The sequence below is a fragment of the Lolium perenne genome, chromosome 7, assembly GCF_019359855.2.
Source record: "Lolium perenne isolate Kyuss_39 chromosome 7, Kyuss_2.0, whole genome shotgun sequence".
NCBI lineage: Eukaryota > Viridiplantae > Streptophyta > Magnoliopsida > Poales > Poaceae > Lolium > Lolium perenne.
Genome location: NC_067250.2, coordinates 200,547,776 through 200,689,523, shown reverse-complemented (window position 1 = coordinate 200,689,523; position 141,748 = coordinate 200,547,776). Strand labels below are relative to the sequence as shown.

The window sequence follows — 141,748 nt, the reverse complement described above, 5'->3', positions numbered from 1 at the left end:
TATCAACAAGGACTTGACTTACCGCGAAGTGCCGATTCGCATCCTGGAGGAAGCTTACCGAACCACCCGCACCCGAAGCATCAAGTTTCTGAAGATACAGTGGAGCAATCATACCGAGGATGAAGCCACATGGGAACGCGAAAACTTCATGAAGAAGGAGTACCCAGATCTCTTTAGTACCTAACTTTCTTTTCGATCTCGGGACGAGATCTTTTGTAAGGGGGAAGGGTTTGTAACATCCCAAATTTCAATAAAATAAAGTTAGAAGAATTCCAGATAGCAAAATTTCAAACCAACAAAAACTTTTTAAATTGCATATAGTGCCATGCATAGGACTTGTGCATTTGATTGATATGCCATGATGATTGTTATTATGTGTATATGATAAACCCTAAAACCCTAATGTGATCATGAGAAGATCACAAACCAAATAAATCCAAAAGAGGGAGAAAATCAAATAAGTGCAAAACCCTAAAAACCCTCACATATGCCCTATGGCATTTTTATAAATTTTGACCCTAGACCAATTTGGTCTTCACCATTAGTTGAATAATGTTTCTAAACACTTATTACAACTTTTGGAATCAAAGAATCACAAATCAAATGGATTTCAAATACAAAACTTGCTCACATATGATAATGGTCAAAACTGCCAATTATAGTCTGATCACTACTTTGAGCCATTGCAATTCAATTTTCTCAAACCAAACCTTGCTAACTCTTTGCACCACATCCAAGTCAACATCAAGGTGAACACTTTTTGTAAAGATCACCATGCCAAATTCTTTCTTGATCCTTAGCTATGCTCAACCAAAGTTGCAACATTTTAACATATGCAACAATCTCACACTTAGCCATTTTTGCAAAACTTTGAATTCAACAATGCCACCACCACACCTCACCACCTCTGATCATTTCTAACTCAATGAGACACTAACAATTCAAAACTTGCAACTATTTGAATTAAATCAAATTTGGACAAATTTGGCAAATTACAAAAATGGAACTATTACACACTATTCCAAATAGTGTTCTATTCCACCCTAATCTACCCCAAACTACCCTATCTGGTCCCCTTGCCCCCTCTCACACTAAATGCAACATAGTAACCCTAAGAGGGAGGGCACACATGGCATAGCCATGGCCATGCCGGCCATGGGCACGTGCATGCCCCTCCCCTCTCTTCCTTCGTCGCCAGACCTGGCCACCATGCACCATCGCGCCACCTCGCACCCCTGCCCCTGCCTATGCACGCCATTGTCGAGGAGGACGTCGACAGCCGCCGGACGACGCGCGCCCAGAACGGCCAGCCATGCCGACGACGTCGCGCATGCACGCGCGTGGACACGCCCTGGCCACCTCTCGCCTGGCCACCTCACGCACGCCCTGGACCACCTAGCTGCAGGTTGAGCATCGCCGCGTCGCCACGACGCTTGCAGACACGCGCGCGACCACGACCCGTGGCCACCGCCGCCGGAGACGGAGAAGAAAAGCCGCCGTAGACGCACCAGAACCCGCGACGCCCCAACCGCGTTAGGCACCGCCTACCCTACTTGTCGCCACCCAGAGGACCACCGTGACGCCAGGAACACCACCGCGCCCTCGCCTAGCTCGCTAGACCGCCGGAGACGCCGCGCCCTTGTCGAGTCGCCGCAGCACCTCGGGCACTCGCTCGCCTATAAAAGGAGGCATCGCCTCGACGATTCCTTCACACCACCACTCCTCCCTCTCCTTCCTTGATCTCCCAGCCACCTCGCCGCTCCACATTGACCACCAGAGCCGCCCAATTTCTACCTCACTGCCGCACGCCGCCGCGGAAGCTCGCCGACGATTGGAGCCACCCCAGGACGAGCCGCCGGTACCTGGAGCTTCGCCGTCGTCCACCACTTCGTCGAGCATACTGCCCACCGTCGCTGGAGCCACGGTGAGCTCTCCGACCCCCTAGGCTCGCCGCCAGACCCTCGGTCTCTCGCCGGCGACGACGATGAACGAGCGCAGTTGGATTAGATTCTAATCCAACGCCTCTGTTTAAAGCGTACCGCTTCGGTGACGCTGAGTCACTGACGCGCGGACCCCACCCTGTCAGCGCGCCGCGCGTCTCTGGACCATGGTGGGCTGGACTGGGCCGTTTTAATTCGAATCTGGCCCAGTTTAGTTTCCCGCTGGCCCTTTTAATTCAAACTTCATTTAAACAATTCCAAATAATTTCAATACTGCCCAAACTTTGAAAATCCATAGATTCAAATTGGCTTAACCAAATTCAATGAATTTTATATGGTTGGAAAGCTATGGAAAATATCTACAGAATGCCACTGGTCCCATGACCAAACTTGCTGTAGAATTAATCTTATAAAAAGAAGAAGACAAGGACTTTGCTCTATTTAAATAATTATTAAAAATCAACCAAAATAGATATTAAGTTAATTCCAACTCTAATAGCTCACATTTGACTTACACTAATTGTTTATGCAATAAAATGGTATGGTCACTTTGCATGATCATGCCCTAGTTTAATTAATGGACAATATGGCTAGTTTATGTAGTTGATATTGTCCAAAACTATTAAGTAAATTATATGAAGTCTTATACTTCATTTAAACCTTGTCTCAAATGAATTCATGTGATGTTTGGACCCCTGGCCAAACTCACTTATATGAATTACTTGGAGATTTAAATCATATGTAGCATTGTTAAATGGTATGAGGTGGTCTACCTCATTTAAATCATTTTCTCAAATGAGGATGATGAACCTTTGACTTAGGTCAATATAAGTTCATATATGATAGTTTGAGAAATTAAATCTTAAGAAGATTTCAATGAGAGGAAATTATTTCTCAAGAACCCTATGGAAACTATCATTTACATATTAAATAAAAGGAAGTAAATTCTCCTCAAGCAACACAACCCATGCACCCTAATTAGATTATTTGTGTGCATAGAATAGTTTGTGTGTTTCTATGTGATACATGGAATAGCCATTGAATTAGTGAGTAATTATACTCATATTCAAATTTAGACGCTAGCACCGGAGAGTACACGGAAGAAGAAGGTTGCTACCAAGAGGAGGAGGAGGAGAATTTTGAGAACTACCAAGGCAAGCTAATATTCTTGCAAAGTGCAAAGCCCCTTTGGGGCAAGGCACCATAAATCTTATCTTTTCTTACATAAGCCTATCCCAAGCTTATACTTTACAAGTTTTACTTGTTGTTTTCCAAGAGTTACTTTTATAGTTAACTTTGGTCAAAGTAAAGAATGGTTACTAGAGTAGTGAAGTAGTCGCAATCAAGCAAAGCAAGATAGCACCCCTCATGATTTAGAGCTAGTGCTAATGAATAAAACTTGACTACTCTAGATGGGAACAATGTGACTTGAAATGAATTTTGAAACCTTGGAATGATGATGCATTCCATTGAATGATTTTTGAAGGTGAATATGACAAAGAGAAATGATGTGAAATTGAGATGAATTGTACGGCCAAGCCCTGTGCAGTTCCCAGGTTGACAGTTGGTCTTCACTGGGAGGCCAAGCTCATGGGGAGAGGTGCTCATACTAGGATTTGTAAGTGAAAGGTTATGGTTGATGATCCGCGTACTGTGTTACGATGATTCGGGGTAATCCCGACGGATGAAATCAAATGTTGTGGCACAAGTGTGCAACCTCTGCAGAGTGTCAATCTATTCGAATAGCCGCATCCACGGTTACGGACGGTTGGAAAGGCCATACAGTTTCCGATGTCATATATTTGAAAATGATGTTGAAAGAAGATGGTGAAATGACTTGTGGTGAATTGAATTGAAATCACCACTTGAATGGTGGGAATGACACTAATGTTCCCACTTGAGTTAGTTAGCATGTGAATAAGCTTTTCTCAAATACTTGTGAACTAAAACTGGCTTTATGCAAATAAACTAGAGCTTAGCAAACCTTACTAGAATGTCTAGCACTTACATTAGTATTAGTTTGCGAGTACTTAAAGTACTCACGGCTTTGTCCCTGGCTATTCAAATGGCCAGAGTATGAAGATGAACAAGGAGATGACCAGCAGGACGCCTACGACAACTAGGAGTCTTCCGACGTCAAGCGTTGGCCTGTGGACTAGAGAGTCCTTGTATCTTACGCTTCCGCTATGAACTTGTGTTTGTTCGTTGATCAATAGATCAACTATCCGTGTAATATGGATGATGTGATTCCAAGTTGTAAGACATTATGGATTGTAATGAATGATGACTGTGATACTTAACTATTATGCCTCGCAACAACAATATTCCTGGGATTGCGATGTATGACATAATAGGCATTCGGACTTAAAAATCCGGGTGTTGACAGGACGCCATCTCTACGACATATATTTGCAAAAGTTTAGACTAAGTTTATGACAAATTGAGTTCAAATTTTAATTCAACATAATTAAAAATCTAGGTGAACTCCCACTTAAAACAATATCCCTCGCATTGTCTTAGTGATCACACGAACCAAATCCACCACACCTAAGTCCGATCATCACGAGACAAGGTGTAATTTCAATGGCGAACACTCAAATTGTTCATCATATCAACCATATGATTCATGCTCTACCTTTCGGTATCACGTGTTCCGAGACCATGTCTGTACATGCTAGGCTCGTCAAGGCCACCTTAGTATCCGCATGTGCAAAACTTTCTTGCACCCGTTGTATGCACTTGTTGATTCTATCACACCCGATCATCACGAGATGCTTCGAAACGACAAGTCTTGGCAACGGTGCTACTAAGGATGAACACTTTATTATCTTGAGATTTTAGTGAGGGATCATCTTATAATGCTACCGTCGCGATCTAAGCAAAATAAGATGCATAAAAGGATTAACATCACATGCAGTTCATATGTGATATGATATGGCCCTTTTGTCTTTGCGCCTTTGATCTTCATCTCCAAAGCACGGACATAATCTCCATCATCTTCGGGTATGATCTCCATCATCGTCGGCGTAGCGTCAAGGTCAATGGCGCCGTCTTCATGATTGTCCTCCATGTAGCAACTATTACAACTACTTTGAAATATTACTCAACATGAAATTTAAAGACAACCATAAGGCTCCTGCCGGTTGCCACAATACAATAATGATCATCTCATACATATTCATCATCACATTATGGCCATATCACATCACCAAACCCTGCAAAAACAAGTTAGACGTCTCTAATTTGGTTTGCATATTTTACGTGGTTTAGGGTTTTCGAGAGAGATCTAATCTACCTACGAACATGAACCACAACAGTGATACTAATGTTGTCAATAGAAGAGTAAATTGAATCTTCACTATAGTAGGAGAGACAGACACCCGCAAAGCCTCTTATGCAATACAAGTTGCATGTCGAACAAGGAACAAGTCTCATGAACGCGGTCATGTAAAGTTAGTCCGAGCCGCTTCATCCCACTATGCCACAAAGATGCAAAGTACTCAAACTAAAGACAACAAGAGCATCGACGCCCACAAAACCATTGTGTTCTACTCGTGCAACCATCTATGCATAGACACGGCTCTGATACCACTGTAGGGATTCGTTGCATAGAAAACAAAAAATTTCCTACCGCGAACACGCAATCCAAACCAAGATGCAATCTAGAAGACGGTAGCAACGAGGGGATGATCAAGACTCACCTTTGAAGAGTTCCAAAGCCTACAAGATGAGGCTTTTGTTGCTGCGGTAGACGTTCACTTGCCGCTTGCAAAAGCGCGTAGAAGATCTTGATCACGGCGCCACGAACGGGCAGCACCTCCGTACTCGGTCACACATTCGGTGTTGATGAAGTCGACGTCCACCTCCCCGTTCCAGCGGGCAGCGGAAGTAGTAGCTCCTCTTGAATCCGGCAGCATGACGGCGTGGTGGCGGTGGTGGTGGAGAAACCCGGCGGAGCTTCGCTAAGCGTGCGGGAGAGAAGGAGGAGTAGGGCGGCTAGGGTTTGGGGAGAAGGAGGCGCCGGCCACTTAAGGGGTGCGGCCACCTTGTGGTGTTAGGGTGGCCGGCCCCCTCCCCTTGGCCCTCATTATATAGGTGGAACACCCAAGAGTTGGTCTACAAGTCTTCGAATAAGACCCCAAACCAAAACCTTCCATTAGTTAACAGTAAAATGGAACTGCTTAGGCCTCACCACAGTGATTCTAGGTCGTCAGCCGTCCGATCTTGCTACCAGACGTCTCAGATCGTCGCTCGTCCCACTCCGCTTCGCTAAAACTTCTTACCCGTCCAATTATGCATTCCTCCTCTGGCTCCCCATTATCGGGCTTCTACTCCAGAGATGGATCTGGAGGTCTTCTCGTGAACTGGGCCGATTGATCCTGAATCTGCTAATTTGCTTCATGGGCCACTGCTCCAATAAGTGGGTTTTAGACCTCCCGTTCACCTTCTTTTCATGTTATTACGGCATCGTTGTCTCCTTCCCTGCATCTCTTCCTTCGTTTCAGAGCGACGAATGGTCTGACTGATAACGACGGAGTAATGACGAGGAAGGTCAGCGGTCTCCCTTCCGTTACTGTTTCTCGGAGTTGAGGTACGTTACTTCCCGCTCTCCTCCATATATGGTTCTGGCCGAAACCCGTCATCCCTTCAGCAGCCATGGCTCTTGCCTACGGTGAATTTTGTGGTTGACCCGCTCCATTGGTGTTTTCTAATCTTTGATGTCAAACTCAGGAACTCAGGAATTGTTGGGTTCACAAGTGCGAATTGCTCTACTGGGCTGGATTCTGTGGCAGGATGTAAGGTGATGTGTTCGCTTGATTCCTCTTATGCGGTTTCTGACATAGATTTGTCTCCAAAATCCAATTGATTTCGATCCGCTTTGCTCTCTTTTTTCTCTCTCAGTATGTAGGCCTCCTTGAGAAGTTGATGCAGGCGAAGCGTCAAATCCAGTCTGCCATGTCGCCACGATGAAGGTAAATCAACTACCACACCTCTAATATTGCTCGCAAATTGTGAGTTTTTGGGTTTACTCTTAACGATGGTGGATTGATTGACGTTGGGGTTCGCTAGGAGGCCGCTATGTAGACAAGCATCGGAGATGTTCGACCTCCGACGCAATGCCACGCAGAGGGCAATTGTACAACATGTGGAAATTCCTTTAGGTGATAAGATTATTCTTTAGACCATGTCAATGTTGCTGGAAAAGTAGTGTTGCTAATTTCTTTCAATCAGGTAGATAACTTATTATTAGTTAGATATTCAATCTACAACTCATGTTGCGTATAGAGTTCAACTGACAACTTTGCACAGATCCTCGGATGTATAAGCATTAGATGAGCCACTTATTCATTCAAGAAAGCCATAACTACGAGATCGAGTTTCTTTTGTCCTATATAGCAAACTCCCACCGATTTTAGTTTGGATCCTGCATAAGCATTTGGAGCATCATATAACTGCTAGCTTGAACATGACACTAAGGTAGTTTCATTCACGTTCAGATATACTCGATTTGGGATGGCGAAGTTTAAGTTATGTGATTAATAAGACTTTTAAATGCATAAGCATTTGTTATTATTCATAGTCACTCTGTGAAGATAGATGGATCGTGCCACTTGGTATAAGGCCATAAGTTGATTATTTGATGGAGATTTATTAACCTGATTCCTGCCAAATAGTTGACTATGTTACATGCATGTTACTTTGATCTAAGAACAAATCTCCTTTTGTCTTGATATCTTCTTGTTTTAAAACGGCAGAACGTTGGAAGAGATCGACTGTGGGTTAGGAGAGAATTTTCTGCAGTACAAAGTAATTAAGAAGGTTCATCACTTGCGAAACAGAGACATGTTGTCCCAGAAGATGACCAACTAATCCAATCAAAATGGTGTATAATATAAACCTCCTTTGAATAGGTTGTGTTTTTTCCTGTATTTGCTCTTGTTGTGTGAAAAGTTGGAAGAAACCTTGCTAATATTTAAGATTGTTTGCTTGGTTCACTGAATTATGTGCTACCCCTGTAGTGAAGTTAAGTATTATTTTACTAAAGTACTATGATTGATGGATAACAGTGATATGGTTATGGTGCCCATAGACTTCATGTACCCGTTTGCAGAAAGTGCATCCTGCACTGTACCGAAGATACTAAAGAGGAAACGGCCGGAGACAAGAACTGAGTGCATGAACATCAAAGACTAAAGAGGAAACGGTCGGAGAAAACAATTCAGATCATGTAGGTAGTAGGTCTCGAAGGCTGCTTTCTTGTTGCCTTGAGCAAAACTTGCATGGTCGGATGCATCACGAGAGTTGTCGAAGTGTGTTGGTTGATCGCAAAGTTGGCTTACTTCGTTGCCTATGTTTCTTATGTTTATCGCTGCTAGCTATTAGAGCTTCTGAAATGGTAAATTTGTTTCCTTGCTAAGTACCTCAAGAATAGAGCTGTAGTGATATTTACTCCTTTTAAAATGGCACAATGCATAAACCATAAGATGGAAGTTGAACAATCAAAATTGTACGTCAGAGCAAAATTTACATTTTCTATGTTATAATTTTTTTACTTGTTTCCTCCTGTTTTGGGCTACTCCCTTTGCAGATTTAAGAACTAACATAAGTAATGCTATTGGTGGTAATATTCCTAGATCTATGGTGGCTTCCCTAATTGATGTAGCCATTTTGCAGAGAGTGCATGGTGCGCTGTTCTAAAGATACTACACGGGGAAAAGTCAACATCCAGTACCAAACCAAATCTGGCCATGAAGAATTCAGTAGGAAGCAACCCTTTGGTAGATAACACAACCCTTTGGTGGATGTCACAGTCAGCAAATCAATCCTCTGTTCTTGTTAAGTCCCACACAATTTGGAGCAAGTGCCAATTGCAAAAGGGAACATACTGCAGTAGCAACAGTGCACTTCTTCGTTTTCCCTCCTCAAGTATAGTTTTGATTCATCAATATAGTTCCCTATTGGTTTGTGATGTGATTAGTAGCATGAATATTTAACTTGTTAATAAATTTGTCCAGTTTCTGATAAGCTTAATGTGCACATGCTGGTGTTCACTTAAATTAAGAGGACACTCGATTTGCTACGGCCACTAAATTCTAAGCAATACTCTAGGTGTGTTTCTTATCCTTCTGTTGTGTTGTGCATAAGGATAAATATCACGATGCAACCTTTCGGTCCCAAGAAAGACACACAACTCTACAATTTTAAAATTTTAGCATTAGAATGATTGTAGTGAAAATATTTCTGAATGAACTCAGGGAATCAATGGCTTGGAAAGATATTAAGAAGCCATCTTAGAGAAGACTAATTGACTACGAATACACAAATTTATTTATTTTCTATTCAGGGAAACTAATCCAGATGCCAAGACCGTATTTAGTATTTTGTGATTACCCGTTTTCTTCTGAACAATAGTTATATATTGTCTTGCATCGCAAGTCAGTGGTTACCTTTTTAGCCTTTTTAAAAGATTGTTTCCCTTTTAAGAACTGGTGAAATACTAAAATTAGTGCACTTCAGCGCATATATATTTAAGTACTATAATCTGTAATATTAACTACTTCAGCACGCCCCAGGTATACTACCCATGATTCTACATAGAGAAGTAGTCTAACCATTTTTGCAGCTGTCCAGGTGTGATCTAGGTTTCGCGGGCAACAATAGGCAGAGGCTTGGGCCGAACTGTTTTCATGTAGAGGCGAGATACAGTTTGTGTTGCTGATGAGTAGCTGTTTGCACCCTCATTGAGAATTTAAAGAATAGATTTGGGAAGCGGTTATGGAGCAATAGCTCTATTTCAGACCATTCATTGATTGTGTATGAGCATATTCAAAGTCAGCAAGAACAAGCTTCTTAGAGATATTTTATTCATTATTATGTAGTACTACCGTGTTTTCAGGATGAACTTTGAATAGACCATTGTCTTCTTGAATTGATAAACATATAGCTCTCCTCACTGTATGCATCATTGTCCATGTATGCCAGGTCCCATTAGAGGTAGGAAAAATATGCTTGTAAAGGAGTGCTTTGGTATTTTATTGAATGGGAGTACACTTGGGTAGTTTAGATCTGATTTATATGTTACAATGGGTTTCCCTAAATATTTTTTGCAACCGAGCCTCCTTTAAATTGTGAAGGCCGAGAACTATATTGCAAAGATATACAGTCAAACGCCCAATATAAGTCTGTGCTGTTGATTATTGGCTCATTTATTTGATCGTGTGATCTAATTTACATTGTTGTTTATTCTTCACCCTTAAAAAATATTTGTACCAAGGTTCGGTGAGTTTGCTTAGAATCACTGATTCATTCATACCATATGTTTAAAGTGACATAACTGTGAGAAGTGAGGTGTTTCCAAATCTAGCACTCTTCTGTATAATTAGTGATATTAGAGAATATTCAAAAGAAAAGTCTTTATATTAGTGGATCAATTATAACTTATAAAAAATATGCTCTTTCACCTCTATCATGGCGTTGTACCTAAGATATTCAATTTTAATCAAATATCTTACCCGTTCAACATCTTCCAGCCATTTCTCTTACGATGGACGGGCGCGGCAAAGCGCGCTTTTATGGTCTAGTATGACATGAAACCTACCCAAGCTAGGACTCCCACTAGAGGTGGGATTCCCACCTTCCCTTGGGAGGGGGTGGCCAGCCACCTTGGTGGAGCCCAAGGTGGACTCCTCCCTCCTAGGGTTGGCCGGCCATGGGAGGTGGAGTCTCTCCGGGACTCCGCCTTCCTTAGTGTTTTCTTTCGGACTTTTCTAGAACCTTCTAGAACCTTCCGTAGAACCTTCCGGATCATTTTAAATCTTATAAAGTGACTTCCTATATATGAATCTTATTCTCCGGACCATTCCAGGACTCCTCGTGATGTCCGGGATCTCATCCGGGACTTTGAACAAATCTTCGAACTCCATTCCATATTCAAGTTCTACCATTTAAACATCAAACCTTAAGTGTGTCACCCTACGGTTCGCGAACTATGCGGAAATGGTTGAGTACTCTCTCCGACCAATAACCAATAGCGGGATCTGGAGATCCATAATGGCTCCCACATATTCAACGATGACTTTAGTGATCGAATGAACCATTCACATACGATACCAATTCCCTTTGTCACGCGATATTTTACTTATCCGAGGTTTGATCATCGGTATCACTCTATACCTTGTTCAACCTCGTCTCCTGACAAGTAGTCTTTACTCGTACCGTGGTATGTGGTCTCTTATGAACTTATTCATACGCTTGCAAGACATTAGACGACATTCCACCGAGAGGGCCCAGAGTATATCTATCCGTCATCGGGATGGACAAATCCCACTGTTGATCCATATGCTTCAACTCATACTTTCCGGATACTTAATCCCACCTTTATAACCACCCATTTACGCAGTGGCGTTTGATGTAATCAAAGTACCTTTCCGGTATAAGTGATTTATATGATCTCATGGTCATAAGGACTAGGTAACTATATATCGAAAGCTTATAGCAAAAAACTTAATGACGTGATCTTATGCTACGCTTAATTGGGTGTGTCCATTACATCATTCATACAATGATATAACCTTGTTATTAATAACATCCAATGTTCATGATTATGAAACTAATCATCCATTAATCAACAAGCTAGTTAAGAGGCATACTAGGGACTCTTTGTTGTTTACATATCACACATGTATCAATGTTTCGGTTAATACAATTATAGCATGGTATATAAACATTTATCATAAACATAAAGATATATAATAACCACTTTTATTATTGCCTCTTGGGCATATCTCCAACAGTTGTATCTTGCGGAGCAATTGGAGGGTGGGGAGCCCCTTCTAATTCTCCACGGTATTGTTGTTGCTTACCGTAGCGGTTGCTTCTTGCGGAACAATTGGTGGGTGGGGATCCCCTTCTAATTCCCCACGGTAATGTGGTCTATGATGGGTTGCAGCTACCGGCGAATGAGTTTGGTTAACGAGTCCCAGACTGTCGTCGTGGTCGGGGTCCATCCTTAATTGGTGTAAGAGGACCGGCGAGGACCCAGGGTCGGGGTTTGCAACAAAGGGTGGGTGTGCGAGGTAGCGGAGGAATATGATTGGCTATGACCTTATACCGGGCCTCACACCGAAGGAAGTGTGGACGGGAAAGCTGCCCGGTTGGCACCAAGGTTAAGATCTCTTATGGGTAAATCAACACACCTCTGCACAGTGTAATGAATCGTGACCTGTCACTCCCTGTTCCGGGATTTGGAACTGTGAACGCTGCCGGAAAGGAGCTCCATGAAGTTCTAGTAAACCGGTGAAGGCTGACGGACATAGTTCTTTGAAATAAAAGCAACCTCTTGAAGAAATGTTTATCAAAACTTGCATTGGTATTAGACTTTCTGGTCTAATATCGTAGCTAGTGCATTAAACACCTCTTTTCTATAATGAACTTGTTGAGTACGCTCGTACTCATACCACTCTTAAATCCCCTGCTTAGATTGTCTGAACCATCTGGAGGAGGACAACGACAACCCTGAAGGAGCTGACATCATCGGCTATGAAGAACCAGACCTCTCTGGAGGTGTCGAAGGAGTAGACTACCTCATAGTCTACGGAACCGGGAAGGGTTCCGGAGGAGAGCACGTGTAGACCTACCTAGTAGTGCTAGTATCCGAGCAGTACGAACTCTTAGTACTTAAATGCTCGTGGGAATAAATGTATCACCTAGTAAGACTTCTATATTGTAAGCTAAGATGGGTTCGCCTCGAACCCAGGAGTATCCCTCTTAGGACCCAAGAGGAGCTCCGAGATGATATGTACATTATGCTTGTAATAATAAATGAATGAGTTATGGACCTGCTATGTTCTGTTGTACTACTCTGAGGGATGTAATATTTGCGGAATGGTACTTCGTGAATGTTATATCAACGACTGGCATACTACAATATGCAGTGGTATGCAGGGTCACCACACTTTCCCTCAAGGAAGTGAACATCAGGATACATCGTCTTCTCCACGTGTTTCGGTTACTTCTTTCCACTTATTTAATTTGTGATAACCATTGAGTTTGAATTTCTTTATATATGTATTTTGCCATATAGGGTGCTCCACTTAGTTTGCATTAGGCCACTTTATTTATCTGCATAGCCTAAAATTGCAATGAAGTCAAGAAAAAATGTGTAGAACCTATTCACCCACCTCTAGATTACCGACATTGAACTTTCACAATGATTAATTGCTTTCAAGACAAATGAAATTCACTAGCTCTACATTATCACATCTGTACAACACAATAGTCTTTTATTGCGAAGTGAGTCACAAACTATGGTTTCTTTTCTTGGTTCCAGACACGCACATATGCAACATATTTTTTTATTCAACAAAAGGTATGTTCGGGCACAAATAAAACTGTATTATATTTTACATATTTTAATTGCTACCAAAGTCTTAGATTTTTGTCCCCTTATGGAAGCCCTTTGTTGTGGATACTTAAACCTTGTTTATTTAGGATGGTTTAGATAGGAAAAGTCACTGCCTTTGGCGCTGTTTCGATGTGGCCATGGTCATGGCTAAAAGGAGATGAGGATTGTTTGGTAGTTGCCATATTTTTTGAAACATTGATCTTCGCTAAATATCAATCTTAGTCTTTGTTGGACTCCCTATATGTTACTTGTGTTTCAACAAGTTTCGAGATCTTTTCGCTATCGAAGTTACTCATATATGTGTGTTTCTATTGATTCACAACGTCTGCATGAATGCCACTGGCTTAGTTTTGTCTGTGACCTTGATACATATCCAACGTATCTATAATTTCGTATGTTCCATGCTTGTTTTATGATAATACTTACATGTTTTGTTCACACTTTATGATGATTTTATGTGTTTTCCGGAACTAACCTGTTGATAAGATGCCGAAGTGCCAGTTCCTGTTTTCTGCTGTTTTTGGTTTCAGAAATCCTAGTAAGGAAATATTCTCGGAATTGGACGAAATCAACGCCCAGCATCTTATAATTCCACGAAGCTTCCAGAACACCCGGGAGAGACCAGAGGAGGGCCACAGGGGGCCCACACATGGGGCTGGCGCGGCCCAAGGGGGGGTGCGCCCCCCTATTGTGTGGCGGCTCCGTCAGCCCTCCGACTCCACCTCTTCGCCTATAAGAAGCCCCCTGACCTAAAACATCGATACGAAAAAGCCACGGTACGAGAAACCTTCCAGAGCCGCCGCCATCGCGAAGCCAAGATCTGGGGGACAGGAGTCTCTGTTCCGGCACGCCGCCGGGACGGGGAAGTGCCCCCGGAAGGCATCTCCATCGACACCACCGCCATCTTCATCACCGCTGCTATCTCCCATGAGGAGGGAGTAGTTCTCCCTCGAGGCTAAGGGCTGTACCGGTAGCTATGTGGTTAATCTCTCTTCCATGTACTTCAATACAATTATCTCATGAGCTGCCTTACATGATTGAGATTCATATGAGTTTTGTATCACTATTCATCTATGTGCTACTCTAGTGATGTTATTAAAGTAGTCTATTCCTCCTCCATGATGTAATGTTGATAGTGTGTGCATCATGACGTACTTGGTATATGCTATGATTGTGATCTCTTGTAGATTATGAAGTTAACTATTACTATTATGGTATTGATGTGATCTATTCCTCCTTTCATAGTATGTCGGTGACGGTGTGCATGCTATGTTAGTACTTGGTATAGTTGTGTTGATCAATCATGCACTCTAAGGTTATTTAAATATGAATATCGAATGTTGTGGAGCTTGTTAACTCCGGCATTGAGGTGCTCTTGTAGCCTACACAATTAGTGGTGTTCATCATCCAACAAGAGAGTGTAGAGTATAGCATTTATCTATTCAGTTATGTGATCAATGTTGAGAGTGTCCACTAGTGAAAGTATGATCCCTAGGCCTTGTTTCCAAATATTGCAATCATCGCTTGTTTACTGTTCTACTGCATCTGTACTTCCTGCAATATTACCACCATCAACCACACGCCAGTTGTAGCAGCAAGCTATTTTCTGGTGCCGTTACTACTGCTCATATATATTCATACCACCTGTATTTCACTATCTCTTCGCCGAACTAGTGCACCTATACATCTGACAAGTGTATTAGGTGTGTTGGGGACACAAGAGACTTCTTATATTGTGGTTGCAGGGTTGCTTGAGAGGGATATCTTTGACCTCTTCCTCCCTGAGTTCGATAAACCTTGGGTGATCCACTTAAGGGAAAACTTGCTGCTGTTCTACAAACCTCTGCTCTTGGAGGCCCAACACTGTCTACAGGAAAAGAAGCGTGAGTAGACATCAAGCTATTTTCTGGCGCCGTTGCCGGGGAACGAATGAAAGCTACACCATTTCCTCCCTCGTCAACCACGCGCCAGTCCTGGACAGCATCAAGTATTTTATGGCGCCGTTGCCGGGGAGGAAAGGTAAAAGGTACTCACACTCCGGATCTCGGCTACTAAGCTATTTTCCGGCGCCGTTGTAAGTGCTCGAAGCTATTTCCTTTAGATCCTGCAATTGCATCTTTTTGTTTCTTGTTTATCACTAGTTTGGCATAATGGAAAGCAACATGGAGCTTTTTAATCTATTTCCTGAGTTAAGACATGGATGGTTTGATACGAAAATTAAAAAACCCATGGAACATATTAGTATGAACACTTTGAACACCATTGTTGCTAATGATATGGAAAATTCTAAGCTTGGGGAAGCTGGTTTTGATGAGCATGATATTTTTAGTCCCCCAAGCATTGAGGAGAAAATTTACTTTGATGATACTTTGCCTCCTATTTATGATGATTATAATGATAGTAGTCTTTTGGTGCCGCTTGTTATGGAGGATAAATTTGATTATGATTACAATATGCCTCCTATATTTGATGATGATAATAATAATGATAGCTACTTTGTTGAATTTGCTCCCACTACAATTAATAAGAGTGACTATGCTTATGTGGAGAGTAATAATTTTATGCATGAGACTCATGATAAGAATGCTTTATGTGATAGTTATATTGTTAAGTTTGCTCATGATGGTACTGGATATTATTACGAGAGAGGAAAATATGGTTGTAGAAATTTTCATGTTACTAAAACACCTCTCTTTTTGCTGAAAATCTTGAAGCTGCACTTGTTTTATCTTTCTATGCTTGTTGCATTATGCTTCATGAATTTGTTTATCTACAAGATTCCTATGCATAGGAAGTGGTTTAGACTTAAATGTGTTTTGAGTTTTCTTCTTGATGCTCTCTTTTGCTTCAACTTTTCATTCTTACGAGTGCATCATTAAAATTGCTGAGCCCATCTTAATGGCTATAAAGAAAGCATTTCTTGGGAGATAACCCATGTTTTTATTTTGCTACAGTACTTTTATTTTATATTTGAGTCTTGGAAGTTGTTACTTCTGTAGCAACCTCTCCTTATCTTTATTTTATTGCATTGTTGTGCCAAGTGAAGCCTTTGATAGAAAGGTTGATACTAGATTTGGATTACTGCGCAGAAACAGATTTCTGTCTGTCACGAATTTGGGCAGGGTTCTCTGTAGGTAACTCAGAAAAATCTGCCAATTTGCGTGCGTGATCCTCAGATGTACGCAACTTTCATTCAATTTGAGCATTTTCATCTGAGCAAGTCTGGTGCCTCTTAAAAATTCGTCTTTACGGACTGTTCTGTTTTGACAGATTCTGCCTTTTATTTCGCATTGCCTCTTTTGCTATGTTGAATGGATTTCTTTGTTCCATTAACTTTCAGAAGCTTTGGGCAATGTCCAGAAGTGTTAAGAATGATTGTGTCACCTCTGAACATGTGAATTTTTGATTATGCACTAACCCTCTAATGAGTTTGTTTTGAGTTTGGTGTGGAGGAAGTTTTCAAGGGTCAAGAGAGGAGGATGATATATGATTAAGAAGAGTGAAAAGTCTAAGCTTGGGGATGCCCCCGTGGTTCATCCCTGCATATTTCAAGAAGACTCAAGCATATAAGCTTGGGGATGCCCAAGGCATCCCCTTCTTCATCAACAATTTATCAGGTTTCTTCTCTTGAAACTATATTTTTATTCGGTCACATCTTATGTACTTTACTTGGAGCGTCTATTTGTTTTTATTTTTTGTTTTGTTTGAATAAATTCATGCTTGTGTGGGAGAGAGACACGCTCCGCTGGTTCATATGAACACATGTGTTCTTAGCTTTTAATGTTCATGGCGAAGGTTGAAATTGCTTCATTAATTGTTATATGGTTGGAAACAGAAAATGCTACATGTGGTAATTGGTATGATGTCTTGAATAACTTGATACTTGGCAATTGTTGTGCTCATATAGATCATGTTTAAGCTCTTGCATCATATGCTTTGCACCTATTAATGAAGAACTACATAGAGCTGGTTAAAATTTGGTTTGCATGATTGGTCCCTCTAAGGTCTAGATATTTTCTGGTAAAGGTGTTTGAACAACAAGGAAGACAGTGTAGAGTCTTATAATGCTTGCAATATGTTCTTATGTAAGTTTTGCTGTACCAGTTCATACTTGTGTTTGCTTCAAACAACCTTGCTAGCCTAAGCCTTGTATTGAGAGGGATTACTTCTCATGCATCCAAATCCTTGAGCCAAAAAACTATGCCATTTGTGTCCACCATACCTACCTACTACATGGTATTTCTCCGCCATTCCAAAGTAAATTGCTTGAGTGCTATCTTTAAACACTTCAAAAGTTATTACCTCTTATTTGTGTCAATGTTTTATAGCTCATGAGGAAGTATGTGGTGTTTATCTTTCAATCTTGTTGAGCAACTTTCACCAATGAACTAGTGGCTTCATCCGCTTATCCAATAATTTTGCAAAAAGAGCTGGCAATGGGGTTCCCAGCCCCAATTAATTAACCTTCATGATTTTACAAAAAAAATAGACACTCCTCCATGGTATGTGATTGTTGGACGGCACCCGAGGATTCGGTTAGCCATGGCTTGAGAAAGCAAAGGTGGGGAGGAGTGTCATCTAAATAAAACTAAAATAAAAAGGCACTCCTTCATGGTATAAGATTGTTGGCAGGCACCCGAGGATTCGGTTAGCCATGGTTTGTGAAAGTAAAGGTTGGAAGGAGTGCCACCCAAAAATAAAAATGTTTCATGGGAGCCGCTCTTTGAAGGTTTGTCTGGCAAGGGGGTTAGAGTGCCCACTACCATTCGTTGACAACAACAAACACCTTCCAGAACTTTACTTTTATGCTCTCTTTATGTTTTCAAAATAAAAGCTCTAGCACAAACATAGCAATCGATGCTTCCCTCTTCGAAGAGCCATTCTTTTAATTTTATGTTGAGTCAGTTTACCCTATCCTTCTGTCCTAGAAGCAAACACTTGTGTTAACTGTGCATTGATTCTTACGTACTTGCATATTGCACTTATTATATTACTTTGTATTGACAACTATCCATGAGATATACATGTTACAAGTTGAAAGCAACCGCTGAAACTTAATCTTCCTTTGTGTTGCTCCAATGCCTTTACTTTGAATCTATTGCTTTATGAGTTAACTCTTATGCAAGACTTATTGATGCTTGTCTTGAAAGTACTATTCATGAAAAGTCTTTGCTATATGATTCAGTTATTTAATCATTATCCTTATCATTGCTTTGAATCGCTGCATTCATCTCATATGCTTTACAATAGTATGATCAAGATTATGTTGGTAGCATGTCACTTCAGAAATTATTCTTTTATCGTTTACCTACTCGAGGACGAGTAGGAACTAAGCTTGGGGATGCTGATACGTCTCCAACGTATCTATAATTTCTTATGTTCCATGCCTGTTTTATGGCAATACTTACATGTTTTGTTCACACTTTATGATGAGTTTATGTGTTTTCCGGAACTAACCTGTTGACAAGATGCCGAAGTGCCAGTTCCTGTTTTCTGCTGTTTTTGGTTTCAGAAATCCTAGTAAGGAAATATTCTCGGAATTGGACGAAATCAACGCCCAGCATCTTATAATTCCACGAAGCTTCCAGAACACCCGGGAGAGACCAGAGGAGGGCCACAAGGGGCCCACACATGGGGCTGGCGCGGCCCAAGGGGGGTGATACGTCTCCAACGTATCGATAATTTCTTATGTTCCATGCTTGTTTTATGACAATACCTACATGTTTTGTTCACACTTTATGATGATTTTATGCATTTTCCGGAACTAACCTATTGACGAGATACCGAAGTGCCAGTTCCTGTTTTCTGCTGTTTTTGGTTTCAGAAATCCTAGTAAGGAAATATTCTCGGAATTGGATGAAATCAACGCCCAGCATCTTATAATTGCACGAAGCTTCCAGAACACCCGAGAGGGACCAGAGGAGGGCCACAGGGCCACCACAGAGGTGGCTGGCGCGGCCCAGGAGGGGGGCGCGCCGCCCTGTTGTGTGGCGCCTCCGTAACCCCTCCGACTCCGCCTCTTCGCCTATAAGAAGCCCCCTGACCTAAATCTTCGATACGGAAAAGCCACGGTACGAGAAACCTTCCAGAGCCGCCGCCATCGTGAAGCCAAGATCTGGGGGACAGAAGTCTCTGTTCCGGCACGCCGCCGGGACGGGGAATTGCCCCCGGAAGGCATCTCCATCGACACCACCGCCATCTTCATCAACGCTGCTGTCTCCCATGAGGAGGGAGTAGTTCTCCATCGAGGCTAAGGGCTGTACCGGTAGCTATGTGGTTAATCTCTCTCCTATGTACTTCAATACAATGATCTCATGAGCTGCCTTACATGATTGAGATTCATATGAGTTTTGTATCACTATTCATCTATGTGCTACTCTAGTGATGTTATTAAAGTAGTTTATTCCTCCTCCATGATGTAATGTTGACAGTGTGTGCATCATGAAGTACTTGGTATATGCTATGATTGTGATCTCTTGTAGATTATGAAGTTAACTATTACTACGATGGTATTGATGTGATCTATTCCTCCTTTCATAGTGTGATGGTAACAGTGTGCATGCTATGTTAGTACTTGGTATAGTTGCGTTGGTCTATCATGCACTCTAAGGTTATTTAAATATGAATATCGAATGTTGTGGAGCTTGTTAACTCTGGCATTGAGGTGCTCTTGTAGCCCTACACAATTAGTGGTGTTCATCATCCAACAAGAGAGTGTAGAGTATAGCATTTATCTATTCAGTTATGTGATTAATGTTGAGAGTGTCCACTAGTGAAAGTATGATCCCTAGGCCTTGTTTCCAAATACTGCAATCATCGCTTGTTTACTATTTTGCTGCATCTCTACTTCCTGCAATATTACTACTGCACGCCAGCAAGCTATTTTCTGTCGTCGTACACAGTCAAGTATTTTCTGGCGCCGTTACTACTGCTCATATACATTCATACTACTGGTATTTCACTATCTCTTCGCCGAACTAGTGCACCTATACATCTGACAAGTGTATTGGGTGTGTTGGGGACACAAGAGACTTCTTGCATTGTGATTGCAGGGTTGCTTGAGAGGGATATCTTTGACCTCTTCCTCCCTGAGTTCGATAAACCTTGGGTGATCCACTTAAGGGAAAACTTGCTGCTGTTCTACAAACCTCTGCTCTTGGAGGCCCAACACTGTCTACAGGAAAAGGAGTGTGCGTAGACATCAAGCTATTTTCTGGCGCCGTTGCCGGGGAACGAAGGAAAGCTACACCATTTCCTCCCTCGTCAACCACGCGCCAGTCCTGGACAGCATCAAGTATTTTCTGGCGCCGTTGCCGGGGAGGAAAGGTAAAAGGTACTCACACTCCAGATCTCGGCTACAAAGCCATTTTCCGGCACCGTTGTAAGTGCTCGAAGCTATTTCCTTTAGATCCTGCAATTGCATCTTTTTGTTTCTTGTTTATCACTAGTTTGGCATAATGGAAAGCAACATGGAGCTTTTTAATCTTTTTCCTGAGTTAAGACATGGATGGTTTGATGCGAAAATTAAAAAAACCCATGGAACATATTAGTATGAACACTTTGAATACCATTGTTGCTAATGATATAGAAAATTCTAAGCTTGGGGAAGCTGGTTTTGATGAGCATGATATTTTTAGTCCCTCAAGCATTGAGGAGAAAATTTTCTTTGATGATACTTTGCCTCCCATTTATAATGATTATAATGATAGTGGTCTTTTGGTGCCGCCTGTTATGGAGGATAAATTTGATTATGATTACAATATGCCTCCTATATTTGATGATGAGAATAATAATGATAGCTACTTTGTTGAATTTGCTCCCACTACAACTACTAAAATTGATTATGCTTATGTGGAGAGTAATAATTTTATGCATATAGCTCATGATAAGAATGTTTCATTTGATAGTTATATTGTTGAATTTGCTCATGATGCTACTGGATATTATTATGGGAGAGGAAAATATGGTTGTAGAAATTTCCATGTTACTAAAACATCTCTCTATGTGCTGAAATTTTTGAAGCTACACTTGTTCTATCTTCCTATGCTTGTTATTTTGCTCTTCATGAACTTGTTTATTTACAATATTCCTTTTCATAGGAAGCATGTTAGACTTAAATGTGTTTTGAATTTGCTTCTTGATGCTCTCTTTTGCTTCAACTACTATTTCTTGCGAGTGCATCATTAAAACTGCTGAGCCCATCTTAATGGCTATAAAGAAAGCACTTCTTGGGAGATAACCCATGTTTTTATTTTACTAATATACTTTTGTTTTATATTTGAGTCTTGGAAGTTGATACTACTGTAGAAACCTCTCCTTATCTTTATTTTATTGCATTGTTGTGCCAAGTGAAGTCTTTGATAGAAAGGTTGATACTAGATTTGGATTACTGCGCAGAAACAGATTTCTGTCTATCACGAATTTGGGAAGAGTTCTCTGTAGGTAACTCAGAAAAATCTGCCAATTTATGTGAGTGATCCTCAGATATGTACGCAACTTTCATTCAATTTGAGCATTTTCATCTGAGCTAGTCTGGTGCCTCTATAAAATTCGTCTTTACGGACTGTTCTGTTTTGATAGATTCTGCCTTTTATTTCGCATTGCCTCTTTTGCTATGTTGAATGGATTTCTTTGTTCCATTAAATTTCAGAAGCTTTGTGCAATGTCCAGAAGTGTTAAGAATGATTGTGTCACCTCTGAACATGTGAATTTTTATTATGCACTAACCCTCTAATGAGTTGTTTTGAGTTTGGTGTGGAGGAAGTTTTCAAGGGTCAATAGAGGAGGATGATACAATATGATCAAGAAGAGTGAAAGCTCTAAGCTTGGGGATGCCCCCGTGGTTCATCCCTGCATATTTCAAGAAGACTCAAGCATCTAAGCTTGGGGATGCCCAAGGCATCCCCTTCTTCATCAACAATTTATCAGGTTTCTTCTCTTGAAACTATATTTTTATTCGGTCACATCTTATGTACTTTACTTGGAGCGTCTGTTTGTTTTCATTTTTGTTTTGTTTGAATAAATTCATGCTTGTGTGGAAGAGAGACACGCTCCGCTGGTTCATATGAACACATGTGTTCTTAGCTTTTAACTTTCATGGCGAAGGTTGAAACTGCTTCATTAATTGTTATATGGTTGGAAACAGAAAATGCTACATGTGGTAATTGGTATAATGTCTTGAATAATGTGATACTTGGCAATTGTTGTGCTCATATAGATCATGTTTAAGCTCTTGCATCATATACTTTGCACCTATTAGTGAAGAAATACATAGAGCTTGCTAAAATTTGGTTTGCATGATTGGTCTCTCTAAGGCCTAGATATTTTCTGGTAAAGGTGTTTGAACAACAAGGAAGACAATGTAGAGTCTTATAATGCTTGCAATATGTTCTTATGTAAGTTTTGCTGTACTGGTTCATACTTGTGTTTGCTTCAAACAACCTTGCTAGCCTAAGCCTTGTATTGAGAGGGATTACTTCTCATGCATCCAAATCCTTGAGCCAAAAACCATGCCACTTGTGTCCACCATACCTACCTACTACATGGTATTTCTCTGCCATTCCAAAGTAAATTGCTTGAGTGCTAGTGCTACCTTTAAAATTCTATTCTTTGTCTTTGCAATATATAGCTCATGGGACAAATAGCCTAAAAACTATTGTGGTATTGAATATGTACTTATGTATTTTATCTCTTATAAGTTGCTTGTTGAGCGATAATCATGTTCCTGGGGACGCCATCAACTACCCTTTGTTGAATATCATGTGAGTTGCTATGCATGTTCGTCTTGTCTGAAGTAAGGGCGATTTACCATGAGTTGAATGGTTTGAGTATGCATATTGTTAGAGAAGAACATTGGGCCGCTAACTAAAGCCATGATCCATGGTGGAAGTTTCAGTTTTGGACAACTATCCTCAATCTCTTATGAGAATATTATTTGTTGCTAAATGCTTATGCATTAAAGAGGAGTCCATTATCTGTTGTCTATGTTGTCCCGGTATGGATGTCTAAGTTGAGAATAATCAAAAGCGAGAAATCCAATGCGAGCTTTCTCCTTAGACCTTTGTACAGGCGGCATAGAGGTACCCCTTTGTGATACTTGGTTAAAACATATGTATTGCAATGATAATCCAGGTAATCCGAGCTAATTAGGACGAGGTGCGGGCACTATTGGTAATCTATGCATGAGGCTTGCAACTTGTAAGATATAATTTATATAATGCATATGCTTTATTACTACCGTTGACAAAATTGTTTCTTGTTTTCAAAATAAAAGCTCTAGCACAAATATAGCAATCAATGCTTCCCTCTGCGACAAGCCTTTCTTCTACTTTCATGTTGAGTCAGTTTACCTATTTCCTTCTATCTCAGAAGCAAACACTTGTGTTAACTGTGCATTGATTCTTACATACTTGCATATTGCACTTATTATATTACTTTTCATTGACAACTATCCATGAGATATACATGTTACAAGTTGAAAGCAACCGCTGAAACTTAATCTTCCTTTGTGTTGCTCCAATGCCTTTACTATGAATCTATTGCTTCATGAGTTAACTCTTATGCAAGACTTATTGATGCTTGTCTTGAAAGTACTATTCATGAAAAGTTTTCGCTATATGGTTCATTTGTTTAACAATTGTCTTTATCATTGCTTTGAATCACTTCATTCATCTCATATGCTTTACAATAGTATGATCATGATTATGTTGGTAGCATGTCACTTCAGAAATTATCTTTGTTATCGTTTACCTACTCGAGGACGAGTAGGAACTAAGCTTAGGGATGCTGATACGTCTCCAACGTATCGATAATTTCTTATGTTCCATGCTTGTTTTATGACAATACCTACATGTTTTGTTCACACTTTATGATGATTTTATGCATTTTCCGGAACTAACCTGTTGACGAGATGCCGAAGTGCCAGTTCCTATTTTCTGCTGTTTTTGGTTTCAGAAATCCTAGTAAGGAAATATTCTCGGAATTGGATGAAATCAACGCCCAGCATCTTATAATTGCACGAAGCTTCCAGAACACCCGAGAGGGACCAGAGGAGGGCCACAGGGCCACCACACAGGTGGCTGGCGCGGCCCAGGAGGGGGGCGCGCCGCCCTGTTGTGTGGCGCCTCCGTAACCCCTCCGACTCCGCCTCTTCGCCTATAAGAAGCCCCCTGACCTAAATCTTCGATACGGAAAAGCCACGGTACGAGAAACCTTCCAGAGCCGCTGCCATCGCGAAGCCAAGATCTGGGGGACAGAAGTCTCTGTTCCGGCACGCCATCGGGACGGGGAATTGCCCCCGGAAGGCATCTCCATCGACACCACCGCCATCTTCATCAACGCTGTTGTCTCCCATGAGGAGGGAGTAGTTCTCCATCGAGGCTAAGGGTTGTACCGGTAGCTATGTGGTTAATATCTCTCCTATGTACTTCAATACAATGATCTCATGAGCTGCCTTACATGATTGAGATTCATATGAGTTTTGTATCACTATTCATCTATGTGCTACTCTAGTGATGTTATTAAAGTAGTCTATTCCTCCTCCATGATGTAATGTTGACAGTGTGTGCATCATGAAGTACTTGGTATATGCTATGATTGTGATCTCTTGTAGATTATGAAGTTAACTATTACTACGATGTTATTGATGTGATCTATTCCTCCTTTCATAGTGTGATGGTAACAGTGTGCATGCTATGTTAGTACTTGGTATAGTTGCGTTGGTCTATCATGCACTCTAAAGTTATTTAAATATGAATATCGAATGTTGTGGAGCTTGTTAACTCCGGCATTGAGGTGCTCTTGTAGCCCTATACAATTAGTGGTGTTCATCATCCAACAAGAGAATGTAGAGTATAGCATTTATCTATTCAGTTATGTGATCAATGTTGAGAGTGTCCACTAGTGAAAGTATGATCCCTAGGCCTTGTTTCCAAATACTGCAATCATCGCTTGTTTACTGTTTTGCTGCATCTCTACTTCCTGCAATATTACTACTACACGCCAGCAAGCCATTTTCAGTCGCCGTAGACAGTCAAGTATTTTCTGGCGCCGTTACTACTGCTCATATACATTCATACTACTGGTATTTCACTATCTCTTCGCCGAACTAGTGCACCTATACATCTGACAAGTGTATTGCTGGGTGTGTTGGGGACACAAGAGACTTCTTGCATTGTGATTGCAGGGTTGCTTGAGAGGGATATCTTTGACCTCTTCCTCCCTGAGTTCGATAAACCTTGCGTGATCCACTTAAGGGAAAACTTGCTGCTGTTCTACAAACCTCTGCTCTTGGAGGCCCAACACTGTCTACAGGAAAAGGAGTGTGCGTAGACATCAAGCTATTTTCTGGCGCCGTTGCCGGGGAACGAAGGAAAGCTACACCATTTCCTCCCTCGTCAACCACGCGCCAGTCCTGGACAGCATCAGGGGGCGCGCCCCCCTATTGTGTGGCGGCTCCGTCAGCCCTCCGACTCCGCCTCTATAAGAAGCCCCCTGACCTAAAACATCGATACGAAAAAGCCACGGTACGAGAAACCTTCCAGAGCCACCGCCATCGCGAAGCCAAGATCTGGGGGACATGAGTCTCTGTTCCGGCACGCCGCCGGGACGGGGAAGTGCCCCGGAAGGCATCTCCATCGACACCACCGCCATCTTCATCACCGCTGCTGTCTCCCATGAGGAGGGAGTAGTTCTCCCTCGAGGCTAAGGGCTGTACCGGTAGCTATGTGGTTAATCTCTCTTCCATGTACTTGAATACAATGATCTCATGAGCTGCCTTACATGATTGAGATTCATATGAGTTTTGTATCACTATTCATCTATGTGCTACTCTAGTGATGTTATTAAAGTAGTCTATTCCTCCTCCATGATGTAATGTTGACAGTGTGTGCATCATGAAGTACTTGGTATATGCTATGATTGTGATCTCTTGTAGATTATGAAGTTAACTGATGGTATTGATGTGATCTATTCCTCCTTTCATAGTCTGTCGGTGACGGTGTGCATGCTATGTTAGTACTTGGTATAGTTGTGTTGATCAATCATGCAATCTAAGGTTATTTAAATATGAATATCGAATGTTGTGGAGCTTGTTAACTCCGGCATTGAGGTGCTCTTGTAGCCCTACACAATTAGTGGTGTTCATCATCTAACAAGAGAGTGTAGAGTATAGCATTTATCTATTCAGTTATGTGATCAATGTTGAGAGTGTCCACTAGTGAAAGTATGATCCCTAGGCCTTGTTCCCAAATACTGCATCGCTTGTTTACTGTTCTACTGCATCTGTACTTCCTGCAATATTACCACCATCAACCACACGCCAGTTGTAGCAGCAAGCTATTTTCTGGTGCCGTTACTACTGCTTATATATATTCATACCACCTGTATTTCACTATCTCTTCGCCGAACTAGTGCACCTATACATCTGACAAGTGTATTAGGTGCGTTGGGGACACAAGAGACTTCTTGTATTGTGGTTGCAGGGTTGCTTGAGAGGGATATCTTTGACCTCTTCCTCCCTGAGTTCGATAAACCTTGGGTGATCCACTTAAGGAAAAACTTGCTGCTGTTCTACAAACCTCTGCTCTTGGAGGCCCAACACTGTCTACAGGAAAAGAAGCGTGAGTAGACATCAAGCTATTTTCTGGCGCCGTTGCCGGGGAACGAAGGAAAGCTACACCATTTCCTCCCTCGTCAACCACGCGCCAGTCCTGGACAGCATCAGACCTCTTTTGGTATCATGTAAAAAACCCTAGGTAGTATCCTCAATATTTGACTATGCCCATTGTGTACTTAGAGGTAGATGTGATTGGAGGTGATCTTCCTTGATTATATCCAATTAGGACATTTGGTACATGTATTACTATTCGTTGCCAAGGCAAGAGCTTGATGGTTAACCATGCTACTTTTGCTAGATGTCATATGACTATATGAGATATTGATATCCCCGATAATATTTCCTTTTGATAGTTGTAGTGTTTCATGAAGTATGGCATTAACTTTTTTGCTGAAACTATTTTCAATGAGATGATGTGCTATTTTGTTGGCCCTTCAGTATTTCTAATACTTTTTATTCATGTTTTCCCTTAAATATATTTTCATCCTCTTAACAATAATTCTAAAGTTCTCTCTTGCGTCAGATGTGCAATGTATTAAGATCAGGATGGCATTGTGATATTTTTGTTAATATTTGTTATTTTTGCTTGATGTCTTGTAGACTCATTTGTTTTCAGAGCATACATATGTTTATCTTGAATATCTTGCTTTGAGTTGAACCATGAAGCTGAGATGTGACATCCTGCTATTCTTTTTTCAAAGCTCATTCTACTTCATTGATGCTCTTGAGAGCATTTTTCTTATTTTACTTCCATCATTTCATTTTACTGCCCAAAAACATAGAAAAAGACTCCAAGAAAGAAAATAGTGTAACAAAGTGCATCAGATCCATCTAGTAGAACATAGCAGTACTATGACACGCTTGCCACATCATCTCGCATCTATGATCTTTTAGTTCAGTGCGAGTTCATGATTTCGTTGTGCCCTTGAGTGACACACCGACTATATTTTTTCCCGTTTATCCAATGAGATCTGATAGTATAGAATTATAAAAACAAATACGAATAATCAATACTCCCTCCGGTCCTAAATATAAGCCATATAGTGTTTTGAGAAAAATTCCATAATATAAGGTTTACGACGTTGCTCCACTTATATGGACAATATTTTTAGTGATTCGATTATGTTTTCTTAGCTTATGCAAAGTCTTCTAGTAGCTCACATTAATTGCCTATGGTTAATCACATCTAAATGGGGTGTAATTTTTTCTAAATGTGTGTTTCTTAATATTTCCGTGCCAAAAACTATATGGCTTATATTTAGGATCGGAGGGAGTATCATATACCTAGGTCTTAAATATGGTAAACTTGAATGCGATTTAGCTTCCATTTTGCCTAAATTCGCGTGGCTATTGGCTAAGCTTACGATAAGTATTGTGTAATGAACCAGAAATCTCATGCAAAAGCAGATAGACATCCCTGTTATACGAAGAGTCCATATTATATGATGATGATCTTCAGGTTGTGATTTGTGAATAATAACAACTATGGAAATACTGGAGAAAAAAAAATCAGATCGACCGAAATGAAATCCAATCCGTGTAATATCTCTTTGCCAGTTGGCCTGCCTTGACTGCCAAGGTAAAATCCAAATATAGTGGCCAGTACATAAAAGGCTGTTTTCTACAGATAAGGAAAATCCGGGCAACAAAATCCAGCTGATTTCTCGCCGTGTACTCCTACTCGTTTGTCCCCGCCAGAGAATAAATACACGACACCACCAGAGGAGGAATTTGTTTTTCGACGGATCAAAAATAATAACAGATTGAAAACAAAATCCACAACCCTAAGCCTGCCATGACGCGGGACGGCGTGCCACCGGCGGCGCCACCCGGCGGCGGCGGCTCGGGGGACGGGCCGAGGCGGTGCTCGCAGTGCGGGAACCACGGGCACAACACGCGCACGTGCACGGCGCGCCCACCCGTGAAGCTCTTCGGCGTGCGCATCGGCGACAAGCCACCGATCAGGAAGAGCGCCAGCATGGGTAACCTCGCGCAGCTCGCGGAGGGTAGCGGCGGCGCCAGGGCCGAGGGGTACGGCTCCGAGGGCGACGACGACAAACCCCACCACCGGAAGCGAGGTGAAATTTTGTTTTTTTTTTCTCTCTCTCTCGCTCTCCCCTGTGTTTAGCCTACGAGGCGATCAGATTTTGCTTGTGTACAGAGGTGTAGTCTCTGTCGTGTAAACATATTGTTTGTTCTTGGGATGTACTGTTTGGTGGTAAGCAGATGAGAAGTTGTTGTGTGCGAATATTTGGTTTGATGTAAAGGTGCAATCTTGCTGATGGCAAGTGGCAAAGATTTGATCTTGCTGTGCTGATTGAAGTTGTTGTCTGAAATTCCGTACAAAGTACTGCTTTTAATGTGTTAGGTTCGGTGGCAATTGGCTAATATGGAAGATTAGCAAATCTTGCTGTGCTGGTTGTGAATTCGGTATTAGGTTTGATCAGATTGCATGATTAGCTCAGGCTAATAACAGATTGTGGTACCACTTCTTTTTTGAGACGCAGATTGTATTACCACTTACAAATGGGGAATTTTCACCTTAGGCTCACAGCCTAAAGAAAGGCATGTGCTAACATTGATTAACCACAACCATAATTTTAGCTTATAATTTTGACAGGGCTCTTGTTTGAACTATTTGAATAAATATGGTTCCTGTGGTGACTTATAACTGTATTTTGGTAGATATAGATTTTGGAACAATTTTGAACTTGTATTTCTATTCTGATGTTGCAATTCAAGCTTGTGTACTTATCACTTAATTGAAAATGATTTGTTGCAACCCACAAATGAAACTCTGCAACATGGATTTATCATCTTTTCGTAATCTTTTGTTTGGTGACAGGCGAGTCATGGTCAGAAGAGGAGCACAAAAATTTTCTTCTTGGACTCAAGAATTTAGGGAAAGGTGATTGGCGTGGCATATCCCGTAATTACGTTGGTTCGAGGACACCTACTCAAGTTGCTAGCCATGCTCAGAAGTATTTCATTCGCCAAACAAACAATAATAGAAGAAAGAGAAGATCAAGCCTCTTCGATATGGTTATTGATGATGTGAGCATCTCTCCTTACCTCTTTATGTTCACTGCATCTAGCACGTGTTGCGATCAGGTCAAGCCGCTTGCACTGACCTAAACTTGTTAGGATATACATTAAAAAAATTATGCATGCTTACATTTTGACTATAAGAGGTGTTTGTCTTACTCTTTGTTCCTGTTGCCCCTCATCTATTCTATGTACCAATTTGCTTATTATTTTTTGTATTCTTTTAATCAGTCCGGCGATCTGCCACTCTCCCGTTCATCATCACAAGAGATACCACTCTCTCGGTCATCGTCACAAGACGTAGAAGAGTATGTAGATGATCTGCGGCCTGCTAATGCTCCTGTGATCCCGCCCGCTCCTGTTCCTGTGCTGACATCTGTTTCAGTTCCACCACCGGTGGCAGTAATGGCACCACCTGCTCCCGTGCCTGCGCTAACTTATACATCAGCTCCACCACCAGTTCCAGCAATGGCACATCATCCTGAGGGCAGTCAGTGGGTTGGTTCAAGTTCGAATGCTGGAGAAGCAGGCATGGTGATGCCACAAGTCATATCCCCCTATGGTTACCCAATGATGTTTCCTCCGCCTCATTATGCTCAAGCATTTTATCCAGTTCCATACTATGGTTATGCTCCTATGTTCTATGGGCCACCAGGTATAATGCAAGCATCGTCACCAGGTACAGTACAAGCATCTCATGAGCCTGTCAGGCCTGTGGCCGTCCACTCAAGACCTCCTGTAAACGTTGAAGACCTGTACAGCATGTCCGAACTCAACCTGAAAGGTGACTCAAGTACCAATGGTGTCAACCCAAAGTCACCGTTGCCACCAAAACCAAATGGGCGACCCGAAAGGCAATCTGCATTCCATGGAACAGGGCCTGGAAACGGCTCATCAAACGGACTAATCCCTGCAAAGTGATTCCGCAGCTAGACCTTCCTTTTGTATGTAACCCTTAGATATGATAGAAAAATCAAAATAGCTTATGCTGCTAAAGCGGTATTATGGTACATGGGAAATGTTTTTGACTGCTCATAGCTTTCTTCGAGCTTATTGGTCTGTTCTCTAAGTAATTTTACTGTAGTTTGTCTCTGTTCGTGTTTTTCTCCATTTATTTGCCTAAATTCATGTCAATTCTCATTCACGATAATGAATTGGATTATTCTGTATCGTTGCACTAGCATTTCTGCACAGATTTTTGCATTCTGAGTATAAATCTCAGTCTACCTCTATACCATCCTATCCAGGGCACTCTTTCTTTGTATAGGATTTCCTTCATGTTCTCCTTCATGCATTCAATACCAGCTACATGCATGTATCAGAGATTTCAAAACTAAAACACCTTTTTTCTTTCCTTCTGGAGTACTCACATGCAAACACTGTCTTTTAAAAATGCACCCAAAGTTTGCACATGGTAGGTGAATCATTCATGAGTGTTGACGTGTTGTCCTACAGCTTGTGTTTGCTTTCATAAGTATGAATCCATGCTTCCTTATTTTTGGAATACATAGTAGCAAGACTAGGAAGAACCTCTTCTAGGGTATGCAGAATGGACAAGCCATGAAATAAATCACAGCTAGGAACCGGAGGCATAGTGAATTCTAGATGGAGTTCACAAAGGATGGTCACTTGAGGCATTGAACATGCAGGTAGGCACAAGTGAATATGAAGAAATATCAGCATTGTATGTTGTCTCGAACTGTCTCGTTTCTTCCCGCATGAAAACAATATGTGGTGCTCAAGCATAGTTAAGATCAGCTAAGCTAAAATTCAAGGAGACTTGCCAAGATGAAGCACTTCAGTTGAATAACTCAGAGCAATAACTAGCAGGTGAGGCTCCATATAGTAGAAGGAAATAATTTAGGAGGAGCAACAATTATCCGTCGGCACTCGGCAGTATTACAATTAGACCCTTATGCATCTCTCTATTCGTAATAGAAGCATTGGCATTGAAGATGCATCAAAAGATTGTGTATGGCTGGTGGATTAGTTAAGAAGCGTATCAACTTCTATAATGCAAACAAATACAGTTGGAAACATATTTGATGACAGATCTACTAATGTTGAGTTGATAGTGTGGATGTAGAAACTTTTGTTTTCTATAAACACGGCTGAATTCACGAAACCATGACTTAGGACAGAAGGTATACATCTATTCTGGGAACTCTTGTGGATGCTTTAGAAACAAAAATACACATATTTCTTCTAAGTATGAAGCATCCCCATGCATGCTTTCTTTTTGACAAACTACATATACGTTTGGTAGGTGAATCATTTATGAGTGATGAGTATGTCCTACATCAACATATCTTCAGGAGTCCTCATGTATAAAGCAGCCTTATAAGTATATGAAGCATCCCGGTGCTTTTGTCTTCGAGATAAACATAGAGGTAAGACCGGGAAGATATCCTAATCGTGTACAAGTACTGTAGGAAACATGCACCGGTCATATGGTAAACAATGTGAGCCGGTAAAGGGAGCAAGTTAGGAATGGAAGGCATAAGGAAGTCTAGTGTGCAATCCGGTCTGCCTACTATGCACCGCTGAAAACAGCCATGTATTTGTTCACCACTTGTGTCTTGTCGATACAAGTTTGAGATCTGGTTCTTCATAAGATGGACATCAACCTCCGGCACCGCTTGATGTCCTGCTGATGCTACTGATCTACTCCAATGGTGGTCGGATGGAACGGCTGGCCTCCAAAAAGAGCCTACGAGATCTCAAGATCCGTCAGATGAAGTTACCAAACAGTGAAACTCGAAAAAGCAGCTTCTCCTGCATAATAGCTTAGCAGCTTTTCCTTCATAGCCAGCGAGCTAGCTACAACCCAAACAAACATGCCCTAAAGCTTTCACTGCTAGTTTCTTTAGGCCGCCTAAAATAGATGGCCTGCTGTTTGTAATCTGGGTTCTTCATATCCAATCTTCCTATCCAAGCTAAAGGTTGTAATATTTGTACTTGGTTCGTTTCCTCTTCTTCTATCTATATAAATGAATGGAGTGCTGACTGAAAAGAAAATTCTAGTGTGTAGTTCACAGAAGACGATAGGGTGTACCAACAAGATATGGAGATACAGAACTAGGCTGCCTAACTTGCTTTCTTCTTGCCTCTTCACCATGGTGTTTGGAAGCAAATGCTGACAGTGGGAAGCTTCCGACAGAGACGGCACTGACGGCCGCAGCTGCCTCTCTCTCCGACTGGTGCATCTCTAGCTTTAGCCATTTTCTGGCAAGCTTCAGAAGCACTAGAACACGCTTGTCCTCCTGATCTGGTGGTCGTTAATTATGAAAGGAACGGAACGCGTGATTTTCAACATTTTTGCCGTTCAATTGTTGGTGAGGCCACTCTCTGGAGTCTGGACTCGTGCAAGAGGGCTATCAGAAGCGCCGGAGATGATCATCGTCACAAGCACAAGAGTACCCAGATGATGTGCGGCCCTCTTGTGATCCCGCCCACTCCCGTTCCTGTGCTAACCTCTGTTTCAGTTCCACCTCCCATGCTAGTAAAGGCACCACCTACTTCGGTCCCTATGCATCAGCTACATCGCCAATTCGAGCAATGGCGCATCAACCTGAGGGCAATCAGTTGGTTGGTTCAAGTTTGTATACTAGAGAAAGCAGGGATCGTGATCACGCTATACTTTGCTTACCCAATGATGTTTCCTTCGCCTCATTATGCCACAACATTTTATCCAGTTTTGAACTATGGCTATGCTCCTATGTTCTATGGGCCACCAGGTATAGTGTGCAAGCATCATCACAAGGTATAGTACAAGCATCATATGAGTCTGTTACTCTGTTAGGCCTGTGGCCGTCCACTTAGGACCTCCGGTAAAATTAGAAGACTTGTACAACATGTCAGAATTCAACCTGAATGTTACTCAAGTACCAATGGTGTTGCGCCAAAGTCGCCGTTGCCTCCAAAACCAAATGGGGGCCAGAAAGGCGAATCTGCTTTCCATGTAACAGGGCTTGCAAACGGCTGATCAAACGGACTTATCCCGGCAAAGTGATTCCGCTGCTAGACCTTTGATGTGTATGTAACAAGTAGATATGATAGAAAATCCTAATAGTGTACTGCAGTACATGGGAAATGTTTTGACTGCTCATATCTTTCAAGCTTCTTGGTCATGTTCTCCGAGTAAATTTACCGTAGTTTGTAACAAATGTTGTGTTCGTATTTTTCTCCATCGATTCGCCCAAATTCATGTCAACCCTCATACATCGCAAGGAATTGTATTATTTAAAATCATCATGCTTTTTAGAACCCTTCAGAAGGGATAGAACAGCGGCACCAAAGTGGGCCTTTCTATTGTTGCAGTCACATTTCTGCACATAATTTTTGTGCCTTCTAATTAACCAGGCAACTTCTTAATCAATGAACAGGCAAAGCTTTTGCCTTGGATTTCAAAAAAAAAAGTGCCTTCTGAGTATAGATCTCAGATTTCACCTCTACAGGGGCACTCTTTCTTGTGAATTAGAAAAAGGCCTGGTCTCATAAAATTTCCATACTGCATTCATTAGAAGCTAGCTACCATCGGAAAGTGCTATTGGAGGCCCAACAACAAAGTTTCATCAGAATATTGTATCATCTGAAATCTACACAAAAAGATAAGTGTGGATCAAAATTGAGTTTTTCCCCCTCTTTTTAGATCAAAAAATTTATGATTTTTGTGTAACACAAAATACAATGTATTTTCTAGCGAAACTTTGCAGATATGTCCATCACATCAGTATGTATCCACATAAAGAATTCCAGAATTTTTGACACCTCTAAATATTTTTTTCGTTTTTCCGTATTCTGGAATACTCAGAATGCACCCAAAGTTTGCACATGGTAGGTAAATCAATTATCACTATTGTCCTAGACCACATGTCTGCTTTCCAAGACCTATGACCATAAGTATAGATCCATGTTTTCTTCTCTAGGATGCGTAGTATTAAGACCAGGAAGAATCTCTGCTAGGGTATATGCTAGAATGCATTAGTCTTGAGCTGGTAAAATAAATCAGCTATGAATGGGAGGTATCGTGAATTCTAGATGGAGTTCACAAAGAATGACCATGTGAGACAATGAACGTACATGGATAAGAACGGAAGGAGTATGAGGAAGTAGTAATATGTTTACTGCCTCCAACTGTTGCATTTCTTCTTGCATTCAGAGTAAATGTGGTGCTCAGGGGGAGATAGAAGCCAAATTAAGATTTGGTTTAGCGAAAATAGTATATCCTCTAGGATGAAATAATGGACGCATGGAGTTGAACTGCAGTTGAAGAACTTACGAGCAGCAACTAGCTGGTGAGCCTCGGTGGTAGAAGAAGGAACTAATTTAGTATGAGGAATTAGCATGCGAGGTTTGGCCTTAATACACTGGCTTACAATTTTATGCCCCTTCTACATCTCACTGCTCCTAAGTCGATGCCGATGCATCCAAAGTGAAATAGGACAGAACATGGTCTAATCCAAAGATTGTACAAGGTCGTTGGATTAACTAATAAGGGTATCAACATCGATCTTGTAGGCTTTGGGGGAAATTGTCTAGATGGGTTGGTCCTATGGACCTCCACATCCTCGTATATATAACTAAAGTTAGTCTTACATCTTGAAAAACTCAATTCGACTCCTGGGTGCATACGTTCCCTCTAATAATAAAAAAGTATTGTGAAGTGTCGAAATTTTTTTACAAAAAATTCTACATGTACATGCCCACAATATATGTAAGTTTGTCAAGTTTCGCGAAAAATCATTTTTTTGGTCTATATAAAAAAGAGGAGATTTATGTGTGAAAAGCCTTTTTTAAGCACCGGATTTTGTCATTTTTACACGCGCCACACGACAAGTAGATTTTTCATGAAACGACTTTGTGAGCATGTAGCACGTGAAGATATACATGCGAATTTCTTATTTTAAATTTTTTAACATTTGAAAATATGTCTAAGATGCATTTCAAAATAAAAGGAGCATATGCTTCCATGTTCCAAAACATCACTCCCAGTAAAATTAGGATGAGTTCTGTTCAAAATTTGGCCCACCTATCTATTCTATTTCATAATTTTTGAAATCCCAGAAACCCAATAACCTATTCATGCAAGGCAAGAGGTGGGATAAAAGTTTAGTTCAGATTGTTAGTTTAGAGAAAGTTAAACCTTCTTATAAAAGGGCTACTCCACTTGTTGTACAAGCATGAGAAGATGATTTATACACGTGCGCTCCTCCTCCTCCACCCGCCTCGCCGCGGTTTGTGGAATGCCTTGAGCCGACACATCTTCTTCCTTTTGTCGCGCATGAATGAAATTTGATCGGTTGCGCATAAACCTAAAACATCTTTTGCTTAGTGAACAACGAATACTGATGCCTCCTCCTCTTGTGTCTATAAAAGCGAGGCCACCCCTCTCCAAGAGATTACACAATACCACACATCCTATGCGCCTACCACTCGGTTCCAGAGCATTAGGCAACCGCTCAAGGCTTCTCCACCCAGTATGCCAACGTGTACACATGGGCGTGACAACCGGCCTCCAAACCCCGTCTCTTGTGATTATGTAAGAGAGAGGCGATGAGGTTTTTGGGGAGTGATGAGCGCAGATTACACACCGTTGGGGGAACCCCAAGTGGAAGGTATGATGAACACAACAGCAAGTTTTCCCTCAGTAAGAAACCAAGGTTTAATCGACCAGTAGGAGAAAGGCGTGACTTATGAATGTGTTGCTACCTGACTTGTGGCAGGACGCACTACCGGTGTCAGCAACAACGTGGAACCTGCACATAACGCAACCAAAATACTTTGCCCCAACTTATAGTGAGGTTGTCAATCTCACCGATTTTTCTGAACACAAAGGATTAAATGTTTAGTATGGAAAGAGATGTTTGCAGTGGAATTAAAGAGAACAGTGCTTGCAGTAAGTAAACAGAATAAGATGATTGTATCCGTGTAAAAGAAAGGACCGAGGTCCACGGTTCACTAGAGGTGTCTCTCCATAAAGATAAATAACATGCTGGGTGAACAAATTACACTTGGGCAATTGATAGAATAAAGACCATACATGACAAGATGATTACTATGAGATTCGTTTGGGCATTACAATATAATACATAGACCGTAATCCAACTGGGTCTATAACTAATAATCCACCATCCGGTTATCGTCCCAACCCCTTCCAGTATTAAGTTTCAAGCAACAGATTATCGCATTAAGCAATGTGTGTAAAGTAAACAATAGAATAATCTTGGATAAAACATTGTTGTTTTCTCCCTAGTAGCAACAACACATCTACAATCTTAGAAGTTACTATCACTCTTCCAAAAAACTAGAGGCATGAACCTACTATCGAGCATAAATACTCCCTCCTGGAGTCACAAGCATTTACTTGGCCAGAGCAACTACTAGCAATACAGAGCATGCAAGATCACAAATAACATATGCCAAGAATACATAAACGATATCAACATAGTATTCAATATTCATCGGATCCCAGCAAACACAAGATGTAGCATTACATAAGGATGATCTTGATCATGTAGGGCAGCTCACAAGATCTAAACATGAGGCACAAATTGGAGAAGATAACCATCTAGCTACTGCTATGGACCCATAGTCCAGGGATGAACTACTCATGCATCACTTCGGAGGCGGACATGGCGATGTAGATGCCTCCGGTGATGATCTCTCCCTGCGGCAGGATGCCGGGAAGAGCTTCAGAACCCTCCCGAGCTAGGGTCTGCGATGACGGTCGCGATAGAACTTTTCGTGGATGGAGGCTCGGGTGTTTAGGTTTTTCACGATAGCGTGAATACATAGGCGGAAGGGCGAGGTCGGTGGAGGCCACACCACCCCTTGGCGTGGGCCCAGGCTTGGCCGCGCCAAGGCATGGCGTGGCCGCCCTGTGCCTCTTCTTCGCCCCCCTCTGGACTCTATCTTCGTTACGGAAAAATATTGACTTCGGCTTTTGTTTCGTCCAATTTCGAGAATATTTCCTGTATAACTTTTCTGAAATACAAAACAGCAGAAAACAGGAAACTGGCACTATGGCATCTTGTTAATAGGTTAGTGCCGAAAAATGTATAAAAGCGCAACGAAGTGTGAGAAAAACATATATAAATTGGTGTAAAACAAGCATGGAGCATCAAAAATTATAGATACGTTTGCGACGTATCAGGGAGCTCTCTAGAGCGACTGTTGTTTTCTTCTCCAACACAGACGTCGACACGGAGGCTGACGACTACTTCCCCAACGACAACATGGCTCTCAAAAATATCAATGCGAACGCCAGTTCCTTTTTTGGACCGTATTTTTTTGTTACCTTCTGCTTATGAAAACATGGATTGAGGAGTTGCGGCAGCGGGTGGACAGCGGTGGGAGAACACGGAGGGCGACCAGCGGCGGGAGCGCGCGGTGCCATCTAGCGAGCGGGGGAGCGTGCGATGGCCAACATTTGGTTTTCGCATGGGGGAAAGAATACAAGGTTGGGGACGAGAGCGGTGGACAAACTGGGTGTAGCTACAATCAGCCGTCGATAAGACTTTTCATTAACTTGCAAGTTATAAACCATAAAGAAATATCATTAAATTGACAGATATAAACTACATTTCTCATTAGAAAGATTTAAAAGTTGAGTTTACCCAAAAAAAATTAGAGATTACAATGCAAACATCATTTTTCATGCCATGATACACTCATGTGCTAAATATGAGCTCATTTGAAGATTTCATGGACACCTAATTATCATGACCTAGCTCATTTGGGTTGAAATCCATATACCTTACGTGGTAGCTCATTTGTGAGAGGGGTTTCATAGAGAAGTTGGCATATTACAATATTTTTATTTTCCATGGCAACTAGGTCACATATAATTGAAACATGTGAAGGTTTTTATTTGTTTTCAATTTATTGAATTAGTTATGGTTTTACCAAGATGTGGTTAAAGTAGAGTTGACCAAAGAATGGGAAGAGGCCATGAAGTTTTGAGATGCGACCAATTGGTGATTTGTGGTTGCAATATGATGTAGTATCATAGCATCATGTGCTGGAAAAAGTGTTTTCGGTATATGCTTTAAAACACTATTTTCACTGGAAAGGTTAAAAAAGCATCCCCTCCCCTCCCCAAAAAAATTCTACAAATACCAATGCAAACATCATTTTCTATGCCATGATGCGCCCATGTTTCAAATATGGGCTCATTTAAACATAGTACGGCCACTTAGACTAGCCACAATGGGAGTATCATAAGTAGTATCATGCATGCCATGTTGGCAAAAATCTGATGTGGCACACCAATTAATAAGGTGAGAGATGAGAGTGGTATCATAATATGATACCGTATCATAGCACGTAAAACTAGAAAACTTAATGGCAAACACATCATGTACACACATTTGCATTGAGATTCTACAAAATATTAAATATGATGATAGTATGATACTATCTTATGATACTATGCATTGTGGGGTTGGTATCATAAACTAGTATCATGTGCATGATACTAGTGTATGATACTTCCTATTGTGACTAGTCTTAATGATCAAAATCTAGCTTATTTATGTTGAAAGGCATAAACCATATATATGTTAGCGCACTTGTGAGAGAGTCGTAGAGAAGTTGGCATATTACAAGATTGTTATTTTCCAATGCAACTAGGTCACATACAATGTGTGAAGGTTTTCAGTTTATTTATTTATTTTGAATTAGTGATGGTTTTACCAAGTTGTGGTCAAATTAGAGTTGACCAAAGGATGGGAAGAGGCCAAGAAGATGTAACCAATTGGTGATTTGTTCTTAAAATGTGATGTAGTATCTTAGCACCATGTGTTGGTCATTTTTTGAAATGGCTTTTTGGTACATGCTTCACACAAAAAAACCTATTTTTCAATCATTTTCCCCAACATTTCTAGAAGTCCCATTGCAAACATTATTTGCCCGACACGGTAGTCTAGCGTTGGAGTACGGACGATAAATACTTAGCCACATCACAGCATATGTGATGCAATATGAAGGCTCGATGAGGACCAACTTTAATGACACCATCTAGAGCAGCGAGGCACCTCTCAAATGCCGGTTATTCGCGTGGCTAGCTGTGCTAGGAAAATGCTACACGGCAGACTGCTTAGAGAAGAAAGGATGGTCTCATAACGCTGCTTGTATGCTACTCTCTCCGTCCACAAATAAGTATACATGTGGATTTTCCAAGATAAATTATGAAGTGGAGTAAAAAATGTATTGGAAAGATGCATCTTTCATCTTTAATTATTCCACTCCTAATGAGCTAAGTGCATATAGAAAACAAGGAGAACATATAGTCAATATTATTAGGTTTGATTTCCGTGTGATGAGAAAGAATCAATTAAAATGTATTAGGAAGATAGGAATTTTTTTTGTAGATAAAGTTTAGAGCTAGATGTCCACTTATTTAAGGACGAAGAGAGTATGCTTAAGCGAACCGGAGACTACACTACACCTACTTGCGACGTGCACGGTGACCGTCAGGCTTTAGGAAAGGGTGCCCAACCACTGGCCTGCTCACCCTGCACCCAACGCCAACACTGTACACCTTCAGGGCTGGATTTCTGGACAACTTTGGTTCAACTGACTTGGTGGCCAGTCTGAAAGAGTGTAAGGGCATCTCCAACTTGGTGACGTAGATCCAGTCGCGTCTGGACGTCGCCGGCGGGCCCATGGCGAACGCGACTTGCCGGCTGCTGCCGGCCTCGTGGTCGTTGGCGGACGGCTCGAACTCGCGCTTCGGGGCCATGGCGGCGCGGAAGCTTCGAGCTCGCGCGTGCGGCCGGAGTGGAGAGTGGGGACTAGATAGGGACAGTCCCCTTCCCCAGCCCATATTTAATAGGACTGGGGCACCGACAGGTGGGCCAGCCACGCGGACCAGGCCCAGATTTGGGCCGGGTTTGCGTCGTTCCGGACTCCGCGGCCGTCCGCTTTTGCGGTGCGTCCCCGCGTTGGGCCGGGATTTTGTCCGGCTCGACCCATCCGGACGCGCGGGCGCGGGATGGGTCGCCCCGTTGGAGATGCCCTAACGCTCGTATATTCCAAAACACGGCAGCTTCGCTGACCAGGATACACGAGTGCATAGTCCAGGAAGCAAAAGCATGGAGGGAAGCCAGGATATCTGCAGCCGATGATCTGTTGAGCAGACAAGAGAACCGGATTAGATCCTGCCTCCTTTTTCTCAGAACCGGATTAGATCCTGCCTCCTTTTTCTCTTTTCCTCGTTTCTGAGGTTTTTCTATTTCTTTTCAGTTAACCTTCGTACATATTGTACCATCTTCTAATTGCAATGAAAAGCTGCCATGCTATGATGCACCCATGTGTTAAATATAGGCTTATTTGCCATGCCATGATGCATCCATGTGCCAAAAATCATTTTAACTTGAGGGGTAAATTAGCAACCATCAAGATAATGTGCTCAAACCTGAGGGGTGTTTCTAAACACCAAGCCAAATGTATTAACTTGGAAGGTATACTAAAACCGTCAAGTTAATGTCATTTAACTTGAGGGGTAAATCAGATCCGTCAATTTAATGTGCTCAGACCAACGGGAGTTTCTAAACGGCCAAGCCAAATATATTAATTTGGGGGGTATATTGAGTCTGTCAAGTTAATACTCCCTCCTTGCCATAATGTAGTGCATATAAGATTTTTAAAAAGTCAAACAATGTTAACTTTGACCAAGTTTTTTGATGAAAATATCTACATCTATCATACTAAAAATATACATTATGAGGAATCTAATGATATTGATTCGATACTAAAGATGTTGATATTTTCTCCTACATACATGATCAAAGTTTACATCGTTTGATTTTTAAAATTTGTATACGCGCCCACAATTTATTCTGGCAAGGAGGGAGTACAATTTATTCTGAACGGCATAATTTTGCGATCGACTTGAGAGGTATATTAGAACCGTCAAGTTAATGTGATATATCTTGAGCGGCATAAGTTTACAGTCAATAAAATTCATTTTCTTGATGGACCGGTGCGGGCCTCTTGAGGAAATTCAATCCCAAGAATCAGAGATTTTCTAGTAGTGACGGGGACTTTTATCGCTTCCTCGCACGCTGCCTGCTGCCCGGATTTGGCGTGGTTGCAGAGCCGTGAACAGATCTTTTTTTTTCTTTCTAAGGACTAGTTCAGCTGTCTCTATGGCGAACGAATTTGGATCCTATTCGGGCTTCCAACCGGATTTTAGCGTGGAGCTGCTCAAACCCTTACTTCCACCAGACTTGGTATAGCTCTGTCTCTATATAACTTACGAACAGAAAATTGTGAAGTCCTTAAAAAGAAAGTGAAGGACGACATCCACATACGATCGACTGGAGGACACAAACTTTGCCTAGCAGAACATTTGTTACCGTTATTATGCGATGCACAGTCTGAATCCCTTTTGCACATCTTTCGTGCAAATACAAGCGACAAAATCTGGCATGAGTGCCAAAATTTGAAGGAAAAAATACCCTTAAAAACTAGAGTCCTAGGAGAATTACGCCCATGGGGAAACAATTAATAGTCTAATTTTGTGGCAGCAGAAAGTAATATCTCCCCTATTTCTGTACACAGTTAGTGCATAGGTCTGCTCCTCCAGCAGTAATGCAGTATACAAAAGAATTCTGGAACGTCCTATTCTTCCAATAGTGCATAAGCTTTAGAAAATCGTGTAGTTGGAGAATAAGTTCATGAGGTTGTTTAAGGCTTCAGGATAGAACTTCCTTGCGAATAAATAGCAAGGTCTCTTCAGTCCATTCCATAAGCAAGGCCTCTGCAAAAGCTCTCTCTGCATTCAATGACAATAAGAAAAGTGCACCATACTTAAGAAGGGATAATCTGATGTTTCTCCAAGAAGACATAGGTTGATGTTATTTAGAACTAAGAAGCCAAATTACACACAGAATTGTGTCAATACATTTGAAAACTGACTAGCCATGCAATATGGTAAAAACAATTTGTAGAATGTGCTCCTTAATATCATTTACAACTTAATGCAAAATCACATGTAAGTATTGCCCCGTGTAGTTGAAAACTAAAAACACGGAGAAGATTATGGTAACATTTTTGCTATCATGTGTCGTTGTATTTGATAATCACTAGAAGCTGTGCAAAATATGCAAGAGCCCATTAGGTCATATTCGTAAATCGAAATAATCATAATCAAATGGGATCCACTCTAATTAATTTCACGCGTCACTTATCAGCAACTGAGATGGCTTACGCAAACAGTCAGCAAGAAGACCCTCCCCTGATCTTTTTACACTGTATGTTGTGGTAACTTTTGGATTTCCCTTGGCGCCATGGTAACTTCATGGATTGTGGGCCCCAATTGCAGGATAGTTTACGATGTCAATCATGTAAGGCAGGTGGTCATTTTAACAAAAGACAATCTCGTGAATGGCATGGGAATAAGAAGTGGTGTATTTGCCATCATGATGAAACAATTAAGCATCGCTTTTTTGAATGCAAGTTGGCTCCCAAATAGATTATGTTTTAGATGTTGAAACCATCTCCAACATGTATTTGAATGTTACCTTTTGTGCGTATATGCTAGTAAAAGTACACGGTGAAAATAATTTCATGACAAATCTGGTGTTACCATATTTACATTATCATTCAGGGTATCTTTGTACTTTTTATTAACTGGGATATTTTTATTCTTAGTAGTCAAAGTAACAACACTATGACTGCATGTTGTTTCAAGAAGTCTTGTACTTTTGCACTGAGGTAGTACAATTAACATGCATCAGTAATCCATAGAACCTGGCGCTATGTTTGTTAATTGATACATTGGTGAGCATATTTGTATGTGTAATTTTGCATGATAATATGCTGAGAGCCCAAAGTCAAAATTTCAGGCTTTGGTAAATTAGTTAGACCATAGGTGCAAACTAATACAGAGAGAGGAAGGCACCTTTTCATCACTGGTGATATGGGAGCTCACATCTATGGACTGCAGAGACACAAAAGTTAGAATCATCCGCATAAAAACTAAATAGATGGTCATCTAAAGTGAGAAGATACCAAAAAAGGGTACACATACTGTCATATTCTTCAGGAGTTCATAAGTGACATCCTTAGCTCGAAAAGATCTGGGGTGCCACTTTCCTTCAGACCAATCAACATAAGTCACAGACCAGTTAGCAATCCCAGCAGGATCCATCATCTGGTTGATACAAATGTGAGCTCTCAATTTCAGAAGAAAGTAGCGACAATGATAAGTTCAGATAAAACAGGTCATTATGCGCAGAACTACTGACATGGAACAGTGTTGGCAAGTAATGCTCATCCGCATAGCAGTTGCGACCCTCTTCCATCCCCGGCTGCAAAGAGATTATAAAGCACGATTAGAGATTTTAGTACTATATACAACTAAAATTCACTAAGAAGAGATAATGCTTTGCAACAAACAGAACAGAATGAGACAAGTGATAATAAATAACAGTAGAGATTGTGCATTTTGCACTGATGATATAACCCGTACAGAATGTAGACGGACAACTTAGCCGACCTAAAAGTGATCTGGAAGCTAGAAGTGGGGCATTCTCCTTGCTCTCATTATGTGAGACCAGCTTTATAAAAAGAACTTGGTAAATTAACTCCAAAGGTACTATGATGTAAAGTCTACACAATGTGCAGGCCAGACTACCATAAGATGGATCTGATTACCTTGCAGAAACGCCTGAATTTAGAATAATAAAGGCTATCCGCGATCACAACCATTGCATGCTGCCTCTTGATTGAAAACCACTGAAATAGTTCATAAATATTGTTGATATCAGTTCAAGTAAGAAACATCGTTGTATATAAAAAACTAGGACACACCATAAGAAATACAAGCAAATATAAAACCGAAACTAAAGCTGGGAATTTATTTAAAACAGGAACTATGCTTGTCAATGATGACCTATGCTTCATATCCCATTATTTGATTCGTAACATCATTTTTCTTGGCGCCATCACAAACCAAAGTATGTGAACTTGCATGAGAAATGATAAACTTACCTGCGAGCCCTTACGAAATTCAGTCTCTCGAACCTCAGGTAACATATTCTTTGAGTATCTAAATACTCCATGTGGCCCAGGATCGTCAAAGCTGGGAAAATTGAGAGCCGTGAAATTTAAGTTAGTTGCACATCAGTTAAGAAAAAAAACAAATAGTTTCTGATGCAAGGAAGTGCTTTGCAATAACCTGGATAATGATGTAACTGATAAGAATGTAAAAAATCTTAGGAACAAAACAAGGACTCACCAGTCAAGAAAACTATGTTTCGATCCCATCAGAAAATCATAAACATAGTCAAAGTTGTGTAGAGGAACACAGCTGCCATCATTGTGCAAGAAATAGTTCAGAGCCGGGAGACCTTTTCACGCAAGAAAGTGGGATTGGACAAAATTTGCGTCGTGGGTCACCTGTCAGAAAGTAATACGAATTGTTGGTTGTCGATGTCTTCTAGGGCCTTTGCCAACAACCTCCTCTCTGCATCAACCATAGAAATCATACCCCACCCTACCTGAGAAAAATTGCCAATATCAGTGCGTTCAAAGCATAATAAATACATAAATAACATTTTCCTGTTTTCTAAGTTTTAAGACCAGACCAAACCTATATAATCGATTCCCCTGCAGCTATAAGAATTAATTTCAAAAACATTCATGCTGGCGTAAGAAATATTGAGTGGCTCGTCAAAATAAAATTGCTCTCTAATAACATTATTAGTTAATTTAAGTTACTTCTTCAGTAAAGTTATGGTACCAAAGAATACTACTATTGAGTTCAGGAAAACCATGGTTTCGCCAGGATAAATATTACGCGCTCTTAAAAGTTACCTCTCTGCTTTATACAGTGGGCCATTATCAGATGTCCAGTGCTATTAGTTCTTTCGGTTTTACAGGCAATGTTGTCGAGGACAAAACTTCACGACAAATACTAAAAGATATCCAAATAACATAGTATCATTATCTCCAAAATTATTTAATCACTGCTCTGTCCACCTCAGTATTATTCATGAATGAAAATGTATTAGGTGTTCACCAAGGCTTTCATTCTTGGAGAAGAATTACCTTATCACTGTGTATTTCTCGGTCAATAAATACAGGACTGACATGTTCAGGCTTCTCACGTGAAGCATGGACATATATTGTATATCTTCCCTCATGGCCCTGCAGAGATGAAGGGAAATGACATGGGAAGAAAATTTCAACACAAGTGTTCGGCATGGTCCTTGAACTAAAATGCTACCCACAGAAAAACGCAAGTAAAATGGAGAATACTCATTTGACTTTAGAAAAGATGGATCCAGTAACAAGGTATGCTTATGGTAAGATATTATCATACTCCATCCGGCCCAAATTAGTTGGCGCAGCCATGTACTATGTCTAGTACAAGTGTGCTCCGAAGCTGCGTCAATTAATTTTTGTTTATCTTGCAGGAAACAAGATTATACTAGCTAGTAGAGAGAATAGAGAACAAATAAAACGAAACACGTGCCTTAAATACCAAACTATGACACTTCTCTATCTTTTTTATGACTGGTGGTGACTGATGGTAATTAGTCCATTCTCTAATCCTTAGGTAGTAAACTGGAAATCACAAATACAGTATAAGAAAACTAATCATATAATGCATATATAGAGAAAAGAACATCACCAGGTACCTTAAAGAACAACTCCCATAATTTCTCAAATGGCAATTTGCCCGGAGTCAAGAACATGAAAGCAATTTTGGGATTCCTGGATGGAAAAGGTGGTGTCGACAGGATCTGCCTGAAGACAACACGCGCAGCAGTCTCTTCGTCAGTCAGTTCCCGGGCAGGTTCTGAAGGAAACCAGTCCCTGACGGGGTAAGTATAATCCTGGGGTGGGTAGAGATAAGCCCAGAGTACGGTGATCACAATGAAAGCCACAGCCACTGATATCCATAAGCGTCTTCGTGGAGCCGCCCTTGCGCGAGGCAATGGAACACCCTTCATATCGCCGCCGTCCGATGGCCACAGCTGCTGCCACTTCATACTTTTTTACCTCTAGCAGTAAAATGTCCCACCTTCATTGTTCTCAGAGTTTACCTGACCTAGAGACCATCTAGTAGGACAACTCCCACTGTAAAATATGAAACAAGCTGCCTGCTGCAAAATGGAAAGAGAAAATGATTTTTTTATTAAACTTGTTTGTCAGATGTGTAACAATGCAAATCAAAATGATACTGCGATTACAAGGCTACTCCAAACCCAACTGGTTTTGTCAGGTTACGATTTACTCGGAAGTAAAAGTCATGTTTGATTTTATTTGCACTTTCTCTCACTAAATAAATATATTATTACATACCAATAACCAAAAATAATCTCAAACACACATATAAGTGCGCTTTATTTGTATTAGAAGAGGCGCAAACAACCAAATGTTGGAAGGCCCAGAAATCACATATCCACTAGATCACACCCCCACATTTCGGTCATCAATGGCAAATTAAGATCACAATTACACAAATGCATTTTGTACTTCATGAGAATTATTTCTATTAATTTATATTATTCAGAGCCTATAATAGGAGGCCCAAAGAATTATGGAAGTGAGAATTGTAGAGTATCACATCACTCTTTCTGCCATGTTTGTCCTCGAAGGCTGTTCACAGAATACTCCACTGGATTTAGCCTTGATAATCTTGATCCATGAGTCATGACCAGCATGTGCTCATCAGCCGCCATTTCATATTTCGTTGGGACGGAAATTGTCACAGATAACATATTGGGTCATAAGTCATAACACTTCTCTTATGGAAACTATCAATGTGTTTGCCACTCAAATAAATGATGGAATTTGATCGTGCATCAAATGGTTCGATCTAACATGATTGTTGAGGATCAAAAGGGATAAGGAAAATCTTGATTACACTCGGAGGTCCAATATGTCGTTCTGGTGCGTCAGATAGGTGACCGTACGTTTGATTTTGCAGTTGAACGAGTTTGGAGGCCCACAGAATAATTTACTCGAACTATAAATTAGACGCATAAATACCATCAAAATTCGCCTCAACTTTATGGCCCCCGAAACACAAAATGTCATCAAAATTCTTCTCTAGGAACTGGAACTAGTGTAGCAACAACACGGGAAGGCATCATCAGGCGCGCTGTTCCTAGCTCCTGAATTCGTGATCCCAACGATTAATTCCCCAACCAGAAGCCATGATCCATGATCACAATGCGGAGGAATGAAATGTTTCCCAGGAGAGACTCGAGACGTCGGCGTACCTGGATGGATGGGTTCGCCGGCGAGGCCGATCGATCCGAGAAACCGCCGGGCAGAAACGCATGCAGGAGGTACGTGGGATTTTTTCGCGGAATGTGGAGCGAGCGTAGGGCGCTCGGTTGGAGAAGGACCAAGAAAATTGTTTTCATTCTCTCTTTTTTTTTCCGCGTGGCATTTATAGTTGGCGGAGAACGCGGACAGGAACAGAATCCGTCGAGTGCTCAGCTCGAGGGGACATATGCAGTTGGTACCGAGGTCCTGTTTGATGTTTGATTCCAAGGAATTTAAAAGCACACGAAGAGGAGAAACTTAAAATAGTATATGGAGTATATCAATGACATGTGAAATCCTAGAAATCAAACACGCATGAATTAGTTGCAGAAACCTTTTGGTGGCACCGCAGAAAAATTGCAGGGAATTTCCATAGAGATTGAGGAAATACCATATTTATCATAGATACATAGGAAATTTTTCAACAGATTTAACCTTGTTCTGGAAATCTTATAGAATCTATAATAACTAAATTGGAGCAACCCACTAAGTGATTTCTCTTAACATGCAAGCTGTCCACATCACCAGCCTGCCACCTCACAAAAACTACTCATGCAAGCATGCCACGTCATGAAATAAATTATCAGTTTTTATTGCTTTGTATCATCCGAACGATTTAATAGCAGACTGTATACCCTGCACATTCCTCTTCCGCTTCCCAGCTCCAATTAATGTATATATGACTATATATATACCTGCCCATTCCTCTTCGGTTTCCCAGCTCCAATTAATCCGCTCCAATAAACATACCTCCCGTACTTCCTTTTATTACTCCTCCCAACCCTCGTGCGATTACAATTCCCATTTCCACCAACCAGAGCAAGGTGTCCGAAGGCCGTCTCTGGCTGCTGTGTCAATCTCGGCTGCAGTATTGGTGATTCCGTCTAATTTTTGCTGTTGATTTCAAAACCTCAAGGTGCGCCATCCACTCAGCGCATCATTTTTCTCCTTCGTAGTTGCTTTTCATGTTCAAGCTTTCCCCAAGAACCAGCACATTCTTTGCTTTTTTCCGTCCCTTTTATGTTTGGTTTTGGATGATCTGCCACCTCTGATTAATGTTCATCATTTAGTTGGAAGCAAAGGAGACGAGTTTAGAGGATCAAAGATGCATGAAAACTACAGTAACGGAAGACAGGGACAGCGGCGCCAATGGCGATCTCAGATGCCACTACGACCAGTGGAAGTATAGGTGCTTACCATTTCTACGCATTATCCGTTTTATTAGGGAGGCTCTCAATTCTTTCATGCCCATATTTTTATTTTGTGCCTGTAAGGATTGAAGCATACCTATATTATGTTGTCATGGCAACTTTGTAACTTCAAATTGTATATATAGACTGTAAGAATAAAGTACAAGGAAATTCTTACCCCGCAGCGGAAGGCAATCCATCTTCCGTTTTCCTCTCTTGATGTGAGTTGATAAATTCATTACTCCAACCAAAGTGGAGTGATAATTATTTCCTGCAGTTGTGTATATTCTCGTGGCTTAGAGATTTCTGTAATGCCTTTTGTTATGGTTTTTGCTCCGGAAAACCGCATCTGATCGCGGGCACAGATGAGCTCTTTTTCTGGACCACTCGTTCGCGCGGGGAGAGGTGGTCTGCAACTGTTCCTTCATACGTATGTCTGTGCAGTCTGCTTCCGCCGGCCCCACACCTGCGCCGTACACGGATATCAGTTGACGGTGTGTACCGTGTGTGCAAAGACGGTCAACGAGCGCGAGCTTGGCGTCGGAGATGGCCTTCTTGGTGTCGGCGGCGGCCCGCCCTCCCCCGCCGGCCTCGCGCTCCCGCCGTGGGTGACATGTCCGCGTAGGAGCCTTCGCCGAGGCCCGGCCGTGAACGCGCGCGAGCTCGCAGCCCACCTCGCCGGCGTGGTCTGGCGCGTGGTTCTCGTCCGGTTCGACCCTCAGCTGGGCCTCATCGACCTCCTCGAGCCGGCACTCGACGGGCGCGCGCGACACGCGGCGAACGCGCTGCTCGCCGTCGCACTGCTCACGGCTGCTGGGTTCCATGCCCCACTCCAGCTAGGTGTACGAGTGTGCAGCTGCTGCGGTTCGGCGTCCAGGTTCCTAAGCTCTCACGCGAGCATCTCCAAGTCATGGAGCTTCTACACGAGTGTTGCCCTGCTCTGGAATGGTGGTAGGGCGCGGCGGGGTCCAGGGGATTGGGCTCGGCGAGCCTGCCGCCGGCCTCGAGGAACATCTGGAACATGCGGCTGCCCCCGCTGCCGCCCCCCCCCCCCCTCCCCCCTCTCCTCGTACTCGTCCTCGTCGTCGGCGCTGGCGCCGGACTCCCCGACGACGCCGAGATCGGTGGCGTCGAAGGCGAGGTCGTCGGGCAGGGCGGTGGCCCCGAGGAGGATCTCGGACTGCGCGCGGCGGTGCCTGGCCGCGCGGCGCGGCGGGGAGTCCTCCGGCGTGGGCGCGACGTCCGATCCCGCGGCGGAGTTGGAGGCGGGCGGGCGACCATGGTTGGTGGGATCTGGGAGGGCGTCGGAGGGGTCGTGCGCCCGTTAAACTCCTGTACCTCCGTCACGCCGTATCGCTCGGCACTATACGCGTAGACAACTGGTCCTTGCACTGTAACTAACCGCTTCTGCCAAGCCTGCTCACACCCCAAGGACAAATGTGCGGTCCATAAAAAGAGCTCATCTGAGCTCGGGATCAGAAACGCCTCGTCCTTTTTGCTCCCACTACTGATCTATTCAATCATTTTTGCAAGCTATCTTTATTATTTTGTCCACTAAACTATTTTGCTCCATCTTCTTTGATGCAGAAGGAGATTTGAGTTCTGCGGCCTACGGTTATGAAGCTTCTTACTAATTTCATTCATCCTTTACTCTTCCAATCTTTTATTTATCCCTGATTTTGGTGTGCATCCCATATCATTTGTCTGCCCCCAAAAAAGATGTATTACCGATTCAGATAGGCGAAATAACACATGTCCGTTGGCATTTCATAGCCACATGTGTGAATCATTTCACCCAGCTTATTCAATTTCAGATGCAATTTCTTTATTTTCTTGAAGTGCAGCACTTTCACACAATGATTATCTTCATTGTCTACACTACTCCTATTTTTTAGAAGCATTCAAACATCACTATTTTGTTGATTATTACACAATCTGCAGCCAAATGGTATTAACATGAAGTCTGATATCAACCAAGAACTCATATTTAAGGAAATACAAGTTTGCTTCCCATGAAATTATTAAATTATAAATAAAGAACGTATAACACACACGTGCCATGTGTGGTGATTAGATGTTAATCTTGATCTGAGTGTACAATTTATATAATTATAAAGTGTTAAAAAATCTGCCTCAAAAATATGGCTAAGCATCATACAAAGAAATATGAGTAGTGTACGCCTTATGTTTATTCTAATACATTGTAATTTTTTTGTATTCTCATGTTCCGCAGCAACGCGCGGGGAATCATCTAGTTATTGTATAGGAAAGCAACCTATAGAAATTTGTTATCATCATTTGTAATTAATGAGAATTAACTAAATTTTAGTATAAATTATGTTGCTAAGGGAAGGTCTCGTTCCTCTAGCCATCAATGGGGTATGCTGACTCCAAAGCTACCTGTATCGTCTGCCTTCATCAATGTTGGCGTTTTGGCCTCCGCGCTGGCATTCAGTGCCTTGGCATTTTTAGCAGACCATTGGCGGCCATTTTCTTCCGCAGCCGCATCTTCGTCGTCTTCAAATACGATTGCCACGACATACTCACCATCAAGATCTTCGACGAGACCATGTATCACCGCCACTACAACTCAAACGAGGATGGCTAGGCGAGGGGAAGATGAAGATGCTAGAGTCCTCTACTATGTTTATAAATCTCTAGTTTATTATATCAATTTGAAGCAAATTGTCTCCAAATATTTTTTTTGCGAAAACTTTTGTCAAGAAATATATATGCAGTCTATGTATTGACCGAATGGATTGATAAACTACAGATATACCGTGTTGTATATGGTAGCTAACTAACTAGGAAGGTTAGGATCTGATTGAGATATGTTGTATGTCGGTTGTAAAGACTTGAGCTGTAAGTTGATCAGTAATATAAATACATCACGGACGTGATCCTTGTTGGCACGATCCTTACCCTACCAATACTCGTTTCTTGTTATGGTATCATAGCCACAATCGGCCTAAACAAAAAAAATCCCAGATCCCATCTACGTACCCGCTGCATCTTCTCCGATGGTGACCACGTCGGCCTTCAGCGATGCGACATCCGCATCCAAGAGCAGCGGCGGCAACTCCTCAAAGCTGTCCAACCCAAGGCTCGTCTTTGGGCCGAGTTCATCGTCATCATCATCGTCCTCCGCCGGGCCGTTCAACTTCGCCCCGCTGATCACCGTCAGGCTCAGCAACGACAACTACCTATACTAGCGCGCTCAGGTAACTCAAGTTCTTCGGAGTCATCTTCTTCTTGGCTTTGTGGATGGCAGCTTCCCCTGTCCACCGCCGGAGATCGACAACCCGAAGGTTGTGGAGGATTCCAAGGCCCCTGCCCTCATCTACAACCCAGAGTACACTACGTGGCATCAGCAGGACGCCGCGATCATCTCCACCATCATGTCTACATCGACAGAACCTGTGCAGGGCTTGATCCTCTTTACCACCACTGCCCAGGATGCATGGGCGGCACTCGCCGCTAGCTTCTCCTCGCAATCGACTCCGAGGTTCATGGCTATACGTGGCCAACTTCGGGATCTGAAGAAGCTCGACAGCACCATCACCACCTACTTCAACAAGGCGCAGGGTCTCGCCGACACGCTCACGTCGATCGGCGAGCCACTTCGTCCGCAGGAATTCATCGGCTACGTCCTCGCGGGCTTGGACAAAGATTACGACTCTATCCACGCCGCCATCTCCAATCGGACTACTCCGATCACCATTCGCGAGTTGTACGCGCAACTCCTGGCAACGGAGCAGCGGCTTGAGGCGCACAAGTCTGAGCTCCGTGGTGGTCGTGACTTCCACTCCGCCAACGCCACTGGATACTCCAAGGGCGGCAAGGTTCCCTACCCCCGAGCGGTGATGTTCGCTCGGATCCTCGTCATCAACCCCGGCCGGTCTTCACCAACAAACCACCGGCCGGACCTGTGTTTCACACCGGCGGTGGCTTCCCCAATCGTGGCGGTAGAGGCGGAGGCGGCTACAACATCGGCGGCCGATCACGCCATGGCGATGAGCGTGGTGATTGAGGTGGCCGCACTGAAGATGCAAACCGGCCAATCTGTCAAATCTGTGACAAGGTTGGTCACATTGCGTCTCGATGCTTCAAGAGGTTCAAGACCGACTACCTTGGTGTCGACAACGACGGTCGTTACATGGATCGCCAAGTCGCCAACGCCACTACCTCACATGGCCAGACTACCGCCTACAACGTAGATGCCGGGTGGTACATGGACACGGGCGCGACCGATCACCTCACCAACCGTCTTGACAAGCTCACCATGAAGGAGGACTACAATGGCAGCAATCAAGTTCATGCGGCAAACGGTACTGGTATGCATATTCATCATATTGGCCATTCTAGTCTCCCTACTCCTTCATCTAAATCTTTGCATCTTAGAGGTGTTCTACATGTTCCATCTGTTACTCATAGTCTACTTTCAGTTCGTAGGTTCACTATTGATAACAAGGTCTTTATTGAGTTTCATCCAAAAAAAAATCTTGTTAAGGACCGGTACACGAGGTTCATTCTTCTTAGTGGGAGGTGTCATGGCGGTCTCTATCGGCTTGATGAGAATCTCCTTCCAAATACATCTTCAGTGGAATAAAAGTGTCGCGGGACAAGTAGCACTATCGTTTAGGGCATCCTTCTACACAAATAGTTCAACATGTTTTACATCATCGTCAGCTTCCTTCATCAAATGTGTCTAATAATGTAATTTGCGACGCTTGTCAACAAGGCAAGAGCCACCAGTTGTCGTTTTCTCTCTAGTCGTGTAATTTCAGCACCTCTTGAAATCATTTACTCCGATGCATGGGGTCCTGCTCAAGATTCTGTTAGTGTACACACTTATTATGTGAGCTTTATTGATGGTTTTAGTCACTTTACTTGGTTATACCTTCTTAAGCGCAAAAGTGATGTGTTTAATGTATTCATCCAATTTCAACTGTCATGTTGAGCGCCTTCTTGGTCGCAAAATCATCCATGTCCAAACTGATTGGGGAGACGAGTATATTAAACTAAATAAATTCTTTGGCGATCTTGGTGTCACCCATCGTGTCTCATGTCCTCATACACAACAATAAAATGGCACCGCTGAAAGAAAGCATAAACACATCGTCGAAACTGGTTTAACCCTCTTGGCTCATGCTTCTGTTCCGTTTCCTTATTCGAGTGATGCTTTCTCTACGGCATGCTTCCTCATAAATAGACTTCCTAGCCGTGTCATTGATATGCAATATCCTTTGGAACGACTTCTTGATGAAAAACCAGATTATACCTTTTTCCGTGTGTTTGGTTGTGCATGTTGGCCTCATTTGCGTCCATACAATGATAGAAAGCTTGATTTCCGCTCTAAAAATTGTGTCCTTCCTTGGTTATAGTTCCCTTCACAAGGACTACAAATGTCTACATGTTCCTACCAATAGAGTGTATATTTCAAGAGATGTTGTTTTTGATGAGGGTGTTTTTCCTTTTTCCCAACTTCTTACACCAAACACTGAGCCTACAAATCATTCTATAACTAATCATGGCCAATTTGATGATATTGCACATACCTCTTTGCTATTGCCTAACCATGGTGCAGGGAATGGGCGTGGCGCGCGTCTGGAGCTTCTCCCGGTCGCTGAGGACGTCAATCATAGCGACGTTGATCGCGTGCATGCCTCGTCTGGCGTGCCGCTCCATGCTGGGTTGGGTCCGGTCGATCTGGCCTGCCCACATACTCCCTCACCCGCGCCTGCATCGGCCCGGCATCAGCGGCCCATCTCCCTCGACCTCTCGGCGTCGCCCACTCCCGCATCTAGGCCATCTGCTCCGCTCGCACCTGGGCCGCCTGCTCCCCCTGCTCCGAGTCGGCCCGTCACGCGACTTCAATGTGGCATTCAGCAGCCAAAGCAGAGGACAGATGGTACTGTAGCCTGGACGGTAGTCTGCATGGCTCATGCAACTGAGCGCTCTCTCGCTGAACCGCGAGATTTACGTGATGCCCGATGCCCTGCAAACTGCTCACTGGAAGGAGGCCATGGATACTGAATACTCTGCCATGTTGAAGAATAAAACATGGCAGCTTGTTCCTTCCCGCGCTGGCATTAATGTGATCGATTCTAAGTGGGTATTCAAAGTGAAGAAAAAATCTGATGGTTCTGTTGAGCGCTATAAAGCTCGGATGGTGGCAAAGGGTTTTCGTCAACGATATGGACAAGACTACGAAGATACTTTTAGTCCAGTTGTGAAGCCGACTACTATTCGACTTCTGTTGTCTATTGCAGTATCTCGAGGCTGGCAACTACGCCAGCTTGATATTCAGAATGCGTTTCTGAATGGTGTTCTTGAGGAGGAAGTCTTTATGTGTCAGCCTCCTGGTTTTGAGGATCCTTCTCGCCCGTCTCATTTGTGTCATCTTCAGAAGGTCATTTATGGTCTCAAACAGGTTCCTCGTGCATGGCATACTCGTCTCAGCTCCGTACTTGGCTCTCTTGGTTTTCGAGCATCTGCTGCGGATACGTCTCTGTTTATACTCTCGAGGGCTGATCTTACCATGTCCCTTCTAGTCTATGTTGATGATATTATTGTGCTCGGTTCCTCCACTTCTGCCACAGACAGGTTGATTGTTGCTATGCGTGATGCTTTTGCTGTCAAGGATCTTGGCACCCTTCATTACTTTCCAGTTCAAGAAGGCATGGCGACACTCGCAGGCGTCACCGCGTCGGTTGTATCTCCTCCCCAATCCCTTCCACGTATCGGGGGGGGGGGGGGGGGGGGGGAGCCCTAAGACTAGTCCGGGCAGCGGCGGTGTCGTCGTCGCTTTGCTTGTTGAAGGTGTTGCTTGATATGCGGTGCTTCGGTATGCTAGGTGTATGATGGAACTATTTGGAGGGCGCAGCGGTTGCGAGTCGCCTTCGTTCTTGTCGAGCTTCCAGTATCGGCATTATTTTCTCTTTTTCTTTTTGTTTCTTTTGGGCTTGGTTGTGCTGGGCTTCAGCGTCCATATTGTATCGGTTAGTTGCTTATTAATATAGCGGGGCGAAAACCTATTTCGAGGAGCGGAGTTGGCAAGGCCCAGCTTCAGAACTTGCTCACAGCACAGGTCACAGCCCAGAAAGGGGACAAAAGACACACGGGACGACCTGCGCGTGAAAAACACGGCGACGGAATCCTCCGACTAGCCGTCTCCGTCCGTCCGTCCGTCCGTCCGCCCGCTCGCCCAATCGACCGACCGAGAAAGGAATGGAGGCCGCCACCACCGGCGGCGACGCGAGAGGAGCGGGAGGATCCGGGCGGTGGGCCGTGGGCGCGGTGTGCGGGGGCCTGGTCTACTACCACTGCGCGGTGCGGCGGGCGAGCGCGGTCTCCCTCGCCGCCGACGTGCTCCTCGTCCTCCTCTGCTCCCTCTCCATCCTCGGCCTCCTCTTCCGACACCTCCACATCTCGTGAGTGCCTGCCTCCCTCCCTTCTCCCGCCCGCCTTAGTGCCTCTGCTTCGCTTTATACTCGTGTTCCTGCGGTTCCTTTTCGTGATTATGATACTGGTAAATCTTCTGGCCCCGGCTGCCAGGATTCTTGGCTTCCTTGTTCGTGGAAGTAATACAGTGTGAATTAATGTTGAAGTATATGGGTCTAAACTGCTGATGATGCATTCATGCTGGTGGCTCTAACCTGGCCAAGATTATCTGATTATTTTCTGAAGATGGCACGCCTTTAAATCAGGATGCATGTCTGTTTCCTCGATTATTGCCATAGTGATTTAGGACAGTCTCAGACTCGAAATGTTGGCATTTCGAGCTGAAAAGTACAAGGGGGGGATTCAAGTTGAAAAGTACAAGGGGGTGGGTAGGGAAGTAAAGTAGAGTGATTCAACTACAATCTTTATATCCCTCTTTTTGTAGGTTTGGGAAGGGTTATTGGTATAACGTATCAGCAAAGGCACCAGTGATCAATCTTCTTCATATAAATGGACTGGAAATGCACTATCTCCCTGTGTAGTTCAACTGACTTCTGTTGTGTAGAGGTCAACTTCAGTCTGGAGCGAAGAAGACACAAACTAAAATTTTAAAAAAATGAACAGTGCGCTAGCTTTTGCTTGCATCATCATACCTTACAATACAATCAGATGTTCTTGAGTTTTGAGATACTTATTTCACCACTTCTACTTGGCATCTTGACTCTAGATAAATTGTTTTGGTTAACTTTGAGTTTACTTATGGAATTGGATGGAAAATCCATCCGGAATTATGAGTTTATATGTTACTGGCATACTTTCTGAAGGGCCACATAGAAGAATACGACTATGATCCATCCCTGCTTCATGTGATTCAGTGTCCTGGTATGCTTTGCCGAAAGGAAACTGTCCTGAGCACTTCAAATGCAGCATTGATATGTTCATATCAAACCCATGCAGCACAAGTGGAAAGTTTGGAATAATTTGTGCAAGGATTAGTTTCATACTTTACTTTGTAAGATACCAATCTCCAAGCAATGATAGTCCGTAAACGCCTATTCCGTAAGCTCTTCCACATCTGAGGCATCATGTGGCAAGTTTGGAATAATTTGTGCATTTTGTGGAAGTCCTACCTTTTCTCTATTATCTATTCACTAATGAGTTGATCAAAAGTCACACACAAAACATATCGACCATCAAGTACGTACTGTGTTGTTGGCGTTTTGTTCACACTGACCACATAGATAGGTAAAGATTTGTTTTGGAAAACGATATTTTATTTATCTGATCCCTCCATCCTAAAATAAGTGTCCCAGTTTTTTCTAGATACGGATGTATCTACAACTATAATGTGTCTACATACATCTGTATCTGGACAAAACTGGGACACTTATTTTAGGACGGAGGTAGTATTTTGGTTGTTAATGTCAATGTTGTTGTTATGTTCATTTTTTGTACATCTTAATTATCTGAGTTTTTCGACAATGAATCTTCATTATCTGGTTGATGATAGCAATCACATTGTTGAGTTGGTGATGACTGCTGATATGCGTCTTGGTGATGGTTATTCGTACTTGTTTCAAAATATCTCATTTTGCTTTTAAACGGTTCTGCGTGTAGGGTGCCTGTGGATCCTCTTGAGTGGCAGATTTCTCAGGAGATGGCAAATAGTATAGTTGCATCCTTGGCTAACACCTTTGGAGCTGCAGAGTCTGTATTGAGGGTGGCTGCAACTGGTCATGACAAGAAACTCTTGTTCAAGGTAATCCCAGAACTCTGACTCCAGATGTCTCTCTGAGGAACTATTGAGGCAGAGAGATAGTGATCCTCTGCTAGTTTTCATGTTAACAACTATTTCTTGTTAATATCTGGCTGTGTTTCTTTGTGGAAAACTGGAAATTACAATTTAGCACATTTTCTAATGTATTCTCATACAAAGGTCCCAGAGAAAAGAGATCACATTTCCTTTCTCTCGTACCAATGCAGCTCCCGATGTTTGACCTGCCAGCTACGTGCTATATAGGACTTTCCTACATGTTCATCTTATGGAGGTCTGTAACTCTGTATCTTTGCATTGCAGGTGGTTTTTACTCTGTATTTTCTAGCAGCTCTGGGAAGGGTTGTCTCAGGTGCGGCTGTTGCTTATGCTGGTAATTCCACCACACTGCTTGATATTACCTGTGTATGCTTACTTCAGATTTGGCATAACACCTTTTGTACCCCATTCTTTTGTCATTACCAGCTCTATGCATCTTCTGCCTCTACATGTTTGCGCAAAGCACCGACCTATTTGATCAGCTCCCTTCTTGGGTTCCGACGGGAAGAGACTCTCTAGGCGGTGCTCAGGATACCACATAACCCCATGCTTTCATGATTTGGTGATCCTTTTCTACTCTTCGAAATTCTGTATATGGCCCTTTTGGGGGCCGATAGCTTGGACCATATCCATGTTCAGTAACTGTGGTGTAATGTCCAAATGTGTTACTTCTGACCGTTGTGAGCAAACACCACCCAGTCCTATGCTAGGTTATATACTTAGGGTTCTTCGTACGGGATAGTGTCACAACTATGACTGCTTATCACGAGTTTGCTACCTCCTTTGTCCCTGAATGTAAATGTAAATGGAAAGTATAGAAATGTTAGTTGGTTTGTTGAGTATTTTGATAGTAAAAAAACCCACTCCTGTTTGTGGACGAAGATGCACGTATTACTCTATTTCCTACTCACTATGCTTTGGATAATAAAAAACATCTTCCATAATAGTTGAAAATGTTAATGGATATGATTAGGAGTTTGTGCAAACATGCATTGCATAGTGTAGTACCCCTCCATCCACAAGATTTGTTTAGCTTTGGATGTGTCTATACAATAAAGAGTGTCTAGATATATCTAAATTTTGATAAAATTGTGACATTTTTTTATGGACAGAGGTAATACAAATCTTGTCAGAAGTCCTTAGTATATTCGAACGCTCATGGGTAGCTATTGTAATTCCTTTGATCAACGTCCGTGGCGATGGTACCACTGTGCCGTGGCCCTGGCATCAGGAAGCCGGTCTTCCTTTGAGAGACAAAGACAATCGGTAGAACAAGCGGAGTGTTTACTGTGGCACCACAGATTGCGTGACTAAAAGATTGATTGATGGGGTTCACCCCGGTGCACCTCCACAGCTAAGTGCAGCATGGCCACGCATTGAGACCAACTCAAGCACAACGCAAGCGATCATGATCGGGCTTTTCGCGCTTCTACCTTGACTAATCCAGCCAGCTTTTCTAGTTTGAAACAAAAGGTCGAACATGGCCAACTCAGTAGTATCGCCGACCTTTAAATTCTCGGCACCTGCAAAGAATACAAATGTACATATGAACATACTTGTAATAATGTAATAACATAGAATTATATTATGTCATCACTGGCCTCACTGAGTTTTTTGTTCTACTAAAATGATGGCATAGTGGGGTCGAAAATATATGTATTTAGAATTATCGCCCACACCTCGTCTACTAAACCATATACGTCTTATCCTGTTTCATGCTTACCTAACCGCTGAATATGGTGGCGTGCAAATTCCCAATGCATCCCAAACCTATCTTGTCATGTTGAAATTTACATAGAGGGATTTCCCGTAAATATTCCATAGACATATCTTAGCTTTAGTGTGGTATGGATCTTCAGCCATGTCGTATTTATATTCGGTCATGGCTTGTCGTAGTACTATGAATATTAAAAGCTCATCTAAGGAAGGAAATCAAGCTTTCAGTCCTTTCATGTTCTAGCTCTCTCACCACCTGCACTTGGTTGATGTCATTGCAACTAGGAGAGGTAGCTAGCTCAAAAATACAATGCATATGTTATTGAGATGTATTTCCGGTGGGTGTGTATTGGCTGGCTTTACTAGAAAATTCACTATTGCGAGCTTGTTGGCTAACTCATGTCTTCCTTACCGACATGGTGACATAGTATGTAATTCATAATATTCTCCCTCTATAAAACATGGCAAAACCACACATGCTCCATCTTTTATAAATTGTGCCAACAGCCAAATTCAACTTGAAAGCATTTAAAATAAAGAAGTGATGGATGCTCGACCCTGAAGCGGTTGAGAACCGCCTCTTGCTACTAATGGAAGAGCTTGGGCCAATAATCACTATCGTATACATACCGAGAGTCGCCTCAATGATCCATTGAGTGCTTCCTCGTGTGGTGAAAGATCACATGCCGCCGTTCTTGCTGGTGTGGATTAGTGACACTAGCACCCCACCCAAGCCGATGGCCCGACCTTTCGGCACTGACGCCTTCGGCGACGCGAGGATGCTGTGTGCGGTGAACTCGGCGGTCTCGTAGAAGGACATCATGCTCCTATCCATGGCAGCGGTAGTGCATGGTGCAGTGAGAAGGAGAAGGAGGTGGTAGCGCATGCAAGACTAGCAGATGTGGATCATCGGGAGGGGATATAATAGGTGGTTATTGTGTTGTAGGTTTGTCACCGGAATTATTTCATCATAGGGAGACACGCCAATGTTTTGGGAAGCCGCAACGCCGGTGTCTGAGAAACCCGTCGACGGTGGTGTGCATAATTTTCTTTTAAGTTTATCTATCATTTGAAAATGGAAAAAAATGGAAAAAAAAATCAGAAGATCAAATGAGGGGGCGACGTGGGATGATATGTCTTGGAACAGGCGGACATGGGTCGGTTGTCTGTCCGCGGCGCCCCTCAAATAGACCGAAATAAATATATTTTATGTTCAAAATAAGTCAGCGTGTTTGAGTTTCCCTTAAATACGGATATTTATGTATCTATGGAAGCTCTAGCTCTCTCTATATTGATCAACATACTAACAAGCCCATATAAAAGGTGTTTTTAGATACTTCTGCTAATTCTGCGCCGAGGGAGAACTAGTTTAGTTCTCACTCCACTCTTCGAAAATTGGATTATGTTGTGATTTGGGCTAGCCATGAGTTGTAATATAAGTTACAACTAAGATTATACTACTTGCATATGAGTTTTAATTGAGATTACACTACTTTCCCATGAACTGCAACTAAGAAAAATAACTCGTAACATTAGATTGCTTTGTGATTCGTGCTAGTTATGAGAACTAAGATTCAATAAGGTTAGCTGACTGAGTTAATTCTTAGTCAACTAGTAAAACCCACTTCTTTAATCCCACAATGACATATGGGGTGACCAACAGTGTTTTATATCAGTGCACGATGACGGAGGAAATACCCCTCTAGTATAAATTATTCGATGATGAAGCAATACAAGAAACTAAGAAAGTATGCAGTTTTGCAAACAAAAGTTACCTACAACGCTCCTACTACCTAGTGTTAGGTTGTATTTTGTTCCCAACTAACGGCCAACTCAAGCACAATGCAAGTAAATACACTTGGATTTTTTTTTTTTTTTTTTTTTTTTTTGCGTTTCTACCTTGACTAATACAGTCCTAGTAATGGTAGAGCCTATATATAGCCAAGTGGCCAAGTCAGTGGTATTGCCAACGTTTGAATTCTCGGCACCCGTAGAGAATACAAAAAGTACATATAGATATGCTTGTAATAAAGTATGAATATAAAATTACGTTATGTGAATACTGGCCTGGTTGTGTATTTTGTCCTTCTACAACGATGGTGTGATGGGGTCAAAAGTTCAGAATTAGTGGTCACATCATATCTAATGAACCATATATGTCTTAAACTACTTCTTGCCCAACCGAGAAAATTCTGTATGCATCCCAAACCTATCTTTTCATGTTGAGATCTTCATTGAGGGATTCCTGTAAATACTCCGTAGACATATCTTAGCTTCATCATGGTATGCATGGCTGTTCAACTATGTGTTATTTATATTTGGTCAAGGCATATCGTCATACTATAAATATTAAAAGCTCATCTAACAAAGGAAATCAAGTTTATAGTCCTTTCTTGTTATAACCGTCAGCCACTAGCTTACACTTGATTGCCATCAAAACAACTACTAGAGGTAGCTAGCTCAAAAACACAATGCATATATGATCGAGATGTATTTATGATGGTGGATGTTGGTTGACTTCACAAGCAAAATCACTATTTGTGGGAACTCGTGTCTTTTTACCAACATCATATATAAATTATAAGCTTCTCTTTCCACGAAACATGGCAAAAAAAAACATATGCTCCATCTTCTATAAATGGTGCCAACAAGCAAGTTCATCGTGAAAACATTTGATGATAGGTTTAGATCGGAATGATGGGTGAATTGGTTAGGTGCATATAACTTAACACCAGAGGTTGAAGTTCAGTACCCAACTAAAGCAATAAAAAGAAAATGTTGTGGCATGCCTTCGTTCCTGCTGTGCACGTCAAGACTCAAAAAAGGAACATAGATGTGAGGGAGAGTGTTAGATTGTAATGATCGGTCCTCTCTCTGTTCAGAATTTAGGCTTAATTGGCTAATGCATCGATCTTTCACCTTTAATATTTTTTTCTGAACATGAACTAAAAGTTGTTAGTCGCCAAGAGTATTAGATCGCCGATGCAAACCAAACCAGCGGCAGAATCCAAAACCGAGGGAGAGGGAGGCTTCGGGAGGTCCGCTGGCCAAGCCAAAAACCCTGTCCCTCGCTCCTCGTTCCTATCGCCGCCACCCCCGATTTGAAGCACGCACTGTCCGCTGCCAACCCATCGCCAGCCGCCCCCACCCCCGTTCCCCCAATCTACTACTACCACGTCCCACCTCCACCCCGCGGCGCCAATGGAGACCGCCGCCGCCGCCGCCGTGTCCGTGTCCAGATCCGCCTGCCGCGCCGCGCTCCCTTCCCCGGCGGCGCCCCGCCAGGGCCGCGTCGCGTTCCCCCGCGCCGCGCCCAGGCAGCGCCTCGTCGCGCGCCGCGCGGCTGCCGGCGACAATGCGGAGGAGGAGCTCCCCATCGAGAAGAGTCGGTCCCCTTTCCCTTTCCCTCTGTTGTGACCCGCAACGCCGTCTGACCGTGCGCGCGCGCGCTTGCAGGGATCGCTGCCTACCCGACCGTCATGGACATCAACCAGATCCGCGAGATCCTGCCCCACAGGTGAGCTGCTCGCTCGCTCAGAGCACTCTGATGGCTGCTCCTGCTGGATATATTTCCCGGATACTCGCTTATGTTTCCTTCTGTATTCACTTAGTTGAAGTCGCTTGCAACATACTATCTGCATATTGCATTTACGCAGTCTACACTACTCCAGGTGGCCCTAGGGTCTAATACAACTATATGACCATTCCTCAAAACTTATGCTACATCTACATGAGCATTCCTCAAAACTTAAGCAACAGCTACATGAGTATTCCTCACAGTAGCTACAACTAATGTTGGCTGAAAAACATTGATGCCCCAGTCAACCGCTATTGTAAGTGCAGCATATAAGGCTCTCGTATGTGGCACAGTAAACGACAAATTAGCACACGTGTTCATCTCTGTCTAGCTCATGTAAATTCGTCTAAATAACTTCAACTACCCAGTACAACTTCGTCATTTGTTCACAACCCCTCATTGCCCTCTATATGAACATATGGTTCGAGGCTCACGCTGCTTTCTAGTACTACCTACTGCAGCTTAATCAAACAATGCGAGTCTCTTCTCAAAACTCCTAGTAGAGTGTGTGCGACTTGATATTAGTTACTACAAGTTATATATAGTCGTAGACTTGATATATTTATTTTCATTCAGAACTTGAATGGTTTGGATCCTACTCCATATGCAACTAAGATCAGGAGATGATTCAGTACATAGGCACAGACACAACTGGTTCGAATGAGCGGCATTGCGGAAGTAAGTTGAACCATCTGGCTTCGTCCTGCGAAAAAACCAAGTACGGCATCTACCTGCTGAAGTGTGGGTGGTAGATCGACGTAGTCTTTGGTAAACACTTTAATTCCTCGATGCCCAATACTCCTAGATCACGCTTCTTTGAGTTTTGTAAGAAGTAATGCGCGCTAGTAGGTCGGGGTCACCTAGCTGGCTCATGCCCCTAACGTCCTAGTATTTTACAGATGGTGTTGAGGAAAATGGATAATCAGCTATGTCGCAAACATGCATGTTATCTTTTAGGCTATGTTTGACACCACAGTATTATCGAAATACTCAGAGAATACTTTTGTTTCTAAAATTACTGAAGTATTAAATTTTTCGATAAAGGGAATATATTAATATCATGAAGATACCAAATACACCCAGCCTCTGCAACAACGTAATACCTTAATGGTAGTACGGATGCACACAGCCAAAAAAGAGAAAAAGAAACTAAGAAATAAAAGTCCCGCTACAATATTCTGGCCCTAGGAACAACAACACATCCACCACCAAGACAACACCTCCCGATCAAAGATCTTAGGTTTTCACCCTGAAGATAATCCCCGCTCTCAAAACAATGCCTCCAACAAGGACATTGCCAGGCACAACCAATTAAGGCCAGACAATGGATTTTCGCAGAACTTCACTTGTGTTGCCGCCCCCGCATTCATATTGCTGCTGCGAAGTCGGAACACCAAGCAAGTCCCTCAACAGCGTAGAGTCTTGAACCTCCATTTTTAGTCCTCCAATCCGGCCTTCATGATATTCTCCGCCTCTGACTTCACCATGGACCAAAAAGTCACCTGCTGGCAAGAAAGAACAGAGCTTCGTGCCGCTCCCTCCAGAACCAAACGGTCGCGATCGAATACCACCTGATCCAGCAAACTCCAGGCAAGAGGTGCACAGAACTCAACACTCTGGCCAGATCAAGAAGGACAGGCCTCAGGCAGGTCTTCATCTTCGGCATACATAGCGTGTCAATACAATTCTTGGAAAGGATTCTGTTCATGTTGTTACGTGTGCAATCTGTGATCAATATATTGAAAGGAACTAATCTCATATCAATAACTTAGGATGAAGCCACCATGGATCTTTGAGTTGGCGATCTGCTGCATTGTAGTGGTGTTACTATTACTACCTCCCGTGCCATCACTAAAGATGGCATTTTAGGTGTTGGCGTGGTTTCCAAAAACAACTTTGACTTCGAATGCACTTTATTCAGTAAGAATGAAATTATAGTATTATCAGCATTTTTATCAAGGAAAATCTTCTCGTATAATTTTTGTAAGGCTGGTCTATATGCGCACAAAGGTATTGCTGGCAAAGCTGAGCTCGTTTGACTGCATGCATTCCAGGACACCACCTTTAATTCAATGTAGCATGATGCTTTTGGCTAATTCACAATATATGCGCTATGGTAAAACCATAAAAGCATTATATTCTTGACATGTTGTAGCCTACTACCTGAGAGAAAAGATGCTTACATGAGTATGCAACTGTTCTGCTACTCCTTTTCTAACTTCCTATGAATTTTGATGCATGCTAGGTTCCCATTCCTTTTGGTAGATAGAGTGATCGAGTACAAGGCAGGAGAATATGCTGTTGCAATCAAGAATGTCACGATAAATGACAACTTCTTCCCTGGGCATTTCCCAGAGAGACCCATAATGCCTGGTGTTCTCATGGTTGAGGTATGCACTGAATCTCTGTATCGCTGAATCTCCATCCCTAGTCATCTTGTCTAATCTCTTGATTTACTGTTTCTTAAGGGATAATTAAGTTGTCTTTAGACCACCCATCACGATACCAGTACATTTGTGGTCGAGCAAAGTATTTGTTTAATTTAGAATCCTGCAACTTAGTTAACTTTTACCACATTCTATCTTAGTTTAATAATTCTATCCAACTATATCATAAACATGGTTTATCCATATGACCATATCCCTGTGCAACAGCTCTTTTTTTCTTTTTAATACATGTTTTACTAATTTTCATATGTGTATACTTTACTGAACTCAATGAGGAAAGTGCCATTTGTAGTAATCTTACTCCATAGATTGGTTTGTTCTCTCTGATGAGGAAGGAGTTGATTTCCAAAAGGGTTTTCAGATACAAACTTACTCATAGTGAACCATAAATCCATAACCATCACCATAAGTGATATGTAGCATCTATATGTTTTATGATAAAGATTTAGCTACAGCAAGAGTGATCTGTAGAGACGATGTCTGCTTGATATTCTGATCTGAACCAATACCTGATGATATGTATGGACTATAGGTGTCTCATACTCAGTAGCAGTATGTATTCTGCTGAGCAAAATGGCTAGATCTTCAATAGCTAACTGTGAATTTATTATTGTTGTTCTAACATCATCTACACATGTTTCTTAATTGCCCTCACATGGGAGACTTGTACCTTTATACACAGGCTATGGCCCAGGTTGGAGGTATTGTGATGTTGCAACCTGAAGTTGGCGGATCCCAAGACAATTTCTTTTTCGCAGGGGTTGATAAGGTGAGGTTCCGGAAGCCGGTAATTGCTGGGGACACTCTGGTCATGAGAATGACCCTGACCAAGTACCAGAAGAGATTTGGACTTGCAAAGATGGAAGGAAAAGCTTATGTGGGTGGTGACGTGGTATGTGAGGGCGAGTTCCTCCTTATTAGCGCGACCGGGTAAACACAAAGAGACCTGGTAGTGTATGATCTTCTCGGGAAATCTGATTAGAATGGGACCAGGTCCATTTATTGAGATTTGAGCTGTCAACTGAACTTACAACATGTGAGGCAATCTTTTACATTAAGGTATAGTTGTGTAATGCACCATATGCGCGCACTTTTGACCTGTTGGGGCCTAGTCGAGCTATGTTGCTGTTGTAATGCAAGGTTACAATCTCTTATAGTCGTTTGGTGGAATAAACTATGATTGTTCGATTGTGCTTGGTGATTGTTTATATGCATTGTAGCATGACATGGTCTAATACTCTCATGGATCAAAAACTCTTCTCCACTTCTATCATATTTATGGCATGTCAACTGACAGCACTTTCTGTTGAGTTTTTCTGTGGCAATATCAATAACAGTTTCCATGATTTTCCTTTCAGCTGTCACATGCTTACTTCACATTATGTTGTATAAATAAGGAAGTTAGAGCTCGGCATAAAAACGATTTTTTTTGTTTATTTATTGAGCTTAGCGATGGTGGTGCTAAGGGGCTAAGCTTCTTGACCCTATCTTCTAACCTACGTCAGCATCCAGGTAAGCGGATGTTCTCAACGAGTCAGCAGGGTGTTTATGGCATACCACTAGCAACGATTGTCATTTGGCCCCTCTACTGCAGAGCCAAATGAACACGCAAAATCGGCAACTAGGAATAGTCAATTGACGGGTGTACATCAACATGGTAGTAAAACTATTCTGGCTTTGGGAAGCTAACTCCAGGATCCAAGCTTATCTTACTCAATGGCCATCTCTTCATCCCTGGGCACCATTACAAGGTAGTAATACCTTGAGTTGAGTTTGTCCTGACTCCTGAGGAAGAATGGTTGACCTTGCGGCGCCGATGAACATCAAGAGGAAGGATGTTGAGGTGGTGGGCGGCCATGGATTCTCCATCTTTCTTGATCCTAAGAGGATCAAACTACATCTTCAGGTATGGTATGGTAGATACTAGATTGTGTCCTCTGATGAGCATATTTACAGTTTTGTTTCATGAGTTTAGGTAGAAACAACTGGTAGTAACTGAGTTAAATTATGTAAGCATGGAGGAACTATATAATCGGACTAATTAGCAGTAGTAATACCATATGAGATGGAAGATGATCCTAAGAACTTGTTGGCCTTGCACCTTACAGCTGATTAAGTCAACTTCATATCTAGCAAGCTAGCTCCAGGATTAACTCAACTCAATTCATCATAATAGTGCATTAATTTGTGTTGATAGGACAGAAAAACCCTGGACATGATGGAAGAGGATGAACCACTGGTGCATGCTCCAACTTCTACTGCTACTGAGCCAACCATCGTCCATGACAAGGTGAACTTCGTATCAGTGGGCATATCGTCAGAGCCACCATCCAAGGTCAGCGAAGATCAGAGCGCTGCGGCACAGGCACCAATGGACATGGAGATGGAGGCAGATTGGCAGCAGCACCAGCTGTGCCAGAACGTTTCCTTCTTTTCAGGTTTGCGACAATCATCTCAAATTTCAACATTGTTCATGTTAAAAATTTGAGGTGTACAACGATCATATAAAGACAAGCAATCAAAACACAATAAAGAGATTTATTGGCGAGGTTTGGCGAACTCGCCTACACCGTATGGGCACTCATCTCCTTGTACTAAATGACGTCATACACCGACTATACAAAGCTAAGCCATCAGACAACATGTCGTAGGACCATCCCCTCGCGATCTCTTATCAGCTTTTGTCTAGTTCGTTTTTACCCAGTGTGTCTTCATGTATTAGACCCAGATTAAACGTGTTCGACTGAAACATCAAACCTTACGCCAATTACAAGTCTTGCTGTAGCACATCGTATACACATGTTTGACATATATCTAACAATCCATGAGAAAAAAATATAAGACGGTAGCATGTTGTTTGCCTGTCTAGTGCAGTTTATCTATAGGTGTGCTGTATCCTAGATTATGCTGGATCCTGATCCAAAAATTCTTGGAGAGCGAAAGTTTTTTTTCCTTGGCCAGGTGAATTCTGAATACTCTACTAATTGCAGGTTTCTTCTGACTTCTGAATGGCACTCGACAGAAAAGAAAATATCCTGCGGAAACTGGATCCTTGATGGGATGTAGCCTGAATAGATAGAGCATAGAGCATGTCTATTCATGTTATTGCAGTGTAATGCTACATTTATATAGTGGTAGAGATTTGTGCTCTATTTTTTTTTTTTTGCTGTATAAAAATGAAAGGACTCTGGAGCTGATAAAAAAGACGAATGCCTCATATTACAATACATGATTGTGAGTAGCAACATTGAAGAAACACAAGCTGTTATGGCTGACTCCATGTTATTTCACGTTCAATTCCAGCACAGAAGTTACCATATTGCTAAAATGTAAAACAATAGAGTTGGCTACAATACCGTTACTATAAGAAGATCTACACTACCATGCATCTTGTCATCCAAAAGTAAAACTAAACATAAAGAAAAATGTCCAAAAGAATAGACGAATTCCTGAGATCTTGTAGATTCGAATTTGACAGGAAATCATCTAGTGTTCTCGTCCATAACCTTCGCCTTACTTTCCAGTAAACACAGAGCATGCAAGAAACAACATATAACCTCTCCAGCTGGAAATTTCATCAGGAAAATATTGCAATTATCTGAAATCTTTTAAGTTACTTCTGAAGTGATACTAGGCTAAACTGACGTATAACTTGATTGGAGCAGTGTTGCTTCCGGCAAATTGGTCATTAATATGTTCCATCCGAGTTTGAAGTGGCAGAATTCTTCACCAAGTTTCAAACTAGAGAACAACCGGGAAATGCACTTTGGCTCATAGGAGCATTTGCTCCCATTATGTGAATCCACATTTCTAAGTGTCAAAAAATTCTAAACTAAATTTTTACATGTACATCTAGACATTTTATGTTGGTACACAAATTTTCAAAAAAAGAATTTTTTTCCTGTGGCTCCTGTAAAAAAGACAAATTTTGATGTTGTAACACGACTACTTACAGTATATTTTTTTGTCTTTTTGTGCACACCACACAAAATGTTGTTTTTCCACGAAAACTTGTGTACGAACATAGAATGTCACGATGTACACCAAAATATTTATGTCAATTTTTTTTGACAATTTTAAAATTAATTTTTAATTATTTTATATAATGGGAGCATTTGCTCCTATGAGCCAAAACGCCACCTCCACAACAACCTTGTCTTAATGTTCTCAAACTCAATGTTGATCCACCCTGAATTTGAGGAGGGCTGCTAAGAATATACCTAAAACTACAGGTTTCAAACTAGAGAACAACATTGTCTTCATGTTCTCAAACTCAGTGTTCAGATCCACCCTGAATTGAGGAGGGTGCTAAGAATATATATAATCCTATGTCGGAAACAACCTAGATTTGTATAGCTTTTAGGCCCAATTAAGGCTCAGGCTTCCTCTTGTATATGTACTAGTACGAGAGTGGGATTAACTGATCGGCCCATCTCTAGTTACTTGGCACTATTGAGGTGTGCTGTTGTAATACTAGTGTCAATTTTAATTTTTTCATCCCCCGCAGAAAAAAAAAAAAGTCTTTCATACTGTAGCTGACATGCAACCATGTGAGAAGCTATCAAGAACAGTTAGTCAATGGTTTGCCTTTCAACTGCCACATGAAGCATCCTATAATATTGAGCAAGGACTAATAAGTTAGTAGCACTCTGTTTTCAGGGGATTAGGGAACATAAGGGGCACTTTTGCCAATTTGGAAGCATATAAGCAGGGAAGAAGTAAGGCAGTGCGACATGATTGGTGAAATAGAATTTTGTTCATTCATCAGTATAAGCCCAGTTAATACAGTATAATTATAAAAGGTGAGTTGGTTTTGGAGAATAGGGTTCACGAAGCCTGTTTATGTCCAGCAATGACTGCGTCGGGAAACAATATTTTTGCTCTTCTCCTTGTGAAAAATAGAAAAAATGTTAATTGTCCTTTTTACTCAAAAGATCACTGCCATCAGCTTATTATCTATTTTTTGTTTATCGTTTAAGCTTTTATTTACCATACCACTTAGCATATGCCAAGTAGTCCGTGTTTTGTTATCTAAATAAATAGGAATGTGAGAGCTCAGGGCATAAGAAATAAATAAAAAGTACTTATTCAGTTTAGTGGTGGTGCGAAGCTTCTTGACTTCATTTCGACGCTCACATAGCATCAGTGCTAGGTAATTTCTCTCTTCTTTGGTTACCCTTCAGCACCCAGAGAGGCTTCTCAGCAAGTCAGCAGCATGTTGCTGGCAGACAAAAACAACGACCACTAGCACCAGTTATCATTTGACCCATCCACTGCGGAGAGGTCTCTATGTTAATCCGAGAAGATTAAAGGGCAAATTAATCACCAACATGGAAAACGTCAACTAGGATTAGCCAATAGACGTTACATCACATGTTGTCTAAATTTATTCTGGATTGGCAGAGTGACTTCATGATCCAAGTCATCTCGATTCCATGGTCAGCTCTTCGTTCTCGGACGCCATTACGAGCTAAAATCCTGTTATTAATTAGTAAGGATAGACTATAACTACCCCATATATAGTATCTCGAGTCCGTCCAGCTGAGGAAGATGACTGACCTCGCGGTGCCGATGAACGTGAAGAGGAAGGACGTTGAGGTTGTGTCTAGCCACGGATTCGCCATCTTTCTTGATCCTAAGAGGATCAAACTACAGTTACAGGTATGTTATGGTAGACAGTGTCCTCTGTTGAGTTCTAGCTAGGAACAGGCGTTCAGTTTTCCTGCCGTTAGATCCCCCAGATTCAGCTCTTCGGCAGCGGGGGCAGCGGCGGGGGCGGCGCCGTTGTCCTGCGGCTCTCCATTTTATGAGTTCTAGTTAAAAACTGGAAGTAAACTGGCCTGCATCACCTAGCTTAGCATTTATTTTTACCTTCTTCATTTTGCTATTTATCTTTGCTCGTCTTTTGGCCCTCGGCGGCCTTTTGTTCTTCGCGCCTTCTTAGCTAAAAAGTTTTGATGCTTGTTCGAGAAAAAAGAAATCCTAAACTGGTAGTAACTGAGCTAACTTATATAAGCAATGGAAGACCTAGATTCTGAATATATAGTCAAATAGTTAGGAACTAGCAGTCATTGACCTGAATAAAAGGAAGTAATTAGCACGTAATTGGTAGTGCTAATACCATGTGAGATGGATGATGACCCTAAAGAACTACTTAGCCTTACTGGACCACTACCCTACGGCTGATTTGCCAACCTCATATCTGGCGAGCTAGCTCCAGGATCATAGTGAGAGATACCAAGATTAATTCAACCAATTCATGATAATATTGCATCAATTTTTTGTTGCTAGGATGACAAGGTCGTTGACATGATGGAAGAGGATGAACCACTAGAACATGCTCCAACTGTAACTGCTACTGCGCCAACCATTGTCCATGACAAGGTGAACATTGTATCCGTGGCCGTGGGCATATCTTCAGAGCCACCATCCAAGGTCAGCCAAGATCAGAGCACCACGGCACCGGCACCAGCACCAGCAGCGATGGACATGGAGATGGAGGAAGATACCCAGCCCTACCAGCCGTGCCGGAATGCTTCCTTCTTTTCAGGTTTGTGGCAATCACCTCAAATTCCAACATTGTTAATGGGAAAAGTAAGAAGATGGTAGCAGGCTGTCTGGTACAGTTTACCTATAGAAAATAGCCTAGATTATGTTGGATCCTGATCCGAAAATTCTTTGAGAGTGATTTTTTTGTGGCCAAGTAAATTCTGAATATCCTACCAATTGCAGGTTTCTTCTGACTTCTGACTTCTGAGTGGCACCCTACTGAACAGAAAATAGCCTGGATTACATAGGATCCTGATGGAGCCTGCTGGGATGTGGCCAACATAGGTAGAGGCATAGAGCGTGTCAGTTTCATGCTGTTGCAGTGTAATTCTATCAGTACATGTTGTTGGTCTAATCTTAATATACTGTTGTAACAGTGTAATGGTTACAAGTATATCTTATAAATTGCATCGGCAGATTTTGGTTACAGCAACAACATCAAAGCCTCTATCCCGAACAAGTTAATATACGCTAGATATTAAACCCAATAGAAACTTCTGCAGATTCTGATTGTGGACAATTACCCTTTTGGAAGGTATATAGGATTTAGGAATTTTTTGTTATTGACAACCCAAAGGTCCTAGCCTCAACTCCATTCACCACTATAAAAGATGTGTGTTTTAACTGATAAACTGTTTCAAATAGCTTTAGCTATCTTTTGCTGCGGAAACCCCAATTGTAGCCCGAGCTACATGGCTCCTGTTTTCTTGCAAAATTTGAATCCAACAATTTGAAGTTTCAACAAATGCTAAAAAAAAATCTTGTTGTAGCTAATGATGTACTCTACCACTCTGCAAAATCTGAGGATGAAATACATTATATTCGAGGCTACAGAAAAATGACAAATTCTGAGAAATGTTGGAAGTTTCAAAATCTGCACTGTTCACTTTCTCTTTCTCAGATCCACAGATTTGTGAATTTTGTACAAGCCCAAAATACTCAGTCTTTCGAATTGCCTTTTTTTCACAGTGGCAGAGTACATTATTGTCTACCTCAAGATTGTTTGTTCATATTTTTTTGAAACTATTAAATGCTATTTTCCAATTTTTGAAGAAACGAGCTCCATGTCGCCCGAGCTACAAAATCTCTTTTGCTGCCCTTTTTTACATTCAAAAATATCAGCACATACAGTGTTGTCCACCTTATAGAGTATAGAGCAAACTATTTAGTTACTATCCTTCAACAGAGAAAAACAAATATTCACATTGCACCAAAACTAAGCAAATTGTGAGTTCTTTGCACCCGCATAAACAGTAAATACCAAACATAACACTGGTGTACAAAGAAAGCTGAACAAAACCTTCTCTAGTCAGAAAAGTCAAACAAATGCCAGGTGATCGTAGTTAGGCTCTTCGTCTCAGCACTATATATAATGGCAGTACAGCCTGCTACAATTAGGAAATATACAACTATAATCTCTTCACAAACTCTTAAGGATAGCTTACAAGTATACAACAATGGTCTGCTGAAGCCTCAAGGTGTTCAGCCATGAATATTTTCCCTCCAGGGAAAAAGGTAAGAAAAAGAATCATGTATGTGAATTCTTGCTATTAAGTGGACATTTCAGCCGAAAAAGGGCAGCAGTAGAAGAAGTTTCTCCCCAAAATGGCCATTAAATTATCCCTGACTACTCTCTATAGCTGAGTATGTGTTGCAGCTTCTGTTGTAGATTAACTTTTAGTACAAGGAGGCGCCATGCCTTTCTCTCCTTTTGCAGCACTAGTCTCCAGAGACATATTCCTTTTGTGTGTAGTACTTGTCTTCACTCGCCTTCTTTTTCAAGTTTCTTTTCTGTTTACAGAAATTCCCAAGAATAAGAATGTTTAGTAGGAATAAAATGCGTTTAAGCTAACTAAAATAGAAAATTGAATTGTGTATTTATCAAGTCCCTGGGAATGTACTAATGTGTACCTTGTATGCTTCGTGGTTATCAATTATTCTTGTAGCCACTGAAACTGATGTTATTGTTTTGGGGCTTGTGACTGTTTGGAAAATACCCATACTCTTTGGAAGGGCATAAGGATCAACTTCAACCTGCAGAATGAGTCCATCAAGTTTTAAATTTGTACAACTAATTTAGGTAAGTCGCCATCAGGATACATTAGATTGTGATTAAGTGCTTACTACAGAACTGCCCTCGGCTACTGTCCCATGCACAACCAATGAAATGTTGAACGTAGTGATCTGCACCATTTGACAAAAGAGAAGATTTGAGGGTCTGCTAACAGCAATCGCTGCACAGTATACAATGTAACCATTCTTGAAACTTAACCATTAAGGTATGAGAAATATATTGAATCAACTCAGAGAAATTTATAACATACCATATCCCTTGAAACTTCTCGTGGTGCGCCTATTATAACTTCGTCAACATAGCGACATGCAAGCACACTAAGAGTACGCTCATGGAGATGCATGATAGGACGACAGCCTCTTCTTTCCCTGGACAATTGGTTCTCATAAGGATGGTATATTTTTTTGCGGGATGGTATCTAACCTTATATAAGAGAAGCTAAGTAACATGAACTGTTTGTTCTTTTATTAACACAAAGGCTGGTACATATAGTTGATCCATTGATGGTGAACAACTTCAATTGATAACTGCAAAAGATATTAAATACGCACCTGATGGCCTGGTCATCATGAACACCCACAAGAAGGAAGTCACCAAGTTGCCTAGCACTTCTGAGGATCTGCATTAGACAATAACATGAAATATGTTCAGCGGCAAGATATGAACCACACTCAAGACCAAATTTAGCGAATTACTTATGAGAAAATAATTTCCATCAGAATCAAAAAAGGTACCTCAACATGACCAGCATGGAAAAGATCAAATGCGCCATCTATATACACGACGCGAGCACCTGGCGAAGGAGCCTGAACGCACATGAGAATATTTTTCAACAAATGCAATACAAGGTCATCATCACAGAAACATGCAAAATTGAATTGTCAACTTTCTACTTTCAATGTTAGCATTAACAACACCATGAATGTAATGGTACACTGGAGGCGTTACATGGTAATTTTATGCTTAGTTGGACAATATATAGCAGACCAGTCTTTCTGCAAATGCCATAGGAAGCTGAAAAAGAAAAAGCAATAAGGGTGACAGCTGGGGATGAGTTCCTTAAATTCGCATACCTGCCCATTTGAAAACTGCATGATTCGGCGAGAAGTTGGAAGAAAATTAGATAGCTGACTTTTCATTTGGTCACTTGATTCTGCTCCAGCAGTCTCAGTAACACCATCTTTATGCTTGAATGTTAGCAATATCCTCCCTGTGTGGGATGAAATTGTTCCCATGTAAGATTTTGAATGCATAAAATAGGACACTGTCTAGAATGATCATGTAAAACATTTTCAGATAATTCATGATATACTTTTTCACAAACTTCAAAACGGTTTGCAACAAGAAAATATCTGGTGCCAAAATTAATAATGATGTTACTAATCCATATGATCATCTTACCAACTATATCGGTGCTTGAGACACCTTCAGTACGCTTGATTTGCTTGTATCGTCCAGCCTTCTTTGCTAAGGCATAAGCATCAGTTCCATCAGGTAGAAGACAGGGATCATCTCCATGTATAATGTAATCGATGTTGTATTTATTGAACAGTGTATTCATAAATTCTTCTGTAATCTCATAGGGTGCATTGGGAATGACTTCATCCACCCACTTTAATCCACTAACAAGTGTCAACCTAGAAATAAAAAACAAACACAGAAAAGTAAGAGCTTGAACATTTATCAAGCATCAGTACAATTTACAGTTATGGTAAAAATAAGATAGGTTATGCCATCTCTATTTTACCTTGTGAGGACCATAAGTCTGAAGTTGGTCCCCTGATGCATTGGTAAAAGTAACATAACTTCACCAATTGCATAGTTGAGCATAGATACACAAAATAGATTCAGCAGATTTTGTAGTATGCATCAAAAAAATAGCAGAGAATGTTCCCAGCTCTAATGATGAAGATGGAGTCATATATTTAGATAAATTTAAGAAAAATCAAGGACTCGTAACAAGATTTCAACCTAATTTGCAATCCTACAGCTAACAATGTCAACATATGCTTTTGCAGAAAATAAGCATAAGGGAACTAGTGTCTATAGTACCTCTCTTCCATGGAAAGCACAGGTGGGCCTTTATTCGCCACAATCTCCTCATCACTGACAACTCCCACCACCAGTTGATCTCCTAACAACTTGGCCTGTCGCAAGGCGTTTGCGTGGCCGTAGTGCATGAGGTCAAAGCATCCATCCATGTACACTCTCACGGGCCTTTGTCGTTCTCTCTTCTTGGGAAGTTGATCTAAATATGGCCAAAAATATGGAGCAAACGGAGCACCGATTCCTCCAAAATAGCCAGTGGATAAGCAAAGAATCGCCACAGTGAGCATAACTCCCCCGATTCCGAAAAACTGCGAATAGTATCCGCCGTTCCATAGCCCCTGGTTGTTGTTCTCAAATGCTAGCAAACCCATCATCATGCTGGGCTGTAGGTGTATCGTCCTGGCGGTGCTTCTGGAAAACAGAAGTAAATGGCCAAAATGAGACTCCAAAGTCGACGGATCGTCACGGCAAGAAAGGGTAGGCATATATATAATAGAATGAAAATGAAATGAAAACATGTCATTGTCCAAAGTATGGGGACGCGAACAACTCTTGTATCTTAATTTCTCTGTTGTGCTCAGAACAAGAAAGCGACTTGATGGTCAGATGGGGGCCTTTTTGGCTAGTTTGTATTACAGTATTGTTAAACGGTTGACAGGCGTTTGACGTACTGCCGCGATCAACTGGATTGCTGAAGGTGCTTAGCTGCGAAGCAATGAAGTCTTGTTGACCAAATAGTAGCCACGAGATATTTCAGAAAACTACAGTTTGGGACGGGAAAAAAAAGGTTGAGAATCCAGAACAATCTTACGCTTGTTTAGAAGCTAGTGGAGCTGAAGAATCCGTGCTAGTACCAGAAGATATTATTTATTCTATATTTGTTGTTTCCTAGGAAATATTATTATTCAATATCGTCAATAATTCAGACGACTGTGATGATAAAATAAAACAACTCGAGGAAGCAGGAACATGCTGACAGTTGACAGACATATGGCAACTTGGCGACGCAGCAAGAACAAAACCAAGCGACTGATCATCCGAGTTTTCAGCGAGTGGAAATCTAGTAGAGGTGGAACCATGATAATCCGTACTTCAATTCATCAAAACTCGAATCCCCACTCGCCGAAATCAAGCGATCGGAAAAACCGAAAAGGTAGCACCTAATTTTGCTGCCGCAATCAGCAAGCTCAAACTTTGCGCTTCAGCAAAGTACGCCCAGCTAACTAAGCAAGGCAGGCAGGCAGAATCTAACTGAAAGGCGAGGGCACGGTCCAACAGCTACGGAAAAAAAAAAACTGAAGAAAACGGTGTTCCCAATGCCGAAAAGAAGGGAATGCGATCAGATGCGTACATCCGCCCAGGGACGATCCGTGTTGCAATTGGACATGGATTAGTCGCCTAAGCTAGCGACAAACAAATACTAGAACCAAAAGCGGGGAGAGGGAGAAAAATCAAGCAACACCTAGATATAGTTTTCACGCGTTATTTATTTCTCGAACGGCAAGCAGCGAGATTGGCAGAGAGAAAAGGCGCGCACCGGAACAGGGGAGCACGCGGCCGGTGGGGGGGCGTCGCCGACGGCCGGGATGAGGCGAACGGCGGCGCGATTCTGCTCTGCTGCAGGGGATCTCCGCCGCGGCGGGGCTGGGCGGGGAACTCGCCGCCCTTGGGCCGCGCGGCGGGGAGGAGAGTCGAGAGCGTGGGTGGCAGAAGAATCTGTCTCGGTGTCTGGCTTGTCTCCTTGTGGTTTTATGGAAGGAGGAGACGAGAGCCGCAAGTTGGCGCGGTGTGGGCCCCAGCCTCTTCACCTCCACCAACTGATTCTATTGTGGGGCCCACCCGGATGGAACCTTCTCCTTTGCATCTATACCCCGGCTACTGTACAAAAAGTTTGTGCCTCCTTGCCGCGTCGAGAAGAAGAATGAACCATCGCCCATGTGCTCGGGTGCATGCCGCGATCGAGTCGACATGCTTTATTTTATTTTATTTAGTATTGAGAAATCAATTTAAGATATTTTCTTTCTTTTTTAGAATAATTTAAGATATTTTCTAGCTACATGAAAAGGATGCCATGTCTTTTCTTTTTTTTCAGAATAATTATATTTCCAGCTTTTCTTTTCTCTTACGGGAGGAACAGAGTCTCGGCCTTTGCAACGAGGGATGCACATAGTTTTTTTTTTCATAATGCAAAATCCAGCAGTCTAACATGTCCATCTCGGAAAAACTTCTAGCTACGGAGCGGTAACTTTTGCTGGGTGGCCATCTCGACGCCCCATACAGACACCTCTTGCAAGACAGAAAGAACGGCTTAACGGTTCAGTGTTAATCCTCCATATTTGAAATGGTTCCTCTCACGCATCTCAAAAGGTTCCTAAACGGTTGGTTTCCCTTCTTCTTGAGTATGCTCTGTATTTGCCAGTTGATTTGCGACCGATTAATAGCATCACGTGTTGGTAGGAAATACCAAAATTCGACAAAGATAATGTGGTTTTTCTGTGTTTACCGTGTTTCTGCTTGTTGTTCCCCTATTCGTTCAAATTAAAACATTTGAAGCAAACTAGTCGATGCTACTGCCACCATTATATATATCTGGCGTACTAGGTTTGCTAAAACATCCTTCTTCTATTGAGAACTGTTTATGTTAATACAGGGTTTTATACGACATGGTTACCCCACCTCCGGCTGCGCGTTGAGTTAATATGATTATACTTTGGTTCGATTAATACGGTTTTTTAGTAATTTCAATTCTTCGGTAAATACAGTTTCGTACAAAAATACGGTTCGGCTTCGGTAATAACCATGTAAATTCGGTTCGACTTCGGTAATAACCATGGGTAAGTGCGGTTCGGTTTCGGTAATAACCAAATTAACCAAAGTTGACACGAATTTTTGAATAACGCCTATTTTTTATGGACATATATTTCGTTTCTATACTTTTGAAGACTAAAATAATTGTGTTATGGGAGAAAGAAATGATAACTAGTGGAAATGCTGCCGAAATAAAAAATTGCAGCATTGTTAGTTTATTTAGAACTTGAACTCACAACCTATCCTCAAATAAATGTATACTAACTAGTAGTCCATATCATCACGCCGGAGTGCTTTCCTTGAACAATACCCACACTTTTAGACGAATATAAAAGGTTAACGCGCATGTGTGATCGGCCTGAAAAGCGAAATTGTTTGGAGGGCTGGGCTATTTGGTTTTCTTTCGGTTAACTGTGGTTTTCTAGTTTTTAATTGAACTAACCGAGTTGTGTATGGTTAGCACTTTTACTGACTGAAACCTAACCAAAAAACCACTAAAACTGAAATTCGGTTGCGGTTAGGTTTTTTTTCTTGTGCAGTTTTTAGTTTCAGTTTGGTTATGTGCAACCGGTACCCACCCCAACTGCTCTACCGCATGTAAAGTGTTAGGGAATGTACTATCGTCCTGTTTCTAGGTTCTCGGCTCGATTAGCTACAAAATGCCTAACTCGACACATAGAGTAGCGGGCATGCAAGTTGTAATGTCGAGCTAGCCAATTGTACGCTAATTGACTATGCAAACTGGTCTTAACGGCATTTTGACGTGTGAAGATATGGAGCTTCGAAACAACACAAGCAGACATTCGAAGAGCTCTAGATTGAACAACACACATTGAATGGATAAAAGTGCTTCCTAATGCCCATGTTTCTAATTAATCTGGCTTTAGCAATTGCTGAACCTCTAGTAACATACAGTAATGTATTTACTACATAACATTTCAACCTAAAACACATCATTATTTATATCACCATTTTATATCTTTTTTGATGTGATGGGGGGGCATGGCCCCCATACTCCCACGAATAATCTGCAAAAAGCAAAATGGTCTACAATCCTCGAGGAGGAGCAAACACAATTCACTCCGATAATGATGGACACTTGTCAAGTCCATCAGAATACATAATGCATCGATCGATTCGCCAAGACGCGTCCACCAATAATAATGATCACTTTTCAGCTCTATCAAAAAAATCGATTAAAAAAATGAATACATCATCAAATCGTCAAGCGATGATCCACCGATGGGTGTACATATTTTTCACGTGTAGACATGACCGTTATCGACCAAGCCACTTCCGTAGGAATTTTTTACGATCCAGTACGTACTATCTGTGTTGTGCCCCTTCGCCTAACGCAAGAAGGGCATGGTCTAGATTTGTAGTTAATGTAGTGACCAACAAAGACTTCATTGCTGAAGTGTTTAAACTCAGGTGAGATATTGTGAACAAAGATGATCACCACAACTATTTTCTAAAGTGGATTTGAATCCAAATGGGGTGGGGGCAAGCCCCCCCACACCACCACGCACACACAACAAATCATTTGCAAAGTTATAGAATTGGCTTGGGCACGTGAAAATTACTACAGGGCACGTAAAACAGATACCTACCATGTGGATAGGCGCGCGCCCACGTATGGGCACCGGATCATCTAGCGTAGATCAACTTAACAGTACTGAGATTGTAGTTCTCTTAACCTTTTTTTTCGGGGACGGTGAAAAGATGGCTTATTATTTATTCGGATGGGAAACGCTGTGTTATTTTTATCCGGTGCAGTTGGAAAGATGTCTTATCTTTAATCGGAATGGATGGACTATATAGGATGTTATTTTTATTTGTTACGGTGGGAAAGATGTCTTGTTCTTTTATCAAGATGGAGATATGTTATTTTAATCCGATATGGTTGGGAACATGCCTTGTTTTTCATTCGGATGGAGGAACGATGTGTTATTATTTATCTGGTATGGTTGGAAAGATGTTTTTTTTAATCTAGATGGATGAAGCGTTAAAGCTAACGGCGTTAGAGGTGCATCTCTAGTAAAAAATCTGCATTAATATTTTTTTGTACAAAACCGTAAACGGCGTTAGAGGAGTAGGGGAAGGGCTGGAATGCGGGTGGATTATTAAACATAGTGTCTGTTGATCTATGGGTGGGCAGTAACAATTTACAGGTGTTGAAGCCAGTGGCTAGGCGGCAGGACCGCGAGGCGTTGGAGTTGGCGATCGGGAGACTTCGCTCGCTCCACGCCAACATCCGGGACCGCCCGGCGTGAGGATCTACGTCGGCGGACCGTGTCGAGCTAGCTTACCTTACTACTTATGTCCTTCCCTTATGTTGAACTAGTTTGTTGTGCTCGTCGGGAGGTCTCGTTCGGGCGACTCCTTTCGTATGTGTTGTCCTTGTGTTGCTCAGGTTGGAGCATGTCTTGTTCGTGTGTGTTGTCAGTCTTCTGATGTGTCATGTGTACTGTGCTGTTGTGGCTTCATTAATTTAAAGTCGGACTCGTCTTGAGCCTTCCGTCTAAAAAAAAGTAACCATTCACCGCAAACAGAGCAGGGACGGGATTCCTTTCTTCTGGAAGACAGCACAAGCGTACGCGGTGAGCCGGTGACAGTGACACTGATACAACACGCGTTTTAATGGCGACGGACAGACGATCGTTTCGTGCCAATTGGAACCCAATGCACGGTGTTAGTTCCCGGCTTCTCGCATGCGCAGGCTCAGGGCAGGGCATGGATTCAAACAGACCATCTAAATGAATTGATTCTGTTTGTTTGAGTCGTCTTGTGGATAGACTTAGGGTGTGTTCGGTTCCAGAATTTGGTGGAACGGAACCGGTCCGTTCCGTGCCTAGGACAAGTTCCTGTGTTCGGTTTGGTCGGAGGAACGGAACCGAGTAGTTCCTAGGAACGGCATATTCCTCAGATATGCGGAATGCACCCATCCGGCCAAATCGGTAGAACGGCGAGGAACGGATCGCTAACCAGCCAAACTAATCCTTCATTAGCACGCGGTAGGCGACGGGAGGCGACGGCGGCGCGCGTGCAAGTGGCGGCGGCGGCGCTCGCAGGTGGAGGCGGCGGCGGCGCTCGCAGCGTGGCGGCGGCGGTGGCGCTCGCAGCGGAGGCGCGCGTCGAAGCGCCGCGCGCAGCCGCAGCGGCGGCGCTCACAGCGGAGGCGACGCGCGCGCGCGAGGCGGCGGTGGCGCTCGCGAGCGGAGAGGCGGCGTCGCGCGCGCGCAGCTGCGACGGCGGCGCTCACGAGCGGAGCGACAGCGCGCGGAGGCGGCGGCGGCGCCGCAGCGGAGGCGGCCGCGCAGCGACGGCGGTGGCGTGCGCAGGAGGCAGCGGTAGCGCTCGTGCAGTTTCCGATTTGATGTTCTTTTTCCTCCATTAGCCAGTTTTGAGTCAAATTAGCCCGTTTTGAGACAAAAGACAAAGTTTAAGTATAATTATGGCTATTCCGTTCCGCTCCGAATTCCCCCAACCGAACAAAAAATGGAACCGTTCCGTTCCTCAATTTTCTCTAAACCGAACACGGGGTTGGAACCGTCCCGTGACCTCGGAATGGAACCGTTCCGTTCCATCCCCTCCGGTTCCAGAACCGAACACATCCTTAGTAACGTGGTCTGCCCGTCAGCAATGCGTGATCCATTAGTCCGTCGTGCGAGCAACACGCATACAAGATCTTAATAAATTCTTAGCTACGTCAATAAACTGCATACCTATTTTGAAATTGATGCAATAAATTAGAAACATACTACGAGCTTGGTGTTTTCATCTTGCCCTCGTCTAGTCATTTCATTGAAGTGGTAGTGGCGACGGTACATGGTCTCGTCGAAAGGTACGGTGAGCATGCCGTTGTCGTCGTACTTGAAGACGAGAAGTTTCCGACTCCAATGGCGAGCAGGCACCAGCCGTTGTGGGGCGATCGAACAGCACCTCCACATCCACGGACCACAGGCTGGTTGAGCCTCAATGATCGACGCCAAGTTTGGGGAAGGCACAGCTTGTCCTAGTCCACACTCAAGTGGATGGTGCGGAGAGTCAATGGCGCCCAACTCATAGACGCCATTATGAACAGCATGGAGGCTTTGCCCATGTCACAGAAAGCAACAGATGACAAGCTACCAAACCGTGCTACTGCTACCGATCCGTGCGCCACTGCTTTGATGGTTCAAAAGAGGAAAGAGGGTCACCTAGGGTCAAGCCTTGATCGTCAAGGGGAGCAGTATCACTCTCAGCACAAGGGCTCCCTCACGCAACGCCTTATGAACAGCATAAACTTCACAGAGCTGCACGTGCCCAGCAACGGGGAATGTGATAAAGGGAGACTAGAACAAAGTGAAATTCTATTTAGTCCAGCCCCACGGTGTCGACACAAAGAATCCAACAGCAAAAATTCCGAATTTCCAATGCACTAAATGATGAGCAAAAATGAATTATACAAAGACATTCCTGTGACGACTGAAAGAAATGAATTAGCCGTAACAAAACATCCAGTTCCTGCCAACAATTACAAACAACCCAAACATTTCATGGGGGGGTGAATCAATCCATCAGTCAACATCACGGGCTGTACTCAAACGGCTGGGGCGGCTGGGGCTCCTCCTCGACGGCTGGGCTAGCAGCTGCAGTGCCGCTGACATTCGTTGCCACTGTCGAGGGGGTGTCAGCGAGGACTAGTTCCTCGGCATCTTCTGGCCTGAGGTCCCGCAGGAGGACGAACCCAGAGGGAGCACCCTTCACAGGCACGTATCGGCTGCTCTCCAGGAACTTTATGAACTTCTCCTGGGCAGGGAGAACCCTGGCTGGGTTTGCCAGGATCTGGAACGTCGGTTCTGGTTCAGGCGCCTTCTTCTCCGCAGCAACACCGTCAACCTGAGATCATGGATCGAGTAATACAAGTTATATTTATGCAAAACACCTAGAATCCATTATAAGGCAGAACTACGGATTAGAACTTGTAAAACACTACGCTTCAACATTTACCTGCATGGACGTAGAAGCGTCTTCGCTGGGTGGGGCCTCTGCCTTTCCCTCGGCTGCCTCTGCCTTCTCCTGAGCTTTCTCCGCGTCCTTCTTCGAAGCCCTAGATTTTGCCTTGGCATAGGTTGACAAAATGGCTGTTGGCAGCTTAACTGTTGCAGTTGCAGTTTGCTGAGTTGTTGGCTTGGGGTAATCGAAGAGTGATGGTTTAGCATTGGACAGAAACTCGAGCTTTGGCATTTGCAGATCAGAGTTCAGGCCAATGATGGCTGTTGGAGAGAAGGCCAAGCTGATGAAATAGGTGAGCGGGTACCAGTACCAGAACTGTGTGAAAACAGCCAGGCCAACAACAGCAGTGAGCTTGTCATGCTTTGACCTCGACTTGAGCTTGATGGTGACGTTCCTACCACCCGCATCGAGGATGCCAGAAGCCAGTATGGCACCCATCTTACTCATGGTGTCCTCGTGTTTGTCAAGAACGATTTTTTCCAACTGGCGCCTGAATGTTCCAACACGAGGGTCATACGATTCATTAGTCTGGATCATGACCATTGCCATTGCAATGAGGGCGCCCTGACGCACAAAGTCCACAACATCAGAAGTAAGAGGCTCCAGCAAGGAGATTGCATCGTTTAACCCTGTTCCTGCACAGGAGATTCCAACCGCTAGAGCTGCACCATAGCGGACATGTGGATTGTATGACTCAGAGAGCAGGGACACAATTCTGGGAGTCTGCAGTCCAGAGAGTAGACATGTCAGATGTTGATCAAGCACCTTCCAGATTTGTTTATACATTTTGACAAACAAAAAAACATCAATAAGGTGAAACTAACCTGCTCAGGTTCATTGTACAGGACGAAGCCAAGAGCCAATACTGCGGTCCTCCGCACATCATCGTTCACATCCGACACAGCAAAATGCAAAAGCTGGTGGATAGCTTTGTTATTTGCGGTTCCCCTGTATGCTAGAGCCAATGCATACATACCACCATAGCGAAGTATGGGATCTTGATCTCTAGTCATTTGTTCAATCAAAGTGTCAGCTTCCTCTTCCCTTCCATACACTGTCAATGCAATTCCAAGTGCCAAGCCCCTGGATAGAGAGGGAAAGCGTATCAGAACAGGAACGTTTCTATCATCTCATGAAAATAAATTTCATGCAAGTAAAAGAGTAGTTTCTCAAATTGATACCTATTGCAACAACAAAGTCTTACCTAATAATCTTCTCATGTTGTGTATCATGTGCATAGGCAAGCATTTCTCCAGCCTTCTCAGTGGCTGTTCCAACCATAAGCAAGCCCAGGCCAATACCAGCTGCCTCACTAGCCACAGCACTGTCTGTGTAGAGAACATTCTTGATGTCCTCGAATATTTCCTCATCAGCTGTGCCTAAACCGGCAAGCCCAAGTCCTAAACAGGCACCATGCTGGACAACCTGTATAATACGGTACGTATTCAGATATAAAATAATAAGTGAAACAGTTACAGAAGAAAAAAAATAACAATGGTCTGAAATAATACCTCAGAACTAGTATTGCGAAGGCTCTCACGAAGAAAATGTGTGATTCCCTCTCCATGGTTGGCATGAATCAAGCCTAGAGCATAGAGGGCACCACCTTCTGAGTATGGACTGCCACCGCCTGCAGCACCACCCTGTGGCAGATAGGGAGCCATCAAAGCTCTGCCTTGCTGAAGGTGGCCTCTATGAATAACACCTAGTCCAGCAGTGGCACTGAACTTAGCCCAATTGGTTGCCCTACTTAACCATTCCTGGAATGTGAATACAATGAGAAAGTCAGCAAGGCAACATACGAAAATATGAAAGATAAAGATGCAATTGACATCAAGTAACTTGAGTATAAAAAGTATACCAAGTTTTCTCTGAGGAAGGTATCAACTGTTGTTCCTGCATGCATGATTGCATTGGAACATATAGTTGCACTATGGCAAACACTGTTCCTCATTTCCAAAGCCTGCTTTATAGTCTTCAGGATCAAAAGATCAGACCTGTTGAATCGAATAACCAAATTAATAAGATATGGAACTTTAATACATGATCCTTTGCTGTGAAAAGTCAGTTTGTACCACTTTACCTATTATGGCTATATAAAAACTGTAACGTCAGCTGAATAGATGTCTCCCCTGACAATATCCCCCTAATTTTTGTCAACCTATCAGCACGTGCTTCTTCAATTGGATCCACAACCCGAGGACTTCCATTCATTATGTCAACATCGTCTCCCATCTGGGTATCCCCAGATGGATCTGTAGCATTACCAGTTTGACCACCTGGTAGAGCCGATTTAGGGATACACAATGTATCAAGGTGATTCCGCACATTCAGGAGAAAAGCCTGATTTTCATTTTCAACAAGATCAAAAGCAATTTGGTATGCAAGGAGAGTATCGTCCTGTAGATTCGACACATCAAACATGAGTTAATTACGCATTAACGTTACAGAACAACGTAAATGATTTTCAAACAAAAACAGCAGTGCATACCGTGCCTCCAGAGAACAGCGTGTACAAGATATTTGCAACAGTCTCATGCTCATCCAGAAACATGAGACACTGGCAAATGCTTAAATAATCCGGATCTGACAATGTCTGGTAGATTTTTACAAGACAACGAAGAATCTGGAAACATGAAAATATTAAGTTTTTGAGTCACTATGATATTATTCTTAAAAAAAACTGTGCGGTGCTTCTAGCTACGAATTAGGCAGGATTCATAATCCAAATCTGCCAGATCATGCTCTTACCTCACAGCGATATTCACGATGGCCAACATATTGGTGAGATAGATTTATGCAGTAAGAAAGAGCTCCATGAAGATTGTCAGATCGAGTGATTGCTTCCTCCAGTTTATCAAGCCGCCTGCATTCAACAGCCATACCCATAGCCTGTTGGTATTTGCCATCGAGAATACACCTGAAAAAAACATTTGTGATATAGTGAGATGAGCACTTCAATTATTAGAAATCAAATGATAAGGAGGATACTATCATACTTGTCTAGCATTCTCTCCACAATAACTTCCAATCTCGGATCCATCATTTCTTCCTCCCCTGTAGCCTTGGAAGCCTTAGACCTGATGCTGGCATATTCATCTAATGCTCGTGCTGAAGAACGAAACAAGCAAAATTACAATGTGGGCATGCTATATTTTAAACAATAGAAACCAGAAACTGATAAGAAATTTAGGCAATTCCGCACCTAATAGTGTATTAGCATAATCAGAATCCTCCGAGACATCAAATAGGGGTCCAGCACCAAGTGCATATGACAGAGAATCATTTAGCTCGCCCAAGTAGTAAAACACCTTAGAAACAACCAGTGCTGCAAGCTGCCTTTGGTCGAACTCCTCATCTTCATACAAACTCTCACTACACAAGAACAATTATAAGCCATAAGTTATCGAAACACAGGCACAAAGCATTCGTGCAGTAATCATACTTATACTGAATGTTCAAGTTTTTTTAATGAGTAATCAAACTTAAGGGAAAGAATAGTTAGGATGCTCTGCCATGGACAACAATCACAGTGGACAAATAATTATTCTTCTAGATTGCAGATAATTCTCAGAAAGTAAATCACAAGTACTAACACATTCACATAAAAATCGCTTCACCAATGTAATTAGAGATATCCCACTTAACTTTGAACGAAGAAAAAACAAAAAGTGCTCAGAATTGCAAAGTACCACCTACAACTTTATATAACATTTAAAAGCTTTGCAACCCTAGAACAGTTCAAACAAATCTAGGTTGAAGGAGCGGGCAGACTGAAGCTAGGTTCAGTCCTACTACTGGAATTCTAGTTCAAGAGCTTCCCTCCACCTATAAGGTTTGTAGATCCGAGTCTAAATTTCAACTAGTTCGCATGTTGGCATATTTTTGCCACCACGGTGCGCACCGATTCAAGCACATGAATTGTAGTTCAAAGAGCTTCCCTCCACCTATAAGGTCAGTAGATCCGAGTCTAAATTTCAACTAGTTCGCAAGTTGGCATATTTTTGCCACCACAGTACCCACCAATTCAAGCACATGGAAGAATTGTAACAAGGATAAAGTTGCAAATTTGCACTCTAAAATTCTAGGATTTGGGGCTATGAACGTCACAAACCGCACACAGAGCCCTCCCAAAATCTACATCCTACAGATCAAACCTAGGGTTTCCGCCAACAAGCGCCAGATCGAACAGAACCGCACAAACTCGACTAAAACGGACGAACAACGCAGCCTTCGAATCTCTCCGCCGCCAAAACCGAGACTAACCCGCACCGAACCCAGACTTGACGAAACGAATCGGGCACGCAGCGGCGGGGGTTCGTCCGGCGACGGCGCCGGCGGAGTCAACAACTAGAGCTAGGCCAGAGGGGCCGGCCGGGCGAGAGAAGCGCGCGGGGCGGAGGGGGGACTCACATGGCTGGGACGCTGGTGGAGATCTCGGGCCAGAAGACGTGGACGAGGGAGTTGAGGTTGGAGAGCGCGTGCAGCTTGAGCTCGGCCGCCGGCTCCTGCAGCATCGCCAGCAGCGCGCTGGCCGAGCTCACCATCACCGCCGCCGCCGCCATGGCGTGCTCGCTCGACTCCGCCCGCCTACCACGGAGCTCGATTCCGCCGCCGCCGAGGTCGTCTGCGCGTATCTGGTTCGTCCGTCGGGTTTCGTCTGCTCTCGATTCGCTTTGCTTGGAGGCGAAGAAGATCCGGGCTGCGAATATATGGACTTGCAGAGGGCCGGGCCGCGATATCTCCACTCTGTACGTAGCCGACTAGGATACCCTGTATTTCTCCGGCTCGATTACGTATTTTTTTCCTTTTGTTTTTTCAGTGTCGGACTGGCACGGTATAAGCAGAGGCGTACGTGTACCACTCGGATTTGCAAGTGGATGGATTGTTGAAAATATTTTCTCTTTTCAAAGACAGCAGTTAAAGCTTTGTCCTAAATGCTTGTTACTAAAATCTGTTCAAGCTCGTATAATATGTGACAAGCATTTAAGGCCGTGAACAGCCTTATGCAGTGAGACCAAAGCAAGGAAAGAAAAAAATTAAGGGCATGTTTCCAACCTTGATCAAAGCTAAGGCGAAGATTGTTTTAAGACATGTTTTCAATCATGAGGACTTCTCTTCATTACGATCCTACAATGAGGATTTTTTTTATATACAGTATGTTTCTATGACTAATTTTAGTTTGGTTGTAACTTTCAAATTTGCATTTGATCCATTTTCTATTTGTTTCAAGTTACCGGTGATTCGTACCAATCAAAGTGGATTAATGAATCCACTGAAAAATTACAACCCACACAAAACAATAGGACAATAAGGGGTAGAAAATTAACAAAATGGACACATGTATCATCTTGGTCAGGTACACGTCTGAACTTCGTGCCAAAGGGGGTCGGTTGCCGCCAGCATGTAGGAGTATCAAAACAAAGGACCTCTAATAACATGTAGATTGTTGGTGTTTAGGTTGAGATAGTTGTTGGTGCTAGGGATTATTGTGATACACCTAAGTTGATCTATGATAATAAGCTCCTTACTCTAGCCGCGACAACAAGGGTTTAGCCTAGTCAAGAGCCCACAAAGTGCCTTCGTAAATGGAGGCCAACAAGGGTCTAACCTCTAGACAATGGTCATGGGTTTTTATAGATGGTTATCACCCAAAAGTTATGGCTTGCTGATACGTCGCAAACGTATCTATAATTTTTGATGCTCCATGCTTGTTTTACACCAATTTATATATGTTTTCCTCACACTTCGTTGCACTTTTATACATTTTTCCGGCACTAACCTATTAACAAGATGCCATAGTGTCAGTTCCCTGTTTTCCGTTGTATTGTATTTCAGAAAAGTTGTACATGAAATATTCTCGGAATTGGACGAAACAAAATCCGAAGTCAATATTTTACCATAATGAAGAAAGAGTCCAGAGGGGGCGAAGATGAGGCGCAGGGCGGCCAGACCATGCCTTGGCGCGGCCAGGCCTGGGCCCGCACCAAGGGGTGGTGTGGGCCCTCCTGGCCTCCACCGACCTCGCCCTTCCGCCTATTTATTCACGATCTCGGGAAAAACCTAAACACCCGAGCCTCCATCCACAAAAAGTTCCGTCGCGGCCGCCATTGCAGACCCTATCTCGGGAGGGTTCTGAAACTCTTCCCGGCACCCTGCCGGAGGGGGAGATCAACACCGAAAGCCTTTACATCGTCATGCCCGCCTCCGAAGTGATGTGTGAGTAGTTCATCCCTGGACTATGGATCCATAGTAGTAGCTAGATGGTTGTCTTCTCCAATTTGTGCCTCATGTTTAGATCTTGTGAGCTGCCTAACATGATCAAGATCATCCTTATGTAATGCTACATGTTGTGTTTGCTGGGATCCGATGAATATTAAATACTATGTTGAGATCGATTATATATACTTGTCATATGTTATTTGTGATCTTGCATGCTCTCAATTGCTAGTAGTTGCTCTGGCCAAGTAAATTCTTGTGACTCCAAGAGTGAGTATTTATGCTCGATAGTAGGTTCATGCCTCTAGTTTTTTGGGAGAGTGACTTTATAACTTCTAATGATGTAGATGTGTTGTTACTACTAGGGAGAAAACAACAATATTTTATCCAAGGGTAATTCTATTGTTTACTTTACACACATTGCTTAATGCGATAGTCTGTTGCTTGCAACTTAATACTGAAAGGGGTTCGGACGATAATTGGAAGGTGGATTATTAGTCATAGACGCAGTTGGATTACGGTCTATGTATTATGTTGTAATGCCCAAACGAATCTCATAGTAATCATCTTGTCATGTATGGTCTTTATTCTGTTAATTGATCAGCTGTAATTTGTTCACCTAGCATGTTATTTATCTTTATGGAGAGACACCTCCAGTGAACTATGGACCCCGGTCCTTTCTTTTACACTAATAAATTCATCTACTGCAATCATGTTATATTTACTTTCTGCAAGCACTATTTTCTTTCATTCCACTGCAAACATCTCTTTCCATGTGATAAGTTTAATCCTTTGTGTTCAGCAAAACCGGTGAGATTGACAACCCCACTGTAAGTTGGGGCAAAGTATTTTGGTTGTGTTGTGTGCAGGTTCCACATTGTTGTTGATCCCGGTAGTGCGCCCTGCTAATAGTCAGCTAGCAACACCTTCGGAAGTCACGCATTTCTCCTACTGGTCGATTAAGCATTGGTTTCTTACTAAGAGAAAACTTGCTGATGTGCTCATCACACCTTCCTCTTGGGGTTCCCCAACGGTGTTTAGCACCATTAAGATTGTTTTAAGAGCATGTTTTCAATCATGAGGACTTCTCTTCATTACGATCCTACAATGAGGATTTTTTTATACTATGTTTCTATGACTAATTTTAGTTTGGTTGTAACTTTCAAATTTGCATTTGATCAATTTTCTATTTGTTCCAGGTAGGTAGTACAGGGGTACCCTTATCCTCTCCCTCTCCCTTATCCGCTCCCTCCCCTTGAGAGTCGTCGGAGAGCCCCCGGCGCCGCTCCTAGGCCAAGCCGGTTGGAGAAGAGATGGAGTTGGCAGCCGGGCATCCCTGTTTAGAGTAGGTTTGGTGGCCCTCGCTTTAGTTTTAGGTGTAGCAGTAGTTGTGTGTGACTCTGTGGCGTATGGCGAGATGTCGTTGGGCCTCTTCCGCTCGACGCCGGCAGGCCTTCCTTGCTGACCTTCGTCGAGCTCCCAAGGTGGGAGATTCATGGAGGGACTGCTAAGGTTGGAGACCCCAAGAATAAGAGTGATGGTCAGCGTTGGAGCTCGGGATGCGTGGCGGTGATTCCTCTTCTGGCCGGCCGAGGCGACGAGGGGAAGTGGAGGAGCTGCAGCGTCCCCCGCAGTTCCAAAGTCTGGCAAGGATGTGGCCTTGCGCTGCCTCGGAGCTTTCCCTCGGTGAGTGCAAGCAACGCCGGGATTGGGGGCTTTTGGCTCTTCCGTTGGCGTCCATGGTGGGCGGCGCCCGACGCAGGATTTCTCCAAAGTTCCTTAAATAAAGTGGAGGCCTGCGGCGACCAAACGGTGCAGAAATGTTGTTGTGTCCTTCTATCTCTTCCGAGCGGTCGTGGAGGCGAGGGGAGGAGACAATGCGAGTTGTTCTCTGTATATGGGAGGTGGAGGATGATGTCTACGCACGCTTCTATTCATGTAGACAGTGTTGGGCCTCCAAGAGCAGAGGTTTGTAGAACAGCAGCAAGTTTCCCTTAAGTGAATCACCCAAGGTTTATCGAACTCAGGGTGGTAGAGGTCAAAGATATCCCTCTCAAGCAACCCTGCAATTAAGATACAAGAAGTCTCTTGTGTCCCCAACACACCTAATACACTTGTCAGATGTATAGGTGCACTAGTTCGGCGAAGAGATAGTGAAATACAAGTAATATGGATGATTATAAGTAGTAATTGCAATCTGAAATAAAGATGGCAGCAAGCGAACATGTAACAGAACTTGTTGGAAACGGTGTTTCAATGCTTAGAAACAAGGCCTAGGGATCATATTTTCACTAGTGGACACTCTCAACAATAATCACATAAATAAATAACTTCTCTTCACTTGTGCTACTCTGAATTACTCTCCTATTGGAATCACTAATCATGTAGTGGCTACAAAAGCTCCGCTCAAAGTTCATCAAGTACTTGACAAACACCATTCATAGGGATATCCTCGTCAAATCATAATCCAAGACAATATCGTTGCAATTTAGACCGAATACTAACATAGCATACACACTGTCAACAATAGCTATGAAAGGGGGAATAGATCACATCAATACTATCATAGTAATAGTTAACTTCATAATCTACAAGAGATTACAATCATAACCTACGCCAAGTACTACATGATGCACACACTGTCAACTTTACATCATGGAGGAGGAATAGACTACTTTAATAACATCACTAGAGTAGCACATAGATTAATAGTGATACAAAGCTCATGATCACATAAAGATCACACCATGGGAGAGAGAGATGAACCACATAGCTACCGGTAGAGCCCTCAGCCTCGGGGGAGAACTACTCCCTCCTCATCATGGGAGACAGCAACGGCGATGAAGATGGCGGTGGTGTCGATGGAGATGACTCCGGGGGCAATTCCCCGTCCCAGCGGCGTGCCGGAACAGAGATTCTGTCCCCCGAAACTTGTCTCCGCGATGGCGGCGGCTACGGAACTCTTCGTGGAATATCATCGACTTTTTTACGGTTTTCACTTCTGGGAGAATATATAGGCGAAGGGGCGATGTCGGTGGAGTCCCGAGGTGGGGTCCCCACCTGGTGGCGCGCCTGGGGCCTTGGCCGCGCCCATGCATGGTGTGGGGCCCCCTTGGCCCCCCCCTTCGTCTCTCCTTCGGACTCCGTGAAGCCCCTGGAAAAATAAGAACGTGGCCTTTTGTTTCGTCCAATTCCGAGAATATTTCCTGTGTAGGATTTCTGAAACCAAAAACAGCAGAAAACAGGAACTGGCGCTTCGGCATCTTGTTAATAGGTTAGTACCGGAAAATGCATCAAAATGATATAAAGTGTATATAAAACATGTAGGTATTGTCATAAAACTAGCATGGAACATAAGAAATTATAGATACGTTTGAGACGTATCAAGCATCCCCAAGCTTAGTTCCTACTCGCCCTCGAGTAGGTAAACGATAACAAGGATAATTTCTGAAGTGACATGCTACTAACATGATCTTGATCAATACTATTGTAAAGCATATGAGATGAATGAAGTGATTCAAAGCAACGGTAAAGATAATGACTAAACAACTGAATCATATAGCAAAGACTTTTCATGAATATTACTTTCAAGACAAGCATCAACAAGTCTTGCATAAGAGTTAACTCATAAAGCAATAGATTCTTAATAGAAGGTTTTGAAGCAACACAAAGGAAGATTTAAGTTTCAGCAGTTGCTTTCAACTTTCAACATGTATATCTCATGGATAATTGTTAACACAAAGTAATATGATGAGTGCAAATAAGCAAGTATGTAAGAATCAATGCACACAGTTGACACAAGTGTTTGCTTCTAAGATGGAAAGAAGTAGGTAAACTGACTCAACATAAAGTAAAAGAAAGGCCCTTCGCAGAGGGAAGCAGGGATTAAATCATGTGCTAGAGCTTTTCAAGTTTTGAAATCATATAGAGAGCATAAAAGTTAAGTTTTGAGAGGTGTTTGTTGTTGTCAACGAATGGTAGTGGGCACTCTAACCCCCTTGTCAAACAGACTTTTAAAGAGCGGCTCCCATGAAGGACGTTATCTCTACCAGCAAGGTAGATCATCCCTCTTCTCTTTTGTTTACACATGTACTTTAGTTTTATTTATGGATGACACTCCTCCCAACCTTTTTCTTTCACAAGCTATGGCTAACCGAATCACCGGGTGCCTTCCAACATTTCACATACCATGGAGGAGTGTCTATTTGCAAAATTAAGTTGCTTACTGATGAATCAGGGCAAAACATGTGAGAGAATTATTAATGAAAGTTAATTAATTGGGGCTGGGAACCCCGTTGCCAGCTCTTTTTGCAAAATTATTGGATAAGCGGATGAAGCCACTAGTCCATTGGTGAAAGTCTGCCCAACAAGATTGAAAGATAAAACACCACATACTTTCTCATGAGCTATAAAACATTGACACAAATAAGAGATAATAACTTTTGAATTGTTTAAAGGTAGCACATGAAGTATTTACTTGGAATGACATAAAAATACCACATAGTAGGTAGTTATGGTGGACACAAATGGCATAGGTTTTGGCTCAAGGTTTTGGATGCACGAGAAGCATTCCCTCTCAGTACAAGGCTTTGGCTAGCAAGGTTGTTTGAAGCAAACACAAGTATGAACCGGTACAGCAAAACTTACATAAGAACATATTGCAAGCATTATAAGACTCTACACTGTCTTCCTTCTTGTTCAAACACTTTTACCAGAAAATATCTAGACTTTAGAGAGACCAATCATGCAAACCAAATTTCAACAAGCTCTACAGTAATTCTCCACTAATAGGTTTAAACCACATGATGCAAGAGCTTAAACATGATCTACTTGAGAGCTCAAAACAATTGCCAAGTATCAAATTATTCAAGACAATATATCAATTACCACATGAAGCATTTTCTATTTTCAACCAAATAGCAATAAATGCAGCAGCTTTTAACTTTCGCCATGAACATTAAAAGTAAAACGAAGAACACAAGTGTTCAAATGAAAAAGCGGAGCGTGTCTCTCTCCCACACAAGCATGATAGGATCCAATTTATTCAGAGAACTAAGATAACAAAACGAAAATAAAAACACACAGACGCTCCAAGTAAAGCACATAAGATGTGACCGAATAAAAATATAGTTTCACTAGAGGTGACCTGATAAGTTGTTGATAAAGAAGGGGATGCCTTGGGCATCCCCAAGCTTAGATGCTTGAGTCTTCTTGAAATATGCTTGGGTGACCCACGGGGGCATCCCCAAGCTTAGACTTTTCACTCTTCTTGATCATATTATATCATCCTCCTCTCTTGATCCTTGAAAACTTCCTTCACACCAAACTCAAAACAATCTCATTAGAGAGTTAGTGCATAATCAAAAATTCACATGTTCAGAGAGAACACAATCATTCCCAACACTTCTGGACATTACCCAAGGCTACTGAAATTTAATGGAGCAAAAAAATCCACTCAAACACAGTAAAGGAGGCAATGTGAAATAAAAGGCAGAATATGTCAAAACAGAACAATCCATAAAGACGAATTTTTTCGAGGCACTTAACATGCTCAGATGAAGAAGCTCAAATTGAATGAAAGTTGCGTTCATATCTGAGGATTACTCATGAATTTTTGCAGATTTTTTTAGACTCTCCTACAGAGAGATCAACTCAATTTCGTGACAGCTAAAAATCTGTTTCTGCGCAGAAATCCAAATCTAGTATCAACTCTCTATCAAAGACTTTACTTGGCACAACAATGCAATAAAATAAAGATAAGGAGAGGTTGCTACAGTAGTAACAACTTCCAAGACACAACAAAACAGTAGCAAAATAAAAACATGGGTTATCTCCCAAGAAGTGCTTTCTTTATAGCCATTAAGATGGGTTCGGTAATTTTAATGATGCTCACATAAGGATGAGAGTTGAAGCAAAGAGAGCATCAAAAAGCAAGTATGAAACAAATTTAAGCCTAACCCGCCTCCTATGCATAGGAATCTTGTACACAAATAAATTCATGAAGATCAAAGTGACAAGCATTGGAAGATAAAACACGAGTAACTTCAAAATTTTCAGCATGTAGAGAGGTGTTTTAGTACCATGAAAATTTCTACAACCATATTTTCATCTCTCATAATAATTTCCAATAGCACCATGAACAAACTCAACAATATAACTATCACATAAAGCATTCTTATTCACATGCATAAAAGTATCATTACTCTCCACATAAGCATAATCAGTTTTATTAGTAATAGTGGGAGTAAAACTATCACAACCATCATTGTAATCATCATAAATTGCAGGCATGGTATAATCATAATAAACTTTATCCTCCATAGTAGGTGGCACCAAAATACCACTATCATTATAATCATCATAAATGGGAGGCAAAGTATCATCAAAGAAAATTTTCTCCTCAAAACTTGGGAGACTAAAAATATCACAACCAGCTTCCCCAAGCTTAAATTCTTCCATAGCATTAGCAATAATAGTGTTCAAAGAGTTCATGCTAATAACATCACTACAACTATTTTGCAAACAAAGTTCCACGGGTTTTTTAATTCTCTCTTCAAACACATCATGTCCTAATTCAATATAAAGTTCATAAAGATCTCTAATTTTTTTGTTGTTTTCCATTAAGCCTAACTAGTGAAAAATAAAAACAAGAAACAAAAAGATATAATTGCAGGATCTAAAGGAAGTAACTTCGAGCACTCACACACCGGCAACAGTGCTAGGAAATAGCTTATTAGTCGGAGGATTGAATACCTTTTACCTTACCTCCCCGGCAACGGCGCCAGAAAATAGCTTGATGTCTACGCACGCTTCTATTCCTGTAGACAGTGTTGGGCCTCCAAGAGCAGAGGTTTGTAGAACAGCAGCAAGTTTCCCTTAAGTGAATCACCCAAGGTTTATCGAACTCAGGGAGGTAGAGGTCAAAGATATCCCTCTCAAGCAACCCTGCAATTAAGATACAAGAAGTCGCTTGTGTCCCCAACACACCTAATACACTTGTCAGATGTATAGGTGCACTAGTTCGGCGAAGAGATAGTGAAATACAAGTAATATGGATGATTATAAGTAGTAATTGCAATCTGAAATAAAGATGGCAGCAAGCGAACATGTAACAGAACTTGTTGGAAACGGTGTTTCAATGCTTAGAAACAAGGCCTAGGGATCATACTTTCACTAGTGGGCACTCTCAACAATGATCACATAAATAAATAACTTCTCTTCACTTGTGCTACTCTAAATTACTCTCCTATTGGAATCACTAATCATGTAGTGGCTACAAAAGCTCCGCTCAAAATTCATCAAGTACTTGACAAACACCATTCATAGGGATATCCTCATCAAATCATAATCCAAGACAGTACCGTTGCAATTTAGACCGAGTACTAACATAGCATACACACTGTCAACAATAGCTATGAAAGGGGGAATAGATCACATCAGTACTATCATAGTAATAGTTAACTTCATAATCTACAAGAGATTACAATCATAACCTACGCCAAGTACTACATGATGCACACACTGTCAACTTTACATCATGGAGGAGGAATAGACTACTTTAATAACATCACTAGAGTAGCACATAGATTAATAGTGATACAAAGCTCATGATCACATAAAGATCACACCATGGGAGAGAGAGATGAACCACATAGCTACCGGTAGAGCCCTCGGCCTCGGGGGAGAACTACTCCCTCCTCATCATGGGAGACAGCAACGGCGATGAAGATGGCGGTGGTGTCGATGGAGATGACTCCGGGGGCAATTCCCCGTCCCGGCGGCGTGCCGGAACAGAGATTCTGTCCCCCGAAACTTGTCTCCGCGATGGCGGCGGCTACGGAACTCTTCGTGGAATATCGTCGACTTTTTTAGGGTTTTCACTTCTGGGAGAATATATAGGCGAAGGGGCGATGTCGGTGGAGTCCCGAGGTGGGGTCCCCACCTGGTGGCGCCTGGGGCCTTGGCCGCGCCCAGGTATGGTGTGGGGCCCCCTTGGGCCCCCTTCGTCTCTCCTTCGGACTCCGTGAAGCCCCTGGAAAAATAAGAACGTGGCCTTTTGTTTCGTCCAATTCCGAGAATATTTCCTGTGTAGGATTTCTGAAACCAAAAACAGCAGAAAACAGGAACTGGCGCTTCGGCATATTGTTAATAGGTTAGTACCGGAAAATGCATCAAAATGATATAAAGTGTATATAAAACATGTAGGTATTGTCATAAAACTAGCATGGAACATAAGAAATTATAGATACGTTTGAGACGTATCAGAGGTCTTTCGAGTCTGCGTCCTCGACATCAATTTCCAAGCGACGGTGTGGTTCGGCTGCCGACGCTGCTAGTCCAGAGGAGCTTGGGCTCTTCTTGGTGGCCCTTGGCAGGAACCTCGTCGACTTCATCAAGATTTCACTCAGACAGGAAGAGGATGTGGTGAGCCTACATCAACTGCAACATCTCTCGCAGGCCAGACTCGGCCATTTTATGATCTCCACATTTGGGTATGAAATTTCTGTCCTCTCTCACAATATGGAGATCATCAAGTCTGCATTCTGGTCAGTTCAGCATGATGCCCAAACTGAATTGGAATCAATGACCTTGATGCAAATAGCTCCTGCTGCTATGCATATAGTTGTGCAAGATGTGCCTTTAATGTCTATAAGCACATGGTTCTTTTGGCATGATGATAAGCATGGTGACGATGTTGTCCCCGTTGTTCGGGTTGATCCCTCGGTAGTGGATGACAACACTCCCGCTGCGGTTCCTCGGATTCAATGGCGGGGATTCCTGAGATTGAGCTCGGTGAAGGACATTCAGTATCTACAGCTCAGTCCCCCCTACCTCAGGTGAAGACGCCAGATAGACCGTCGGGAGAACCACCCGCGGGACATCAACTGGTATAGAGCATAGAGGCCCTTGAAGATTGCATTTACGACACTTTCCGATTCGAGTTGTCAACGGATGGGCGATCGCCGTGTGGTTTCCTTTTGTAGTCTTTGGTGTCGGCACAATATGTTATTCTCTTCTCTATTTGGGTTGTGCTTTCAAGTTTGGTTGTATCTTACTCTGTTCTCAGGAGCAGTGATGTACTATGATCGTTAATCTTAATATATCCGTTATGTTCAAAAAAAAATTGTTCTAGGTTACCGGTGATTTGTACCAATGAAAGTGGTGAATCCACTGAAAAATTACAACCCACACAAAACAATAGGACAATAAGGGTAGAAAATTAACAAATGGACACATGTATCATCTTGGCCAGATACATGTCCAAAAGTCGGGTCAAACGGGGTTGGTTGCAGCCAGCACGTAGGAGTATCAGAACAAAGGACCTCTAAGAACATGTAAATCATTGGCGTTTAGGTTGAGAGAGTTGTCGGTGCCAGGGATTATTGTGATACACCTAACTCCGTAAGAAGCTCCTTACTCTAGCTGTAGTTGGGGAAAGCCATTGAGACGACGACGACAACAAGGGTCTAACATATGCCCACAAAGTGCCTTCATAAATGGAGGACAACAAGGTCTAACCTCTAGACAATGGTCATGGGTTTTTATAGATGGTTATCACCCAAAAGTTATGGCTTGCTCTGATGAAAGAGAAGAACCAAATTACCAATAATAGACAAAATCCGGCCACACTTTGCCCAACTGGCCACTATAATAAGACCAAGAAATAATCTCCAAACAAAATATTACAGTAACCAAACTACATAAGAAGAAACACCAAAACAACTAAACAAACTATGATTTTGTTTCATTTATTATTGGAAATTGGGTTGATACGTCACTTTCAACAACCGACATCATATAAATCAAGATCGTCAAATTGCCCTCAAAAAACGTTCACAAAACATTTGGAGAATCAACACCGCCCGATCGTTCGATGTCGTCGACTATCCTACATGTCAAAAACTATTTGACCACCAATTATGGAATTATATTACGTACAAATATTTTCTAATTAACTATGGTACTCCGATTGTCCAATATCTATCTAAGGAGTAATGTTGTGATGGAGATGTTTTAGTGACCGTACCTTCGTAGACCGAGAGCGGCTAATGTTCCGCTAGAATGTGGTTGATGTAGTCGTACTCGGTGTCGACCTCATGGTCATGTAGCGGTCCTCTCCCACGACATCGAGTACCCTAGGTGCAACATCTCGCAGTTCCGCACACGTACAGTGCTTAAAGATACTCCCGGCTCCGATCCATCGAAGTTGTGGAAATAGATCTTTTGGATCCGGATCCCAGTAGTGCTCTCACGTACTAGGTGGAGTTATATCCCTCTTTGTGCATTTATTCGGGGAACCGCGCGAAGAATAAAACTAGAGAGAGTTATTTCACTAATTAATTATGTATTTTAAAACCCTTCACATGGCCACTATATATAGGGGCAAGGGGGACTAGGGCTCTTGGTTGGACAAGGTGGGACAAAAGAGGAGGAGGTGGGGTGGCCGCCGGCCAGCCCTAGGGCTGCGGCGCATGCCCCGTCCCGCTCGGTCGTCCTGGCAGGGCCACTTTGGCCCATGGCCGGTCGGCCACCCCTTCCCTCATGGTCCCCCTTTCCAAGTGGGGTCCAATTAGGGTGGGAGCCCTTTTTACTTAAATAAATCATATTCTAATTAATAAAAAAATAATCACTGTTAAAAATAGGCAGGATCATCGATTAATGTCTCGTGCTAGCCTGCAGGATTCCGTCACTCCTAAGCACCTCATGGTGGGCATTGCCGAGGAGCACCCTCGTCACTGACCATGATCGAGACACCGCTCCGACCAATAACCAATAGCAGGACCTGGAGATCCATAATGGCTTCTACACATTCAACGATGACTTTGTGATCGAAATAACCATAAACATACGATATCAATTCTCTTTGTCGTGCGATACTTTACTTATATATCCGAGATTCGATCATCGATATCTCCATACCTAGTTCAATCTCATTACTGATAAGTACTTTTTATTCGTACCGTGATATGATATCCCTTGCGACCTAGTCCCATGCTTTGTCAACACCCGGATTTTTAAGTCCAGATGCCTATTATGCCATACATCGCAATCCCAGGAAGATTGTTTTTGCGAGACATAATAAGTTCATATCATAGCACATCATTCATTACAAACCATAATAGTCTTACATCAAAGGATCACATGATCCAGTCTTAATACAATAGTTGATCTAAGGATCAATTACAACACACATAGCGGAAATACGTAGTAGAAGTCCATCCATTTCACAGGCAACGCTTGACGTCAGGAGACGATCCTAATTATCATAGACGTCCTGCTGTCGATCATCCTGAGACTGTTGCTCTTCTTCATAGTCTGGCCATTTGAATAGCCAGGGACACATCCATGAGTACTTTAAAGTACTCGCAAACTAACACTAGTGTAAGTACTAACAATTTTAGTAAGATGGTTCTAAGCTCTAGGTTCATTTGCATAAAGCCAGTTTTATTTCACAAGTATTTAGTAATCAAAGACTCTTCATTTGCCTAACTTAACTCAAGTGGGAACATTAGTGTCATTCCCACAACTCTGTTGTGATCAATTCAAATTCACCTTTCAATTCACCATTCACTTTTATAAATCATCTGACAACAGAACAGTATGGCCATCCAACCGTCCATAACCGTGGACACGGCTATTCGAATAGGTTTACACTCTGCAGAGGTTGCACACTCGTGCCGCAACATTTGATTACATCCATCAGGGATAGCCCTGAATCATCATACTCAGTATGCAGATCATCAACCATTAACCTTTCACTTACATACCCTAGTATAGGCACCTCCCCCATGAGTTTGGCCTCCCAGTGATAGCAATCTGCCATCCTGGGAACTGCACAGGGCTTGGGTAGGACGTTCAACTCTTTTCACGTCATTTCACTTTCAACGGAGGCAGCCTCGGCATAACCTCTATGACGCTTGTTTAGAGGGAACCCATACTAAGACACATAAATTTCCAGCTAAAGCCCTACTCATAATCAGGTATTGTGGGGGTACTCAAGAATTGGAATGGTATCGCATCCGAACCCAATCATCAGTTTTTATCAAATTCACCATGTCATTCAAGTCACATTCACCTTCAAAATCTTTCAATAGAATGACTCATCATTCCAAGGTTTTCAAAATCAATTGATTCATATGTTCCCATCTAGAGTAGTCAATTTTAGTTTTAGCACTAGCAAATAGTCATGAGGGGTGCTAACTAACTTGTAGCTCTCTAGGCTAACTTTGATGTTCTTGTACTACTCCATATCTAGACTCAAGTTAACTATAAAAGTAAACCTTGATAACCAAAGTAAAAGTTTTGCAAGATAAAAACTGGGGCTTGGAAAGTAAAACACAAAGTAGTATGGTATTGGTGCCTTGCTCAAGTAGATCTTGCATTAGGGTCGCTTGCAAGAGTATAGCTTTCCTTGTTTGGTACAGTGGTCAAAGTTTTCTTCTTTTTCCTTGTAGAAGACCTCCTCCTCCTGGTAGTCTTCGGTACTAGCGTCTATAAACGGATACAAGGTATACAATCACCAAACAATGCTTAAGTACTATACTTAACACTCAAAGGGATCACACAAGCTAATCTATCATCACAACATTATTAACAAGGTGGTTGGCTTTGTTTTCTTTTAAGAAAATACTTTCCTCTCATAGACATATTTATTAGGGTTTCTATTTATTTCTTTTGAGAAATAATTTCCTCTCATTGAATCATATTAAGATTTAATCTCCTCAAATCATAAGTATGAGATCATGTTGACCCAAGTCAACACTTCATATTTACCATTTGGGAAAATGATTTAAATGAGATTCTACATCTCATGCAATTTAAACACTACTAAAGAAACAATTTAATACCACTAAGTAATCAAATATGAGGTTCTATAGACCAAGGTCATTATCTCATATTGAATTGCTTGAGACATTGGTTTAAATGAGAGGACACCTCTCATACCATTTGCTAAATAATTTTGGGTAATTTAAATGGACTAGAAATGGCCACATAGCCATTATTTTGCTCTAGCCCATGATCATGGTAAACAACTATGCTATATTTTTACATATTCATGAAGAGTATGTGAAATGTGAATTATGAGAGTTGGAATCAACTCAAAATAAGTTATGGTTGATTTTTTATAATTGTTTGAATTTGAAAAATGCACTGCCTTGTTATTTTTACTACATGAGTTCTATAATGAATCTAGGTTTGAGACCAGTGTAGTTGGTTAGACATTTTCATAAGCTTTCCAACAATATCAAATTCATAAAATTTGGCTGAGTAGATATTTCTAATTTTAAAATTGAATTTGGCATCAGCATTGAATTTGAACTAAAAGAATTAAACCAAATTTGAATTAATGGGCTTGCGCGGGAAAAGTTAACGGGCCAGAGAGGGGAAAAGACTAACAGGCCAGCCCAGCAGTGCGTCTCGCACACGCGGACCGCCTGACAATGGGTCCCGCCCATCAGTGAGTCATAACTCCCGAAGCGGTAAGTTTCAACGTGGCCCGCACGATTAGAAATAGATCCAACGGCTCACAGTCATCGTCGTCTCCGACATGATCGTGTACTGGCTGCGGCGAGGGTAGGGGGTTGGCGGCTCACTGACGCCCCGGCGATGATCGGCGACGACGCAGGGCGAGGTTGTCGACGACGGCGGTTCTCCTGGTACTGGCGGCGTCTCCAGGGGTGGCTCCTAGCGTCGTCTTCGTCTGCGGCGGCTCCGCAGCACTCCGGCGACGAATTGGCGGGCTACGGTGTAAATTGGGACAAGGGAGAGCTCCAGGAGAGGTTATGAGATGATAGAATGAGATTGGCGTGGAGAATTGGAGATGGGGGCTCCTTTTATAGCGAGCGATCGAGTCCGAGGCGCACGGGCAGGTCGCTCATGGCGTCGAGGCTACAGTGGCGGAGCGGCGTGGGCGATGATCCAGCGGCGTTGGCGACGTCATGGCGAGCACGGAGGGCTTGACGGCACTGAAAACGGTGGTCCGTGGCGAGCAGGAGCGTGACGCGAGCTCGCAGTACCGTGGCGGAAAGTCGACGACGGTGACGATGGCGGCCGTCCTCTCTGGCGCAAGCGAGCATGTCTGGGAGGTAGAGGGTGACGTAGTGATGCACGGTGCAGAGGGAGAGGTCAAGGGGAGGTCAGCAGTGACGAGGCGAGTGCGTGCTCTGGCGCGCTCCAGGCGTGCACACGTCAGCGTCTGGCATGCTCTGGACATCACGGGCACGTCCTGGGCTGGCTGTTGCTGGCTTCTCCTTGGTCGAGGGGGGTGTCTATCGTGCTCAGGGAAGTGAGAGGAGGGTCAAGGACACGGTGACATAGGTTGGATGGGAGTGGAGAGGGAGATGGCATGTGGTGTGCCATGACCACCACGGCATGGCATCGTTTGGTCAATTTCATCATGGTACTGGGGGTACCAAGGCCTTGCATTGTCCAAAGAGTTAACCAGGAAGATAATGATGACCTAGGTTTGATGGTTGAGGCTAAAACCTGCTGGTTAATAGCATGTCTAGGGTTGGCAGATTGGTGCACACCATGTGCTCGATGAAATGGTCGCAAGAACTTAATTTTTGAATTTTGCCAAACTTTTGCATGGATGTGATTCAAATAATGTTTGGCTTCTGTTGGTGGTGTTGGTGTGCAAATTGGACCGGGTTTGTGAAAATCCAAATTGGGTGTGATCTAGAATCTGTTTGGATGTTGCCACTTGGCCTTCTTATATTAAGCAATTGAAAAGGAATTAGTCAAGGTGGTCAACACCAAAAGTGTTCACTTTGATGAGGTCTTGGATGAGGTGCAAAGAGTTGAGCAAGTTTAGTTTAGAAATCTCTTAATACAGGTACCCTCATGTAAATGGCACAAATGACCATTATCACATGTAACTTGGTTTTTGATTTTCTTTTGATTTGTTTTGTGTTTCTTTGAGTCCAAAGTGTTATTGGCACAAGGTAAAATGGCCTAGGTTAAAGTTTTACAAAAATAGCCATAGGCTCATATGTGATGTCATTTTTATTTTCTTTTCCAATTTCTTTGTTTCTCTTTGATCAAAGTAGCAAGGTTTAGGGTTTTAGCAACATTGGTAAACACTCTAGCAAGCATCATGGCAAGATCACAACATTCATGCTTTAATACTATGCACCACATATAAATCAATTAAAGTTTTTTGTTGGTTCCAAAATTTGAAGAAGGGAAATTGTCTCTTTATTGATTTGAAATTTTTGGGATGTTACATGCTTGCAAGCTAATTGGATGACATTCCACCGAGAGGGCCCAGAGTATATCTTCCCGTCATTTGGATAGACAAATCCCACTCTTGATCCATGCGCTTCAACTCATACTTTCAAAATACCTAATGCCACCTTTATAACCACCCTGTTACGAAGTGGCGTTTGATGTCATCAAAGTATTCCTCCGGTGTTGGTGGTTAACATGATCTCATGGTCGAAGGATTAGGTTACTATGTATTTCAGAGCTTACAGCAAAACAAACTTAATGACTTGAACTTATTGATATACTTACTATGTGTGTGTGTGTGTCCATCACATCAAATGTTCATGATCAAGAAACCATGATCATCAATTAATCAACGAGCTAGTTAAACAAGAGGCTTACTAGGGACTCATGTTTGTTTACAAAACACACATGTATTATTGTTTCCAGTTAATACAATTATAGCATGAGATGCAAACATTTATCATAAACACAAAAATACAATAATAACCACATTATTATTGCCTCTTGGGCATATCTCCAACAGTTTCATCAATATTATATTACTTATGAATTGTTTTATGTCCACTACACAATATGAGAGAATAGACAAGGGAAACCATGCCGGTCCACTTTGTACCATAAGAAACAACTTTACAACCCCATTGCTATCATTAATATTTTCTACATTAATTAAATTTGAATATACAAAAATACTTTCACTATTAGCAAACACAAATCAAAACCCAAAGAGACCTTCGTAGTATTGTTTTTTTACTTTGCTGGCCTTGTCATAGATTGTTTTACTGTATTTATTTATAAGTTATTTCAGTTTTACTAATACGAAACCTTGTGCTTGATAACCACATGGTGGAGTTGAGGACTGATACGTCTCCGACGTATCGATAATTTCTTATGTTCCATGCTTGTTTTATGACAATACCTATATGTTTTGTTCACACTTTATGTCATTATTATGCATTTTCCGGAACTAACCTATTGACGAGATGCCAAAGGGCCAGTTGCTGTTTTCTGCTGTTTTTGGTTTCAGAAATCCTAGTAAGGAAATATTCTCGGAATCGGACGAAATCAACGCCCAGCATCTTAGAATTCCACGAAGCTCCCAGAACACCCGAGAGCCATCAGAGAGGGGCCACAGGGGGCCCACACATGGTGGCGGCGCGGCCCAGGGGGGGGGGCGCCGCCCTAGTGTCTGGTGGCCCCACAAGCCCTCTGACGTCGCCCTTCCGCCTACTTAAAGCCTCCGTCGCGAAAACCCTAGACGAATAAGCCACGGTACAAGAAACCTTCCAGAGCCGCCGCCATCGCGAAGCCAAGATCTGGGGGACAGGAGTCTCTGTTCCGGCACGCTGCCGGGACGAGGAAGTGCCCCCGGAAGGCTTCTCCATCGACATCACCGCCATCTCCATCAACGCTGCTGTCTCCCATGAGGAGGGAGTAGTTCTCCATCGAGGCTAAGGGCTGTACCGGTAGCTATGTGGTTAATCTCTCTCCTATGTACTTCAATACAATGATCTCATGAGCTACCTTACATGATTGAGATTCATATGAGTTTTGTATCACTATTCATCTATGTGCTACTCTAGTGATGTTATTAAAGTACTCTATTCCTCCTCCATGATGTAATGGTGACAGTGTGTGCATCATGTAGTACTTGGCGTAGTTTATGATTGTGATCTCTTGTAGATTATGAAGTTAACTATTACTATGATGGTATTAATGTGATCTATTCCTCCTTTCATAGTATGAAGGTGACAGTGTGCATGCTATGTTAGTACTTGGTATAATTGTGTTGATCTATCATGCACTCTAAGGTTATTTAAATATGAATATCGAATGTTGTGGAGCTTGTTAACTCCGGCATTGAGGTGCTCTTGTAGCCCTACACAGCTAGTGGTGTTCATCATCCAACAAGAGAGTGTAGAGTGGTTTTATTATGTGATCAATGTTGAGAGTGTCCACTAGTGAAAGTACGATCCCTAGGCCTTGTTTCTGAATATTGCAATCATCGCTTGTTTACTGTTTTACTGCATCTGTACTTCCTGCAATATTACCCACATTAACTGCACGCCAGCAAGCACTTTTCTGGTGCCGTTACTACTACTCATATACATTCATACCACATGTATTTCACTATCTCTTCGCCGAACTAGTGCACCTATACATCTGACAAGTGTATTAGGTGTGTTGGGGACACAAGAGACTTCTTGTATTGTGGTTGCAGGGTTGCTTGAGAGGGATATCTTTGACCTCTTCCTCCCTGAGTTCGATAAACCTTGGGTGATCCACTTAAGGGAAACTTGCTGCTGTTCTACAAACCTCTGCTCTTGGAGGCCCAACACTGTCTACAGGAATAGAAGCGCGCATAGACATCAAGCACTTTTCTGGCGCCGTTGCCGGGGAGGAAAGGTAAAAGGTACTCACACGCTGGTCCCATGTAACCAAACACTTTTCTGGTATCGTTGTGAGTGCTCGAAGCTATTTCCTTTAGATCCTGCAATTGCATCTTTTTGTTTCTTGTTTACACTAGTTAGGCATAATGGAAAACAACAAAAAAATAGAGAACCTTATGAACTTTATCTTGAGTTAGGACATGAGGTGTTTGAAGAGAAAATTAAAAAACCCATGGAGCTTTATATGCATGCTAATGGCAATGTTATTAGTATGAATGCTTTGAACACCATTGTTGCTAATGCTATGGAAAATTCTAAGCTTGGAGAAGCTGGTTTTGATGAGCATGATATTTTTAGTCCCCCAAGCATTGAGGAGAAAATTTACTTTGATGATACTTTACCTCCTATTTATGATGATTATAATGATAGTAGCCTTTTGGTGCCACCTACTATGGAGGATAAATTTGATTATGATTACAATATGCCTCCTATATTTGAAGATGAGAATAATAATGATAGCTTCTTTGTTGAATTTGCTCCCACTACAACTAAAATTGATTATGCTTATGTGGAGAGTAATAATTTTATGCATGAGACTCATGATAAGAATGCTTTATGTGATAGTTATATTGTTGAGTTTGCTCATGATACTACTGAAAGTTATTATGAGAGAGGAAAATATGGTTATATGCATCTTAATAATATTAAGTTTCCTCTCTATATGCTGAAATTTTTGAAGTTACACTTGTTTTATCTTTCTATGCTTGTTGCATTATGCTTCATGAACTTGTTTATTTACAAGATTTCTTTTCATAGGAAGCATGTTAGACTTAAATTTGTTTTGAATTTGCCTCTTGATGCTCTCTTTTGCTTCAAATACTATTTCTTGCGAGTGCATCATTAAAACTGCTGAGCCCATCTTAATGGCTATAAAGAAAGAACTTCTTGGGAGATAACCCATGTGTTTATTTTACTACAACACTTTGTTTTATATTTGTGTCTTGGAAGTTGTTACTACTGTAGCAACCTCTCCTTATCTTTATTTTATTGCATTGTTGTGCCAAGTAAAGTCTTTGATAGTAGAGTTGATACTAGATTTGGATTACTGCGCAGAAACATATTTCTGTCTGTCACGAAATTGAGTCGTCCCGTCTGTAGGTAACTCAGAAAAATATGCCAATTTACGTGCGTGATCCTCAGATATGTACGCAACTTTCATTCAATTTGAGCATTTTCATCTGAGCAAGTTTAGTGCCCCAGAAAAATTCGTCTTTACGGACTGTTATGTTTTGACAGATTCTGCCTTTTATTTCGCATTGCCTCTTTTGCTGTGTTGGATGGATTTCTTTGTTCCATTAACTTCCAGTAGCTTTGTGCAATGTCCAGAAGTGTTAAGAATGATTGTGTCACCTCTGAACATGTGAATTTTTGATTATGCACTAACCCTCTAATGAGTTTATTTCGAGTTTGGTGTGGAGGAAGTTTTCAAGGGTCAAGAGAGGAGGATGATACAATATGATCAAGAAGAGTGAAAAGTCTAAGCTTGGGGATGCCCCCGTGGTTCATCCCTGCACATTTGAAGAAGACTCAAGCGTCTAAGCTTGGGGATGCCCAAGGCATCCCCTTATTCATCGACAACTTATCAGGTCACTTCTCTTGAAACTATATTTTTATTCGGTCACATCTTATGTACTTTACTTGGAGCGTCTGTTTGTTTTTACTTTTGTTTTGTTTGAATAAAGTTGGATCCTAGCATCCTTGTGTGGGAGAGAGACACGCTCCGCTGGTTCATATGAACACATGTGTTCTTAGCTTTACTTTTAATGTTCATGGCAAAGGTTGAAACTGCTTCGTTCATTATTATATGGTTGGAAACGGGAAATGCTACATGTAGTAATTGGTATAATGTCTTGAACAATGTGATACTTGGCAATTGTTGTGCTCATGTTTAAGCTCTTGCATCATATACTTTGCACCTATTAATGAAGAACTACATAGAGCTTGTTAAAATTTGGTTTGCATGATTGGTCTCTCTAAAGTCTAGATATTTTCTGGTGAGGGTTTGAACAACAAGGAAGACAGTGTAGAGTCTTATAATGCTTGCAATATGTTCTTATGTAAGTTTTGCTGTACCGGTTCATACTTGAGTTTGCTTCAAACAACCTTGCTAGCCAAAGCCTTGTATCGAGAGGGAATACTTCTCATGCATCCAAAATCCTTGAGCCAAACACTATGCCACTTGTGTCACCTACTACATGGTATTTCTCCGCCATTCCAAAGTAAATTGCTTGAGTGCTACCTTTAAAATTTCCATTCTTTATCTTTGCAATATATAGCTCATGGGACAAATAGCCTAAAAACTATTGTGGTATTGAATATGTACTTATGCATCTTATCTCTTATAAGTTGCTTGTTGAGCGATAACCATGTTCCTGGGGACGCCATCAACTACACTTTGTTGAATATCATGTGAGTTGCTATGCATGTTCGTCTTGTCTGAAGTAAGGGCGATTTACCATGAGTTGAATGGTTTGAGTATGCATATTGTTAGAGAAGAATATTGGGCCGCTAACTAAAGCCATGATGCATGGTGGAAGTTTCAGTTTTGGACAAATATCCTCAACCTCATATGAGAACATTATTTGTTGCTAAATGCTTATGCATTAAAGAGGAGTCCATTATCTGTTGTCTATGTTGTCCCGGTATGGATGTCTAAGTTGAGAATAATCAAAAGCGAGAAATCCAATGCGAGCTTTCTCCTTAGACCTTTGTACAGGCGGCATAGAGGTACCCCTTTGTGACACTTGGTTAAAACATATGTATTGCGATGATAATCCAGGTAATCCGAGCTAATTAGGACAAGGTGCGGGCACTATTGATATACTATGCATGAGGCTTGCAACTTGTAGGATATAATTTACATGATACATATGCTTTATTACTAGCGTTGACAAAATTGTTTCTTGTTTTCAAAATAAAAGCTCTAGCACAAATATAGCAATCAATGCTTCCCTCTGCGAAGGGCCTTTCTTTTACTTTTTGTTGAGTCAGTTTACCTACTTCTTTCTGTCTTAGAAGCAAACACTCGTGTTAACTGTGCATTGATTCTTATATGTTTACCTATTGCATTCATAATATTGCTTTGCATTGACAACTATCCATGAGATATACATGTTACAAGTTGAAAGCAACTGCTGAAACCTAATCTTCCTTTGTGTTGCTTCAATGCCTTTACTATGAATTTATTGCTTTATGAGTTAACTCTTATGCAAGACTTATTGATGCTTGTCTTGAAAGTACTATTCATGAAAAGTCTTTGCTATATGATTCAGTTGTTTAATCATTGTCTTTATCATTGCTTTGAATCACTTCATTCATCTCATATACCTTGCAATAGTATGATTAAGATTATGTTGGTAGCATGTCACTTCAGAAATTATCTTTGTTATCGTTTACCTACTCGGGACGAGTAGGAACTAAGCTTGGGGATGCTGATACGTCTCCGACGTATCGATAATTTCTTATGTTCCATGCTTGTTTTATGACAATACCTACATGTTTTGTTCACACTTTATGTCATTATTATGCATTTTCCGGAACTAACCTATTGACGAGATGCCAAAGGGCCAGTTGTTGTTTTCTGCTGTTTTTGGTTTCAGAAATCCTAGTAAGGAAATATTCTCGGAATCGGACGAAATCAACACCCAGCATCTTAGAATTCCACGAAGCTCCCAGAACACCCGAGAGCCATCAGAGAGGGGCCACAGGGGGCCCACACGTGGTGGCGGCGCGGCCCGGGGGGGGGGCGCCGCCCTAGTGTCTGGTGGCCCCACAAGCCCTCTGACGTCGCCCTTCCGCCTACTTAAAGCCTCCGTCGTGAAAACCCTAGACGAATAAGCCACGGTACGAGAAACCTTCCAGAGCCGCCGCCATCGCGAAGCCAAGATCTGGGGGACAGGAGTCTCTGTTCCGGCACGCTGCCGGGACGGGGAAGTGCCCCCGGAAGGCTTCTCCATCGACATCACCGCCATCTCCATCAACGCTGCTGTCTCCCATGAGGAGGGAGTAGTTCTCCATCGAGGCTAAGGGCTGTACCGGTAGCTATGTGGTTAATCTCTCTCATATGTACTTCAATACAACTAGCTTGGTGGCCCGCGCATTTGCGCGGCTAGGTTATGCATATCATGATATTTAATTCTCCATTTGGCCCCATTTACTTACTCCATACCATAAGGTTGATTGGCCTTGCTTTGCCTCTGCTCTGCATAAAGTAATTCGGACCAGAGGTAGTGCTATTGTTCACTCAAGTATTTGGGTCTAAGAGACCATAGTTTAGTGTATTGGGTTGTGGCTAAGGCCCTTTTTTGGAAGAATAATAGTCTAATGTTATTTGACTTTCATGTGTCATTCTAATATTAAATTAAACTTTCCTCCATATCATCTAGCTTTGAACTAATTATTTTTATATAATTATATATGAATAATTATAAATGAACAAATGTCTAATATTTAAACAATGTATTCTCTCTTCCTCCCGTGTCAATGGTCGCAAAGTAATTATGTTTTTAATTTTGCAATATCATGACTTTATATGTTTGCACATATCGTCATCTTAACTCGTAATATTGTGTTGGTCGCTTGCTCTTCTAGTGAAATCAATTATTAGTTCATATTCATTGATAATTTCTAAAACGCTATCCTTTACTCGATTTCATTATATCATGTGCTTTCTTATTGTACCAACGTTTTGTCGTAGGACCCTATGTACAAATGCCTCAGTTTCTTGGTTCCAACCTTCAGTATTTTGAACTGGTTTTGTTCTTAAAATACATGATATATTCACTTTCGCATGTAAAGCACGTCAACATCCTATTGTCCATTCATCCTACATGATGCATCGTGAATATGTCATAGCACCATGAATGTCAACTTATGCACGTCTTTCCTCGTTTTGTCGAGACCATGTGCATAGATACCTCTAATCAATAATTGCAAGATGATTGTTCTTGGTGATTCAGTTTCATATTTTGGTTCTAAAAGTGAATTTCTTATATAAATGCAATCTATATTTTGTAGTATATTATAATGTATTCCTAATTTGGAGTATTTACTGATTTCATATGGAGTCAGTTTCATGCTCCATCTGCCTTATTAGAGTCTATCCGCAGTAGAATTTGAAAATAGTATTGAAACTATATTATGAACCTAAATTTGCATCAGGTAGGACAGCCATGAGGTGAGATTTTCTTAGGCAATAGATGTCTTGTGCTAACAATTAGGCATCATACAGGTTATTTTCGTTCTAGTACATTAAGAGTATTCTGTTTTAGGAACTGAGCCTAGCTCATTTTCTTAGATGAGAGCATGATGTACTTGTATTTTGTATTTTAGCTTATATACTACTACCTGGAATGCACTACATGAAAGCTTATTAATGATTTTCACTTGCCTTAGCTGCTACGGGAGACATGGCAGCATATTGAAAGCACATACCGTCGACCATCCTTTTCTCGCGACCCAGCTCTTCTTGCCCGTACCTATATTAGCTCAAATATTAGCACTGTGCTTCAAGGAGGCATAGCACCATCGCGACGGAAGTCTTTCTTCAACAGTTCCTGATTATTTATTTTCTTCAGTCCACTATATCTCTTGCAGCAGGCAAGCGCTGGGAGAGGAATCAGACACACCATTCATTTTTAGAAGACGATCAACGCAGTAATTGCATACATCTAGCTGTTGATGCGGTCGGGTCGTTCTTCCTCCAATTCACGGTGATGCAGTCATGCAGGTGCTTGCGACAACAGCTCGAGCGACGAACGTTGGTGTGGCTGATGCCTATGCATTGGGTCGTATTTCTTCAGTTCATGTTGATGCATGTGCTCTCGACAACAGCTCGGGCGGTGGCCATTGGTGCGGCGATTGCGCTTGACCAGCATGTTTCGGCATCATGCCGGAGGCATCGTGACTTCCACCAACGCAGTACGCCAGAGGGAATCGGAGTCAATCTCTTCTGCGCCTGATACTTCAACGCTATACCATGATCGAGCAGATGAAAAAACAGAGAGATCGGAGATCAGTTAAATACATGCATGTTGAGTCTCTCCAGAACAACCCGGCCGTCCGGACGCGATGGCAAACTGAGATGCAATCGCTAGCTTGCGATGCACCAACTGTTTGTCCTTGAATAGGAAACCTAGACCACTGGATAGCTCGCTCTAGAACCACCGAGCCGGCCGGCCGCCATGCCCACCAAAGATGACGACCTCTAGATGGTTGCGACTGGATTGCAGGGTCGATAAGCCGCTGCTCGATGTACCCTCAGTAGCTGCCGTCGTCGCTGCTCGATGTTCCCGACCATCCATTGCTGGTCCTGAGATGGGACGGCGGCACCGTCGCGTGTCTGCTGATGGTCGAGCTCCATGTCGATGTGGAGGCGGCGGATTTGATGTGCGATCGATCTCCTTGGAAGTTCTATATGTCCCAAGCCTGACCTAACACGGCAACCAACCGACATGGCGTTGCTATATAGATCTGACCCAACACGGCAACAAACGGACTTCAATCGGGCTGTAAATCTAAACCGTTCCTTTTACGTTGCTTAATCGGAGCCGTTATTTGGTTGTTGTTTTAATAATATAATAGATAGATGATCTCATGACCTGCCTTAGATGATTGAGATTCATATGAGTTTTGTATCACTATTCATCTATGTGCTACTCTAGTGATGTTATTAAAGTACTCTATTCCTCCTCCATGATGTAATGGTGACAGTGTGTGCATCATGTAGTACTTGGCGTAGTTTATGATTGTGATCTCTTGTAGATTATGAAGTTAACTATTACTATGATGGTATTAATGTGATCTATTCCTCCTTTCATAGTATGAAGGTGACAGTGTGCATGCTATGTTAGTACTTGGTATAATTGTGTTGATCTATCATGCACTCTAAGGTTATTTAAATATGAATATCGAATGTTGTGGAGCTTGTTAACTCCGGCATTGAGGTGCTCTTGTAGCCCTACATAGCTAGTGGTGTTCATCATCCAACAAGAGAGTGTAGAGTGGTTTTATTATGTGATCAATGTTGAGAGTGTCCACTAGTGAAAGTACGATCCCTAGGCCTTGTTTCCGAATACTGCAATCATCGCTTGTTTACTGTTTTACTGCATCTGTACTTTCTGCAATATTACCCACATTAACTGCACACCAGCAAGCACTTTTCTGGTGCCGTTACTACTGCTCATATACATTCATACCACATGTATTTCACTATCTCTTCGCCGAACTAGTGCACCTATACATCTGACAAGTGTATTAGGTGTGTTGGGGACACAAGAGACTTCTTGTATTGTGGTTGCAGAGTTGCTTGAGAGGGATATCTTTGACCTCTTCCTCCCTGAGTTCGATAAACCTTGGGTGATCCACTTAAGGGAAACTTGCTGCTGTTCTACAAACCTCTGCTCTTGGAGGCCCAACACTGTCTACAGGAATAGAAGCGCGCGTAGACATCAAGGACACAAGGCAATTACTTTTTTTTGTAGGTTGCTTGAAGATGAGAAGCAAAAGATAATTCCAAGCCGATCCTCTAAGGATTCGGTATAAACCCTCGAGTCACTCATGTGGGAAAAAGATGCTTGCTACAACACTCTCCACTTGGAGTCCCAACGAGTTGGTACACATGGAGTTGTTGCCATCAGGGTGGCGGTGATGATGCCGCATCGGCAGCAGCGTGGCGGTGGGGCTTTGCCCCGGCTACCACGTCCGGTCGGCACCCACCATTGGCAGTGGAGGAAGCCCTCCAGGTGGCTACGCTATTGCCGACCTCCGGTGCCAAGTGGTATGGTGTTCTTCTGCTACTGCGTCCGGTCAGCTACCGTCTACGGCACTAGAGGTTGTTCCCTCCAGCGTGGCCATGTTACTGCCATTCTCGGTCCGGCCTTGCAGCGTTTGCCATGGTGAGACGACGATGGTGCAAGATCGTGGTGGCACATGTTGGTGGGCGACAAGTATGGTCGAGGCTGTGGTTTTTAGGATCGGGAGAAATCCTCGTCGGTTCGACCGATACCGACGTGGTGACGCCTGCGCGCACCGCCCTTCCTTCTTGAAAGGCGTCGGGCATCATCATTGTCGCAATTTTCTTCTTGAAAGTGTTGCTTGGTATACGTCGATTCGGTGACATAGAAGCGCGGTGGAATTCTTCGAAGGGTGCAACGGCTGCGTGTGGTGATTGCTTTTATCAATCTGGTGATGCTTGATTCGATTTACTATTATATGTGGGGTGATTGCTATATTAATATAGCGGGGAAATTTTCGCAAAAAAATAAAATATAGCGGGGAAATGTTTTGAGGAGGAGAAGGCTGACACTGCCAAGCGCCTTGTCACAGGGAAGTTACCTCGCCTTGCCCTCGCACGCCTCACCGGAAGTTCCCACCCAACCCTGCGGACGCATCCGCCGCCGCCGCCGCCGCCGCCGCCTATCTTCTCCCCTTCCTCCAAGGTTCGTCCCTATTCTCCTCCTCCTCCTCCTCCTCCTCCTCGTCTTCTTTGAGAAAGCAGTCCGTATTTCCTTCATTTCTCAGATCCGCACTATCCGTTCTTAGAACTTACCCATGGTTGCGGACAGGATGGGGTCAGCATCCAAGGGGACGGCGCCGGGGTGCACCGCGGAGAAGGTGACGGTGTCGCGGTGCTCCACGCACAAGGAGAAGGGGACGCACATCTTCGAGATCGCCGGGTACAGCCTCAAGAAGGGCATGGGCGCCGACAAGTTCGTCCGGTCGGCCACCTTCACCGTCGGCGGCTACGACTGGTCCATCAGATTCTACCCCGACGGGACCGCCGAGTCCACCGAAGGGTGTATGGCGCTCAGCCTCGAGCTCATGAGCCCCAACGCCGAGGCCCGGGCCATCTTTGATTTTGGGATCGCCAAGCACAGTTCAGGGCTGCTTAGCACGACCTTCACCCAGCAGACCAAGACCTTCAGCTCCAGGACCAAGAGCACTCGTCAGTTCACCCTCTACATAGTCAGAAGCAGCTACGAGACCAAAGCAACAACGTACCTTCCCAACGATCTCCTCCTCATCAAATGCGAGATCGGGGTGATCAAAGAATCTCAGCTGAACGGGACCGTGGGGAGGTCCGAGATCGAGGTGCCGCCGCCGGACATCTTTGACCACCTCGCTAAGCTGCTGGAGGCTAAGGAGGAGGCAGACGTCACTTTCAGCGTTGGAGGGGAGACCTTCGTGGCGCACAAGATCGTGCTCGCCATGCGCTCGCCGGTCTTCAAGGCGGAGCTCTTCGGGCCGATGAGGGAGACGAGGACGAGCCGTCCTGTGACCGTAGAAGACATGCAGCCTGCCGTTTTCAAGGCCTTTCTGCATTTCATCTACACGGATTCCTTGCCTGACCTGGATGATCTTCAAGGTGATGATAAGTACGAGATGATCCGGCATTTACTGGTCGCTGCAGACAGGTACGCCATGGACAGGCTGAAGATGCTATGCCAAAGCATCCTTGGCAAGAATCTTGATGTGAACAACGTGGCAACTACACTGGCTCTAGCTGATCAGCATAACTGCGACAAGCTTAAGGATGTTTGCGTTGAATTCCTCGCCTCTTCAGATAAGATGGATGATGTGGCGGCAACCCAAGGTTATGAAAGTCTCAAAAGATCTTGCCCCTCTGTCTTAATAGATGCTTTGGAGAAGAGAAGAAGGACTCGTGAAGCATAGATGAGCACTAGGCGTTTTGCAAGCTAAAAGAAACCTCATAAGCTCGCTCAACTTGTTGAAACTTATTTTCTGCATCAGCATCACCTTTATTTGTATCGTTTTCGAAATGAATGGATGGATGGAGCTTCTTTGCAAAGCCTTTAGGAGAAAGCATGTGTAGAAACTATAAGATGACAAGGTAACTTGCATGCCATAATATAATGAACCTTCTTACATTGTTGTGTATATAGAAAACGTGCTATTTCTACAACAATGTTATCTATAAGTTAGGATCAGTTTTTAGTTAAACACGAAATCGATGAGACTTCAACTTATCCATAACAGTATGTCAAAGACCTGAAGTCGTTGTAAGCTAAGTATATTGATTGGGTAGTGAGATATTATGGTAATAGCTTGCTAGTTTTCCTAGAGCAGCCCAGGTTAACTAAAATCTGGTACATGTAGGTGTTAAGGTTTTTTTTATGTTAAGCACACCATTTATAAAGCTTTTGATACTCGAATATTATAACATCATGCCGTGGAACTGTCATGGTCTCATCTATTGTAACGAATTAATGCCAGATGACAACAGCATATCGTTGAGGGAACATGAACATAACAGCGTACATAGCAACTGCTATCATATTGTTAATTGTGTTTCTTTGAGAACTGAAGATTTCACGTCGTATACAATCTGGCAAATTATTCGGTGTCAATAAGCGTGAATTCATCCGCATATTATTCATATTTTAGAAAAATTCTTATATGATTAAACGATTGCGCATATAACATTTCATGAAATAGATATTTTTTATTGATCCACTGCAACCTTGGTCATTTTTATATTTTTCTGGGATACTACCGAACATTGCAAATCTGTACTGACTTGGAAGATAAAATTTACAGTATTTATTTGGCCACCTCACAAACTGTTAAATTTCAAGTAAGCATCTTAGTCCAAAAGCCAAACTTGGTTTAAATTATGTACATCGAACTGAGTTTGTTTTACTACTGTAGTTTGGTGTTGATATGAGTTATTAGCCTATTAGGCGACTCAATATTTAAGGACCAATTCAGAATAGTAGCTAACCATTAAGCATTTTATTCGCTAGCAAGCACGAATCTTCACGCTAGAAATTATGAAGCTTGGTATAAGCTTGAACAACGTTATACCTGACCTGAACCTCAAGAGTGCCGAGCTTACAGTGGCAAGATGCTGCTGCTCTCAGTTTTGAGGTTATCTTTATCCAACAACATACACCCCTTATGAGCATTAAAGAATAACACCAAATGACCAAATATTAGGCATCTTTTCACCAGGAAGCACAACATATAAACTCTACTGTCTTGGTATCTAACATGGTATGCATGCGAGGAAGCTCTGTTTAATTGTTTCTGTAATTAAATATATGTTCTGAAGAAAATAACTTTGTTTTTTTAATCTGAAATCTCCGTGGCATGATAGCTATGGTTATGTTCATCATTTAATAAGTTCTGTAATAGGAACACCAGAAGAGAAGTTTAAAGTCCAGCTTAATTTTGGTTCACTTCAAAATTATGCTGTACCAAATGCACCTGTTTTGTTCAATTAACATGAGCACCGCCCAGGACGACGTTGTTGAATGTTTTGTGGCACTGGCTACATAAAGTGAAGGGCTGAACAGATATTAAGTGAGTCTTGATGCTTTTTGCAGGTTTGATAACTCAAAAGGTCCATTACTGGCACATTGTCCTTTAACCTGACCGGATGAACCAAGGGTAACTATTTATCGAGAATTTTTCAACTGTAGATGGGTAGGTTTTAACTAGTTAATAAGGTTGATTACTCGACCATGAAGAGTTGAATGAACCTCTTTTTATTCTTATATTCCTCTCTCAGCTATAATGTACTGCCTCTTATCGCTTTTAATCGACACGCCGAGTGACATGTGTATGCATGTATGGGCTGGTGCCGACGTCAATTAAAACCGATCAGAGGGAGTATTAAGTAGTTGGTATGTAACTATGTACATGTAGGAATGTGGGTGCTTTATTCAGGTATTTACTTATCTATACTGTAACACATGAGTTCATACTTGGTTGAGTTACATACAAAACTAAACTGCATTCCTCGTTGATTAACCAAAACCAAGATGCCATTCATGGGAGGAAGAAGCTCTATTTCATTTCTGTAATTAAATGCATGATCTTGAAGGAAATAAGTTTCTTTCTGAGACCTATCTCTATAGCATGATAACCATGTTATACAGTTCAAGAAATAGCCACTGGTTTCCTGGTTATGTTTGCCATTTGATAACTTATGTCACAGAAAGAACAGAAGAGAAGTTTGTCCATAAATCCAGTTTCAGTTTGGTGCATTATAAAATTATGCTGTAACATATACTGCTGGTTCTGTGTTTTGTTCAGTTATCATGAGCAACGCCCAGGACGACATTGTTGAATGTCGTGGCACATAAGTGTTCGTGTAAATCTAAATTTTGTCTCTCTTAGATTTCAGCATTGTATCAATGCAGTGGCGCTATATTGTACTGAATGCAGTATTTTATCTCTGCTTTGGCTGCAAGCAATTCTTTTCCCTTTTGTAGATCATGGCCACTCTGCGACTGTCTTGTTTGAGATTTTGGTTATTTTTCTTGCGAAAGATGCGATGGCCTGTATAAGTATGCAGTATGCCTTGTGGAATATGAACAGGAAATTCTTTGAATCTTAACATGGTTAATTGGGTTACATACATATAGGGAAATTCCACACTGTGCATGGAATTTCTAAGCACAACGGAATGGAAATGTTGTTCTCCACTTGTCCATGGTCCCATTTTATTTAGGGAACACCAGCCCTCCAATGGTGTCTGCCAAGACAATGTTAGCCTCGCCTTCCCCAAATATGAAGCGAGTTTAGATACTTTTTCCTCATCTGTCAACTCTAACCCTGAACAAAGGGTAATTATTTATGGACATTTCCGAGGTGTAGGTGAGTAGGTCTTAACTAGATGAAAAGGTCGATTATTCCATCCAGTAGAGTTGGATGAACCGTATTTCATTCTTATATCCTTTCCGAGCTATAGTATACGTCGAAGTAGTATGCACAGGTAGGAATGTGCAGTACTCAGTTATTTACTTATCCATACTGTAACACTGGGTTTTATCTTAAAGGAAATAAACACTATTCCTCATGAATAACCAAAACCAAGATACCACATGGTGTATGTGGTGAGCAACCTAAACAAACAAACAAAAAAACCAAGATGCATGCACGGGAGGAAGCTCTATTTCATTTATCGAATTAAATGCACCATTTTGAAGGAAATAAGCTTTTTTTTTTTTTTATCTGAGGTCGCCGTAGCTTGATAACCATGCTATACAGCAAAAAAATTAGCCACTGGTTGCTGTTTTATGTTCGCCATTTGATAAGTTATGTCAAAACAACAAAAGAGAATTCATAAATTCCAGCTTCAGTTTGGTGCATTATAAAAATATGATGTATCATATGCTGCTGGTTCTGTGTTTTGTTCAGTTATCATGAGCGAGTTGCGGCACATGACTGTTTGTGTAGAACTAACTTTTTGTGTCACTTAGATTTCGGCATTGCATCAACGGAGTGTCGCTATGAATTTGCATTGTACACGCAATGCAGTATTTTATCTCTGTGGTCGCAAGCAATTTTGTTCCCTTTCTGCGACCGTCTTGTTGAGATTTCAGTTCATGTGTTGACCAGCATAAGCATGTAGTTTTTATAAAAAAGAAACTCTATGGGCATGAACAGGGCAGTTCGGCACTTGATGTTAAGATGATATACATGGCTAGTGTTCATGTTCAGTGTTCGGTAGGCAGCAATGTTCCATGTCTTGTGGTCTGACTGTAAGACAGAGCCCTACCTTTTCCGACTTTCAGGAATTCGTCCGGCACTTTGATGTTAAGATGAGAAGGGAAAATCCACAAAAGACAATTGATAATTGAGATGAAAATCTATTCTGTCAAGAATTCTTGTCAGATGCTAGAGCGCTAGAACTGAACTAATAAAATCTATTTACAATCCAGGACTCAGAACAAGCGGTGCAGCAACAACGCGGCGAGGAGGGTGGCCACCCCACCGGCGACGCTCGCCGTTGCAGCGCTGGTCGGGTCCGCCGGGACGATCTGTACGATGAACCGGCACGTCCCCGAGGAGGGGTTGACGGTGGTGGTGGTGGCGAGTCCGCCGAAGTTGCAGGCCTGGTCGTCCTGGTCGTTGCTCTGGTAGTAGCTGTTGAACGCGTACGACACGTTGCCCCTCGGGTCGAGGCCGCTGCATGAGGTCTTGTAGCCGAGGCTGGTGCAGTCGGCTTGGCCGCACGCGTAGCTGACGCTGTCGCCGACCTTCTGGTCGGCGAGGTCGGCGTCGCGCTTGAGCACGCACCACTGCTTCTTGAGGTACTCGACGCCCTTGGCCGGCACGAGCGTGCCGGCGCCGTTGCCGCTGCGCAGGCTGAGCTGGTACTTGGGCTGCCCGTCGTAGTAGAAGACGCCCCAGTGGCGCTCGAAGTTGCCCGGCCGGATGCTCTTCTGGTCCTCGTCGACGAGGCTGAACAGGTACGCGTCCACGGGAACGCCCGGCCGGAGCGGCGTGCCCTTGCCGGACGCGACGTGGTCCAGCAGGCCCTGGTTGAACCGCCGCGCGTACTCCGGGTTGGCGTTGGCGTCGCCGTCGGTGGGCCAGCCGACCTCGCCGACGACGATGGGCACGTCGGGGAACCCGTTCCTGCGCAGCGCCGCCACCAGCGTGTCGTGGTTGGCGTCGAAGGTATTCTCGTACGTGACGCCGCCGTCCACCACCGCCGACGAGGAGCCCTGGAAGAAGGCGTAGTCCAGCGGGAAGTTGGGGTCCGCGTACAGGCTGATGAACGGGTACACGTTGGCCACGAACGGCGCGCCGCTGGACGCCAGGAACTGCACGATGGTGAGCATGAGGCCGCGGATGTCGTCGCGGAAGTCGCCGTCCGACGGCTTACCCGTCGGCGACTGGTACACGTCGGCGTTCAGCGCCACCGTCACCTTCACCCGGCTGCCCAGCCCGGCCTTCGCCAGCGCCGCCTGCACGCTCTGCATCGCCGGGAACGTCGTGTTCAGGTACGTGCCGTTGAAGGTCGTCAGGAACGGCTCGTTCCCCACGGCTACGAACCTGCATGCGTCAAAAGGTCGAAACGTCAGCATAGCCAGTAGCAGAAATGTCACTGTAACAAGTGGATGCTGCCATGCTCGGATTTAAATTTCAGACCAAATTATTAAGCAGACGAATTTCTCTTTCTGTCGCAAGGACAAAGTAAATGCATCCTGAATTCCTGATTGGGATCAGGATGAAGGTTAGTAGAGGCGGAACATGACTTTGAGATGATTGCCCCCTAGAGTTGGATATATATACATGATGGCATGACTACGATGATAATAAAACACACAAAATCTCACTATACATGTGTGCCAAGAATTCGCCACACAAGTTTTCATGATGCTGATTTTTGTGTATTATCTTAACCCAAATAAAAAGAATGTTTTGAGGAATTACTCGGCATGGTCCTATGTCTCTGTGACAGTCACAACAATCTGTTAAGCCCTTGAACCAGTCTCTAATAGTGATATTCGCTGCGAGACAGGACCGATCAGAAGTCCTGAAATTTCAGGTTGCTTCGAGCACAAGGAATTCCTGTCTGCGATAGAATGCAATCCGGGTATCTCGAACAATCTAATAGCCTCGAGACTTTGGCATGTTTCGAACGAGCTGTTTTTTCATAATAATTCCACGATGAACAGATTCATTGTGGGTGATCTTTCTGGATTGCTGTATTGGACAAGATGGGCTAGAAAGGCATAGATGCAGAGAGTGAGGCTACTGCCAAACGTGTGGAACTCTCTCTCTGAATAGCTGCTTGAGCTTTAGCCTTTGTGATCTCCATCTCCCAATCAAGGCAAAACCCACGCAGGGCAGCAGTGACAGAATCAGTATCACCATTCACCAAATGCAACATGGCTATCACTTTTGACTCAATGCACTGGCCAAAGAACACTAAACATCGAAGTGAACTTTAAATGTAAAATTCTTAAAAATACAGGCAGACTTATATCCGAGTTCAGCATATGATTGATGCTCACATTTTTCACAGAAAAAGAGCATTTGTGCAATCTAAAAACAATATAGTTGGTGGCATAAGCGAATTTCAGTTGCTTGCAGCTGTGATCTTCCCGGTTAAAGGGAAGGGGCCTACCTAGCTTTGATGTGTACTGGTACTATCTTTTGAAGCTCCTGATTTGGTCTGATAGCAACACTTGCCAGTTGCTGTGTACTACTACGCAGCTAATTTTGAGACAGACATCCGGAGAAGATAAAAAGGTGCCTTACCCTTAGGATGTCAAGTTGGACCATACTGTACAACTTACTCGAGATGGCCACAACACATGCGACTACCAGAGTGTTTTCTGTTTCCCTTCAGACGCACAAATGTTCATGGAGTTTTGTACACCAGACCAGAGATCTGTGACACGTGAACTCCGCTGGAAATTCACACTAGTAATTACTTTAGAGTTTAAGTAGAAGCCATCGATCTTGGACTAAGCACTTGGGTCAACACTAGAAATTACTAAACAGAAACTATTAGGCCCTATTTGCGTCTCATTTTTTTCGAAATAGAGCATTCGTTTTCAATCGAATTTCTAGGGATATTTAGGCATGCTTCGAGCAAACAATACGTACCAAAAGTAAAACGCGGTAACTGATCACAGCAAAAAAGGAAGCAACTAAATGTATATGCTGGCGATCCGTTCACCTTATGTCGACGCCGTCGCTGACGTGCTTGGAGACGTTGGCCTTGACCCAGTGCTCGGCGGCCTTGCCGCCGCCGGCGAGGTCGGCCAGCATGTCGTTGGGGATGCCGACCATCACCTGGATCCCCGACCCCCTGAGCGCGCCCAGGATGCTCTCCTCGGCGTCGAACAGCTTCACCTTGTCGAAGCCGTTGTCCTTGAGCAGCCGCACCATCGTGCTACCCGGTAGCGGGTTGCTCAGCTGCGTGCCCCAGTTCACGCCAACACCATCCGACCACCGCGCCATACACAGCACCTGCACCAGCACCAGCACCGCCGCCGCCTTGGCCAGGCCACCGGCGACCGGACGCGCCATGTTTTTATGGCTTGTGAGGCGCGCAAGCTAGGTTGATGGGAGAGGGGAGATGATCGAGGGGATTGCTGGAATCCTCCCTGGGAGTTGGGGATCTTCTCCGAGTTCTTGGATAAATAGAACCGATGATAATAGGTCGGCAAGGAAGGATGAGGATTTGTACTGTGGAAGCAAATCAAGAAGTGGCTCCAAACCTTGGGATATATGGTAGGTGTAACAATTAGGATCAACAAGAGATTCTTTTGTATGCTCAAATTCAGGACACGAGAAAGGAAAAAAAGAAGAAGAAGAAGAAGAAGCAAAGAACAGAGTGAGGGTACCCGGTCAACAAGCTAACAGCGATCAGAAGGAGGTCACAATCTATTCTTCGCGAGGTGTTCGTAGGACAAGGGCGGGCAGAGAAAGGCTAGCTAGGTTGGGATGACCGGAGGAGGGCATTAATACAGAGGTGTGCTGCAAGTAAGAACCCGAAAAGGGGGAACCAGCTGACAGAGTAATGGGAGGATAACAGGGTGTTTTTGACCTGTAATGGGAGGGGGTAGGCTACGGTAGAGGAAGATCACATGAGCAAGCAATGGACGCAGCAACAGGATTCCAAGCCCAAATCATGGGAGAAGGCTGTGTAACCAGGAGGAAGAGGGGGGTTGGTTGCCAGGTGTAAAAACAGAGAGCTTGCAGCTGTGGCTTATGAGGACTGTGGCCCTAATGACATACCATTTGAGTTGTAGTAATCGGTAAAGCAAATCTGTAACTAATGTGGATATCTTGTGAAATCTTTCCCAATTTTCGACCCGGCTGTACCAACAGGCTCCTCACCACTTGGGATCCAAGATCGACATCTGATATATTTAGATCTTATTTCAATTTTTGAGTCCTTATTGTCGTGCTTGGGTTTTATTGTACGGAGTAGTATTTATTTTTGCACTGTCGCTACTCGTAAGTTTGGCCTCCATCTATAAATAGATGTCCGAGGTTTATCTAAATTTAGATGTATCTAGACACTAAATAGCGTCTAGCTACATCCAGATTTAGATAAATCTCAGACGCCTATTTATAGACAGAGATAGTATTATAGTAGATAATTTATTCCACTATATACTTTTGGGTGTAAATTCTTGTTTTGACTTTGAGTTTTTGAATGCCAAGCAAAGCGATATGATTCCTGCAAAATGGTATACTACGAAAAACATTTCGTCCACAAGACATATATGAGAACCACCGATTAGTTGGGTGATTGGGAGGTCAGTTGTACAATGTACACTGGTTTAAAATTTCACAGAATTTTTCTCAATTTTGGTTGGCATAGAAATATTTGTATCCTCAAACTTTTGGGTCAGATTCAAACTATCCCAAAGCTAGTTTAAGAAGTTTAGCAACTTTATACATCTATAGAAACATGAAAAACTCTGAAATTTCGGCTAGGTCCAAATTTATCTATTGCCAAAATTTGAACTTGATTGTGCTTCCAGCCCATCAAGGATCAAATCCAAGTATTTAACTCCACGATGTCTCATTAATGCAATACTATATTATCGAAAGTTACATCTGGACATGTTTCTAATGTTCCCGTCATTCCAAATTCACTGACGCAGATTTGTCTAGATACACATATATCTAGATGTGCATTAGCGTATAGATACATGCGAATCTAGATAAATCTGCGTTAATTAATTTAAAAGCGGATAGAGTATAACATTTTTTTTGCCAAGTTACAAATACCATAATCAAATAGTACCTGAATGCAATTGATAGTTCTCGCAACCAGATATCCTTATTTCACAATTTTCGCTTCCCTATATCTTAGTTTTGACCGGAACACCTGATCATGTATGTGGCGGTCGCACTTGCATCCCAGCCAAAGTAAAGCTTATTTGGACAAAGAAATATGAACTGTGTTTGACCACAAATCTGAAATTGGCAACAATAATTTCGGGTGGGGTTAAGGATGATTCTGGATTGGCCGGCGAGCTCAAGTATCTCTATGGCCATATTTTAAATAAGCACATGCCAGATAAGTAGCTGTCTTACAAAGTGTGATGTTTTAGCAATTGTGTTCGAACCTCCAAAGGCAATCATAGCTGCAGGGGCACAAATTCACCTACCAGACAATTTGCTCACAATTTTACTGCATATGGTTGTACCGTGCTTCCTCCATCGAAGATCTAGTTTTTATCTAAGTCAAGTTTCAAAAAATATGTCAAAATTTACAACGTTAAACCATATAGTATATGATGAAAAAAATAAAACTAATTTTCTAACTTTCTCCAAATTTTCCATGTGGGACTAAACTTCGCACCTCTTGTCACTTCCTTGTGAGCTGCCACCAACTTGGGTTCAAACTCACATGGGCTACCATATATATGAGCTTTGAGATTTATAGGAAAATCTGAAATCTAATATGGACCACTCATATGGGCCCAATATTTCAACAATCCCTACTAGATCTCAAATTCTCGTTTAGAGATTTACCAATACTCGTTGCTTGTTTATATACTAGTGTTTCAGCAGAGACTGTGAAGTTGAAGATCTACCTAGAACTTTAAGCTACATCCATTCACACTTGAACAATAGACCAAGCCTTGAATTGTAAGTTTTGAGTGAACATGTTTCACTCAAAGTCATAACCAATACATGCCTGCCAGTAGCCTACCCCGCACGTGAAACATATACATCATACTTCCCGGTCTCTTTATGAGTTTACTAGAGATCACCCAAATCTCATAGGTTGCGACGTTTAACAATCAGACTCATATAGGTGTGTTCTTTCAAGAATACTCTGTAGGACAACATCTTTGATAAAATAGACAACATAAACACATTAAGGATTGTTGCTAACCTGCCTTACCGCAATTGAAAGTTGTGCATCTTCACATAGAGAGGGTTACATAATAATCTCCTCAATTAAACCACTAGTTTGTTCTTCTCAGGTCCTAATTCACGGGATCTCCGATCACAAAGGTTGGGTTAATGCATGGCGTAACATCAACAAGTCTCAGACCCATCTCCCTCGATGCACTTTCTATCACATTACGTGAGAATCCCTTTGTAAAGGGTTCTGTCAGATTTTTGTCTGTTTGAATATATGTAACAGTTATCCTTAAAATTGTTCACTTTGATAATTACAGTTTGATTGTCACAACTTAAAAGGATTGCCGAAACATGTTTTTCAACCACAGGCAAGTCCATCAAGAGCTCACACAACCATTTTAATTCAACATTGTCTGTATCTAAAGCAGTAAGTTCTGCTTCCATAGTTGACCTCGTCAATCTGGTTTGTTTGCAAGATCTCCATGACACTGCACCACCTCCAAAGGTAAATACATACCCACTAGTGGCGTAAGATCAGCTACATCAGAGATCCAATTCGAATCACTATATCCTTCAAGCACAACTGGGTGCCCTTAATAGTGAATCCCATAACTCATTGTACCACATAGATAGTGCATTACCCTACCAAGTGCATGCCAAGGGACCAAATATCAGGTGCCAAAAAGAAAAAGGACGCCGCATAGAAATCAGCCAGTGTTGCCATGAGCGCCACCGGCCCCAAGGCTGCCGCGGCCGCAACGAAGAAGGTTGCGCCGGAGACCTCTACCGCTGTTACCAAGGACGCTCCAGACGACTGACCCGCTTCAACAATGACGAAGCGCGATGAAAATAAGGCACGAAGCCTTGGCCCGATCTCCGACAAGGAGGAAGATGTCCTTCTACCAGGTTTAGATTCACGCCCCAATCCTCCCGCTGGTCTTACTGTAATGTTTGCCGCATTCTTGTATCGTGGGTTATCCTTGCCAGCACATGATTTTGTTTGGTGTCTTTTGCTTTTGTACGGGATTCAACTTTGGCAGTTGACCCCGAATTCTATTCTTCACCTTGCAATCTTCATCACCATCTGTGAGGCGTTCCTTGGCATCGATCCTCATTGGGGTTTATGGAAAAAATATTTTCTTCGTTAAACATTATAGTAGTAGCAACGGACCCTTCATCACCGGCGTGTAAAACGTAGGATCAGGTAGGAGAAAAGCCTACTCGGATGATTTCCGAGGTAGGGTTGTCGTTCTATTTATATTGGGCTCATAGCCGGTTGTTACAGAGTTTGTTACAATATCAACACAACATCGTATCCAATACAAACTACTACGATGTCTAACACCCTCCCTTAATCACAACTTAGTCAAGTTGAGATTATTTCTAAACTCTGTAAAACTCTTCACAGGAAGCGGTTTTGTGAAACCATCTGCAACCTGATCCTTCGAAGGAATAAAGCGAATTTCGAGCTTCTTACTCAAGACTCTCTCGCGAACAAAATGAAAATCTATCTCAATGTGCTTTGCTCTTGCATGAAACACTGGATTTGCTGATAGATAAGTTGCTCCAAGATTATCACACCATAAGCATGGCGTTTGTGTTGTCTTTACTCCAAGTTCTCTAAGTAAAGATTGTATCCAAATTACTTCTGCTGTTGCATTGGCTACAGACTTGTATTCTGCCTCTGTACTAGACCTGGAGACTGTAGCTTGTTTCTTGGCACTCCATGAAATCAGATTGGGTCCATAGAACACAGCAAAGCCTCCCGTTGAGCGGCGATCATCCACACAGCCAGCCCAATCAGCATCCGAAAAGGCACTAACAAGTGATGAATGTGAGACCAAAACTCAGAGTATGACTGACATATCTCAATATTCGCTTGGCAGCAGTCCAGTGTACTGTAGTAGGAGCATGAAGGTACTGACAAACCTTGTTCACAGCAAATGAAATATCCGGCCTTGTGAGGGTTAGGTACTGTAACGCACCCACCATACTTCTGTACTTTGTACTATCTTCAGGACCCAACATATCTCCATCATGTGCAGCTATCTTATCAGATGATGACAGTGGTGTAGACACACCGGAGCACCCTGTCATATTAACTCGTGCAAGAACATCCTGAGCATATTTTGCTTGATTCAGTACTATGCCATCACTTACTTTATGCACTTCAATTCCCAAGAAATAGTGAAGATCGCCAAGGTCTTTTAACGCAAACTCTTTACTTAAATCTCGTAGAAGAGCATCTGTTGCGCTTTGAGACGAGCTGGCAACTATGATATCATCAACATAGATAAGCATAAAGATAGTGATATGGGACTTGCGATAGATGAACAAGGAGGTGTCAGACTTAGAGGCAAAAAATCCAAGAGCAATTAACTGAGAGCTCAATCGAGAGTACCATGCTCGAGGCGCCTGTTTTAGTCCATAGAGAGCCTTGTCAAGTTTGCACACATAATTCATTCTCCCCCTGTCTTCATAGCCAGGTGGTTGTCGCATATATACTTCCTCTTCGAGAACACCATGAAGAAACGCGTTCTTGACATCTAACTGTCGCAAACTCCATCCCCTAGATACTGAGATAGCCATGACAAGTCGAACGGTTGCTATTTTGACAACAGGACTGAAAGTGTCTTCATAATCAATACCATAGCGTTGCTTGAACCCCTTTGCAACGAGGCGAGCTTTGTATCTGCCAATGGAGCCATCTGCCTTGCGCTTGACTTTATATATCCATCGACAATCAATAACATTGGTGGCTTTATGTGGAGGAACAAGCCGCCATGTTTTGTTTTTCATGAGAGCACTATATTCTTCATTCATTGCATTGGACCAATTGGGATCACAGAGAGCAACTTGAAGACTAGCAGGCTCTTCGGTAATAGCAGACATACCCCATCGAACAGTGCCATCAGTGTACTGCTTGGGCTTTTTAATCCCCTTCGATGCACGAGTAACAGGACGAGGGCCAGCAGTAGGAGCCACAGAGGAGGACGCACGGTGAGGTGGAGTAGAAGATCCAGGCGCTGACGGGGCAGCTGCATGGGCAGAATCGGCAGCGCGGGATCCCGTGTCGTCTGTCCGGGCAGGAGATGCCGCAGGCGATCCCGTGTGCGTGCGGATGGACGTAGACTGCTGCTGGGAGCCGGAGTTGGCCGCAGAGGATCCGGGAGTGCGGGGACCGGGGGAGGCAGGCGGGGGGCTGGCGCCACGTGCGGCTGCGCGAGTGGGGGAGCGCGCTGCAGCGCTGCCAAGGCTGCCAGGGCTGCCAGAAGCGTGATCCGAGGTGGATCTGCCGGATCCCGATGCAGATTGCGTCACAGAATCTGCCTCGTGTTCTGAATCATTGTCCTGTAGTGCAGAAGAGTCAGAAGAGGCTGGAGTATGTTCGGGAGCACCGTTTTGACCCAAATTTTCAGCAGGAGCTCGGGGTGTGACCTGCACAACATGAGGAACACTGGGAGCAAGATCATTAGTAGGAAAATTAGCCATATGTGAGTCATCAATAGTTGCAGCTCCATGATCAGAATTTTGAAGAGAAGGATCAAGGAGTAGAATCTCTTGCCGAAGAAGAGCACCTGCATTTGGATGCAAGGCTTGGAAGGGAAAAACGGCCTCATCAAAGACCACATCTCGAGAGATATAGACACGACCCGAGGAAACTTCTAGGCACTTGACACCCTTGTGACGAGGACTATAGCCCAAGAACACACATTGTGTAGAGCGGAAGGCAAGCTTGCGTTTATTATAAGGGCGTAAATTGGGCCAACAAGCACAACCAAAGACACGAAGGGAACCATACTCAGGTTTAGTACCAAGAAGACGATGAACAGGGGTGTCATACTTTATAGTTATGCTGGGAAGCATGTTTATGAGATATGTGGCTGTAAGAAAGGCTTCATCCCAAAATTTTAAGGGCATGTGAGCATTGGCAAGAAGAGCTAGACCTACTTCAACAATGTGACGGTGTTTTCTTTCAGCGGAACCATTTTGTTGATGTGCATGAGGGCAGGAAACATGATGGGAGATGCCCTGGGATTGAAAAAGGGAGTTGAGTTTTTCATATTCACCACCCCAATCAGATTGTACAGCAAGAATCTTTCTATCAAGTTTGCGTTCAACGAGTTTTTGGAAATTGACAAAAGCAGCAAATGCATCAGATTTTTTCTTAAGCAAATATATCCAAGTAAATTTACTATAATCATCGATGAAGCTAACATAATAATCATGACGTCCAACAGAGGTGGGAGCAGGACCCCATACATCAGTAAAAACTAATTGAAGGGGTGCAGTAGATACACTGAAGGACACAGGATATGGAAGTTGATGACTTTTGGCTCGTTGACAAGAGTCACAAACCGACTCAATAGTGGACTCCCTAACAAAAGGTAACTTATTCTTGCTAATAATTCTTGTAACTATAGCTAAGGATGGATGACCAAGACGACTATGCCACTTGGAGTACGAGGGCTTGGAGACGGCAAAGGCATGCTTCTGAGATTGGTTGGAGGACACCAGGGATGATATGAGAGGATAGAGCCCTCCGACACATCGCCCTCTATGTATGATGCGCCGTGTGACCTGATCCTTAATCAAGAAAAAGAAGGGGTGAAATTCTATGAAAACACCGTTATCATATGTGAAGCGATGGACGGATAGTAAATTTTTAGTGGCATGTGGGACATGAAGCACATTGCGAAGATGAAAATTCTGAGCAGGAGTGCGAACTAAAGAGTGACCAACATGGGAAATTTCCATACCTTGACCACTGGCCGTGTTCACACGATCATGTCCTTGATACTGGTCGCGAACTGTCAAGTTGTGGAGCTCGCCAGTGATGTGATTTGTTGCACCGGTGTCGGAGTACCAATTGGTGTCTACCCCGTATGAGGCAACACGGGCCTCCTTGTCATCAGCGGAGTCATCATCATCATCTTCAAACCGCCACCAGCAGGCCTTGGCCGGGTGACCCTCCTTGTTGCATATCTGGCAGATGACGTCGACCCAAGGGGTAGTACGGCGACGTCCTCGTCCACGACCACGCCCCCCTCCTGGAGGAGCACGGCCACCGCCACGGCTTGGAGTAGAGCCGCGATCTTCACGGCGGTCCTGACGCCGATCATCACGCCGTTCCCCACGGTCACCACGGTCACCGCGGTCACCGCGGTCACCACGCGGACGAGAGGAGAAGCGGCCCCGGCGCTGGCGATTGGCGAGGTTGGCCGAGGTGTCGAAGTCTGTAGTAGTGGAGCCATTGAGGAGCTCCTGGCGCTGCTCGTAAGCGTTCAGCTGCGCATATAGGTGGCTGAGAGTGATGGGCGTCGTGACAACGCCAAGGGCAGCCACAAGCGCGTTGTAGGGGGCACCAAGACCTGCGAGGATGAAGGAGACGTGCTCTCTGGTGGAGACCGTGCAGCCAGCAGCGGCAAGTTCATCGACTATGCCCTGCATCTTGGTGAGGTATGCCGACGTGGGCATGTTCAGCTTCTTCGTGTTGGCCAGAGCGATGCGGAGGTTCGTGACCTTGGCTTCGCATTGAGAGGCGAACATCTCCTCAAGGGCCTGCCAAACTCCGGCGGCATGCTCAATCCGATGCACATGAGGTAAGACCTCAGAGGAGAGCGATTGGAGGAGATAGCTGAGAACGGTTTGATCCCGACAGATCCAGGCATCATAGGTTGGGTTGGGCGCCGTCTTCGGCGTCTTGTCGGTGTCATCGGCCGCCAGGGAGACCGGCAGAGTCTCGGGAGGAGCCGCATCGGTACCATCAAGGAGACCGAACTGGCGAGCTCCACGGATCGCCGGTAGGACCTGGGCACGCCATCCAGGGAAGTTGGACCGCGTCAACTTGTCAGTTGGCAGATTGCCAAGGTGCAGCACCGAAGCACTGGAAGAGGACGCCATGGCGAGGCGTCTGAACGGCGGCGGCGACCGAGAGTAATCTAGGGTTTGGGGCAATCAGTTTTGTCGGCGAAGAGGCCGGCCTGATACCATGTAAAACGTAGGATCAGGTAGGAGAAAAGCCTACTCGGATGATTTCCGAGGTAGGGTTGTCGTTCTATTTATATTGGGCTCATAGCCGGTTGTTACAGAGTTTGTTACAATATCAACACAACATCGTATCCAATACAAACTACTACGATGTCTAACACGGCGGAGTTGGTTTTGTTGTCCGAAAAGAAGTTAACTCCAACTTCCCAATGAGAGAATCAGTCCATGGATGGAGGTTGAAGTGGTTTTATCTCAGAGATCCATCGACAGTTGGTCGCAACACATTCCTGCCGAATTTTGTTGATGTTCTCGAAGCTACACCGAAGAAATCTTGGAAGAACATACTAACAGCCGAAGAAAAGACAGTAGTCGACAAGTTGTTTGAGAGAGTATTGGAGATAAAGGAATAAGATGGATTGGCAATGACGTTGTCGCTGTATTCTTGAAGCGTCGTGTCCAACCAGTTATGTCTAGAGCTCATCAAATGTGGCTGTATTCGGGTCCCAAAGACGAGACTCGAATCAATGTTGCAGACCTGTAAAAAAAAGAGCTGCTAGATGAAGTCAGACGCTTGACTCATTTTAGTCAAGAAGACTCAATTCCCCTACTGGCTCTTCATGATCCGTATGATCTGCTCACCAACCACCCGAGGTAATTTCTTAGCTTTCTTTTGCCTACGCTAATACTTGCATCCGATATATTTTGCTTCAACTTACTGAGTCTCTGTTTACTTCGGAAGATCCCTTCGACTGTTGAGTATTTTACAACTGTATCCGAAGTTGAAGAGAATCCTGAAGACGGTGATTCTACTGCCAATGTAGAATCTTGCGCAGAAGTAGCCGAAGACAGTGAAGCTTCCAAGGAAGAGGACAATAACCTTATCAACCCTGACGCTCCTTCTGCCGAACATAAAATCCTTGATGATGAATTAACCGATACATCGGAGTCGAGTCAACATGACAATGATGCTGATCGCGTTCCCTTTGTTCATGCAGCTCCGGAGAAGTCTAGCGCCCAACCGCCAGAGGCAATCCGGCGGCTCTGCCGATGAGGATGATTTGCTCCTTGACTTGTAAGTTCCTTTTTGTTTCTTTCGAAGTTGATTCATAGTCCCTTTTGACATAGTTATCCATTTGCTTGCAGTGAGGAGGGGATTCTTGAGCCTCCTTCGAAGAAGGCGAAGACTAGCTCCATCAAGCCAACTCCTGCCGCATCCAAGGCTCCAACTCTATCGAAAGTCGCTCCAGCTTATTCTTCTCTCTCGAAGGGAAAAGTGGTTCCTTCGATAGCTGCTACTTCTCCCTCGACTCGCGGGGAGCATGTGAGTACTACAACTTTTCCCTTGATAATGTTTTTCTCTCTTCCAGCCCCCGAGTCTATATTCGGCTGCTTGCAGTCGAATGTGGACTCAAAAGGAATTTTAATATAAGCATAACGCATTTAACTTGTGCTTTCCCACAGAGTATCCAAGCTGCTATAAAATTCTAAAAGAATTCATCTCCCAATTATCCTTGCTTCAAGCTAATAATGCTCGGCTCCAAGAGGACGCCCAATCAAAATCTGCCCAGCTTGATCAATCGGTTAAAATTGCGGCCACTGCCCGGAAAGAGGTGGATTCTTTGAGGAAGGAGCTTGGTCAGCTGAAGAAGAAGTTGAAGGAGGAGGAGAAGGAGAAGGCAGAGGCCCAAGTCCAGAAGAAGGAGAGGGAGGATCTGCTGCAGAAGTCCACCACGGCCCTGCTGGGTAATTTCATTGCAATGTCTTCAAATTCCTTTTCAGCTTTATTGACTTCTTACTTCTGTTTTTTACTTCTTGCAGGAGCTGCCAATATTCCTGCAGATTCTGTAGGCAAACTTCTAGCCGATTCTGTTGCCGATGCTATTTCTATGGCGATCGAGTCCGGCGAACTTATCCGAGCTCTTCTTCAGAAGAACGAGGTGGTTTTGTCGAGATTCCACGCTATGATCTTCCCGAAGGCAGATCAGAACAAGACTCTAGGGCAACTGGTGGGCGCTTTCTCCGTCGACACCGAGGGCATCATCGAGGTATTCAAACGTATCCCGCGTACCTACGACGCTCTTCTTGCCTTCCAACTTCTGATGGGGTACGGCTTCAAAGCCGATATGGAGTCACTAACGACGGAGCTGTCGAAGGATCAAGATGGGCTAGCTATTGACCTTAGCCCTTTTAGTGTGCCGGCGCGTAAATGCACGCGACAACTTCTTGATCTAGTCGAAGCTAACAAGCCAGCTGCTGGTGGAGCCACCCCAAGCTTGTCAAGTCAGACCCAGGCTCCTTAAACTTTTCCCAATGATTGTAACTTAATACTTTGCTTCAAACAATGGCTTTTCTAAAGCCCAATTTGTAATGAATTTAGAGCTGCCAATGTTGCCAGTTCTTCCTTTTCAACTGTGATGTCTTTTTCCTTGACTGCGTGCTCCCGATGGGAGTGATTTGGAGCTATTACTTCCGCGCATATTTTTAACACACACTCGATGGTGTACTTGCAGGTGGCTCCTGTGACTTCTTTTGTCAAAGATTCTTCGACAGCTGGGTCTGAAACCAGCCTTCTTCAATGGATGAGGACCCAAATTTCCCAAATGGAGAAAGGTTTGCTGGGTATTCAGGGCATGGTAGCTGTAATAAAGAAGAAAGGCTAACTGGCCGTGGAAGCAGAGCCATATGCGCTAAATGAGCAGAAAGCCACATAAAGCTTGAACTGTGAGTACTCGATAATCCTTTGATTCCCTCAATTGTTAGGGTAATTCTTCTTGGTTTCTGAACTTTGCATTGTCATCTTTGTCAATCATAGCTCTGAACTTGTCCGAAGAGAATAAGCGAGTTCACAAATGGGTTGACACTTTATCGAATCTATCACAATTCAATGAAGTCTTCTGGACGAACAAGTCAAAAGCTGCCACCATTGCAAAATTCTAGGATCAGGTGCAACCAGTGCACCGATTTTTTGATAAATGTTATGCAAGCCTGAGGATGATATGGAAAGCCATGTTCCCACTCAATCCAGTTCCTCCATCGCTGCTGGCTTTGATGTCAAATTTCAAAAACACCGAGAGATTCCGCGCTTTGGTTCACAGCCAACTTCTTGCTGGAGCAAAAACAACTTTTGCTTTTGTGCTATCTCAGCATCCTTTATTGGACTTGGAAGCGATCGTGAAGGCCTATGGCAATAGGAGCCAGTACTTTCCTGCCATCATAAAACCTGCCTCCATTGTAGTTGCTAGATTGGAGGTTAATTTCAAAGCAAACTGTGCAGTCGGAGTTCCCCATGAATAGCTTTGATGCTACTGTACTTCTGTTGTAATCGATATAATCGCTTTAAATCACTTTGCTAATGACTCCTCATACCCGAATATTCGGGTATCTTGGGTACAAGTTTATTCGCGTGTACGATGTAACTTAGTTACCCAATCTTGAATTTTTCCCTTCGTGTTCATATCAATGCTCAGGAAATGAGCTGGTCGATGATTTTTTTCCTTTGCATCAATCTCAAATATCCTTCGTAGAGATGAACAAATTCTTGAAGACGATGCTTCTGTCACTTTTTGACAAAGTATTGTTACTTCGTAGGATTATCTTTAAATGCCGGTGGCAATATTTGGAGTATTTATCAACTAAGCTGCAAGTTTTGGCGCGCTAGTTTTCTCGGCATCGGTATTATGATGCTTTGTAAAATATCGGCAGCAAATTATTGAGTGATCAACTCATGTTGTGGGCTCAATGAACCCATAGTAATCACAACTTTGCTATAACCGAAAGCGTATATTTTGTCGGCAGCAGCCCTCGAGTAAATCGAGGAGACTATGCACCTTATCGACTCCTTTGCTCTTAGTACTCTATGTTTGATGTACCGGCGTGGGCCTTTCTTGATTTGTATCGTCTTCATCATTTTGTAGTGCTCGCATGTTCCCTGGGGCTTTGACAAAGAAACAATGTGTATTTTGTCGTATTTTTCAAAGACCCTTTGATTATCATCAATTGCAGCACTCGCATATTCCCTGAGGCTTAGATGATAATCTTTGAGTATAACCAGCATAGGCGGCTCCCGGTCTTTTTTATCGGGTTCGCTTACTGATACGTCCAAAACGTATCTACTTTCCCGAACACTTTTGCTATTGTTTTGCCTCTAATTTGTGTATTTTGGATGCAACTAACACGGACTAACGCTGTTTTCAGCAGAACTGTTCTGGTGTCTCGTTTTTGTGCAGAAATCCAACTTTCGGGAAAATCCTCGGAATTTATGCAGAAGGCCCTATTTTCCCAGAATACTGACGGAGCCAGAAGGACAAGTAAGGTGGAGGCCCGAGGGCCCCACACCATAAGGCGGCGCGGCCTAGGGGGGGCCCGCGCGGCCCTATGGTGTGGCCCCCTCGGCCGGCCTCCGACGCCCTCCTTCGGACTACTTATCGGCTGATACGTCTCCGCCGTATCGATAATTTCTTATGTTCCGTGCCACATTATTGATGTTATCTACATGTTTTATGCACACTTTATGTCATATTCGTGCATTTTCTGGAACTAACCTATTAACAAGATGCCGAAGTGCCAGTTCCTGTTTTCTGCTGTTTTTGGTTTCAGAAATCCTAGTAACGAAATATTCTCGGAATCGGACGAAATCAACGCCCAAGTTCCTATTTTCACCGGAAGCATCCAGAACACCCGGGAAGGACCAGAGGGGGGGGCACTGGGCCCCCAGACCATAGGCCGGCGCGGCCCAGGCCCTGGCCGCGCCGCCCTATGGTGTCGTCGCCCCTTCGACCCTCCTGCGCCGCCTCTTCGCCTATTTAAAGCCCCTGGATCGAAAACCCTGATACGATTGACGAAAACCACAGAAACCTTCCAGAGCCGCCGCCATCGCGAGGCCAAGATCTGGGGGACAGGAGTCTCTATTCCGGCACCCTGCCGGAGCGGGGAAGTGCCCCCGGAAGGCTTCTCCATCGACACCGCTGCCATCTCCACCGCCATCTTCATCACCGCTGCTGCTCCCATGAGGAGGGAGTAGTTCTCCATCGAGGCTCGGGGCTGTACCGGTAGCTATGTGGTTCATCTCTCTCCTATGTACCTCAATACAATAATCTCATGAGCTGCTTTACATGATTGAGATTCATATGAGTTTGTATCACAATTTATCTATGTGCTACTCTAGCAAAGTTATTAAAGTAGTTCTATTCCTCCTGCACGTGTGTAAAGGTGACAGTGTGTGCACCATGTTAGTACTTGGTTTATGCTATGATCATGATCTCCTGTAGATTATGAAGTTAACTATTGCTATGATAATATTGATGTGATCTATTCCTCCTACATATGCATGAAGGTGACAGTGTGCATGCTATGTTAGTACTTGGTTTAGTTGTATTGATCTATCTTACACTATAAGGTTACTTAAATATGAACAAATTGTGGAGCTTGTTAACTCCGGCATTGAGGGTTCGTGTAATCCTACGCAATGCGTTCATCATCCAACAAGAGTGTAGAGTATGCATTTATCTGTTCTGTTATGTGATCAATGTTGAGAGTGTCCACTAGTGAAAGTCTAATCCCTAGGCCTTGTTCCTAAATACTGCGTTACTACTGCTTGTTTACTGTTTCACTGTGTTACTACTGCTGCAATACTACCACCATCAACTACACGCCAGCAAGCTATTTTCTGGCACCGTTGCTACTACTCATATATATTCATACCACCTGTATTTCACTATCTCTTCGCCGAACTAGTGCACCTATTTGGTGTGTTGGGGACACAAGAGACTTCTTGCTTTGTGGTTGCAGGGTTGCATGAGAGGGATATCTTTGACCTCTTCCTCCCTGAGTTCGATAAACCTTGGGTGATCCACTTAAGGGAAAACTTGCTGCTGTTCTACAAACCTCTGCTCTTGGAGGCCCAACACTGTCTACAGGAAAAGGAGGGGGAAGTAGACATCAAGCTATTTTCTGGCGCCGTTGCCGGGGAGGAAAGGTAAAAGGTACTCACACTCCGGACCTCGGCTACTAAGCTATTTCCCGGCATTATAAGTACTCGAAGCTATTTCCTTTAGATCCTGCAATTGCATCTTTTTGTTTCTTGTTTACACTAGTTTGGCATAATGGACAAGAATGAGCTTCTTATTCTATTTCCTGATTTAAAACATGGATTGTTTGATGCGAAAATTAAAAAACCTATGGAATCTTATTTGCATGCTGGTAGTAATATTAGTATGAACGCTTTGAACACCATTGTTGATAATGATATAGAAAGTTCTAAGCTTGGGGAAGCTGGTTTTCATGATCTTTTTAGTCCCCCAAGCATTGAGGAGAAAATTTTCTTTGATGATACTTTGCCTCCAATTTATGATGATTATAATGATAGTGGTCTTTTGGTGCCACCTACTATGGAGAGTAAATTTTGTTGTGATTATACTATGCCTCCAACACTTGATGAGAATAATAATGATAGCTACTTTGTTGAATTTGCTCCCACTACAACTAATAAAATTGATTATGCTTATGTGGAGAGTAATAATTTTATGCATGAGACTCATGATAAGAATGCTTTATGTGATAGTTATATTGTTGAGTTTGCTCATGTTGCTACTGAAAGTTATTATGAGAGAGGAAAATATGGTTGTAGAAATTTTCATGTTACTAAAATGCCTCTCTATGTGCTGAAATTTTTGAAACTACACTTGTTTTATCTTCCTATGCTTGTTACTTTGCTCTTCATGAACTTGTTTATTTACAAGATTCCTATGCATAGGAAGCATGTTAGGCTTAAATGTGTTTTGAATTTGCCTCTTGATGCTCTCTTTTGCTTCAAATATTATTTCTTGCGAGTGCATCATTAAAACTGCTGAGCCCATCTTAATGGCTATAAAGAAAGAACTTCTTGGGAGATAACCCATGTGTTATTTTGCTACAGTACTTTGTTTTATATTTGTGTCTTGGAAGTTGTTTACTACTGTAGCAACCTCTCCTTATCATAGTTTTGTGTTTTATTGTGCCAAGTAAAGTCTTTGATAGAAAAGTAAGTACTAGATTTGGATTACTGCGCAGTTCCAGATTTCTTTGCTGTCACGAATCTGGGTCTACCTCCCTGTAGGTAGCTCAGAAAATTAAGCCAATTTACGTGCATTATCCTCAGATATGTACGCAACTTTCATTCAATTTGGGCATTTTCATTTGAGCAAGTCTGGTGGCCTAATAAAATTCGTCAATACAAACTGTTCTGTTTTGACAGATTCTGCCTTTTATTTCGCATTGCCTCTTTTGCTATGTTGGATGAATTTCTTTGATCCACTAATG

General features: G+C 42.9%; 11 protein-coding genes and 1 long non-coding RNA gene across 18 annotated transcripts; 7 read left to right on the top strand and 5 right to left on the bottom strand.

Annotated features, from left to right (window-relative positions):
- Window positions 1-6,182: 6,182 nt before the first annotated feature.
- LOC127314491 (uncharacterized) lies at window positions 6,183-9,991 on the top strand. Of its 3 annotated transcripts, none has more exons than XR_007859693.2 (5): window positions 6,183-6,531; window positions 6,672-6,913; window positions 7,011-7,102; window positions 7,697-8,169; window positions 8,616-9,991. It is a non-coding gene; the product is annotated as an uncharacterized lncRNA (long non-coding RNA). The 3 variants fall into 3 exon arrangements; XR_007859692.2 differs by lacking the exon at window positions 8,616-9,991 and having other exon boundaries at window positions 6,672-6,741; window positions 6,843-6,913; window positions 7,697-7,936; XR_011749510.1 differs by having other exon boundaries at window positions 8,009-9,991.
- Window positions 9,992-28,691: 18,700 nt separating this feature from the next.
- LOC127314493 (transcription factor MYBS3) lies at window positions 28,692-31,096 on the top strand. Its single transcript, XM_051344957.2, has 3 exons — window positions 28,692-29,037; window positions 29,805-30,013; window positions 30,236-31,096. Exons 1-3 carry the CDS (start codon window positions 28,755-28,757, stop codon window positions 30,923-30,925), a joined length of 1,182 nt encoding a protein of 393 aa, XP_051200917.1. The 5' UTR covers window positions 28,692-28,754; the 3' UTR covers window positions 30,926-31,096.
- An 11,246-nt stretch (window positions 31,097-42,342) lies between these two features.
- On the bottom strand, window positions 42,343-48,399 carry LOC127314494 (glycosyltransferase BC10). 2 transcript variants are annotated; one of them, XM_051344958.2, is made up of 11 exons: window positions 48,247-48,399; window positions 46,657-47,124; window positions 46,064-46,162; window positions 45,413-45,513; window positions 45,252-45,323; window positions 45,005-45,095; window positions 44,669-44,749; window positions 44,260-44,322; window positions 44,043-44,165; window positions 43,914-43,952; window positions 42,343-42,785 (listed from the first exon to the last, which is right to left on the bottom strand). In XM_051344958.2, exons 2-11 carry the CDS (start codon window positions 47,008-47,010, stop codon window positions 42,657-42,659), a joined length of 1,152 nt encoding a protein of 383 aa, XP_051200918.1. In that variant the 5' UTR covers window positions 47,011-47,124; window positions 48,247-48,399; the 3' UTR covers window positions 42,343-42,656. The 2 variants fall into 2 exon arrangements, with proteins under 2 accessions (XP_051200918.1, XP_051200919.1); XM_051344959.2 differs by having other exon boundaries at window positions 46,657-47,121.
- Window positions 48,400-56,576: 8,177 nt separating this feature from the next.
- LOC127314495 (reticulon-like protein B23) lies at window positions 56,577-59,583 on the top strand. 2 transcript variants are annotated; one of them, XM_051344962.1, is made up of 4 exons: window positions 56,577-56,918; window positions 58,546-58,687; window positions 59,006-59,054; window positions 59,168-59,583. In XM_051344962.1, exons 1-4 carry the CDS (start codon window positions 56,716-56,718, stop codon window positions 59,281-59,283), a joined length of 510 nt encoding a protein of 169 aa, XP_051200922.1. In that variant the 5' UTR covers window positions 56,577-56,715; the 3' UTR covers window positions 59,284-59,583. The 2 variants fall into 2 exon arrangements, with proteins under 2 accessions (XP_051200922.1, XP_051200920.1); XM_051344960.2 differs by having other exon boundaries at window positions 56,586-56,918; window positions 59,006-59,075.
- A 4,032-nt stretch (window positions 59,584-63,615) lies between these two features.
- LOC127314496 (uncharacterized) lies at window positions 63,616-67,676 on the top strand. Its single transcript, XM_051344963.2, has 4 exons — window positions 63,616-63,842; window positions 63,914-63,974; window positions 66,280-66,424; window positions 67,164-67,676. The coding sequence occupies exons 1-4, from the start codon at window positions 63,659-63,661 to the stop codon at window positions 67,413-67,415; spliced, it is 642 nt and encodes a 213-aa protein (XP_051200923.1). The 5' UTR covers window positions 63,616-63,658; the 3' UTR covers window positions 67,416-67,676.
- Window positions 67,677-67,798: 122 nt separating this feature from the next.
- LOC127314498 (uncharacterized) lies at window positions 67,799-69,726 on the top strand. Of its 3 annotated transcripts, none has more exons than XM_051344968.2 (3): window positions 67,799-68,387; window positions 68,684-68,919; window positions 69,472-69,726. In XM_051344968.2, exons 1-3 carry the CDS (start codon window positions 68,317-68,319, stop codon window positions 69,480-69,482), a joined length of 318 nt encoding a protein of 105 aa, XP_051200928.1. In that variant the 5' UTR covers window positions 67,799-68,316; the 3' UTR covers window positions 69,483-69,726. The 3 variants fall into 3 exon arrangements, with proteins under 3 accessions (XP_051200928.1, XP_051200926.1, XP_051200927.1); XM_051344966.2 differs by having other exon boundaries at window positions 68,679-68,919; XM_051344967.2 differs by having other exon boundaries at window positions 68,679-68,919; window positions 69,443-69,726.
- A 2,146-nt stretch (window positions 69,727-71,872) lies between these two features.
- On the top strand, window positions 71,873-73,457 carry LOC127314497 (uncharacterized). Its single transcript, XM_051344964.2, has 3 exons — window positions 71,873-72,142; window positions 72,773-73,031; window positions 73,214-73,457. Exons 1-3 carry the CDS (start codon window positions 72,032-72,034, stop codon window positions 73,222-73,224), a joined length of 381 nt encoding a protein of 126 aa, XP_051200924.1. The 5' UTR covers window positions 71,873-72,031; the 3' UTR covers window positions 73,225-73,457.
- Window positions 73,458-74,364: 907 nt separating this feature from the next.
- On the bottom strand, window positions 74,365-78,840 carry LOC127314499 (ethanolamine-phosphate cytidylyltransferase). Its single transcript, XM_051344969.2, has 10 exons — window positions 78,691-78,840; window positions 77,157-77,564; window positions 76,506-76,741; window positions 76,178-76,314; window positions 75,839-75,910; window positions 75,656-75,723; window positions 75,355-75,472; window positions 75,155-75,214; window positions 74,942-75,064; window positions 74,365-74,821 (listed from the first exon to the last, which is right to left on the bottom strand). The coding sequence occupies exons 2-10, from the start codon at window positions 77,528-77,530 to the stop codon at window positions 74,750-74,752; spliced, it is 1,260 nt and encodes a 419-aa protein (XP_051200929.1). The 5' UTR covers window positions 77,531-77,564; window positions 78,691-78,840; the 3' UTR covers window positions 74,365-74,749.
- A 5,458-nt stretch (window positions 78,841-84,298) lies between these two features.
- Window positions 84,299-89,670, bottom strand: LOC127314500 (26S proteasome non-ATPase regulatory subunit 1 homolog A). The gene is made up of 12 exons (XM_051344972.2): window positions 89,373-89,670; window positions 88,165-88,334; window positions 87,959-88,070; window positions 87,711-87,879; window positions 87,451-87,585; window positions 87,043-87,359; window positions 86,821-86,956; window positions 86,471-86,719; window positions 86,164-86,384; window positions 85,784-86,042; window positions 84,954-85,682; window positions 84,299-84,842 (listed from the first exon to the last, which is right to left on the bottom strand). Exons 1-12 carry the CDS (start codon window positions 89,522-89,524, stop codon window positions 84,531-84,533), a joined length of 2,961 nt encoding a protein of 986 aa, XP_051200932.1. The 5' UTR covers window positions 89,525-89,670; the 3' UTR covers window positions 84,299-84,530.
- A 27,474-nt stretch (window positions 89,671-117,144) lies between these two features.
- LOC127314501 (BTB/POZ and MATH domain-containing protein 1) lies at window positions 117,145-118,667 on the top strand. Its single transcript, XM_051344973.2, has 2 exons — window positions 117,145-117,297; window positions 117,424-118,667. The coding sequence occupies exon 2, from the start codon at window positions 117,425-117,427 to the stop codon at window positions 118,529-118,531; it is 1,107 nt and encodes a 368-aa protein (XP_051200933.1). The 5' UTR covers window positions 117,145-117,297; window position 117,424; the 3' UTR covers window positions 118,532-118,667.
- A 3,748-nt stretch (window positions 118,668-122,415) lies between these two features.
- LOC127314502 (glucan endo-1,3-beta-glucosidase 5) lies at window positions 122,416-126,307 on the bottom strand. Its single transcript, XM_051344974.2, has 2 exons — window positions 125,304-126,307; window positions 122,416-123,667 (listed from the first exon to the last, which is right to left on the bottom strand). The coding sequence occupies exons 1-2, from the start codon at window positions 125,654-125,656 to the stop codon at window positions 122,551-122,553; spliced, it is 1,470 nt and encodes a 489-aa protein (XP_051200934.1). The 5' UTR covers window positions 125,657-126,307; the 3' UTR covers window positions 122,416-122,550.
- A 3,972-nt stretch (window positions 126,308-130,279) lies between these two features.
- On the bottom strand, window positions 130,280-134,365 carry LOC139833812 (uncharacterized). Its single transcript, XM_071824161.1, has 2 exons — window positions 133,222-134,365; window positions 130,280-132,039 (listed from the first exon to the last, which is right to left on the bottom strand). Exons 1-2 carry the CDS (start codon window positions 134,363-134,365, stop codon window positions 130,280-130,282), a joined length of 2,904 nt encoding a protein of 967 aa, XP_071680262.1.
- Window positions 134,366-141,748: the final 7,383 nt, after the last annotated feature.

What these genes read in the sequence shown, in the direction of transcription:
- LOC127314493 (XM_051344957.2), top strand. Translation starts at nt 28,755, where the DNA reads ATGACGCGGGACGGCGTGCCACCGGCGGCGCCACCCGGCGGCGGCGGC. An exon ending in ACCCCACCACCGGAAGCGAG is followed by an intron (nt 29,038 to 29,804) that starts GTGAAATTTTGT and finishes GTTTGGTGACAG; the next exon opens with GCGAGTCATGGTCAGAAGAG. An exon ending in TCGATATGGTTATTGATGAT is followed by an intron (nt 30,014 to 30,235) that starts GTGAGCATCTCT and finishes TCTTTTAATCAG; the next exon opens with TCCGGCGATCTGCCACTCTC.
- LOC127314494 (XM_051344958.2), bottom strand. Translation starts at nt 47,010, where the DNA reads ATGAAGTGGCAGCAGCTGTGGCCATCGGACGGCGGCGATATGAAGGGT. An exon ending in TATGGGAGTTGTTCTTTAAG is followed by an intron (nt 46,163 to 46,656) that starts GTACCTGGTGAT and finishes TCATCTCTGCAG; the next exon opens with GGCCATGAGGGAAGATATAC. An exon ending in TTCGTATTACTTTCTGACAG is followed by an intron (nt 45,324 to 45,412) that starts GTGACCCACGAC and finishes CAATGATGGCAG; the next exon opens with CTGTGTTCCTCTACACAACT.
- LOC127314495 (XM_051344960.2), top strand. Translation starts at nt 56,716, where the DNA reads ATGGAGGCCGCCACCACCGGCGGCGACGCGAGAGGAGCGGGAGGATCC. An exon ending in TTCCGACACCTCCACATCTC is followed by an intron (nt 56,919 to 58,545) that starts GTGAGTGCCTGC and finishes TTCTGCGTGTAG; the next exon opens with GGTGCCTGTGGATCCTCTTG. An exon ending in TGCGGCTGTTGCTTATGCTG is followed by an intron (nt 59,076 to 59,167) that starts GTAATTCCACCA and finishes TGTCATTACCAG; the next exon opens with CTCTATGCATCTTCTGCCTC.
- LOC127314496 (XM_051344963.2), top strand. Translation starts at nt 63,659, where the DNA reads ATGGAGACCGCCGCCGCCGCCGCCGTGTCCGTGTCCAGATCCGCCTGC. An exon ending in CGCGAGATCCTGCCCCACAG is followed by an intron (nt 63,975 to 66,279) that starts GTGAGCTGCTCG and finishes GATGCATGCTAG; the next exon opens with GTTCCCATTCCTTTTGGTAG. An exon ending in CTGGTGTTCTCATGGTTGAG is followed by an intron (nt 66,425 to 67,163) that starts GTATGCACTGAA and finishes CTTTATACACAG; the next exon opens with GCTATGGCCCAGGTTGGAGG.
- LOC127314498 (XM_051344966.2), top strand. Translation starts at nt 68,277, where the DNA reads ATGGTTGACCTTGCGGCGCCGATGAACATCAAGAGGAAGGATGTTGAG. An exon ending in GGATCAAACTACATCTTCAG is followed by an intron (nt 68,388 to 68,678) that starts GTATGGTATGGT and finishes TTGTGTTGATAG; the next exon opens with GACAGAAAAACCCTGGACAT.
- LOC127314497 (XM_051344964.2), top strand. Translation starts at nt 72,032, where the DNA reads ATGACTGACCTCGCGGTGCCGATGAACGTGAAGAGGAAGGACGTTGAG. An exon ending in GGATCAAACTACAGTTACAG is followed by an intron (nt 72,143 to 72,772) that starts GTATGTTATGGT and finishes TTTTGTTGCTAG; the next exon opens with GATGACAAGGTCGTTGACAT.
- LOC127314499 (XM_051344969.2), bottom strand. Translation starts at nt 77,530, where the DNA reads ATGATGATGGGTTTGCTAGCATTTGAGAACAACAACCAGGGGCTATGG. An exon ending in TGCAGTTTTCAAATGGGCAG is followed by an intron (nt 75,911 to 76,177) that starts GTATGCGAATTT and finishes ATGTGCGTTCAG; the next exon opens with GCTCCTTCGCCAGGTGCTCG. An exon ending in ATAACCACGAAGCATACAAG is followed by an intron (nt 74,822 to 74,941) that starts GTACACATTAGT and finishes TTCTGTAAACAG; the next exon opens with AAAAGAAACTTGAAAAAGAA.
- LOC127314500 (XM_051344972.2), bottom strand. Translation starts at nt 89,524, where the DNA reads ATGGCGGCGGCGGCGGTGATGGTGAGCTCGGCCAGCGCGCTGCTGGCG. An exon ending in ATCGTGAATATCGCTGTGAG is followed by an intron (nt 87,586 to 87,710) that starts GTAAGAGCATGA and finishes TCATGTTTCCAG; the next exon opens with ATTCTTCGTTGTCTTGTAAA. An exon ending in CGCTGTTCTCTGGAGGCACG is followed by an intron (nt 87,360 to 87,450) that starts GTATGCACTGCT and finishes TCGAATCTACAG; the next exon opens with GACGATACTCTCCTTGCATA.
- LOC127314501 (XM_051344973.2), top strand. Translation starts at nt 117,425, where the DNA reads ATGGGGTCAGCATCCAAGGGGACGGCGCCGGGGTGCACCGCGGAGAAG.
- LOC127314502 (XM_051344974.2), bottom strand. Translation starts at nt 125,656, where the DNA reads ATGGCGCGTCCGGTCGCCGGTGGCCTGGCCAAGGCGGCGGCGGTGCTG. An exon ending in AGCGACGGCGTCGACATAAG is followed by an intron (nt 123,668 to 125,303) that starts GTGAACGGATCG and finishes TGACGCATGCAG; the next exon opens with GTTCGTAGCCGTGGGGAACG.
- LOC139833812 (XM_071824161.1), bottom strand. Translation starts at nt 134,365, where the DNA reads ATGGCGTCCTCTTCCAGTGCTTCGGTGCTGCACCTTGGCAATCTGCCA. An exon ending in GAACACGGCCAGTGGTCAAG is followed by an intron (nt 132,040 to 133,221) that starts GTATGGAAATTT and finishes ATCCAAATGCAG; the next exon opens with GTGCTCTTCTTCGGCAAGAG.